The sequence below is a fragment of the Panicum virgatum genome, chromosome 7N (assembly GCF_016808335.1).
Source record: "Panicum virgatum strain AP13 chromosome 7N, P.virgatum_v5, whole genome shotgun sequence".
NCBI classification, from domain to species: domain Eukaryota; kingdom Viridiplantae; phylum Streptophyta; class Magnoliopsida; order Poales; family Poaceae; genus Panicum; species Panicum virgatum.
This window is the reverse complement of record NC_053151.1, coordinates 38,904,773-39,043,077: the sequence shown is the minus strand read 5'-3', so window position 1 is coordinate 39,043,077 and position 138,305 is coordinate 38,904,773. Positions and strand designations below refer to the sequence as shown.

General features: G+C 47.4%; 11 protein-coding genes, 4 long non-coding RNA genes and 2 pseudogenes across 27 annotated transcripts; 6 read left to right on the top strand and 11 right to left on the bottom strand.

Annotated features, from left to right (window-relative positions):
- Nucleotides 1–4,255: 4,255 nt before the first annotated feature.
- Nucleotides 4,256–5,146, bottom strand: LOC120681242. The gene is made up of 2 exons (XM_039962755.1): nt 5,018–5,146; nt 4,256–4,468 (listed from the first exon to the last, which is right to left on the bottom strand). The coding sequence occupies exons 1-2, from the start codon at nt 5,144–5,146 to the stop codon at nt 4,256–4,258; spliced, it is 342 nt and encodes a 113-aa protein (XP_039818689.1).
- Nucleotides 5,147–12,509: 7,363 nt separating this feature from the next.
- Nucleotides 12,510–13,602, bottom strand: LOC120683673 (peroxisomal membrane protein 11-4). Of its 2 annotated transcripts, XM_039965765.1 has the most exons (2): nt 13,437–13,601; nt 12,510–13,403 (listed from the first exon to the last, which is right to left on the bottom strand). In XM_039965765.1, exon 2 carries the CDS (start codon nt 13,391–13,393, stop codon nt 12,707–12,709), a length of 687 nt encoding a protein of 228 aa, XP_039821699.1. In that variant the 5' UTR covers nt 13,394–13,403; nt 13,437–13,601; the 3' UTR covers nt 12,510–12,706. The 2 variants fall into 2 exon arrangements, with proteins under 2 accessions (XP_039821699.1, XP_039821698.1); XM_039965764.1 differs by having other exon boundaries at nt 12,510–13,602.
- Nucleotides 13,603–22,319: 8,717 nt separating this feature from the next.
- Nucleotides 22,320–23,269, bottom strand: LOC120682840. Its single transcript, XR_005678616.1, has 2 exons — nt 23,051–23,269; nt 22,320–22,541 (listed from the first exon to the last, which is right to left on the bottom strand). It is a non-coding gene; the product is annotated as an uncharacterized LOC120682840 (long non-coding RNA).
- Nucleotides 23,270–24,185: 916 nt separating this feature from the next.
- LOC120682819 lies at nt 24,186–29,482 on the bottom strand. The gene is made up of 4 exons (XR_005678615.1): nt 29,314–29,482; nt 28,922–28,980; nt 28,561–28,648; nt 24,186–24,445 (listed from the first exon to the last, which is right to left on the bottom strand). It is a non-coding gene; the product is annotated as an uncharacterized LOC120682819 (long non-coding RNA).
- A 1,988-nt stretch (nt 29,483–31,470) lies between these two features.
- LOC120680768 lies at nt 31,471–32,730 on the top strand (annotated as a pseudogene).
- Nucleotides 32,731–49,923: 17,193 nt separating this feature from the next.
- Nucleotides 49,924–52,639, top strand: LOC120680441. The gene is made up of 2 exons (XM_039961931.1): nt 49,924–50,070; nt 51,225–52,639. The coding sequence occupies exon 2, from the start codon at nt 51,263–51,265 to the stop codon at nt 52,253–52,255; it is 993 nt and encodes a 330-aa protein (XP_039817865.1). The 5' UTR covers nt 49,924–50,070; nt 51,225–51,262; the 3' UTR covers nt 52,256–52,639.
- A 958-nt stretch (nt 52,640–53,597) lies between these two features.
- LOC120680442 (vesicle-associated protein 1-2-like) lies at nt 53,598–59,027 on the top strand. Of its 8 annotated transcripts, none has more exons than XM_039961934.1 (10): nt 53,598–53,957; nt 54,193–54,263; nt 54,406–54,487; nt 54,587–54,702; nt 54,786–54,983; nt 55,070–55,105; nt 55,188–55,230; nt 57,314–57,360; nt 58,277–58,354; nt 58,617–59,024. In XM_039961934.1, exons 1-10 carry the CDS (start codon nt 53,900–53,902, stop codon nt 58,722–58,724), a joined length of 837 nt encoding a protein of 278 aa, XP_039817868.1. In that variant the 5' UTR covers nt 53,598–53,899; the 3' UTR covers nt 58,725–59,024. The 8 variants fall into 8 exon arrangements, with proteins under 8 accessions (XP_039817868.1, XP_039817866.1, XP_039817871.1 ...); XM_039961932.1 differs by having other exon boundaries at nt 55,064–55,105; XM_039961937.1 differs by having other exon boundaries at nt 53,599–53,957; nt 54,786–54,941.
- Nucleotides 59,028–59,276: 249 nt separating this feature from the next.
- On the bottom strand, nt 59,277–62,260 carry LOC120680444. Its single transcript, XM_039961941.1, has 6 exons — nt 61,874–62,260; nt 61,442–61,546; nt 61,176–61,337; nt 61,035–61,095; nt 60,214–60,338; nt 59,277–59,608 (listed from the first exon to the last, which is right to left on the bottom strand). The coding sequence occupies exons 1-6, from the start codon at nt 62,183–62,185 to the stop codon at nt 59,537–59,539; spliced, it is 837 nt and encodes a 278-aa protein (XP_039817875.1). The 5' UTR covers nt 62,186–62,260; the 3' UTR covers nt 59,277–59,536.
- Nucleotides 62,261–62,584: 324 nt separating this feature from the next.
- LOC120682660 (probable LRR receptor-like serine/threonine-protein kinase At1g63430) lies at nt 62,585–67,892 on the bottom strand. Its single transcript, XM_039964633.1, has 13 exons — nt 67,526–67,892; nt 67,267–67,405; nt 66,473–66,544; nt 66,245–66,388; nt 66,033–66,161; nt 65,615–65,734; nt 65,476–65,537; nt 64,197–64,436; nt 63,902–64,107; nt 63,675–63,807; nt 63,424–63,581; nt 63,082–63,288; nt 62,585–62,991 (listed from the first exon to the last, which is right to left on the bottom strand). Exons 1-13 carry the CDS (start codon nt 67,602–67,604, stop codon nt 62,737–62,739), a joined length of 1,944 nt encoding a protein of 647 aa, XP_039820567.1. The 5' UTR covers nt 67,605–67,892; the 3' UTR covers nt 62,585–62,736.
- A 1,569-nt stretch (nt 67,893–69,461) lies between these two features.
- Nucleotides 69,462–70,544, bottom strand: LOC120680706. Its single transcript, XR_005677772.1, has 2 exons — nt 70,384–70,544; nt 69,462–69,813 (listed from the first exon to the last, which is right to left on the bottom strand). It is a non-coding gene; the product is annotated as an uncharacterized LOC120680706 (long non-coding RNA).
- Nucleotides 70,545–70,739: 195 nt separating this feature from the next.
- LOC120680704 (O-glucosyltransferase rumi homolog) lies at nt 70,740–81,138 on the bottom strand. Of its 3 annotated transcripts, none has more exons than XR_005677771.1 (6): nt 80,853–81,130; nt 73,338–74,026; nt 72,865–73,057; nt 72,610–72,674; nt 71,858–72,497; nt 70,740–71,425 (listed from the first exon to the last, which is right to left on the bottom strand). XR_005677771.1 is itself a non-coding variant. In XM_039962219.1 (6 exons), exons 1-6 carry the CDS (start codon nt 81,000–81,002, stop codon nt 71,078–71,080), a joined length of 1,656 nt encoding a protein of 551 aa, XP_039818153.1. In that variant the 5' UTR covers nt 81,003–81,138; the 3' UTR covers nt 70,740–71,077. The 3 variants fall into 3 exon arrangements, 2 of the variants coding, with proteins under 2 accessions (XP_039818153.1, XP_039818154.1); XM_039962219.1 differs by having other exon boundaries at nt 72,287–72,497; nt 80,853–81,138; XM_039962220.1 differs by having other exon boundaries at nt 71,280–72,214; nt 72,287–72,497; nt 80,853–81,132.
- A 218-nt stretch (nt 81,139–81,356) lies between these two features.
- On the bottom strand, nt 81,357–84,099 carry LOC120680703 (O-glucosyltransferase rumi homolog). 2 transcript variants are annotated; one of them, XM_039962217.1, is made up of 5 exons: nt 83,560–84,099; nt 82,673–83,226; nt 82,362–82,554; nt 81,951–82,232; nt 81,357–81,876 (listed from the first exon to the last, which is right to left on the bottom strand). In XM_039962217.1, the coding sequence occupies exons 1-5, from the start codon at nt 84,082–84,084 to the stop codon at nt 81,511–81,513; spliced, it is 1,920 nt and encodes a 639-aa protein (XP_039818151.1). In that variant the 5' UTR covers nt 84,085–84,099; the 3' UTR covers nt 81,357–81,510. The 2 variants fall into 2 exon arrangements, with proteins under 2 accessions (XP_039818151.1, XP_039818152.1); XM_039962218.1 differs by having other exon boundaries at nt 83,568–83,987.
- A 371-nt stretch (nt 84,100–84,470) lies between these two features.
- Nucleotides 84,471–86,503, top strand: LOC120680705 (heavy metal-associated isoprenylated plant protein 39-like). Of its 2 annotated transcripts, none has more exons than XM_039962221.1 (3): nt 84,471–84,748; nt 84,846–84,927; nt 85,146–86,503. In XM_039962221.1, exons 1-3 carry the CDS (start codon nt 84,737–84,739, stop codon nt 85,310–85,312), a joined length of 261 nt encoding a protein of 86 aa, XP_039818155.1. In that variant the 5' UTR covers nt 84,471–84,736; the 3' UTR covers nt 85,313–86,503. The 2 variants fall into 2 exon arrangements, with proteins under 2 accessions (XP_039818155.1, XP_039818156.1); XM_039962222.1 differs by having other exon boundaries at nt 84,492–84,748; nt 84,849–84,927.
- Nucleotides 86,504–88,550: 2,047 nt separating this feature from the next.
- On the bottom strand, nt 88,551–89,817 carry LOC120681241 (annotated as a pseudogene).
- Nucleotides 89,818–92,430: 2,613 nt separating this feature from the next.
- Nucleotides 92,431–95,102, top strand: LOC120682785 (probable ascorbate-specific transmembrane electron transporter 2). The gene is made up of 4 exons (XM_039964797.1): nt 92,431–92,964; nt 94,089–94,137; nt 94,241–94,443; nt 94,561–95,102. The coding sequence occupies exons 1-4, from the start codon at nt 92,812–92,814 to the stop codon at nt 94,867–94,869; spliced, it is 714 nt and encodes a 237-aa protein (XP_039820731.1). The 5' UTR covers nt 92,431–92,811; the 3' UTR covers nt 94,870–95,102.
- A 19,289-nt stretch (nt 95,103–114,391) lies between these two features.
- Nucleotides 114,392–118,301, top strand: LOC120681498 (remorin-like). Its single transcript, XM_039963001.1, has 5 exons — nt 114,392–114,677; nt 116,978–117,043; nt 117,114–117,201; nt 117,542–117,623; nt 117,812–118,301. Exons 1-5 carry the CDS (start codon nt 114,506–114,508, stop codon nt 118,010–118,012), a joined length of 609 nt encoding a protein of 202 aa, XP_039818935.1. The 5' UTR covers nt 114,392–114,505; the 3' UTR covers nt 118,013–118,301.
- LOC120681499 lies at nt 115,208–119,098 on the bottom strand. The gene is made up of 2 exons (XR_005677894.1): nt 118,581–119,098; nt 115,208–115,537 (listed from the first exon to the last, which is right to left on the bottom strand). It is a non-coding gene; the product is annotated as an uncharacterized LOC120681499 (long non-coding RNA).
- Nucleotides 119,099–138,305: the final 19,207 nt, after the last annotated feature.

Below are 138,305 nucleotides of genomic sequence, written 5' to 3'. Positions count from 1 at the left end.
CGCACTTACGGTGGCACAAACTGAGTACGCAGAGCTAGAGCAGACCATCGTGGCCATGTGCCAAGAGCTCGAGGGGGAGGGTGCCTTGTCTGGTAGCTCGGTGGCCAGCCTCCTGCGGTCGCTGGGCGGTCGGGTGGCCGAGCATATCAAAAGTACTTTCCGCCTCGGCGTTCAACGGGCCCTTGCCGTGGCCTCGACACACTACGACATGGACCTTAAGTTGGTGTCGTCGAGGTACATCGTCGGGCAAGGGGTTGTTGGGGATGCTGCAACGGCTGCCATGGATGATGCCGATGCCGCCATCGAGGACTTCACTGCCGTTCTGGCCAAGAAGCTTGAGGATGACATCCCCCCATAGCCGAAATCGACGCTGTTGAAGATCCGCAGGGGGGAGAGGATAACCCGTAGGAGGTCTGGGCCTCGGAGCCCATGTAAATGAATTAGTATTTTGTCGTAACTATTTCTGAGCGAGAAGACTAGTTATTGTATATTGACAGTGTGGCCGATTGAGGCCTTGTGCGTTCGAGCCCTCGTTTTCTTTACTTTTCTTCCGTGTTCTCATATACGTTTTAGATAGGCCTCGGCGAGAAAGGTTTGCGTTCACAAGTGACTTAGGCGCAGGGAGGTGAGTGGGGATGCTGTATCCCAGAGGCGTAGGCGGTCCTGCGGCTCGGCCGATCCCATTCCATAGTTGTTTGTGCCTTGCGTCGGTCCTTTCTAAATATGCGAGAAACTTGAATACAGAAGTTTTTTTCGAAAAAACATTGGCTATTTCGGGGACGTTCGGGGCTTCCCCCTGTAGTAGCCCCCGAGGGAGGCTTGGCTTTACCGAGGGTAAAGCCGAGCTTACCTCAGTGTTCGTGCGCATCCGAGCCCCCGAGGGTTCGGAAGGTTCCCAAAAAATAAATAAGTAAAGCATACTCTTTATTGCTTCGAGAAACTTTAGATATAAGTACAAACTATGTACAAATGGCTTAGAAATTCAAGGGTAGAAGCGACGTAGCTGCTGAATGTTCCAAGCATTGGTGAAGACTTCACTGTTCTCGTTCACCAGATTGTACGTGTCGGGCTTGAGCACCTCAGCGACGATGTATGGGCCTTCACATGGCGGTGAGAGCTTGTAGCGTCCCCTGTTGTCCTGTCGAAGCCTCAGCACCAGGTGCCTTTTGTTGAGGTCTCGACGCCGGATCCTCTGTGCTTGGTATCTTCGTAGGGACTGCTGATACGTGCTGAGTGTAGGAGCGCCACATCTCGAGCCTCGTCCACTTGGTCTAGCGAGTCTTCGCGGGCTTGCTGGTTCTACTGTTCTTGGTAGGTCTTGAGCCTCGGCGACCCGTACTCCAAGTCTGTGGGGAGCATGGCCTCGGCGCCATAGACGAGGAAGAATGGGGTAAAGCCCGTGGCTCTGCTTGGGGTCGTCCTCAGGCTCCAGATAACCGAGGGTAGCTCTGTGAGCCACCTCCGACCAAACTCGTTCAGCTTGTTGAAGATCCTTGGCTTCAGGCCTTGTAGGATCATGCCATTGGCACGCTCCACTTGGCCATTGGTCTGTGGGTGCGCCACAGCCGACCAATCCACGCGTATGTGATAGTTGTCGCAGAACGCCAAGAATTTCTTGCCCGTGAACTGGGTGCTGTTGTCGGTAATGATTGAATTCGGGACCCCGAACCTGAAGACAATATCGGTGAAGAACAGAACAGCCTGCTCGGACTTTATCTTGCCGATGGGTTGAGCCTCGATCCACTTGGAGAACTTGTCGGTTGCTACCAACAAGTGGGTGAAGCCCCCGGGCGCCTTCTGCAGTGGGCCGACGAGGTCCAGTCCCCACACGACGAACGACCACGTGATGGGGATGGTCTGCAGAGCGTGGGCCGGGAGGTGCGTCTTCCGGGCGTAGAACTGGCAACCCTCGCAGGTCCGCATGACGTCGGTGGCATCGGCGACCGCGGTGGGCCAGTAAAAGCCCTGCCGAAACGCGTTGCCCACGAGGGTGCGCGGTGCGGCGTGGTGACCGCAGATGCCGGCGTGGTTGTCTCGGATCAGCTCCTTGCCCTCGGGGATGGGGATGCATCGTTGCAGAACGCCCGAGGAACTGTGCTTGTACAGTTCGTCATCGATCAAGGCGAAGGACTTGGCTCGCCTAGCAATGCGCCGCGCCTGAGCGTGGTCCGAGGGTAAGACTCCTCAGATCATCCAGTCGAGGTACTGGGTACGCCAATCTCACGGAGGCGGGGCCTCATCGATCTCCATTGCTTCAGCCTCGTCCACTGAGGAGGTCACGATGTCAGCGTCCATGGCCACGGACTCCACCGTCGAGGGGTCTTTGGCTGATGGCTCCGTGGTCGCAGCCCCCGAGGGTTTGGGTGATGCTCCGATGGCTTCCGCAGGATTCTTGAAGTCGACGGATGGCTTGGTGAGGTCACAGGCGAAAATGTTCAGGGGAACGGTGGTCTGCCCAGATGCGATCTTGGCCAGTTCGTCCGCTTCTTCATTGTACTTGCGCGCGATGTGGTTAAGTTCGAGCCCGTCGAACTTGTCTTCGAGGCGACGCACTACATTGCAGTATGCCTCAATCTTCTCGTTGTGGCAGCTGGCTTCCTTCATCACCTAGTCGATGATGAGTTGGGAGTCCCCTCAGACGTCGAGGCGCTTGATGCCGAGCTCGATAGCGATGCGGAGGCCGCTGAGGAGGGCCTCGTACTCCGCCATGTTGTTCGACGCCGGGAAGTGCAAGCGCACCACATACCGAATGTGCTTTCTGAGGGGTGAGACGAATAGCAGGCCCGCGCCTGCACCTATCTTCATCACTGACCCGTCGAAGTACATGAGCCAGCATTCGACTTGAATCTGAGGCGGGGGCAGCTGAGTGTCGGTCCATTCGGCAATGAAGTCTGCCAAGATCTGGGATTTGACTACCTTGCGAGGGGCGTAGGTGAGAGTCTCTCCCATCAGCTCCACTGACCACTTAGCAATCCTACCCGTGACCTCCTGGTTGTGGACTATCTCCCCGAGGGGGAAAGACGAGACCACGGTGACGGGATGAGCCTCGAAGTAGTGGCGCAACTTGCGCCGTGCCAAGATTACTACGTAGAGCAGCTTTTGGATATGTGGATACCGTGTCTTGGTTTCAGACAGCACTTCACTGACAAAGTACACTGCTCTTTGGACTGGCAGAGCATGTCATTCCTCCGTAGAGATGGCTGCGCTGACGACCTGAGTCATGGCTGCCACATAGAGATAGAGGGGCTCGCCGTCCATCGGTGGCTTTAGGATTGGAGTGCTAGTGAGCGATGCCTTGAGCTTGTCGAGGGCTTCCTAGGCCTCAGGGTCCACGAAAAGCATTCGGATTTCCTTAGGAGCCGATACAGAGGCAAGTCTTTCTCACCGAGGCGTGAGATGAATCGGCTAAGGGCTGCTAGGCAACCCATGACCTTTTGCACCCCCTTTAGGTCTCGGGTTGGTCCCATCCGAGCGATGGCCGAAACTTTCTCAGGGTTGGGTTCAATACCCCGCTGGGAGACGATGAAGCCCAAGAGCATGCCTCGAGGGACTTCAAACACGCACTTCTCGGGGTTGAGTTTTACCCCCTTAGCCATGAGGCAATCAAACGCGATCCTGAGATCGGCTACCAGGTCATCCACCTTTCTGGATTTCACAATGATGTCGTCGACATATGCCTCTACGGTGCGCCCGATATGGTCTGTAAACACATGGAGCATACATCGTTGGTATGTTGCTCCGGCGTTTCTAAGGCCAAAGGGCATCGTGACGTAGCAGTACATGCCGAAAGGGGTAATAAAAGATGTCATGAGCTGGTTGGACTCTTTCATTTTGATTTGATGATAACCGGAATATACATCAAGAAAGGATAAAAGTTCGCATCCCGCAGTTGAATCGACTATTTGATCAATACGTGGCAAAAAAAGGGAACTTTAGGACATGCCTTATTTAAACTAGTATAGTCTACACACATCCTTCATTTCCCACTCTTTTTCTTAACTAGTACAGGATTAGCTAGCCACTCGGGATGGAATACCTCCTTGATGAATCCGGCCTCCAAAAGCTTGTGCACCTCCTCGCCGATCGCCCATCGCTTGAGCTCGTCGAAGCGCCGCAGGCGTTGCTTGACCGGCTTGGAGTTCGACAGGATATCAAGGGAGTGCTCGGCGACCTCCCTCGGTATGCCAGGCATGTCTGAGGGGCTCCACGCGAAGATGTCAGCATTGGCGCGGAGAAAGTCGACGAGCACCACTTCCTATTTGCTGTCGAGGGAAGCGCTGATCTTCAGCGCCTTGCTATCGGGGGTCTTCGGGTCGAGGGGGACGTCCTTGGTACCCACGGCAGGCTCGAAGTTGCCCGCGTGCCGCTGCTTGGAATCCATGGCCTCCTCGGCCATTCCTTGCAGCTGCGCGGCTAGGGCGTCGTCAAGCGCAAGAGCCTCGGCGTGCTCGATGCACTCGACGTCGCACTCGTAGGCATGCTCAAACGAGGAGCCGATGGTGATGACACCTTTCAGGCCCGGCATCTTCATCTTGAGGTAGGTGTAGTTGGGGATCGCCATGAACTTGGCGTAGCAGGGACGCCCAAGGATGGCGTGGTAGGATCCCCAGAACCCCACCACCTCGAAGGTGAGCACTTCCTTGCAGAAGTTGGCTGCCGTGCCGAAGCAGACGGGCAGGTCGATCTGGCCGAGGGGTTGGACTCGCTTCCCCGGCGCAATACCGTGGAACGGCGACTTGCTGGGGCGGAGCTTGTCCAGTCCGATCCCCATGAGCTCCAAAGTGTGGGCGTATATGATGTTGAAGCTGCTGCCTCCGTCCATGAGCACCTTGGAGAAGCGGGTGTTGCTGATGATGGGATCCACAACGAGTGGATACTGTCCCGGGTTCGGGACATAGTCGGGGTGGTCCTCACGGCCGAAGGAGATGGTGTCCTCCGACCAGTCGAAGTAGGATGGCGTGGCCTTGGTGACGGAGAAGACTTTTCGGCGCTTGCGCTGCCGAGAGGTCATGTTTGCCGTCGGCCCTCCGAAAATGAAGAAGGCGTTCTCCACCGAAGGGAACTCGTCGTCGCCACCCTTGTCACCTGCATCCTTCTTCTTGTCCTCGTCGTAATTCACGACGCGGTTGTTGTACTTGTGGAGCATTTCACACTGCTCGAGGGTGTGGTTGACCGAGCCCTTGTGGTAAGGGCACGACTTCTTGAGCATGTCGTCGAACAGGCCGCCACCGCCTCGAGGGGGGCCTCGAGGGCCCTTGCGGTCTGGGGAAGCGACGAAGGTCTCGTCGGAGTCCTCCGCTTGCCCCTGTCCATGCTGGTTCGGTGGGACCGGTTTCTTTCCTTTCTTCCCTCGCTTTTGTTTCTTGGTGGGGGCCTTGGTCTTGCTGTTGCTGCCCTCTGCAGGCGCATCCTCCTTGCGCTTGTTCGCCTTGTTGTCGAAGATGGCACAAACTGCCTCCTTGCTGGCAGCGTAGTTGGTGGCGGCATCGAACAACTCGTTGATGTTGGTGGGACGGCTTCGCGCAAGCTCGTGCACCAGATTCCTACATGTCGTGCCTTCGAGGAAGGCGTTGATGACTTCGACGTTGGTGACGCTAGGGAGCTCGGTGCACTGCTTGGATAAGCATCGCACATAGTGGCACAGGGATTTTTTGGGCTTCTGTCGGCACTCTCGGAGATCCCAGGAGTTCCTGGGGTGCACATAGGTGCCCTGGAAGTTGCCCACGAAGATCCTGACCAGGTCGGCCCAGTCATGGATCTGTTCTGCGGGCAGATGCTCGAGCCACGTTCATGTGGAATCGGCGAGGTGGAGAGGAAGGTTGCGGATGATCACGGCGTCGTCCGTTGCGCCGCCCAGGTGGCATGCCAGGCGGTAGTCGTTGAGCCAGACCGCGGGGCCGGTCTCTCCTGAGTACTTGACGAGGGTGGTGGGTTGGTGAAAGCGTGGGGGAAATGAAGCGGTGCGAATCTCCCGACTGAACACATGGGTGCCTGGAGGCTCCGGTGACACGCCCCTGTCGTGCTCGGGGTCGAAGCGGCCACCCCTTAGAGGGGTGTACTTCCTCCTATTAATGATGTTGCGGGCGTCGCCGTCGTCGGCGCGCCCACACGCATCGTAAAGGCACTCCCTCACATGAGGCTTCTTGATGCGATCGTGCACCGAGGGTGCCCTTGCGTCGTCCACCGCGGCCGCCTTGCCCTTTCCTCCCGGCGGAGTGTGCACTGAGGCCCCGTGGCCCTGGTGTGCTGCCCCACCGGCCTTCAAAACCTCCGAGCGCATGCGAGACGCAGAGCTCTCAGCCTGCTGCACTGCAGCTTGCTCGATGAGCACCTTCGCCTCATTGCGCAGGTTGCGTCCCTCGGTCGTAGTGGGCTCCGGCATGGCTTGGAGCAGATAAGCCGCCGCAACGAGCTTCTGGCTGGCCCTTTTCAGTTCCAGCGATTTGTCAACATTGTCGTCGGCCAGGATCCGCTCCCGAGCGATGCGCCCCGCCGCCTGAGCCCGCGCACTACGCGCGGTGCGCTCCTACTCAAGCGTGGTACGTAGCAGTTGTGTCTGCCGACGCTCCTCTTCGAGCCTTTTTTCGAGCTCCGTGAGTTGCGCCAGCTGCGCCCACCGCGCCGTCGAGCTTGACGAAGTGGCGGGGTTCGGAGGGGGCGCCACCACTTCGTTTGCTGGTGGGGGCTCCACGTTGTTCCTGTCGTCGCTCGGCGCTTCGTCAACCACCCTATCCGCCAGCTCGACATTGAAGCACTCCCGGGTGGGATCGTAATCCCCCTCGCTAGAGTCTTCGGAGCAGGTGAGGCAGTAGTCCGCCACGAGCTGAAACGATCGGAAAGCGTCGAGGTCACGGACCCTAGAGTACTCCCACTCCGAGGCCGTGAAGTTGTCCATGAAGAAGTTGATGTCGTCGGCAATCATGCCGGCAGTGTCGGGGTAGGAGTCGTCGGGTGACGACGCGATGAGGTTGCGGATCGAAAGGAGGTGGTGACCTGGCAAGTCCTCGTACACACTCATGCTGGTGCTAACTGACGAAGCGTAAGTAGCAGCCGCGTTACGCATCCCGAAGGGAAAGGGCGACGGCGCAGTCGCACCCTCCTTGGGAGGCTTCGGGGCCGCATTCGGTGGTGGTGCCGGCACAGATAGCGCTGGAGCACGTGGTGACGAAGTGGCGATGCCGTTAGCTGCGACGCTGGGCTGCGATACGTCAGCCTCAACCCACGTGGGGGAGCTGAGTCGTGCCGCCCTGCGCCGCTCCATGCGCGCTTGCCGCGCGCGTTGGCCCGAGCGCCTGTTGCGCCGGGTCGGCGGATTCGGAGTGTCGGGGTTGGCCTCGGGCAGGAGAAGCTCCATGTCGAAACCGTTGCCGGTCGCGACAAAGTCGAGGCTCCCGAACCGAAGCACAGTGCCCGCCGGGAGTGGGCGTGGCTCGTCCGCCATCCAGGAAACAAGAGAGAACGAGGACAAGATGTCACGCAGCACAGCCCCTACCTGACGCGCCAACTGTCGGTGTCCTGACCCGGCGGTCCGGCACCAACTAGTACGATGCTGCGTGATCTCTCACTCGGGATGGTTGATGTAAGAGGTAACACAGGGACGCACAGGTTTATCCTGGTTCTGGCCGCGAGGTCGTACGTCCAGCAAAGGGGTTTGCGAATGCACTGTACTATCTTGCACCGGTGGTGCCTGTAGTAGGGGGTACAAGCGAGGCGAGAGAGGGAGGGAAGCTCCCGAATCTCTGCTAAGTGATTGAGGCAAGTGCCAATATCGTGCTCCGGGGAGCGGGCGTGTGCATGCATGGAGGAAGAGAATGAGAGAGAGTACAAGATGATGAAGATAGAGTCCGCCCCTCCTTTTATAGACACAAGGAGGGGCGGAGTCCATGTACGGGAGGGGGAAAAGTCGTCGTTCCTCCCTGAATCGGGGGCGCATAGTGAACAACTACTGTAGAAAGTACGCTGTGGGACTCCAAAGATCATGGCGATGGGCGTGCGGTTGTCCTGGGTGGCGTCCTGGCCTTGTGGAGATCACACCGGCGTCCTGGAAGCTCCAGCGGGCGTCGTGGTGGCTGCTGTAGAGGGTACCGTCCTCTGCGCTCGACGTGGCGGCGTTCCGAGGGTCCTGCAGGCGGGAGTCTTGCTCCGGTCAAGGCCCGGGCCGCGTTCGAGGGTTGCGCCCATGCTGTTCGAGGGTTCCCCGGTGGGGAAAGTACGAGGGAAGTACGGGGAGTTGGCGGCACAGTGGTAATAACAGTGCCGAGCACATCGGGACTGGGCGTCGCAGGTTCCCATAGTATCGTCACAGTGTCAGGGATGGCGGAGCAGTGACGGGAGTTGGCGGATGGGATCCCGGTCACAGCCGCTGTGCGGAGTGGTGGTCTGATGCCGTCTGACCCGGGTGTTGCGGTAGAGTTATTGGCATTTAATGCCTCCGTGCAGCGGGCGGGTGAGCAGATGGGTCACCAGTTCCTTCTGCCGAGGGGTAGCCTCGAGCGAGGCGGAGTTGGTCCTCTCTCCCGAGGGTAGGTTCGCTACCCTCGAGCGAGGCGGAGGTGCGGGGTGTTGTCGAGGGCCTCGGCAGGGAGACCTCGAGCGAGGCGGAGATTGCTCCGCGGGTTCGAGGGGGGTGCGAATGGGATGTACTGTAGAGCCAGGCTGTGGGCCGAGGGCGAAGTGGGTCTCTTTGAGTCATTTCCTTTCCTTCCGGTCAGGAGGAGACAGTAGATCTTTGTGGGTCCGGTCGCTTGTCACGTGTTTTGCGTTTTAAGAGTGATCTAGTCCCTTGGTTAAGATGCCTCTAATCATGTACCCGACAATGATTAGATACTATAGGTGTACTTAGATGAGAGGCATAAAAAAATGAGCGCCTCATTGAATTTGGATCAGAGGCTCTGATTTGGGGGGTTAGCTTAGTTGCTCCATGTACAGTTCCGGAACCGGTGTAAGATAAGCTCGTGCTGCGAGGACTCTCTTCTCGCCTGCTTGGCGCCGGTCATCGCCGAGCAAGTACGTGCCAGTACTCGAGTGAAGAAAGCAGGCTGCCTGGCCGTGGCCGGGCAGGTCGGGAAGGACGAGACGTTGAGAAGAAAGAATCTGATCGACGATCCACAGCGTGGCGTCAGCAGTGACACGGGACCAGTGAACGTGCCAGCTGGAGCGACAGAATCCTGCTTCAAATTTGAAAAATAAAAGAGAGCCTTTGGTCGCCGCAAAGTCGGTAAACTCTGCAGAGCTCGCTGGGATTTGATGCTAGGGCAGCTCCTGTGTCGGTGTAAAAGCGAACTGTGGGCAAAAACAACGAACCATGCACACTGCAGTATTCGAGTGCTCGTGTCAGAAGCTAAAATCGAACTCTAAACATAGTTTGAACACAAAGAAGGCCCAGTTTAGATGCAAAAACTTTATTTCCAAAAGTAACATCGGATATTGCGGCATCTCCGCAAAGTCGGTAAACTCTGCAGAGCTCGCTGGGATTTGATGCTAGGGCAGCTCCTGTGTCGGTGTAAAAGCGAACTGTGGGCAAAAACAACGAACCATGCACACTGCAGTATTCGAGTGCTCGTGTCAGAAGCTAAAATCGAACTCTAAACATAGTTTGAACACAAAGAAGACCTAGTTTAGATGCAAAAACTTTATTTCCAAAAGTAACATCGGATATTGCGGCATCTCCGCAAAGTCGGTAAACTCTGCAGAGCTCGCTGGGATTTGATGCTAGGGCAGCTCCTGTGTCGGTGTAAAAGCGAACTGTGGGCAAAAACAACGAACCATGCACACTGCAGTATTCGAGTGCTCGTGTCAGAAGCTAAAATCGAACTCTAAACATAGTTTGAACACAAAGAAGGCCTAGTTTAGATGCAAAAACTTTATTTCCAAAAGTAACATCGGATATTGCGGCATCTGTATGGAGAATTAAATTTAGATAAAATAAAAAATTAATTGCACAGTTTGCTCGTAAATTATAAGATGAATCCAATGAACATAATTAGGTTGTAATTAGACACTAAACTGCTATAGTAATAAATTCTCTAATAATGGATTAATTAGATTTAATAAATTCATCTCGTAGTTTACATGCGGATTATGTAATTTATTTTGTAATTAGTTCACGTCTAATACTTTCAAATATGTGCCGAAATATTCGATGTGATGTTTTACATCAAAAATTTTAGGCATCTAAATAAGACGGAAGTAAAATAATTGTAAAGCTGCTCAAAAGTGCATGTTGGCAATAGAGGCACTAAGGCTGACCACAGCGGAGGGAGCAAGAGCAAATTTGCTCCCTCCTCGTTTCCCACGCTCTCTCTGTCTACAGTGCCAAACAGTGCTTGCTTCTTCATTTCCTCCTTCCACTGTGGACGGTCTAACATGCAGGACATCTAGCAGGACATCTAGCAGGTAAATAAACGTATTTTCTTAATAAATGTGGGACCCATGAAAGGGATGTTTACACTGCAATCTGCTAGCAAACCGTGCAGATCCAACCGAACACTGCTTTCAATTCGAATGCTAAATTGGAGCTGCTCTACTAGGTATTGTCATAAGTCGCGACTCGAGAGTTGAAGAAGTACTGCTTCTGCTTGGCCGTAGTGCATCGAGTGCTCGGAGGCATCGTTGGGTTTTGAAGGCGTGTGGTGTGGAGGAGCAAGAGGACTGTACCGCTGCAAACGTAGGATTGCAATTTTGCAAATCTAGCGCTGTTATTTGCTGAAGCCGCTGGAAGCCTGGAACCGATTCAGTGGCTTTGATGCCAACTTCAGAGTTCAGCAACCCCGCCTTCAATTGCATTGAACCAGCAAGTAGGGCATCGATAGTGCTCAACAGTGAATACTGACCGGTGCTGTCTCAAATACTGGCGGTGTTTAGTTGGTGAAAAAGTTAGGGTTTAGATATTGTAGCGTATTTCGTTGTTATTTGATAATTAATGTTCAATTATGAATTTATTGGGTTTAAAAGATTCGTCTCGTTCTAATCAGTAAAATTATGTAATTAGTTATTTTTTTAACTACATTTAATACTTCATGCATGTGTCCAAAAATTCGATGTGACGGATACTGTATGAACTTTTTAGTGAACTAAACGCCGCCACAGTAAAGTTCGCAAGTGGCTCATGGGCAACATTGCCATCGATTTGGCGTCAGTCAGTCGAAGTGTAGCAGGAGCAGGGCAAGAATTTCGTTGGATTTGGTCGTCTGTGCCCACAACCCATAGAGACTGTGGGCCTGTTTAGTTCATTTTGCAAAATAATTTTGTAAAGGAATCTTGATTATTTGAAGTACTAAATGAAGTCTATTTATAAAATTTTTTGCATAGATGAGTTGTAAATCGCGAGACGAATCTAATGATACTAATTAATTTATGATTAATTAATAATTAGCGGATGGTACTGTAGCATCACTGTTACAAATCATGAATTAAGTAGACTCATTAGAATCGTCTCGCGATTTACAGCCCATCCATGCAAAAAGTTTTGTAAATAGACTTCATTTAGTACTTCAAATTAGCAAGATTCCTTTTCACTTTAATGCGCTTATGACTTTTTTGTGTTTACATGTAAAGAACTAAACAGGGCCTGTGTTTAGTTGTAAAAAAAATGTGAAAAGTGTTTGCGAAAAGTACTGTAGCATTTTTTTTGTGTGGTAAATATTGTCCTATCATAGGCTAACTAGGCTCAAAAGATTCATCTCGCAACGTATATCAAAACTATGCAATTAATTTTTTTATTTATCTACATTTAGTACTCCATGCATAGATCATTTATTATATGTAATGTTTCGATGTGATTTTGATGTGATGGAAAGTTTGAAAAATTTGGAAGAGTCGGGGGAATTAAACACAGCCAGACAAACACGCGCCTTGGATATGCCTTGATTCAGACAGGGGATTGGTGCCATGCCCTTAGATTGCAGAAATAGGGTATGCTTTGGTCGACGAAGATGGACCTGACATTCTGATTCAGATTGCTTGAGCTGCTTGGATCTGCCTTTGATCGGCTGACCCACGCATAATGATTGGATTTGGGTCCAGGACCTGTGCGATCACTCCGATCTCGTCTGTCCCGTGCTGGTCGCCACTGGGATGTTACGAGCAAAGATGCAATCCAGCTCGGCTCTCATTTATGCGGCGGCGTTACTCCTCACCGGCGAGCCCTGGATGCCTGCTGGACCGCAACGAGGACGGATGCCTGGGAGCAGTTGAAGCTTGCGTGTGGCCGGCGAGCTGGCTTCACAGGTCAACTTAAATTAGTACTGCCGGCAAGAGCTCTTTTGATTGGTACTGACTGAAGCATAGATAGAACAGGGCTGTCTACTGTAGAACACACTCACGCACGCACTCGAGTGTTCTGTGCCCTCTAGCCGTGGATGCCACCAAGCTCCATCAATAATGTTGCTCATGGGTCATTGAAGGGATTTCGAACTTTCAACAAGTAGGATGGCGAGGCAATGGCGTTGGGTGAATCCATTTCAAAATCCGAACCTCCAACACTTAATAGTTCATGGGGCTGTACCGAATGCACTATTGACGCTATGTTCAGTATTTATTTTCGATTCTGGATAGATCGCAGTATTACATGGTGCCATGGTGGTATTCCTGAATCATGAGTTATGCCTGCTTAGCCAAATGGACAACGCAAATCCTGGCAAAATCATCATGCGGGTACAAAGGGAGGAGGAGGGACGAATACGACCGTGGTCCGAACCGGCCCATTCTACGACGGCCAGTTTCTGTACCAGCCGGCCCCCGCGGAGACGAGCCCGCTGATCCCCAGCGTGACGGCGTGGTTGCAGAACGGGTTGGGCTCGACCTCCGCGATGCCGATGATGAGGTCGGCGGCGTTGGCGGCCGTCGCCATGAGCCGCATCACCCTGTCCATCCGTATGTTGCCCAGCTCCTTCTCCCTGTCCGCGTCTTTGCCGCCGCCGCCGCCTTCCCTCAGCATCCTGCGCTCCTGCCTCAGCCCCCGCCTGATCATGATGAGGTCCATGGCGATGAAGAACACGTAGCCGACGGACTCGCCGAACGCCGAGATGAAGCTGGAACGCCGCGCCAGCCAGGGCTCGAGGACGCCCACGCGGGACAGCCACGTGAAGTGGTCGAAGAAGAAGTAGACCATCTCGCCGGCGTTGGCGAGCACGGCGAGCGCGCCGAACTCCCCCGGCGGGGCGCGGCGCAGATTGTTGAAGCCGGTCAGGAAGCGGCCCGACCGGAACGCCTTGCGGCTCAGCCCGGACGCCGTCTCCCAGCTCTTGGCGCGCCTGGCGAACTCCGGGCGGGACGACTCGGCGCCCCAGTGCGCCAGCTTGGACACGTACTGGAACGTCTTGACCAGCTTGTCGATGCCATCGCGCTTCGCGAGGAACACCACGAGCTTGTCGAGCGTGTCGCCGGCGCTCATGGCGTGCGGTTCGAGCGTGTCGCCGGCGCTCATGGCGTGCGGTGGTGGACGGGCAAGCTAGATGCTGTCCGTCTGGAGTTTGGCGTCGGAGCTCGGGGCAAACGCGCGCATAGGTGATGCTGTGAGCGCGCGCGTGGCTGGCTTTGGATAAAGGCCCTGGCGGTGGCGGGGTACTTGGCCAGGATGCGCTCTTGTCCTCTGCGCCAGAAGTAACTTTCTGGTGGTGTTGAGGATTGAGAAAATGAGAAGGGGATGTAGACGTGTAGTAGGAGACCCTCATCTTTGTTTGCTAGCTGCCTAGCTTGATCGGTGCCTCGGTTTGTTGCGGCCCTCTTGGAATTCTTTTCTGGCCTACTAGCTGCGAGCAGAAGCTGATTGGTACCTCTTGGATTCTTTTCTAGCCTAGCTACAAGCAGAAGCGGATTGGTGCTTTCTAGGATTCTTTTCTGGCCTAGCTACAAGCAGAACGGAGCATTGTCGAGTGTCAATATAACACCAGATAACAAGTGCTTTTTGGTTCTAAAATTTCTTTCCTATTTTTTTCTAACAAATTACACAGTACAATTCAGACACTCATGACACACATACTCACCCTAATGAATGCACATATGCAATGCTTACCTACATGAGCATCTTCGAGACTGAGCCAACAAATTCTCGACGTCAACGTAGTCACCATAGGCGCCTCACTTATTTGGCTTGGTAGTCAAGTCAAACAAAATAGAAAACATTATGCCTGGAAGGATAGAACTAGAACATGACTCGCCAAGGATGGATTGATGCAGACCCGAAATGTGAGAAGTGGGTGGACGGAGAAAAATCCGAGACCAACTTCTCCGTGCATAAATTTCTAAATTCTTACATGGGAGATCCCATGAATCATATTTTACAGCCCAATTTCTAAATTCTTTTCTTCGGTCGTACTCCAATGCGACAGCTCAGCTAAAAGCCCAATCATCCCTTATCTTCCCCTTTCCCTCTTTATATCTGTGAACTTGTTCACCTAAAGCTGGACCTAAAATTCTAGCTAAGAGGCAATCTGCTTGCTTGCCACAATAGAAACTTATATGCGCTAGACTTTATGATCCACGAAGAGTTTCCTGGCTGATCAAAGTTTGTGGCGCTTGAATTTGGACGGCTACTTTTCCAACAAAAATCAATAGTTCGATACCTCTATTTTTCCCCCTATAAAACACTACTTTTCCTAAGGCACTTGTACCCTTTCTTCTGTCTAAACACCCCAGCTGTACCTCCCTCCACCCTGCCTTCTTCTAAATCCACTAATTTATCTCTTATTGACATGCAGCTTAATTCAGCCTCTAGTATTCTCAATTTCCACTTGCAGCTATTTCAGAGTTCAAATCTTTTATGGCGATGTAATATAAATGAAGTAGTTATTGATAAGAAATGAGAAGACAGAAATTATAACCTAAAGCTCACTTATGTTGTTTAATTGCAACATCAAGCCTGCCGATTATAATTCAAATTACATCATGTAAGTTAGATGCTACAATCACAATGTCATCATACTTTTTTGAGCTAACTACTTGGGTGTTATCGTACTAAAGCATAGGGAAAAAGTCCAACTTATTATTTGGTTGCACTACATGTCTTTAGCCTTTTATTTACGTATTGCACTAACTAGCTTTTGAAATATGAAGTCCAATTTGTCTCATAGCCGTAAAGCTGGATCATTCCTTTATCTTACAATGTACTTTGTATTTGAAAAGATGTACTATTATGATAATAAAGATCTTCTTTTTTTTCAAAAAGTCTGCCAATTTATAGAATGCCAAATTTATATGGATGTTTGTATTTCATTGAAAATTATACACTACTAGAAAACACGCCAAAGGTCCACCCCAAAAATACCGGTATGAAGATAAACCGGTACCTATACTAGATGGAACTTATGGACGAGCCTTAGGTACCGGTTGGTAACACCAACCGGTACCTAAGGTACCTAAGGCTCTCCATAGGCACCGGGTGGTAATTTTTACATTAGTACCGGGTGGTACCACCAACCGGTGCCTATGGATGAGGCTTAGGTACCGGTTGGTGTTACCAACCGGTACCTTAGGAGCCTTAGGTACCGGTTGGTGTTACCAACCGGTACCTTAGGCTCATCCATGGATTACTTTAAAAGGAAAATATCTCTCTTCCCATCAGAAGTGATGTGTAGGTGAGATGGTAAGAAAGGTGCATGTGAAGTCAGAGATCCTGAGTTCGAATCCCGGCCAGACCTTTTTGACAAAAAATATTTTGGTAAGAGAGCCTTAGGCACCGGTTCTTTTACCCGGTGCTGATGACCCTAGCCATTGGTACCACTTTCCGGGTACCGGTTGGAAAAACCGGTACCAAAGGCCCTCTTCAACTGGTGCCCAATGTCTCTTTTCTAGTAGTGATAATATTGATGTAGCTTGCATTGAGTCAAATATACATTTCGGTTGTTCATGGTTATATCTTTCTCTTTCGCCAGCTTTCAAGCATGATTAAATATCCTGCCAATTATGGAGATCAACACAATGTCATGGTAGCAAATCAGCCATGATGGGCCAGAAACAACTTATTGACTCCAAAGTATGATTACAGCCCAATCTTCATGTAATCTCCATAACAAAATGTGGCTCTCATGGATCACTAAAAAAGTTTCCCCAAGAGGACTCTTGTGGAACATTGCTTTAAAACATGTCATTGGTCTTGCATTTGTGATTTAGCCATTTAGGAGTACAATCACTCAATTTTTTAAGGATATTTTGTCAAGTACCATTTTCATCTACAGAAAAAAGACATTATTTGGATGACAACATTATTACATTATATTTGTTTCATAGAGAACTCAATCTAAATTTTCAATATTTGTTTTATATAGAACTTAATCTAGATTTTCTAAACTTGTTTCATATAGAACTCAATCTAGACATGCATACTTGCTTTAGTTTCGACACCATTGTTATATTGGATGATTTTTTTGTCTAATAGAGGGAAAGAGGAAGTACTTAGTGGCAGTTCTTGACTTGCATACCATTTTCATCTTCTTGTTACTGTATTTTCATTTAGCAAATGAAGAAAACCATTTATTAGTAGCTAAAACTTATCAACACATTTGTTAGGAACACAATTGTTGAGTTGATTAGTTCAAAACCTGATATAGTGTCAGCTCTACATTTAGATTTTGTCTGACCTGATACAATGATTTAATGAAACTTACTAATCTACTGATTAATGATTCTTTTCAAAACCACGGTAAGCAGATTCTAGCAAAAGTTCTACTCTAAGGAAGCAAGAATTTTGCACATTCCCCACAACAAGAATTTACCCCCTCCCCCAGCTCCATGTGATCTCACTTCTGCTCCAAAGTTTGATTCAAAATCATTTTCCCAGGAAAAAAATGGTCACCCAAGACATTCACGATGTATCTTTTACATCAAATATTGTCTTCTCTATGATAAGGATCTCGTTAGAGAAAGTTTCATGGATGTCAGTGTGTCGAGGACAATGTTTGATGAATATGCAATAAGAGAAGCTTTGGAAGTGAGGGGGCTTCTTTGGCCACATGAATTTGGTGACAACCAATCCACTAGATGTTTGCATTTTGAGTTTGATCATATACTAAAATATGATGCTGTAAGGTTTACTACCTAAGTAAGAGGAGATTGATGAATATATTGGTTTGTACACCAAGAGACTTTTGGCTTCCACTGCTTTATTTTCTCAATTGAAAGAGAGCCATCATCTACCTTGATTGCAAAGTCAAGTTGACAACATGGATCTCATATATGGTTTATGATTTTGGTGTTAACTTTCCTCCATATTATATCATTTAGTATAATTCTAAAAGTGACACATCATGAGATTAAAAAAATGAAAATGAGCCAAAAGGAAAGCAAGAGGAAGAGAAGTAAAGAAGGCCAATGTCGGTGTTTTGACTTGGAAACAACGGTGGTGTGGTGTGAACTTTACCAGGATTTTACTTATAAAAGTTCTATGGCTGCTGAAGCGATTGGTATGTATCTACAGTTGAAGGGTAGCATTGGGCTAAATTATCTACAGCCACACACAGATAACGAGAAACGTTGTTGTGGGGGAAGTGCTCGCTGGGTTGACTGATTGCCACACACAGATACTAAATTTTTTGAGTTATTGAGGCCAACTTCGATAGAGTGCTCCAAGGCAACTACCCCGGAGGAACTTAGTTTTGTTGATGGTTTGCTAGGGAATCTCAAAGTGATGAAACACATTGTAAACTCTGGAGGAGAAAAAATCATCACACATGTTGTAGTGAAATAATGGAAGCCCCATCTCAGAGGGGACCCTATTTTCACTATCATGCCAGGAAGGTGAAGCATTATAGGTACTGTTAACTGTCTCCTATATCCTTTTATTCTTATTTTATATGCTACATAGAATCTGATGGTACACTAAATAGAATAGGATATAAGATTGCTATTGCTAGATGTTAGTTATGCATTGTTTGCATTACTTACAAGAACAAGACTTTATTGCAACATAACAATGCTACACAAGAGCATACAACACCCTCACTTTATTGCAACATAACAATGCTACACAAGATCATACAACACCCTCTTCTTTAGTGGCTAGCCTAGCACTTACCCTTCTCTTTTGCTCTTTCCTATCTAGTACTACCTCCTCTGATCTACCATGCTCATGGATGAAAACCATGGCAAGGGAGGGGGTCTCTATTTATAAGCCAAGGGGGATTATGGTATTACGACAAGTGTCAACTTTCTAGAGAATTCCTAAAATGTTCTAATATTTTCTAATTTTATTTATTACTAATTCTATAGTGCTCTATAGAAAATATCTTCTTGCATAGTGGAGAATACTCTCGAAGGTTGCCTTGCATTCTTTTCAACACTTACCCTTTTTCTTTTCCCACTTCTCTGTAGTCTGTAGTTCCAGAGACACATATTTCACATCCTACTAGAAGTTGTTACCTATATATTTGTGTGACACCTCCAATTTTGGGATTAGATATTGAGCTTTGATGAAAGAGTTATTGATAGTTGATGATGGTTGTGATCTAAATGAAATTTCTCCATCATGCATCACAATTTATAATGTAGCTAGGACTACGAAATACCTTTGGACATTTCGAATGTTATACATACAACTGTTGTTGCCCATTATACTGCTACAATGCATCAGCCCAAGTCTACTTAGTACTTACCAAAAGCTTCATGCTTTCGTGCAGGCCTAGTTGATCACACCTTGATCGTGCAAGGTATCTACTTATCCTTCTGGACACTTTTGTCTCCAACACTATGCACAGTGCAGTTCCTGATGCCTCCTTCTCCCAGCATTGTGTTGCATGCCAAGGCATTGGTGTTACTAGAAAAAAGAAGAAGGCGCCATATAACACTAATCTTTATGGTATTACGACATGGGTAGGTTGCGGCCTCGTGGGAGTGATGCAAGTTTTGGCACGATGTGCCTTCTTTTTTGCAGGAGCCATGCTTTTCTGATGAACTAGTGGGTGTAGTATTGGTGCATTTGCTGGATCTCAACTACAATCCTGGATGATGAATTGATGATGAGATTGTATCAGCTTTCTACACAGAAAGGGAATCAGGGTTCATGTGCTGCCATACATCCATCATTTACTTACCATAAAGCCCAGTTCCCAAAGAGCTTACATGCCATCATTCACTTCTATATTGATTTATCTTCCTTTGGTGGGGCTCATCCTCTCCTTTAATCAAATGAGCACCATCGAATGTTGTACGACATGAGTCATGAGTCCTCCCCCCCCCCACAAACACACCCACACACACTGCTTCAAGTCTTCAACCCAAGGAAAATTTCCTTCCGAAAGGAGGAACATATTTTTCATCATAGGCAGATAGGTATGTGAGGCATATAGAATGTTTGACCCACTAGTAACTAGTTAGTACCCCCCAGGTCACAATATCTTGCTGCCCTCCTTGAACCAGGAGTGTGGTTTTGCCAAGGGTGCCGGCCTGGGTAGGGAACGTTCCCACCGTTGATCTGCTTTGAAGGTCGTGTTGCGGGATTGGGAGGAGCTGAAGTTGGTCCCACCACTTCCGTTATGGAACTCACCTCTACCCCCCATATGCCTGGTTCGTGAGGCCAAAATCTGCAGCTTCTCAGGCAAATTGTCAGGCAACTTGTAGGACCCACATGCCCATTGGAGTCTCTCTAGTCTCCACACTGACAACCCTGTAGTCCTTAGTTCAGCCCACTACCACCTCTATGGTGGCCATGAATTCTTCCTAGATCCAAAGAACATGGGACCTCCTTCCTCGAACTTGAGTGTGTCATTTAGGTCAATGAAATGTGTTTGTGCGGGCATCAGTAACAGGGAAAAATTGATTCTGTTTCTTTGTGTCAAACCGGATGGGTAATGCAATAAGCTGGTGTTTATTTAAAGGTCCAAGCAGCCGGGGTGCATGTGAAGTCTTCCTTCCCAAACGATCCCTTGGTTTAAGGGACAAACATTAATTGCCTCCCAAACCTCTTCGTTTTACACATCTGAGACACACGCGTTGCTTCCGTCCCTGCGGGTTCTGTCAACATGGTTCGATCAAAAATGCCCACTAATAACCTAAGCAACAACGTACCTGATGATCTTCAGTAATTCCATTGGAATAAATGTGTTACTTATTCTCCACATAACCAAAAATTACTAGTAATTTTGTCTAAAAAATCACTAGTAATTATTTACCAAGCACCCCTGAACCATAAACAGGGTCTATATTGACCTTGCAAACAAAACTTGGGGGCTGGATTGAAAAGTTAGGGTCGAAATTGAGTTTGAGGCGAAAGTGGGAGGATGAAACTGAGAATTACGCCTACCCTTCGCCATCCCTTTCTCATCCCGGACCCTCTCAACCCCACTGGAAGCGTCGCATCGCCCCTTGGTCCCTCGCCCTCTCTCGTCCCTTCTCCCGGCGAGCGACAGCCGGGCGATACTACTGCGGGTGCCACGTCGGCCTTCGGGCACCAGGTACCTGTATCGCTCTCATCATCCCTTCCCACCGCCGAGAAAATTGCAAATATGGGACACCAAACAATGTGCTTCTCAAAAATAGGACACCAAACATTGACTTTGCTAAAATGATCTTTGAAACATTGTCTCTTTGTTATGCATGACATTTGACACCTTTAATTCATTTGTTAATCTAAAATATGTATTTTGACACCCCAGGACCCTTTTGCCCTTCCGTCTGTACAGCAGCATCGATTCATCTCATCGAACAGAGCCCTGTGAACCCCTAGCGCCACCCTACTCGTATCCGCTGCCTGCAGGCCACCGTTGCGCCCGCCCTGCTGGAGACCGCCGTCCGCTGCCCGCCGGCTGGAGGCCGCGCTCGCCTGGAGGCCGCCGTTGCCCTGCCTGGAGGTTGCTATTCCGTCTGCCTGCTGGAGGCCGTCGTCCACCCTGCGGCCAACGCGGCTGTCGTCCACCCTGCGCCTGACATACGCCGGAGGCCACCGTCCGCCCTGCAACTGCTTCACGTACGTGTAGGGGTCCTAGGCTTCTCCTTAGTTGTCAATTCTTGCCTTCTCTTTTTTTGAAATCGATCCTTGCCTTCTCCCTCTCGACGACTAAACTCGGCGGCCTCCAGCATCGCATGTCGGACTCGGTTCACAGAGCAGATGAATCGAATCATGAGGAGATGGATCGAATGTACAGAAGGAAGGGCAAAAAGGGTCATGGGTGTCAAAATACATGTATTTTAGATTAACAAATGGATTAAAGGTGTCAAATGTCATGCAAAACAAAGGGACAATATTTCAAAGGTCGTTTTAGCGAAGTCAATGTTTGGTGTTCTATATTTGAGAAGCACATTGTTTGGTGTCCCATATTTGCAATTTTCTCCCCACCGCCGTGTGTGACGTCAAGCACCTTAAAACCTAGATCTTGTGTGGATTTGGGGTGGGGATGCAGTCGTGTTTGTTATTGTTAAGTCTGGCGGTTACATGTCCCCAAACAAAGCTAGGGAAGGAAATTACAAAGCTGTAGAGCATTAATTGTTGGAGAAAACTGGCCTCATCTGTTTTAGCGGTTCGATTTGTTTCAGCATGATTGCTTGGTGTGGGTGGTGCCGCGTTTGTTTTCAAACCAGCTCAAATAATCTAGCATGATTTTCCAGAATTATTACTATCTTAAGCAAGTAGCACTACATGCAGCACCAGAAATAACGCCCTTGTTGTCTCTAATTAGGATCTGAAACTGCATACTTATTCTGCAACCCATTAATTTTTTTTCCGGCTACAAAATTTTTGTGCTTGCTTCCACTACATAGCACCGGATTTCCTCATTTCGGGCACACGGCGACATTTAGTACACGCGAAAACTTCGCCGTGGGTGGCCGACGGAGAAGTGCCGACTGCAGCCACTGGCACGGCGAAGAGAGTGTTCGCCGTGTGTCATATATCAGGCACACGGCGAAAACATTCGCAGTGTGTTATTCATGGCACACGGTGAAATAAAGATAACAAACGGCGTCGGCCGGAGTTGACGACGGCGGAGTCGACTTCGCCGTGTGCTAAACATGTGACACACAGCGAAGATTAGATACTTCGCCGTGTGCCGCGGGCCCTGGGCACACGGCGAAGGGGAGAGGTTTGCCGTGTGCCTACCGTGTGACACACGGCGAAGTCCTGGTTGGGGGCCCAGGTGGCAGCAAAAGAGGTCGACTTCGCCGTGTGCCAAGGCCCGTGGCACACGGCAAAGGCTGGTCAGTTCGCCGTGTGCCGCCGCCTGGCGCACGACAATTTGGCACACGGCAAAGTGACCAGAAACAACCTATTTTTTTTTATTTTTTCACGTTTAAAGTACCCACTCAAACCATATATCATAGATCATATATCATAACAAGCACATGCAATATATATATATATATATATATATATATATATATCATGACAAACCACAAATTCACAAGTCAATGCATAAATTAAGTTCACTAGTTTACAAACCCACAAATCCTTATTGAAAATCCTCCTAGCATCATCAAGTTTACATCCATAGAGGCACAAATTAACAAGTTCATGGCTGAGGTGGGTCGTCGAATGGCGGTGGGGCGTTGAGCTGAGGTGGCAACATGTTTTGTACGCCCGGCGACAATTCTGGCGTATTCGATGCCGCCGATAGATTCTGCAAAAAATATAAGACAGTAAATTGCAGGTGAGACAAAAACCAAGTTCTCAAGTTATAATTCATGAGAGGAGCTTAAAGATCCAACTGCTGTAGAGAGGTCGAAGCAGGTAAAGGATCAGATGTAAAAAGAGCAACTCAATCTTGCAAGGAAAAACTTTATCCAAGAATATAACTTGGTTAACGAAAAAAATCGCAAAGCAAGAAGCTGACAGGAGCTAGCTATATATATATAGCGTCTTGCCTTTTTCCTCCCTCATGCCAAGATCAAAGATCTAGCGATCTAGCTGCTAGGAGAAGAAATCTCAGAATCAAAAGCTAAGACCTTCGAGCTCAGGGAAAGAAGATCCAGATACACACATATAGAAAGCAAGAAAAACGAAAATCAAGTCTAAATATGTAGGTCCCCTAAATTGTTAAGTGAGTAATGTAAGTCACAATCTCTAAGTATAAAGTTCTCTAAGTATCTAATACTTCAAAAGAAACTAAAGGGTTTTCAAGATACTCACCGGAGGAGTAGTAGGAGCAGGAGCCACAGGGAATTGCATGGCTGGGATGAGATTACTCATTTGAACAGAAAGACCTCGAATGTAGTTGTACATCTGGGCCATCTCGGCCGCCTGCTTCTGCTCGTTCTCTTGTCGTATCCTCCTCTCTTCGGCCAACGCCGCCTCGTACGCCGCCTGTTGCGCTTGCATTTGGTGCTACAATAGTTCGTGACAATGTTACAATGCAAAGCAAATATATGTACAAAACAAAAGAACTATGAATAAATAAGAAATAACCTGAAATTCCTGCACTTGGAGCTGCGACGCGGACAGCCGTGGGTGTATGGCCGGGCTATTGGCCGTGTTCCTCGCTCGAATCTGGGAGAGGGTGGGAGTGCTGGCCGTGTCTATAAGGCCATCGCCAATGTAGTAGTTCCCATGTTTTTTGCCTCCTCCCACCCTCATAATGACTTCTCCATCAAGGGGCTGGGTCCTCGGATCCCAGTCTGGCCCATGAACCTGTCTTCCCATCTCTGTGTACGCCTGGATACGACTGTGGACGGACGGGTTGCTGTACGCCGAGGGCGAGTCGTCAGGGTTGTAGGTGACGTTGGATGTCGCCTTGCCCTTGCGGGCCAGAGCCCATCCCACGAACGGGGTGCACTCCTGGCCTTCATGTGAGGACGACTGCGAAAAAGGAAGAAGTTGATTACAAATTATGCTGAATTGAACGTTAGATTAGAGAAATGAGTCTGTGTAGTCTGTACACATCTAGCCCTGTATTCGTCGTTGTTGAGGCTGCCTTGATGGTGCGCTGGACCTGGCATCAGCAATCGCCGCTGCCGGCCAGCGTCGTGCAAAGCCTGCCACTCGGGGTCGAACCACTTGTCCACTATGCGCTCCCAGCACACGGTGATTAAGAGAAAATATTAGTTTGTACCGTGATTTTTGAGTTTGGAAATGAAAAAGTAGTAATAACATGTCAAATTACTTACATATCCCCGCTCGGTTGAATTAGCGGGCGCAAGGCAACAGGTATCGACCTATCTGGGAGTCGCGAAGGACCTCGCAACTAGACAGCCAGCGTAGAGGTATCCTCGGCCGTGTCCTCCTCAGACGACTCCCCCTCCTCCTCCTGCACGTCCGCCTGCCACTCCTCCCCCTCCCGCTCCTGCTCCTGGTCCTGGGCAGGCTCCTCCTCCTCCTGAGACGGCGGTACAGGCGAAGGCTCTAGACGCCTCCTGCCTCCACCCTTCCCTCGACCCCTCTTGGGTCCACCCTTCCCTTGACCCTTGCCTCGCCCCAACCCGGAACTCCTATCGGAGCTCTCACCAGCATCCGAGTGTGGCATCATTCTTCTGTACAGTGAGGCGACCGATCGTTGAAGTCCGCCGCCCGGCATCTTTCTTCAATCACCTGCAATTAAAAATAGTAAACCAATCAGCACATATATACAAAACGATCTTATAAAGAGAAAGAAAAATAAATGCGACATAATTAGAAAGTAACATTAATAAATCAATTAGTACGGATCATACATGTATTAGAAATAATCATCTTCATCGGGATTAGCTGGATCATATGTCTCATCATCACTATCACGCAAGTCGAGAAGTTCAAGCCCGTGCTCTAACTGTGGAATTTCATCCTCATTGTCATTGCCTAATTGTAATCGCTCAAGTAATTCTAGGTCCTTCGCATTACGAACCTCCTTACCAGCGTCCTCGTCATCAACCATTTCATCATCGTGTACTTCCATTTCGATCACTCCGGTTAAGTCTATCTCAAAATGTCCTTCAAGCCCATCTTCTTGAAAGAATTCCCCGTCATATGTGTTTGGGTCTATGTTGTAATCCTCATTATTTGGAATAGGTACTTTACCGTGTGGTGATACCTTGTACACAACGTCCCAACCCATAAGGTGATCGTCCGTTTTGCACGGATATGAGAGATAATAAACTTGCGTGGCTTGTTGAGCCACAATATACACATCGTCTCCTGGATACACTGATGACTGGCGAATTTCGACTAGGCCGAGATGAGGGGTCCGTTGCACTTCGTTAGGATCAAACCAATGTCATTTGAATATGACAGGCTTAAGAGGTTTGCAACCATGAAATGCGAGTTCATAGATTTCTTCAATTATGCCATAATACTCGACCCCATTAAGGGCTGTCGTACAAACTCTGGAATTTGTTGTTCTTCGATTGGGCCGACTCTGCTCGTGGCTTCTTGTGTGAAAGCGATATCCATTAACGTCATAACCGGAATATGACAAGACCCTATAGGCACAACCGTTGGCAACCTGTCTCAACTCGGGACACATAGACGCGTCATTTTGGGCCTGCAGATAGAAGCATGATGATTTGTCATACTATTCGCACGGACAAGAAACTTCAAATGTCTAACAAGCATGATGGTTTGTTATACTTTGTGCTTGAACCAAGAAATGAAATCGGGGGCTCTTTGTCCCGCACCGGATTTAAGAAGGATGTCAACTTCCTGCGGGGTTGGATCTCTTCGGCGATGCTAGAATTGTTGAGTAAATTCTCTATATAAACGAGAGGTAAAGGGGGTTGGATGCAGAATAGTTAATACTCGAGGAAATAGTTTGTTGAGAACTTACTGTATGTACGGCTCGACTTCCACTAGGTTCGTCAACACATACATCATGATAGTGCGCAACTCTTCATTGAGCAAGGCCTTAGGAGTCACACCACTTGCACTTCCAAGTTGCCCTTTGAATAGGCTGAGATTTGTTTTATTTTCGACTTCATTGTAATGAGTGAGTGGATTGTGCACGCTTGGAAGGGTTTCACTATAGTATTTTGTTGTGTAGTTGGAGACCTCATCCAGAATGTATGCTTCTGCAATGGAAGCTTCTATTTTGCATTTATTTTTGCATTTGGTTCGAAGGATTTTTTGTTGTCTCTCAATCGAGTAGCACCAACGTCCCCGAACAGGCCCCCCATCCTTGTCTCATATGGGAGGTGCAAAATCATATGCTGCATCGGATTGAAGAAGCCGGGTGGAAAGATTTTCTCCAACTTACAAAGCAACACAAGGGCCAATTTTTCCATTTGTTCAACTACAGCCAGAGACAACTCCTTAGCACATAGCTGGCGGAAGAAAATGCTTAACTCCGCCAGCACTTGCCAGACATGGTCAGGGAGATAGCCTCGAACCATCACCGGAAGAAGCCGCTCAATCCATATGTGGTAGTCATGACTCTTCAGCCCATTGATTCGCATAGTAGATAAGTTCACCCCTCTCCTTAGATTCGCTGCATACCCATCGGGGAACATTAAAGTCTGGAACCATTCTAGTACTTCTTTCCTTTGGTGCTTCTTCAGGACGAATTCAGCTGCAGGCTTTTTCCATTTCTTACCATCTTTGGGTGGCAGAATATTCAGTTTTGGTCTATCGCATAAACTAGCTTGATCCACTCGGGCCTTAACATTGTCCTTTGATTTATCAAGAATGTCCATGATTGTACCCCAGAGTGCCTCAGCAATATTTTTTTCTGAGTGCATCATATCAATGTTATGAGAAAGAAGAAGATCATCCATGTAGGGGAGCCTCCACAGGCCTGACTTCTGAGTCCAGGCATGTTCTTCGCCATAACCCACAAAACCACCACCTTCTTTAACCCTCAGCGACTATAACCACTCACGGACCGCGACACCTGACATCATCTGCGGTGGAGGTTCATCAACCACGACACCTTTCGTAAAGTTCTTGATGTCACGTCGGAATGGATGGTCAATAGGGAGGAATTGTCGGTCTTGTCGAACGAAGAATACTTGCCACCCTTCGCCAACCAGATGAACCTCATAGTTTCCTTGCATACTGGGCAAGGGAACTTCCCGTGCACACACCAGCCGCAGAATATCGCATATGCTGGCAAGTCATGCAGGGAGTACATGTACCACACTCGCATTTTGAAGTTTGTCTTTGTAGCTTGGTCATATGTCCATACACCTTCCTCCCAAGCATGGAGAAAATCATCAATAAGAGGCTCCATATACACACTCATATTATCCCTCGGATATCCAGGAATTATCAACGACAAGAATATGTTCTGCCGTTGAAAGATAACTCCAGGGGGAGGTTGAGGGGGATAACAAACACGGGCCAACAACTGTACGGGGCAGCCGTCATTCCATAAGGATTGAATACATCTATTGCCAATGCAACACGTACATTTCGAGCCTCCAGAGCTTTCATTGTGTGACGCTTGTCAAAATGTTTCCATTCTTCACCATCGGATGAATGTATCACCTTCTCAGGACGGTAGCATTTGCCGTTTTTGTGCCATCTCATCTGTTGTGCTGAATCCTCAGTCATGAACAGACGTTAGATTCTCGGTATGAATGGAAGGTACCGTACGATTTTCACGGGGATTTTGAGCCATTTCTTTTGACCATCACCAGAATCTACCTCCAGCCATCGAGATGATTTACATTTTGTACAGTAATTTGCGTCTGCATGTTCTTTCCTAAACAATATGCATCCCTTCGGACAAGCATGTATCTTCTCATATGGCATCTTAAGACTACGAAGAAGTTTTTGTGCCTCGTACATGCTCTTTGGAAGAATGTGTTCTTCCGGAAGCAGACTACCAAAAACCGTCAACATTTTGTCGAATCCATCTCGACTAATGCCACACTCAGACTTTAGGGCCAGTACGCGTGCAATAGCATCGAACTGAGAAACATTGGTATGCTGGTGAAGTGGTTTCTGTGCCGCAGACAACATGTCGTAATACTGTTTTGCCGTAGGCTCTGGCGGTTCCTCTCTAGGTCCTTCTTCGAAGTGTGCTTCATGAAAGTCTGCTAACATGTCTGCGCAACCGGCATCAGCATCATAATCATCGACCGGGTATAGTTTTCCACAAACCCATTTGTGATAATATGTTTACCCATAGTGAGTTGTGATTGATGTATCCTATTTTGACACTTGGTGCATGGACACGGCATTCTACTCTGTCCTCTATCAAATGCCTTTTCCAAAAAGTCATTGACCTTTAGAGCAAACTCAATATACTCTTGTTCGCTCTGCCAGCCCTTGTAAATCCACTCACGGTCATCCATCGTTTAACATATGAGCAAGAAATTTAAAAATCGATTTCATATACACGGTATCTAACAAACTCTAATAGGTGAAGATTGGTCCTAATCACACCCGATGATGCGTAGATATGGTTGGTTTCCATGATCCACTCCTAGCCGAGACAGAATTTCGGCAGCACCTCCCCGTTGCTCTCCAAATACACGTCCTGTCAAGGAGATTGTGTATCCGGAGAACAACGGGGAGATGTTGCCGAAACTCTGTCTCCGATAGGAGCGGACCATGGAAACTAAACTCATCTACGCATCCTCGGGCTGTCCAAATAACGTGGACAATTCGAAACAGATACGGCCATAGATATGCAAGGATTTGCATATTTCCAACTTCGAATGGGAGACGCCTAACCGGCTTACGTGAACTACGAACAGAATACAAAAACAGAGTCTTCTGCACGTGCTCACCTACGGGCGTGTGGTGACACGCGTGTCGGTGCAGCTCGACGACAGCGTGCGGCGAAGTGAACGAGTCGAGGACGGTGAAACAACCTCCCTTGTCAACAAAAGAAAAAATAGTGTCAACAAAAGAAATGCATACAGGAAGCTGAAAAATAAACCTCAATGAGTTGCTTCTTTCAAACATTTCCAAAAAAACAGATGTTTGTTGAACCTATACTAATTCTATAACAAACAATGTGAGAACATGTTTGGTAATGCTATAACAAACAATTTGATAGCTTCACCTCCTACCATTTCCATTTTCAACTAATCAAATAAGCTCAGATACATAAATGAACAATTTGAACTAAATGTGAACTAAATCGACCTGCACGGCGTCCAAGCGGAGCTTCAGCGGCTCATATATTTGTCTGTTGATCCCTCCAGCTGTCATCACAAAAGATCAGACAATAGAGAGTAGATGAGCCTCTCATATATGCTGTTCATGCATGTATGCCTTGCAGCATTGAAAAGATATCACGCACTGACAGAAAGAATAGAAAGGATTGGAAATCTTTCTCAGCTAGATTTTGGAACAGTGAAACAGAGATATGAAAATACAGAGATATGAAACTACTAGCTGATGATGACCAAATTAATTTACTAGTTCAAACTCTACCGTAGGTCATTAAGCAACAAGCCAATAAGCAACTAAATAAGCAAAAAAAAATGCTATTTACTTCTCATAATGCTGAGAACGCACGGTCTAGTAACCCTCACCAAGCTAGTCTGCAGATCGAAGATGAGGCCCGCGGCACGCAGCAGGTCCGGCAGCGCGGCGCCCGACGGGGTGGCGAAGCAGAAGACCATGAACAGCGCCGTGGCCCTGGCGAGGAGGCCCCGGCGATGCCCCGGCGAGAGGGCGCTGCAGTGGCGCGCACCAGGCCCGCCGCACGCAGCAGCTAGCCGCCCGGCCTGCAGTGCTCGATAGTTCGCCGTGTGTCGGATCTAGGACACACGGCGAAGAATAGGGCACACGGCGAAATGAGTGTTCGCCGTGTGTCCTGGATTTGGGCACACGGCAACCTTTTTTATTTTCAATTTCAAATTATTCTTTGAAAAAAAAACACGACACAACCACTACTTTGCCGTGTGCCAAGTATATGGCACACGCCAAACCTTATTTATTTTCATCCATTAATTCAACTAAGTTGATTTCCAAACATGTAAATTTAATGAAATGTACATTGCAAAGTATTATCAAATTAACTAAACATATCACTAGAAGTGCTTATTTCAAAATTTTGTTTTTTTTCTATGCATGTATATCTCAATTTGAATATTACGACTTTAATTGTAATAATACTAAAAAAATTCAAAAAAATGGCAAACAAATTCAGAAAAATATCATGATTGGACATGAACAACTTTTATGTGGTGTATTGCCCATATAAAAAGTTTAGAACTCAAATTAATACATGCAAATCATTACGCATACACACGTAACTTAAATCTTTAAAAGTATATGGATCTTTTCCGGAGAAACAACAGTTTGTAAGCAGCGTTTGTGAAAAAAGTGAATAATCCAACCATATTTTTACCAGAGACTCCATATATGATGACATGAGATCATGACAAATTTCATAATTTTTAGTTCACGTTTCGAATTTATATAATTTATAAATGTTTATCCATAATATTTGTATTCATGAGTTACTTCAGTGGGTACGAGCTGTTACTTTTATTTTGCCGTGTGCAAAAGGGAAAGCACACGGCAAAATCAAATATTTGCCGTGTGCCTAACCCTAGCACACGGCAAACCCTTACCTTTGCAGTGTGCCTAACTCCAACACATGGCAAAGGACACGACATCCGCGGGCTGTTAGGAACGCATTAACGTGGCCATCACGTCGTCGTGTGCTACCCAGAGGCACACGACAAAGAGTTGTTTTCGCCGTGTGCTAGCCTCTGGCGCACGGCGAAGGGTGACGGCGTTGAGCGGCCGTTAACGTCTGTGGTTGGCCGGCGCACGTGGAGCCCACTTCGTCGTGTGCCGTGGCTGTGGCACATGGCGAACTGTGGCTTCGCCGTGTGCCCGTACAGGAGCACACGGCGAACTGTGGGTTCGCCGTGTGCTTTTGATTCGCCGTGTGTTTTATTTTCTACGCACGGCAAATTGGCTCTTCGCCGTGTGCCCGATGGATAGCACACGGCAAACCTTGAGGCACATGGCGAACTCGCGGTTTCCAGTAGTACCTTGGTTCTTCTAGATAGGCAAGAGAAAACCTCGAGATGAGAATATTGCTGCTCATTCCTGTGGCCATACATGTGTCTGTTTGGCTTCCTTTATGTCAATTTTGTTTGCCAGGTCTAGACTATGAATACAACATATTTCATGTGCTAACAAAATTTAGACGTTGACACAACCTGCACGAAAATGATATAAGGCTTAACTTAACCGCTTGAGTGAACTCTTTTTCTTTTGAGTTCTGTTGGGTTTAGAGTCAACACCCTCTATTCCAGTACACAATGCAACACTAATATATGTTTCTGGGAAGCAAGCTGTTTGTTTCAATGTTGTTGGACTGAACCTAAGAAATAGGCTAGTTGGCACATACTTAGATCAGGTGTAACAGTTGGATGCTATTCCAGGTTAGTCCTCAATGCCACAGTTGAGCTAAGAAATGAGCTTATTCTGCCATCATCTTTGGAAACCCAATCAATACTACCAAAGTTAGTGATTCACTTGTTTTTTTTAAAAAAAATATCTTTACAAAGTTTGGTTTGGACCTTCCGGTTGAGCTTATATTATGTCAAGGACAAACAACCTTGACATAAGACCTGTATGAGTGTTCTTTGATTAGTTGGGTTGTGATAGTTTTGCAACGTTGCTTTGTTGTGTATGACCCCAAATTTTACCTCTCTTACTACAGTCTTGGAAAGGATGCACAGAAGTAAGAGGGGTGGTGATGATCTCACAAGAAGCTCGCATAAGAGTATAAGAGGTTGCAACGGTGGAGTAGAGATAACTGATTCATTGACCTCAGGTCTGCTGGTTCTTCCCCTTTTATGCCTACATTTTTCATGGCTCTATTTGAGCACTCACAGCTGTGTTGTTTGATCTTTCTTTGGTTAGGTGACTTACCGGGGCCCTCTGATCTAGATGTATGGACTGAGCTCTGTGATGAAGTTAAAACGAAACTATCTAAAAGTGTTGTCTCACTTGCTTTGTGCAATGGTGATTATGCTGCTATTTTATTTGTTTTCCACAAAAATATTTGAACATCACCGGCTACAAATGATTTAGTTTATGATTGTTATAGGTAAAACAATGTTATTTTCATGCTCAGGCATAGCTATAGAATGCAAGGGGCATGTTACAAAGTTTGTGACTTCCGCAAGATTGGTTAGAGCTATCAGTGATACAAAACTTACCAAAAAGAACGGCAATGATAACTCCAGGGTCGGTGCTGTCAATCAAGCTTACTAATTTTTTTAGTGAAAATCCTTTATTAACATGTTTAATTTATATAACTGTGATATTGTGTACTCTTTTCTTGCTTTGTAATGATAGATTCAAGTAAGCCATGAAGGCAATGAAGTACACCAAGGTTTTTTTTTTGGCAAAATATAATTTAGACCAAAACTTTGCTATTGTCAACGTCATGGCCGTCCTTGATGTTCATGTTGTACTTCTCAAACATGCGGAGGAGATTCTGCCCCATAGTAAGGTAGTGACTGTAAGGTGGGACATCTGTGGCAAACGAATGGCCAGAAGTGTGATACTGACTCAGGATTTAAGCGAATCTGAACATAATGAAGACTGTATGTTGTCTGCTTGTAAAATCTTGGAAGTACACTTGCTGATGCGCTCATTTTGATCTGTTTCTGTTAATATATGCGCTAAATTATATCTCAAGGCCAATAAAAATGATGTTCGGCCTATGTATCTATACATCATTTTATTTGAATTAATCCATGTCTGTCACCATTTGTTTACATTAGGCTTGGGAAGGTGGGCCACTTTTTAGTTTTGATGGGAAGTTTGTTGGCATGAACCTGTTTCTGGATATGAATAGAGCCTTTTTCCTACCATGGGGCACAATTCTGGAGCGTATGGAGCACTTTTGGACATCCTTGCTAGAGGAATGAGGTATTCCACAGTTGAAAAGTTTGAAGGGAGTCAGGTATGTCCTAACGATCTTTACTCTCCATCGGTTACTCTATCCTATCATATTTTTCTTTTCCATACATGATATGACGAGGTAAACAGTTTGGTATGCCACACAACATATGAAGCTTATTTGTTGTCTTCTATGCAATAATATGGATCTTTAGCTGTTGTTCCTTACTTTTCCTTTTTACATGTGCAGTTGCTTTGCATTTTTTCAATGTTAACTTGCTTCTTGATGCATCTACCAAGATACGTGTTGTGATCATATTTTTTGTTTCAATGTTGAGACTGTATTGCTTGTCCTTGTTAAAAGGAAATGTGCACACTAGAAGGCATTATCATGTTTCCCAAATCTTGTGATTCTTTGTGGCGTTTGCTGAAGTATATATCTTCTGTTTTCATGAATTATTTATATCCATACAACTCCAGTTCCTCTTTTAGATCTCGTTCCTTACCTACGATTCTACCCCTGTATGTTTGGCACAATGTTCACAGTACTGTACTAGTTTGATCCATTTTACTTTTGGGCACGACGTTCTTCCGCAGGGTTGGAGAAACATCCACGGGTGAGATATCTAAGTGCTATCCAGAAGGTGAGCACATAACCACTCATCAAGACCGCTAAACATTTTAGTGATGCTTATTTGTAAGATCCTCAAGAGTAGTGCAACTTTAGCTTTTATATTTATACTAGTGCAACATGCCCAAAACTATAGTGTAACAACTAGTTTGGCTATTCTCACTACTTGCATAGTGTTTTGGGCATGTCCAAGCAGAATAAATTTTGATGTGAGATGCTGTTAAGGCCATCATATTCTATTCTTCACATGCTTTCCATTATGTGCAGAATTGTATGGGAATTTACTTGTCATATTTAGTATTAGCATATGTCAGTGCTGATTACTTGACCTTGTTGCACCAGTACATATATGTTCTCAACAAAGAACTGTCAGGAGATCTGGACTCCATGCGTTATCCCAAGCCACCAATGAAAATGTCGGATGGTTAGTCAATGCTTCAAATGTTACTGATTTTTATCATATTTGGTATTAGTATATGTCGGTGCTAATTACTTGACCTTGTTGTACCAGTACGTAGATATTTTATCAACGAAAAACAGTCAGGAGATCTGGACTCCATGGGTTATCCCAAACCACCGATAAAAATGTCGGATGGTTAGTCAATGCTTCAAAATTGCTGTTTTTGTGTGTGTGCGTCATGCCCTTTTACAGCTTTGTTGCACTGCTAACAACTATTGTACCATGTTTCTTAAACCAGATGACATGGTTTTGGCTAATAATTTTGAAGAGACTTTTGGAGATGTATGTGGTTAAGGTGTCTGGAGTGAACTCAGTAAAACAGCTTCTTCTAACTTAAATCACAGTGTTGTTGCACTCGCTTCCTTCAAAGGTGGTTTTCTAGTAATGTGCTATACTATTTCATGCTTGTAGTGAGGAAGCACTAACTAATAATCAAAATTATGGTATGCAGGAGAAACAAGGTTTTTTGCTTGCACTGGTTTTTTTATTAAATGGAATAATCGTGCGGTTATTCTGACTTCAGCAAGCTTGGTTAGAAAGTCTGGTGGTAAAAGCAAGATTGAGGAGAAATTGAGGGTTGGTGCTCCTAATTTGTTGTCATCGTTGTGTTGGATTGATCTCCATCAGTTGGCCCAACGACCAACTGGCCCAACTACCCTAAGGAGTACAAGTCACAAGAGTGTGAGGGAGAGAGGCTTCAAGTGGTGTGTGTTGAGTGAGAGGCGGGAGGCCCCTTTTATAGTCTTTGAGGTCGGTTCCCACCATCTCCCCACATGCAAACATCCCAAACTGCCTGTAGGAGGATAAGATCAACCTTTCCGCCAAAATGCACCGACACTTGATGCAGTCCAGGTTCGGCCACCCTATGGGTCGGCCGACCCCCCTTTGCCGCCTCTGGCCATTATAGATGGCCAAATGGGTGGCCCAGCCCAACACGACACGGACCCGATTTAGGCACGGCCCAGTTAGGCACGGCCCACTTAGGCACGCTAAGTTAACTATGTCGTGTCTTGCTGGTTCATGGGCTAAGCCAGCAGCCCAGGCATGACACTAAGGTCGCTAGACCATGCCGGGCCAGCCTATCTAACCCATCGAGCACACTAGCCCGCCGGTCCATCGAGCACGACCTCCGCCGTGGCTATCCGGCCGCAGCCTCCACGCGCCGCCGCCGCATGCCGTGCGTCCCAGCCTGCGCTCGCCCCAACCTACGCGTGCCGTTGCCGCTTGCTGGCCTCCCTAGCTCGCACGCGCTCGCTAGTCGCCCCATCCTACGCGCGCCGGCGCCGCCGCTCACGAGCCCATCGAGCATGACCTCCACCGTGGCTTGCCGGCCGCAGCCTGTGTGCGCTGCCACCGCTCGCCAACCGCCCCGTCCTACGCATGCCGATGCTGCTCGCACGAGGGTGCCGCTGCCTTGCCGGCCAGGGAATGGAAAGGGTTGTGGGTGCGGGGGAGATGAGAGGATACGGGGGGAGAGAGAGAGAGTTATTGATCGAGGGATGGGCTTTAAATGGGTAGGAATTTAGGGTTGGGTGGGAAAATATGGGCCATTAATGTACCAAATTGTGCTAGAAAAAAAATTAGTCGTGTCTAATCGGGTCAAACTCATTAGTCGTGTCGGGTCAGGGTTGGCACTATGGGTTGGAGTCTAGGCCCAAGCATGACCCTATGCATCGGGTCGGGTCGGCACTGACCCTATTGGTCATGGGCTGGGCTGGGTTAGGGTATGATTTTTTTTCCTGTCGTGTCTAGTGCGGCCCATTTGGCCATCTATACTTGTCACCACCTTGCTGGGTGACTGTCAGGTGGGTCCTCGTATCAGGTATGTGTGGGTCGGGGTTTTGTATGTCGGTTTGCTCTGTCATGTGGGCCTCTTTTGGATGTGTGATGCAGGATGCAATCTTCTGCTGTTTCAGTTACGTCTTTTTCGTGTTTTCATCTTATTCCGGACTTGTGCTCATGAAATGATAAATTTCCCAAAATAACCGTGGAGCTAGATTATTTATACAAATATGCGAGTAAGAGGTATGGTTTTCCTTCTTTTGTGAGTATAGTTAACGGTCGGATTTCGCACTTAAGGACCATCAACACGCACCCACCAAGAACCCACAAAGAGGCGAAAGGACGACCCGCCGCATCAAAGAACGCCATCTCCACGAGACCCCCCAGTGCGCTTCTTCCTCAACCGCGAGGGGGGTCGGGGGCTACTGACCGGGGTAAAAGTAACTGGTACCCCATAATCGCCCATCAACGCTAAAATCCCTAGAGTTAGACGAGCGCTAGGCACGTTCCGGCGGCAAACCAGCCAAGGACTCGATGGTCCCAATCCGTTGCAGCCAGCGGCGTATGGCTCAGAGCCAAGGGGACGCACCCCCGGCCCACTGCCTGCTTACGGCAAGACGCCCCCTCGCCCGACCCACGCGGGGGATTCCGCCTCGCCCGACCCTCACGGGAGAAAGGACGTGCTGGCACGTGGCGCCCCACCTACTCTGCAGTACGGGAGCCCGTCGCTAGTAAAAGGGAGGACCCACATGCATAGACGTGACCGGCTACCCACTCCCTGGTACGAAACGGGATGGGTGGTGACACGACAAGGCCACACCAGGTGGAGCACAGCTCAACCACTCCCCCGGAAGTCAGCACCAAGGACAAGATGACCGCCCGAACAGTGGACGAGACCTGACGGCCATCCCCTGCAAATAGTGATGCCCTCAACAGGGCGTCATCCATAGTATGCCATGCCCATTCCCGTCTGCCACAACCTCCACAGGGCCGGGAATGGGAAGGACAACTGTCGCCATCAACGAGGACCGTGGGCCCCGCCACGATAGAGAAGATCAGGGGGAGGGGTCGGATCGCGTCTGACCCACGCGGTTCCCTCTTTTTTACCTTTGCCCTTTTTGTATCCGACCCCCTCTGTCTCTCTTAGGCTATAAAAGGGAAGAGGGGGACCCTGGAGCAGGGGCTCAAACTCTCAGTCACCCGAGGCACACACACACACATCCAGCGCTCACGCACAACACAGAAACTTGGGAGCCTATTCCCTCTCTCGCCCGTTTCTAACCCCTACTACAAACTGAGTGCAAGAGCATAAGATCGTGAACTGGACGTAGGGACATTCGGCCCGAACCAGTATAAATCTTGTATCGAATCCTAGCACTACCATCCAAACCAGTGGCGCGCTACATAAATTCACTCGTTGGTGATTTGGAACACCGACAAGAAGTGAACTAAATATCTCAAATTCTCATTACTTGGTTTGAGATCATGCATACAAACTTGTTTATTCTTAGAGTAGTAGATCTTTGTAGATCAATATTTGAGAAAGTGGCTTGTTTTGTGTGCTTTTCAAAATATTTGGATTTTCGATCTTTGGATCAACTTTTGTTACAAGGGATCATAGTTATGTATTATTGTTTGTTGCTGATCATTCTTGTGGAAAATTTTCTTATATGTCCCTATATAAATGCTATCAAAATCTAGATCAAATCCTCGCTCAAATTCCTTGAAAATCCCATTCTGGGTGTTTCCTTGTGGACCAAGTTTTGACACTGGTCGACCAATTGAAGCTCTTTGTTTGCACTGCAAAAATTCCAGGTGGACCAAGTTTCAACTTGGTCGACCAGGTGAGGCTCTCTGTTTGCACTGCAAAATTTCCTGGTCGATTGAGTTTCGACCATGGTCGGCCAGCTGAGGCTCTCTGTTTGCTCCGCATATTTTTGTGCTCTCTTAATGTAAGGTTGACCGATTTGACTTGTTTTTAATCACTTTGAACTGGTTTGACCAAAGATTGACCATTTGACCAAATTTTGGCAAGTTTGACACGAATTTGCCTGGTTTGACCGGAGTTTGAACGAGTTTTGACTGAAGTTTGACTATAGATCTATGAACAGCTCATTGATCGAGGGGCAAAACAAAAATCACCTTATTCTTTTTACCATTACGGCCCCGCTCTGTCTCTCATGTCCGATTGCCTTTGCCCGTCCTTCTGCTGCCGCCCCACCCTCATTTTTCTTCCTGCCATCAGGGTCGTCGCCCTGTGTCTGCGGATCTGCTCGAGTAAAACACACACCGACACCAACCTGCTTACGCTATCGTCCTCGCTCTGCGTAAAAGGATTACCTCGCAGTTGAAATGCACATGACACTTGGATTTATATGTTGGTGAAATTCACTCTCAACTAGCAAGGTTGGATGACTCCCCACACATACTAGACATTCACACGTAGGCCACTAGTGGGCTCAAATTCATCCTTGTTGGGTCGCAATATCACACAGTGGCCCTTGGCCCTTGGGTGCTTGTCGACCATGAAATCTATCTATCTTTCGGAAGATTTTTTGCAACTTATCTTCTAATGTTTAAGATTCGTACATGGATCATCAGTCCTTAGATTCACTTCTCAACCCTAGCAGCTAGTGCCTCCTCCTCCTCCCACCTGCGGCGCCGCCACCCATGGCCGCCCCGCCAGCTTCGCCGCGGGTCCCCGCCCCCCACGCGCTGCTGCCCCTGGCCACGCCGCCGATCCCTGGCCCCTGCGCACCACCGCTGGTCCTCTGCTTGCGCGGGCTCTGCCTGCCCGCCGCCACCAGCCCGACGCCATATGCGGTTGTCCGCGCACTACCGCGTGCTGCCGCCGACCGTTGCCCGCCTGCGCCGCACCGCCCTCCCTGCCTCGCGCCGCCCGCTCTGCCGCCCCAGGCCACCAGAGAAGAAGGCCCAGACTGTGCTGATTAATTCAACATTTTGAATATAGCTTTTCAACATTTGGTGTTTATTGTTTCAACATTTTGTCTTTATAATTTCAACATTTCAATATTTGTTGAACATATTTAAGGAAAATGTTGAACATGCTTAAAAAAATGTTGAACATTAAATTTATCTCCCTTAGCTTATTAGCTAATTGGGCTAAAATGGGCTTTAAAGATACAGAGTTTATCTATGTTCCACAAGATAGATAGATTTATATTCCACAAGATAGATATGAGCCCCAAGTTGGGATGGCAATTTCACCCGTGGATGCGGATATCCACGGATTTTAGACCCGACGGGTGCGGGTTCAATATTCGACCCGTGGGTGGACCCGCACTCGTAATATGCGCGGGTGCGGGTTTGAAATTCCACCCGTTGGTGGACCCGCACCCATCCAAAAACAAAAAAACCTCAGCCCAAGCTGTTTAGATAAGGTCCAGTCCAACTATTCTAACTATAAAATAAGCACAAAAATTTAAGAATTTGTTGTTAGTTTGTTCTTATTACTTTGAACTTATAAATTTATTGTTAGTTTGCTCTTATTATTTATAAAAATGTGCTATTTGACTATTTAAATTGATAGATTTATGTATTTTTATTGTATATATTATCACACCCGCGGGCACCAGAAACCCGCCCGAAACCCGCGGGTTTGCCTGCGGCGGGTTTTTCCCAACTTCGCGGGTTTGCCTGTGGGCGGATTTTCGCAAAACCCGCACCCCCATCCGCGGGTGCCATCCCTAGTTCCAAATCATCCATGGAGCCGCGTGGCGCTTGAGCTTCACGAGATGAATATATTATGCCTTACTTCATAACTAGCCAATATGGTAATACACAATATGTACTAATTATGGATTAGTTAGATTTAACAAATTAATCTCGTCAATAAATACTAGATTTATGCGGTTAGTTTTATAATTATTTTATGTTTAGTCTTTCTAATTAGAATCGAAACATTTGATACGACAAGGCTTAAAATAAGCCCCAGAAAACGAAACACGGAAAACAAAATTCCAAGGTGTGTTTTTGGCATCATGATAGTTCCAACTGCTACTACGCTCTTTTATGTTGAGGATGGCCGTTTTTAATTGCTGGAAAAAGGAAAAAAAAAAGGTTCGGTCATCTGCCTGCACTAAAGAGCCTTCGTAAGGCTTTGTTTAAATTCCAAAACGTAAAATGCAAAAATTTTATAAATCGCTTGCATGATATACTAAATATAGTCAAAAAATAAATCGCATTACACAAATGGACTGTAAATCGCGAGACGAATCTAATGAGCCTAATTAGGACGTGATTAGACATTAAATTGCTACATTAATGCTACAGTAAACAAGCTCTAATGATGAATTAATTAGACTCATTAGATTCGTCCCGTAGTTTATAAACAAGATCTGTAATTAGTTTTGTGATTAGTTTATATTTAATACTTCAAACATTAAAGATTCTCTTCTAAAAACATAAAAATACAAAATGAACTAAACACATCCTAACACATTGCGATGTGAAGCGTTACTGCGTTTTGACTTTTTCCCAAGAATTTTATTGCAACCGAACCATCCTGTCAGCTTTATGGCAATCGCATGCGTTCGTTCCAGACGAAACAGGACCCTGAATTTCCGAAATCTTTTGAATTTTAGCCCTTTTTGTTGCCGTCGTCGATTTTTTTTCAACTTGGTTGTTTGAGCGGAGGAGTTCGCTCATTAGGACTTGAACCGTCTTCTAGAGCTTTTAACTGACTCTTTTGACAATGGAAAGTTGCTCTCTGAATTCGATGAATGTAGGTCTGAACTTTTGAGCTGGTAGGCAACTCGTCAGATCTCAGGATACATCAGGGCGAGTGTCGTGATTGCCCTGTGATATGGTGTTACATCCGTATCAACAACGATTACACCGAGGCGACGTGACAGGATATTGCTTGGAACCGTGACACGCGATGAATGTATTTGCAGTATACAGAAGCCGAAGGCAGCTGATTCTGTTGGCATTTGGCAACAGCTGATTCTGTCCAGCGACCCAGCGTGGATTGCCTCCACGGTCCCAGCGCACCAACAAACCTTCCACCCGACCACCACCAGATTTTTTTTAGTGTTGGTGATATGCCAAGAGCCCATCATCACAATATGGTTTAAAGGCCCAAGAGGATATTGATCCAAGAGGGATTAGGGTTACTAATGGGACTATGAGATAGAAGCCCATTAGTACGCCCTATATATATGAGGGAGGGGCTAGGGGGACGACGACCAGAAAGCTGCGCCACCTCCTAGCCGCCGCCCCTCCCTCTCTCTCTCGGCCGACGCCCATGCCGTGCGTGCGGTGCTAGCACACCGACGCCCGGCGTTTCATCCCCGTACGTGTGGACTCCGTGGAGGCGCTGCTGCGACTGCTGCGCTGATCGGCTGCTGGGATCAAGTAAGAGGAGCTCGGTTCGTGGGACGTGATCGACTACTTCCTCTACATCGAGGCGCGACTTCTTCCGCTGCGCTGTGCGTCTAGTGGTAATGATCTATGATCTTCTACTCGCAAGTATCTTGGGTATATGCGGTAGTGATGCTAGCGTAGCCTACCCGTTTACCTTCAGTGGTACCAGAGCCATCTTGCGTAGTTTTTGGTCTGGATCATTTGCATATAGGTGATATGTTGTTGTAATAGATTGGATCTATTACTTTTGCACGGTTTGATTAGATCAATTGGTCATAAGGGGTTAAAACTGGAGCGAGTTGATTGCGCGGCATGTGACAAAAGATTAGTTTGTGTTCTTTCTCTGTTATGCATACGACATGTCCCTACCGGCTGGAATCACCATCGGGACTAACTGTGTGCATAGTCAGCAGATTGAACCAACAGATCGAGGTCATGTGTGGATGCAGTTTTCTCAAATGCAAAGTTTGCACGGTCAATGTGATTGACCTAGTGAAAATTGAGGCATTATGAATGGCTCGGATTTGAGGTGATGCGATCACTCTGATGAGATTTTCATAGGGATTCCATAGATGCGATCTGTGTAATTCCGTGAGGTTTTCAGGGCTAACTTGTTTTTGCAGGTGATTGACCGCCGTTGCTTTCTCGCTGTAGCGGCTTCCCAAGCGCTACTTTGGTAGAATACGTCGTACGCCTAACTTGTTTTTGCAGGGTGTGATGTGAATGGTATGGCCTCAATGTCATGTGATGATGTATGTGATGATTTGTGCGGCCTGCGTGTCGCAAGTTAACACAACCGGGTTGAGGTTACACCATTATTGTATAACGACCTGCGTGTCGACTTGTGATGTTTGAATCCTCATGTAATTATTTCACTAGCTATTAGGTGTAGTAGCTTAGTATCTTTTCATGGAGGCTTCAATCATGATGGCGATGATGATCACCACAAGACAGGACGGATGGCAATGGAGGTCACCTTGGAGCCATGGCGATGGAGCCCATTGTGATGCAAGAGGCCATACTATTCACAATATAATATGATTATATGCCTGTGATGTTTATTTTCCTGTCATACTATTCTTTCATGCTTTTACATATGGTGGATGCTTTAATCATGATAGAATAGCTTCCCTCAGAAAAGGTTGAGTTTTTTATGCCTTTTACCAATAGCTGCACCTATAAATTTTGATCGTTGTGTGGTAGGTTTACCAAAGTAGAGTACCCTCAACTATCACTTTTGTATAGGGTGGATGTCGGACATTCACAAGCATAGTATTGGTTTACTCAGCAAAGCTATCAAAACAGTTTTGGGCTTTAAGACATAGAGTTGGGGCCGGGGCATTGGATGCCACCCAACGAACAAGAGTCACATAGAGATGTCATTAGTAATTCGTTACTTACCTGTATCACTACTTTTCTAGTCGTGATGCTAAAGCTCACTAGAATTTTAGTGATTATGGATCTTGAACCACTATATGTCATTAGAGGTAAGATGACTTTGATATAGTAGGTTGTCTTTTGTTAAATCAGTTAATGAAAGTCTTTACATAAACTTAGTGTTGAAATCTTGCTTTACTTTAATGTTGTAAATCATGTCTACCAGTAACAATTCCGCTTTCAATTTGCGTTCTGTTCTTGAGAAAGAAAAGTTGAATGGAACAAACTTTATTGATTGGTACCGCAACCTGAGAATTGTTCTCAGGCAAGAGAAAAATGAGTATGTTCTTGAGCAGCCATATCCTGATGATCTCCCTGACAATGCAACTGCTGCTGATCGCAGAGCTTATGAGAAGCACTGCAATGACTCACTTGATGTCAACTGTCTGATGCTCGCCACCATGTCCCTTGATCTGCAGAAGCAGTATGAGCATGCGAATGCTCATACCATGATCGAGGGGCTGCGTGGGATGTTTCAGAACCAAGTCAGGACTGAGAGGTTCAATATCTCAAAGTCCTTGTTTGCGTGCAAGCTGCCAGAAGGTAGCCCAGTCAGTCCTCATGTGATCAAAATAATTGGTTACATTGAGACTTTGGACAGACTTGGTTCTGAACTTCACCAAGACTTGGCTACTGATGTTATTCTCCAGTCGCTCTCGGCGAGCTATGATCCTTTTATCATGAACTTTCAGATGAATGGCTTGGATAAAACATTGAGTGAGTTGCATGGGATGCTAAAGACAGCAGAGGAGAGCATTAAGAAGAATCCCAATCATGTGATGATGATTCAGAAGGGGAACAAAAAGAGGAAGCATTGGACGCCTCCTAATCCCAAAGGTAAAGGCAAGGAAAAGAGTTCCGGTGGTGAGTCCTCGGGCTCTAAGCTAAAGCCAACACCTAAGGCCAAATCTGGCCCTACTTCTGAGGATGAATGCTTCCACTGTCATGAAAAGGGACATTGGTCTAGAAACTGTAAGAAGTACTTGGAAGAAAAGAAGAAGAAGAAGGGAAGTGAGACTTCCACTTCAGGTATAAATGTTATAGAAATAAATATTGCATTATCTTCTAGTGAATCATGGGTATTTGATACTGGATCGATGATTCACACTTGCAAATCGTTGCAGGGTCTAAGTGAGACTAGAAGATTTGCAAGAGGCGAGTTGGACGTTCGTGTCGGCAATGGCGCAAAGGTTGCGGTGTTGGCAGTCGGCACCTACCACTTGTCTCTACCCTCCGGATTAGTTTTGGAATTAAATAATTGTTATTGCATTCCTGCTTTGAGCAAGAACATTATTTCTTCTTCATGTTTGGAAGAAGTTGGTGATTTTAAGATTGTAATAGAGAACAAACGTTGTTCTATCTTTTGCAATGGTATTTTTTATGCTCATTGTCCATTGGTGAATGGATTATATGTTCTTGATCTTGAGGATAAATCTGTCTGTAACATTAATACTAAGAGGCTTAGACCAAATGATTTGAATCCCACTTTTATTTGGCATTATCGCTTAGGTCATATAAATGAGAAACGCATTGAACAACTCCATAAAGATGGATTGTTAAGCTCATTTGATTTTAAATCATTTGACACATGTGAGTCTTGTTTGCTTGGAAAGATGACCAAAGCGCCTTTCACTGGTCATAGTGAGAGGGCGAGTGACTTGTTGGGACTTGTACATACTGATTTATGTGGACCAATGAGCTCAATAGCCAGAGGTGGTTTTTAGTACTTCATTACTTTCAATGATGACTTTAGTAGATATGGCTATATCTACTTAATGAGGCACAAGTCTGAATCGTTTGAAAAGTTCAAAAAATTTCAGAATGAAGTACAAAATCAATTAGGCAAGACAATTAAATTTCTGCGATCTGATCGTGGAGGAGAATATTTGAGCCTTGAATTTGGTGATCATTTGAAGCATTGTGGAATTATTCCGCAGCTAACTCCGCCCGGAACACCTCAATGGAATGGGGTATCCGAACGGAGGAACCGAACCTTGTTGGACATGGTTAGGTCCATGATGAGCCAAGCTGATCTTCCATTGTCATTTTGGGGTTACGCTCTTGAAACTGCTGCATTCACACTGAATAGGGTTCCAAGTAAGTCTGTTGAGAAGACACCATATGAGATATGGACTGGGAAGCGTCCCGGATTATCTTTTCTCAAAGTTTGGGGATGTGAGGCTTATGTCAAACGTTTGATGTCAGATAAGCTCACTCCAAAGTCAGACAAATGTTTCTTTGTAGGGTGTCCTAGGGAAACCAAAGGATATTATTTTTACAATAAGGCGGAAGGCAAAGTGTTTGTCGCTCGCAATGGTGTTTTCTTAGAAAAGGAGTTTCTCTCAAAAGGATTTAGTGGGAGCAAGGTGCAACTTGAAGAAATTAAGGAAACACCCGAAATTGTTTCAGCACCCACTGAAGATCCACGGGATGTGCAAGATGTTGCACAACCCGTAGTTGAGGCACCAGCCCCACGAAGGTCTATAAGGGAACGTCGCGCTACTGACAAGCTCAACCTCCTTATTACGGAGGAGCGCCACGTATTATTGATGGAAAATGATGAGCCCTTGACCTATAAAGAAGCAATGATGGGACCCGACTCCGACAAATAGCTTGAAGCCATGGAATCCGAGTTAAAATCCATGCATGATAATCAAGTTTGGAACTTGGTCGATCAAATTGACAGTGTGAGACCTGTCGACTGTAAGTGGATTTTTAAGAAAAAATTAGACATGGATGGAAATGTTCACATCTATAAGGCACGATTGGTGGCGAAAGGTTTCCGACAAATTCAAGGTGTTGACTATGAGGAAACCTTTTCGCCCGTCGCAATGCTAAAGTCTGTTCGGATTCTCCTAGCAATTGCCGCATATTATGACTATGAGATATGGCAAATGGATGTCAAAACCGCTTTCCTTAATGGACATCTAAGTGAGGATGTGTATATGACACAGCCTGAAGATTTTGTCGATCTTAAAAATGCTGGGAAAATATGTAAGCTTCAGAGGTCCATCTATGGATTGAAGCAAGCATCTCGGAGTTGGAATATTCGTTTTGATGAAGTAGTCAAAGGGTTTGGCTTCATCAAGAATGAAGATGAGCCTTGTGTTTACAAAAAGACTAGTGGGAGCACACTTGTGTTTCTGGTCCTATATGTGGATGACATATTACTGATCGGAAATGATATTCCAATGCTTGAAGCCGTTAAAACCTCATTGAAAAAGAGTTTTTCGATGAAGGATTTAGGAGAGGCGGCTTATATTCTGGGTATTAGGATCTATAGAGATAGATCAAAAAGGCTAATTGGATTGAGCCAAGACACGTACATTGACAAGATATTGAATCGGTTCAATATGCAAGATTCCAAGAAAGGTTTCTTGCCAATGTCACATGGCATTACTCTAAGCAAGAGTCAGTGTGCTACAACACCTGATGAGCAAAAGAGGATGAGTACGATTCCTTATGCTTCAGCCATAGGGTCGATCATATATGCTATGCTTTGCACGCGCCCAGATGTTTCCTTTGCTCTAAGTGTTACGAGCAGGTATCAGTCAGATTTCGGTGAACCTCACTGGACAATTGTAAAGAGTATCCTTAAGTACTTGAGAAGAACTAAGGATATATTCCTAATATTTGGAGGCGAAGATGAGCTCCTTGTAAAGGGTTACACCGATGCTAGTTTTCAAACAGACAAAGATGACTCCAAATCGCAATCCGGTTTTGTTTTCTGCCTCAATGGTGGGGCAGTGAGCTGGAAGAGTTCTAAGCAAGATACGGTGGCTGATTCGACGATAGAGGCCGAGTATATTGCAGCTTCCGAAGCTGCAAAAGAAGCTGTTTGGATCAGAAAGTTTGTTTCTGACTTGGGTGTTGTTCCTAGTGTGTCCAGTCCAGTGGACCTCTATTGTGATAATAGTGGTGCCGTTGCACTAGCAAAGGAGCCTAGAACAACTAAGAAGTCCAGACATATACTGCGGAAGTATCACCTCATCCGTAACTTTGTTGAGAGAGGTGATGTGAAGGTTTGCAAGGTGCACATGGATTCAAACGTTGCTGATCCGTTGACGAAGCCTCTCCCACAACCAAAGCATGAGGCGCACATGAGATCTATGGGTATTAGATACTTACATCAGTGATTCTAGTGTGCGTGGGAGATTTTTGTGTCATGAGTATGTTTATGTAATGATAAATAATTGTTATTTGTTCTATGGATGATTATTTTTACATTGATTATCAAGTATGTGACTTGTTCGTGAAACTCTTTGTTGACAATGATATGATTCTAAATTATCCCTAGTTTATGTCGTTGTGTGGGACAACAACGACGTTGAGACTAGCACATGCATTAATTGATGATCATGTTTCACGGATCATGGATATGGAGATATCGGATTAATGATGTGGACACATGTTGGTGAACATGGTGTTGGATTGACCCACTCCAAGACAATGTTGGGATTGTTATTTTGTATGTGCCATCAGTTGTTCTTGAGTGTTATACCTACTGGATCCTTAGACCAGAGATTGCCATTGTTTCTCACTGTATGTAGTGGTGCATCTTGGGGCTACTAAACGCTACTCCGTGACTGGGTAGTTACAAAAGTAGCTTACAGGTGTGTCATGAAACATGGAATGGGATGTGAGCGGATCAAGATGGAATTTGCCCCTCCTAGATAACGGGAGAGATATCTCTGGGCCCCTCGAGATAGTTGGATTTGAAAGTGCATGGCCATGCCAAAGTGATTAAAGAGTTAATCATGATGACTAAAGGTTAGTTATGAATAGAATCCACTATTAGATCGAGAGAATGGTCGAGCTATCACAAAGGTGGCACGCATCTCGCTTTGAGCTTGACTGGTATCGTGTGGCAAAGGGATCGGTGTATGAGTATATCTATGGTTCGGCCGATATGATCTTTATGTGTATTTGTGAGTCACTATGCCCTGCTAGGTGCCGCTATTGACTTGTGATTCGGAAATGATTTCCGATCACGACCACCTACACATGAACCTAACGGGTCACACACTTAAGGGGTTTGGAATGTTGGAAAGCTTGCCTGTATGATTGTCTCTAGTGCAAGTGGGAGATTGTTGGTGATATGCCCAAGAGCCCATCATCACAATACGGTTTAAAGGCCCAAGAGGATATTGATCCAAGAGGGATTAGGGTTACTAATGGGACTATGAGATAGAAGACCATTAGTACGCCCTATATATACGAGGGAGGGGCTAGGGGGATGACGACCAGAGAGCTGCGCCACCTCCTAGCCGCCGCCCCTCCCTCTCTCTCTCGGCCGCCGCCCATGCCGTGCGTGCGGTGCTAGCACACCGACGCCCGGCATTTCATCCCCGTATGTGTGGACTCCGTGGAGGCGCTGCTGCGACTGCTGCGCTGATCGGCTGCTGGGATCAAGTAAGAGGAGCTCGGTTCGTGGGACGTGATCGACTACTTCCTCTACATCGACGCGCGACTTCTTCCGCTGCGCTGCGCGTCTAGTGGTAACGATCTATGATCTTCTACTCGCAAGTATCTTGGGTATATGCGGTAGTGATGCTAGCGTAGCCTACCCGTTTACCTTCACTTAGTTGGCGCACGAGCGCCGCTACCCATAGCAGCGCGCGGGTAGCAGCGCGCCGCTACCCCGGCGTCGGTGAGCTGTGGTCTGGGGGGAGAAGGGAGGGGGCGGTCTGGGAGGGTGGGAGGTTGCGGAGCGGCCGCCGGCGGCCGGGGTGGTGGCGGGAGGCGGCGGTCTTAGATTCCGGGTTGTCGGGGTTGGGGGCGGCTCCATGTCCGCAGGCCTTAGAGGTGGGGTCGGGGGTGGCGGCAGCCCGGCGGTGGAGGTGGGTTGTTCGGCGGAGGGCGTGGCCGGCCGGCCGGGTCCGAACAAACGGTGGGCGGCGACGGGGCGACGAGACGGCGCGACGGCGGCGCGGTGGCGGGCTCAGTTAGGGAGGGTGGCGGCGGAGGCCGCCGGAGCCGGAAGAGGCGGTCGACGGCGGGGGCGACGGGAAGGAGGAAGAAGAAAGAATAGAGGAGGAGGAAGACAAACAGTAAGAGCAAGAATAGTAGTATTCACCGGCTGCCGGCTGGGAGCGCACGGGATGGTGGCGGACCCCACTGCCAATCAATGCGTTGCAGTGAAACAAAGGAGCTATTCCGCCAGCTCCGAGCGAACGGTTTGTGAGGTGCCCGCTTTCGCTTTCTCCCTCTCCACCGCGTTGGATCCAAGTCGGCTCTCAGCCCATTATTATACTTGCTCTCTAAGGAGTAAGGAGTAGTACCCATTCGCTACCTCCGTGTCCCAGTGAACGCGTGCTGACCACCCCATCACCAGTTGCCTTCGCCTTCGGGCTTCGGCGACTCTCAAATTCACATCTGCTCCCTGCCAAAAAAAAATGCATCTGCTCCTCCGCTCCAATAAACTCCCGGCTCCACTCCGCTCATCTCTTCTTCGAGGCGCGAGCGCAAACCTGCCTCGCTTTTCGTCAAACCCTAGCGCCCTGCTCGCCCGCGGCGCTGCCGCCCCGGATCAAGCCCGTACAGCGCCCGAGCGTGCGTCTCCCTCCCGGATTCAAGCGGCGGGCGGCGGGATGGAATCCGACTCCAAGGTGCTGCTCGGGATCGAGCCCCTCGAGCTCCGGTTCCCAAGCATGGTTCACCAAACCGGTGGGAACCGGTCCAGTTTGACCGGTTACCGGTCCGGCCCGGTTTCGGTTTGGGCTGGTATCAAACCGGCCCAAATTCAAAATTCAAATTTGAATTCAAAAAATTGAAAAATTCCCAAAAAAATTTTAAAAATACTTCAAGGTGCAACGAATCTAATGGTGTCAAATTTTTCTCAAAAATTCGTTCATTTAGTATAGTTTGCGGGGATTTGAAGTTAAATAAAAAAACATACATACAAAAATATACAAATACAATGTAAAAGTAGTACAAAAGAGGGTTGAAAGGTTCATTTAGGCTAAAATATGTTATACAAATATTTATTTAGTACACTTTGCGGGCATTTGAATTTAAACCAAAAAAGAAAAAAATTGAATTTGGCCGGTTACCGGTCAAACCGACCGGTAAACCTATCAAGCCGGCCGGTAAACCGGTCAAAACGACCGGCTTACCAGTCGGAACCGGTTCAACATGCGATTTTGAATTTGATTTTAAATTTAACCGATTTACACCGGTTTCCGGTTAAACCGGTCCAGTAAACCGCTACCGGACCGTGCCGGTTTGACCGGACCGGTCGGTTTATTTAACCCTGTTCCCAAGTACGGCTCCTCCGCCGAACATTCCCTCGTGTGCATAAATTTCCGAATTCTTTTTTTGTAGTACAGTACAACGCAGACGCTCACAACACGCACGTACACTCACCCCTATGAATACACGTACGCAAACTCTACCCCTATGAGCACTTCCGAATAAGACCGGCGGATCCCAGGAATCAGATCTTACGGCCCAATTTCTGAATTTTTTCTTGGGCCGTACTAAAATTAAAATGCGGCAGTATGGCTAAAAGCCCAGTACTGAGCACCACAGGCCCAAACATCCCTTTATTGGGCCGTACTGCTTCGCCCCTGCCTCTCTGTACTTCCGAAGCCCGGCGACCCTGCGTCCGGCGGAGGCGAAGACCGAAGACTTCCGGCTGCGGAGGCTTTCCGTCCCTTGTTCGGTTGTTCCCCCTTCCGCCACCGGGCTCCGGCGAGAAGCCAAGCGAATTCCAGTCAGGTTAGCCTTCCGCTCTGTCCCGTTCATGCCTCGCTTTGACTCGTCTAGGGCTAGCCACGAACAGCAGGTGGCCCTGCCAAATTTGTGGATCTGATCAAATTCGAGGCTCTGGGTTTGTGGAGCTCGCTGGATTTGTTTTAATATGATGAGGATACTACACTATCTTGTAAGCTGCGTTTACTGGCCGCATCCGCTAAGCGCAGGCGTTGCAAACCCAAGCCTCGTGTATATTCAGTTCGAGTTCGTTTTGGATTTTATTATGCACTTACCGTCGGGCTGTTTGGTTGGGTATATGCTGTTTAAGATCACTGGAAAGGGCTATTTAGGATCTTGGATGATTTTTCAAGGATTCTATTTTACCGTCCACTGTCCAATGAATGAATACGCAGCTCTCATGGTTATTTGTCCCCCAAAACAAAAACCCATTATGCTGTCCAGTATATATGAGAGTACGGGTAGTAGGTTTCAGGCGGAGTGGCTTACTTCTGTCAATAATGGTTATGAAATTCTAGATGTGCAGATTGTGCATTCTACATTCTGCTGGTTTGGAGATATCATTGCGAGTGCCCTCATTTTATTTTTCTACCACAAAGCTTACTCTGAATTCGCTAGTAATTAGTTTCTGATGTTTAGTATTGTCATCAGACATGTCTGTTATACTCTTAGGCAATCGATTTCTACAATGATCAATTCCTTGAATGTTTGACATATAACATTAGGAGCTAAAAATTGCAATTCTAAAGCAGATAATGAGATAACCATTTGACAGTATGTCTTTCTCTTGAATTTAGTATTATTAGACTTTCATAATTCGATGTTACAACTTTTGTGCTCTTAACGTGGTTATCACAACACTTTGATGGCTTTGCACTTATAAATGTTAGGGACTATCTTCTTGTCATATGCACTTATATTTTTTATGTACAGTTTCATGAAAAGGCAATCAAATACTAAGGCAAATGTTATATCCAAATTCTGTTTTTTGCTTTACTTTTCGCAATCTGATGTCACATTGAACTACTTTTTATGATTTTCTGGTTTATTCTTTTTAAGCCACACTTTGAGTTTTTCTTGACTGTTAATTTATTAAAGACCTCTTGATCATTGAGGCACCACAGATACTTACCCTTTTTCATTTTACCACTTCTCTGCAGTCTGTAGTTCCAGAGACACATATTTCATATCCTATGCCATGGCCTCTTTGCTTTGTTCACAAATAAAATTAAGCAAAGCATTTGTTAGGATAAATGTTGGTGAGAATGGACAAGCAAGTTTGGCAAGGTCTTTTTGCTGGAACCCTTTGCAATCAGGACATTTTGAAAATCTTGTGTTGCGATGCGCTAAGAATTTGTCTTGGGAGTCTTCCCTTCCATATGCTTCCATGGAGGATGATGCCAGCATAATCAAGGGTCCAAATGTTATCGAACCTATTGATACAGAAGAAGCTCCAGATATTCCGATCTTCCAGAGTAATCAAGATGTGTTGGAGGTGAAGAATGAACCTTCCATACAGCTAACAGTGTTCAAACTGCCAATGTGGCTGATAGGGCCTTCCATTCTGTTGGTGACGGGTATAGTTCCAACTCTTTGGCTGCCGTTGCCTTCAGTTTTTCTCGGTCCTAACATTGCTGGCCTTCTATCTCTAGTTGGACTTGATTTCATTTTCAACATGGGAGCAATGCTGTTTTTCCTTATGGCCGACGCATGCGGTCGCCCAGAGAACAATATTTTCGACCTGAAAAAGCAGGTCCCAGTTTCCTATAGGTTCTGGAATCTGACTGCTAGCTTAGCAGGCTTTATTGCTCCATTTGCCCTGTTTTTTGCATCTTGTAGGGGCACTCTGCAGCCACAGCTACCATTCATTCCATTTGCAGTGCTGCTTGGACCATATCTTTTACTCCTGTCGGTACAGATGTTGACTGAGATGCTTACATGGCGCTGGAAATCACCCGTATGGTTGGTGGCTCCTGTGGTTTATGAGGGCTATCGAGTACTACAGTTGATGAGGGGACTTCAGTTGGCTGATGAGATCAGTGCGCCTGGCTGGATGGTGCAAAGTCTTCGTGGCTTGGTGTCTTGGTGGGTACTTGTCCTTGGAATCCAATTGATGCGCGTTGCTTGGTTTGCTGGACTCAGCTTCGCCAGGAATTCAAGGTTTGGAGTAAGTGATGATGTGAACCGGTGAATAAGAAAACAAAATTCCGAGGTGTGTTTTTGGCACCCATGATAGTTCCAATCGCTACGATGCTTTTCATGTTGAGGATGGCGCGTTTTTTATTGCTGCTGGACGGCGTGCTGGGTACAGAAAGGCCTGAACATCGTCGAAAACCTGCAAGGCTTCCGTTTTGCAATTCTCCTTGCCTTGGTTAAATGTAAATAGTGCGGCTACTCTTATGCAGGAGCAGGAACCAGGCTGCTAGATACTTTGAATTGTATAACTATCGTAGTGCAGCAACTAGACCATTTTAATGAGCATCATACTGAACAGTGAACACAGAAACATCACCGTGTAACAAATATTTACTTACATACTTGCAAAGGGAATCAGCTGCCCTCGGCTTTTGTATGCTGCGACTACTTGCATCTTTCAGTCTCATCACGGTTCCAAGCAATATCTAGTCACCTCGGCGTAATCGTTGTTGATGCGGATGTAAACACCATATCACAGGGCATGAGGGCAATCTTTTTTGTTCGCCTGATGTATCCTGAGACCTGACGCGTTGCCTAACACCTCAAAAGTTCAAACCTACACCCATCGAATTCAGGTCTTGTTTGGCTCCAGGACTTTTTTCAGAAGTCCCTATCACATCAAAAGGAATCTTACTATTTTATAGTATTAAATAAAATCTGTTTATAAATGTTTTTTGACAGCTGAGTGCTTTTTCGCGAGACGAATCTAATGAGCCTAATTAATTCATAATTTGCTACATTGATGCTATAGTAACCATTCACTAATCATAGATTAAGATACATCATTAGATTCGTCTCGCAGTTTAGCCCCAGGGTTCTGCAGTTAGTTTTATAATTAATATTTATTTAATACTTCTAAATACTAAAAAGTCCTTTTGAAGTCCCTGTTTCTAAACACCCCCTCAGAAAGCAACTTTCCATTGTCAAAAAAGACAGTTGAAAGCTCTAGAAGACGGTTAAAGTACTAATGAGTGAACTTCTCCGCTCGAACAGCCAAGTTGAAAAAAGATCGATGACGACAACGAAAACGGCTAAAGTTCAAACGATTTTCGAAATTCAGGTTCATATTTCGTCTGGAACGCATGCAACTACCGTAAGCTGACAGGATGGTTTGGTTGCAATAAAATTCTTGGGAAAAAATCAAAACGCAGTAACGCCTCAAATCGCAATGTGTTAAGGCTCTTTAGTGCAGGCAGATGGCAGGATATGCATTCACCCACCGGAACTTTTTTTTGCCGTTTTCCGGAGAAAGGTAAGGGCGATGAAGGCGTGGCGTCTTTTTCATTTTTTTTGAACGTAACGTCCTTTTCTTTTAAAGAAAAACAACTCGTGCTCGTCTCCAGCGCGACCCAGCGTCGACTGACAGGGATCCTCTCCTGTTGACGCTGCCTCCTCCCCACTTCCCCAGTCCGACGGCACGAACAAACCTTCCACCCGTTGCCTTCGGCGACTCCCAAGTTCGCATCTGCTCCTCCACTCCACTCCGCTCCGCTCATCTCTTCTCCGAGGCGAGCGCAAACCCGCCTCGCTTCTCTTCAAACCCTAGCTCCCCGTTCGCCCGCGTCGCTGCCGCCCCGGATCAAGCCCGCACAGCGCACGAGCGTGAGTCTCCCTCCCGGATTCGAGCGGCGGCGGCGGGATGGGGTCCGACTCCAAGGAGCTGCTGGGGATCGAGCCCCTCGAGCTCCGATTCCCATGTACGGTTCCTCCGCCGAACATTCCCTCGTGTCGTAATTAATTAAATGTTCCCTGCACATGTGGCTGCGTTGTTTTTTTTTTTTGAACCGGGGCTTGGGTGTGATGCTTGGATAGTTGGGTGGCTGCTCGTAGATTCTCCCGCGCGTTTTTTCTATTCGAGAATAAGAATCTCGAGGGAATTTCGGCTTTGTTGCCGTGCTAATTTTATTCTCCGTGTCTTTTTTAATCATGCAGTCGAGACAAAGAAGCAGATCTCATGCTCTATGCAGCTAGCGAACAGAACGGATGACTATATCGGCTTCAAGGTAAATAAATAAACTCGGCATTCTGAAGCCACCTTTTCTATTCAGCTAGTTCGCTCTGCCAAGGTTACAGAAGTAGGGAATTGCACGAAACGTTGAACACACTAACAGTTTGCATGATTCAAATGGATTTTGTGTGCGTCAGGTTAAGACAACGAGCCCGAAGAAGTACTGTGTCCGACCAAACAGCGGCATTGTGCCACCACGGTCCACCAGCGATGTCATTGGTAATGCCAACCTCATCTCAATCCCTGCAAGTTCGGTTTATATGGGTCTTCCAGATTATTATCATTCTGTAACACTTGACGCCGTCTCCAATTTCTTAGTGACAATGCAAGAGCAAAAGGAGGCACCGCCGGATATGCAATGCAAGGACAAGTTTCTCGTGCAAAGTGTTATGGTGGCTGAAGACACGTCAGCAAAGGACATAACTGGAGATATGGTACTTCACATTCTGAATTTTGTTTGTGTAATATTCCTTTTGGATGTTTGTTTCTTCAGCGCTTATAGTTGTACCTTGTGTAGTTTACCAAAAAATCAGGTAATGTGGTGGATGAGGTGAAGTTGAGGGTTGTCTACGTCCCACCACCCAAACCGCCATCCCCGGTGCGTGAGGGATCTGAAGAAGGCTCGTCACCTAGACATTCATTGTCTGATGGAAGCAACTTGAATTATCAAGAGGTGAGATCTGCAAATATTACTGCTTGGTTCAATTCCCAAGAGGTGAGATCTGCAAGTATTATTGCTTGGTTCATTTCCTTGTTCACACTTAAATGATTTTCTTGTAATTAGTTTCCCTTTAGATGCAGACAACAAGGGAACCAGATGATCCACTATCTTTGGCTGTTAGTATCTTAACTTTCATGTATATTTACTGATTACTGTTCTTTATCATACTGAGTTGGACTGAACTGTTCCTGGTTACAGGCTGTAAAATCTCAAAAAGACCAAGAAGGCTTTACCTCTGAGGTGAGCTCTCTGCAAACACCCATGGGACCAAACATTTGCCTTTTTTAGTATCAGTTTACCACCGCAATGACAACATGAGCATTTCTAAACTGATGATACCTAAAAACCACATATCAGGAACAAATGTAGCTGTTATCTCAAGGCATTTGCAGCGCATTTGCTTTACAACTATGAATGATAAATGGTTTAGCAAGCCACACTTGTATTGATGGAGTTACATGTTAATGTGATGTTAGGTCTGACTTACACCAAAATCTCATTCGCGTAGTGTGTTAGCATTCTGTCAAGCACCTATGTTGAAACCTGAAATCACTTTACAAGTTGATTGCATTAATTTCAAAAGTGAGCACAGAAACATTAAGCACATAGTTGCATCAGATGATGTTCTGCTCTCTTACACAATTGGACTTGGAAGATTGGGATTTTGATTTTATAGATCCTTGTGCAAGGAGATAGACATAAGCTACTAGTGAGTAGTGAATGTATTCAGGCTCTAGCTGTAGAATAATAGGATTGGTGTAATTGATGGATGCATTGCATTGAGGCCTGGGCCGGTATATATGAGAGTACATGACTTGGGGGTAAGACATCCCCCGGGATACATATGGCCGGATATGATATGAATATCTAAACTACCAAATCTCTACTACTAAAAAGATTGTAGTGTCCTCATGCCCCATGTTCTGCCGGCGGAACCATGCGGAGACCCTCCTCTCATCAATCGGCGCCGACAAGTGGGACCTCCAGCTTCTCTTCGTGGAATCACCCTCCCTCCTTGCCTCCTCTGGTCCTCACCCCATCCCTTCCGCCTCCGCCTGCGCCTCCGCCTCCGCGCACCGCCTCTCCCCGCTCTCGCGCAAAGCCACGACAGAGCCACGGGCGGGCGAGCCCTCATTCGCCCCCTCCCTGCCTCCCACCCAACCTTGGGCCCGCGTGCGCAGCGCAAGCTGCAGCTAGCCGCGCGGATCGAGCTGGCGGAGACCCCATTCTCCGCGCAGATCCGCGGCCGCGAGCTCGATTAGGTTGCGAATTGAGAAGAGGGAAGTGAGTAGGAGCGGCGGCAGCAATGACGGCGAATTAGCCATTGCGTCTGATACGGCTTCGCTTCCGGTCGTCGTGCGCTGCTGCTGCCTGCCAAATGCTGCGCTCGCGCCGCCGCCGCCGAGCCAGAGCGCTTCCACCTAAAATTAAAGGTTCATGTTCAACCTTTGGTGGTATGCATTTTATTTTGCTTCAGTTGAGAACGATTTGGGTAGGGTTTGTTTGATTCATCTCGGCAGAGATTGATTTCATTGGTAGTGGCTTTGATTAGCCAAAAAAAGAATCAATCACATCAGCGTTCACTGATGGGGGAATCAGAGCAGAGCAAGAAGGACATGCAGCTCCTCCGCACCGCGCTCCTCCTGTTGCCTCTCGCCGCCCTTCTCGAAGCAGCACGGGGCCGCAAGGGCAAGAACTACCTCCCGCCGAGCCCACCCGGCCTGCCGTTCCTCGGCAACCTGCTGCTGTGGATGGCGTAGACTTTGTAGGCCACAGTGGCTGGGGAGCCGGTGAGCCCGACGAGTAGGGATGAATGGATATCACAGATATCATATTTATTTTTATATTTTTGTTCGAATACGGATTCAATACGGATAGTGTTAGTTTTTACCGGATAAATTGTAATTGGTGCCGACATCATAAAAATGTAGCTTTTAGTATCCGGATATGGATCTTGGTTACAGATATTGAATATCCGGAATCGGATATGAAAGGATAAAAACACTTCCAAAATGGATCAAATTCAAATACGGCCGGAAAATATCCGTATCATTTACATCCCTACCGACGAGGACACTGATGAGGTGGGGCAGACTGTGGAGCATTGGACATTATCCTGTGTTTCCATTTCTTTTGTGCTATGTTCCATAACTTAATAGCTCATATCTGCTTGTGTAATCATGTTTAGTCTGATATCTATATGATATATTGTCCAGCTGATTAATCTGAATGCTTGTATTAGTCATGTAATGATTCACCTTCGTTTTATGCTGCTATTGTATGCGTTCTTTTTCTGTTTGTTTCTAAATCGCCTTTTATTCTTCCAGCTGATCAGCATCTCAATATGATACTTGGAGATGTTAAAGAGATGGTGACTACGTAGAAATTGATGATGAGACATGATTTCCAAGTTTTCATATTAATAATTTTCATAGCTATCAAGAGGAAATTGAAGTATATTTGTTTGATTGCATGGAAATTTATTTAGAGCTGGGTTTTCTATAACAAATTCAGAGCGTTTTTGTCAAAAATATGTAGGAAATGTACATAAAGCATTAATTTGGTACTATGGAGTGTCCCTCAAGATTTATACATTGTCATTTACCTGGAGTAAATAATACTAAAAATGTGAATCCTACTTCGGTAGTTCCACACACGATTATGGAAGTTTTGACTTGCATGCATGGTTTTTTTTTATGACAAACTATTTGTTGTGACTTGCATGCATGGTCTTGGATTCGATAGGGAGGTGTAATTAGTGACAAACTATTTCTTTTGTTCATACTTTGTTCGAATTATTATGTGGTATTGATGCTTGAAAAAATTTTATCCCGTAGCAACGCACGGGCATAAATCTAGTATACTCTAATACTAGCCCACCCAAGTCATTGTAAATTTGTCATTCTTGCATGAGATTTTAGCACTGTGCATCAACACCCGTACAAGGGTGTTGGTTAAGTTTCAACTGAGTACTGCTGTGTTGATTGATGCTTCTAGCTTCTTTATACTTATTGTCGTGCTACTGTGTACATTTTAGCATGGTCCTTATATGCATCTGTCTCATGATCTAGTTTTGCTAATGATTTAAATTCTCCATTGCTCATTGGTCCTTTCTAGTCAGTGTGGATTCGTCTGTTTAGCTGATCTCACATACTATTAAGCACTGTTATATATTTTTTGTACTGCATTTACCCGTTCTACTTCTCACAAAGTAGTCAATGTGGTCCAGTTCGACATTGGATTTGCATTCTTTGAATAAGGCACCTTATTCCTATTTTTCTGTGTAGACATCTGCTTTGATTTCAAAGTTGACAGAGGAGAGGAACTCTGCCATTCAGCAGAACAATAAGCTTCGACAGGAGCTGGTTAGTGCTTTCTATCTTTATTCAAACATTTGGGCGTATGCAACGTTTAAATGCTGCAGTATTCTTTTTCAGCAGTGAGTTTGATTGTTTTTCCATCGCTATTCTATCTTTGCTTGTTCATTTACATCTCATTTGGCTCACATAACCAGCTGCATTCCAAAGATGCAATATCCATGGCATTTCAAAGTAAACATGTTAAATGTAGAGATATGGCATTCATTAAAGCTGGTGTAGCTAAAATTTCTATACTGAATCTCGACAGGACCTTGTAAGGAGGGAGCTCAGCAAGCAGAACGGTGGTTTCTCATTTGCGGTCGTGGCGGCCATTGCTCTCCTAGGGATTCTGCTAGGATTTATCATGAAGAGATAGATGAGCCAGTGTTAATCTGCATCTTCTTAGACCGTTTCCCTCGCGAGATTGTATTCGGTCCAATGCATCTATTCACATGTACTACAGCGCTACTCCATAGCATATTCGGGATCTGGTGTCTTCAGTAATTGCGTGCGTAGTGGCTACCTCACCCAGGCAACAAGCCTGTCTCCTTGATATTGTGTTAGCTCTTATGTCAGCTTGTGCAACTAAGAAACTGGGTAACTATTGATATTTTGTGGGCAGCTGTTGAGAAATCCTTCTGGTGTGTTAATCAAGTAAAAGTGTGGCGATTTTTTTTTTGTAAGGATGCAATAATTTCTGCACTCGAGACATGGCTGTATCGCTGCACATGCTCAGTGGAATGGCTATGCCTGGTTACGATCGCGGCGGGGACGCTGCACTGCCCGGGCCCGTACGCTACTAGCTGCAACGCATGAGCAGAACCATGTGGCGATTTGGCGATCTGGGAAATCTGTGGACGTACGCTAGTTACGGCCACACCTCAAAAGAAAACGGAAATGTAATGCGATGGTACGAGTCGGCGAGTCGTGCGTACATGGCCACAACTGAGTTACGTGGAAGAGATCAGCACTCATGCCCAACAACAAAATTCCTAGTCAGACTTGGCAAGCTCCTGGCATTACTTAAGCTGGGTTCAGTGAACAGAGGCTACTTAAAAAGGCTACACTTTTGTTCATCTGTTCATATACTTGTTCACCTCTGCATATTTCTTCATGCACCGTCTCCGGTCAGACTATGGAAACGGTGCGAATACTTGAGTGCAGCCATCTTCAGACCACCACCATGCTTCATCCTCTTTTCTCAGGCTCCTGCAGCATGTTGCATCGAGATACAATGCTCCGGAAATCCTCAAGGTTTATCTGTGGAGAAGCAAAACCAAGATGTAAAAAACTGGGGGAGAAGTATTGTGGAATTGAGTTGGAAGAGAAATTGTCATCCTGGTACTGTGCAACTTTGATAACCTTGGATAGAAATTCATGCACAATTACTTCCCCAATTGGAATTGCTAGTGCACATCCATAATGCTAGCTAGTGTCTGCTTAAATTGGCTAGTTATAAGAGAGACCCATACCTTTTGTTTCAATAATACTACAAAAATCAATTGTAACTAGCAGCTGATCATTTTGTAAATCGTGAACCAAACAAGTAGATGCCTTAGTTTGGAACCAATAATACAGACACTCTAATGTAACTAGTGATATTCATACAATAATATGAACACTTCTGTGCGCCCTATCCTCATTATGAAACCATGCTTAGGGACATGGTATTTAAACGGCATCTTTTCCCCCGAAAAAAGTTCATAAAGCAAGGATGAAGCAAAACCTGCCAGTCCTGCCTACTTCTAAGTTCGGAATGCTTCAGCAAATAGCAGCTGCCAGGAACCAGACTGGTTCTACTTTTCCGAAGTGGATTCTGAAGAAAAACTCTGATATTTGAACTTGATTAATAAACAAAGACAAACCTTTCCATCTCCGTCACTATCAAAGCAACGGATCATGTTAGATATCTCAGAATCTGTCCAGATGAAATCGTTTATTGTAGCCATTCTTTCAAGATCCCATGGTGTGATATATCCTTTACCAACTTCTGTAAATCAAAACGTGAACCAATTGACATTTGCATACTGTTTGCACAAGCAATGTACCACGATTAACAAAAAAGTGAAGCTTTGAAGAGCACACCACAAATATAAGCAATAATTATGTCAATTATGTGCTTGCTCCTTAGATAATCACATCCATTTCCGTCAAAAAACCCATAGTTTCAGGTTGCCCTTGTACTGACATCCTGTACTCACCTCATGGCAAATATTGTGCAGCGAATAGATTATAGACTAAAGTAGCTTCACAAATATTCTTCCCTGGATCGGCTCCATACTAGGCTAGGTGCAACAACATATCAGGATAATGACATGACTATTCTATAGAATAGATGTTTATTCCTTCTAAATTTGGTTTGCGGTTCTACTTTGTATCTAAACCTACAGCTACTCAAATGTAGATGGGGACTTGGTGTGTGTGTGTGTGGGGGGGGGGGGGGATTCTATGGGCTTAAAACAAGTTTGAGGTGCCAAACTGAACTAAGAAAACATCTGCACCAAAGTTCACATATTTCCTACAATAGAAGTAGCTAAAAGAAAGTTTCTTCGAGTTAACAACATTTCCTGGAAAGACTATTCATTATCCTTGGATGAGGAAATGATTAATCCTATAGCTGCATGACTGCCAGATATGTAGGAAACGAAATTTGGTATTTTGGTGTCAGCCTGTCAGATAAGAGTACCATCAAATGAGAAGAAGAATGCAACCACATCATCTTCTGTCAGTTGAATCCTGCTCTTACCCTGAAAACAACACAAGTCATGAGTATAAACATACATGAGGCAAGTGAAGCTTAATAAATGTCAAGCTGGAAGGGATGTACCAGCATTCTAATCTTTCTGTTCTTAGCTGAGTCCTGAATAGATGTTTTGCCATTATTCTTGTATGGAGTGCCTTCACTTGCTTCCTTTACTGTGCTTGAAGTTTCTGCACCAATTGCAGTCACAGACGTTTCTGAAGATTCGGCCAGTGAGAGAGCAATTGCCTGCACATTAGCATAGCTAAAGTACCGATCAAATAATACAATGAAAATTCAGCACAAAAATTGGCATTCGAGGATTAAAGTTGATTTGATGGTTATCACAATACCTGCTGTAAGGTATCATCATCATCCACGAAATCAGTAGGAGAGCAACCTTTTGTAGGTGCCATCTTTTTAGATTTACTTGACTTTGACAATTTCTTTCTCTTTCCCTGAACCAAAAGAAGTATTATGCAACATAATGCAAATAGGCAATATGCCCATATATCTGATATACTACAGCAGCTGATACCGAACCATATTCTTACATCAGCAAATCTCAAACCCATGGCGCTATAAAGTTGCCATTTGTGTTACTAATAATGAGGGTCTCCTTTTTAAAAAAAAATACTTCAAGAGGATTTAACTTGCCATTGGCAAACGCAGTTTGGTACATAAGAAGCCATATTACCATCACAAAACTAAACTAGCCCCATCAATCGATCATGACACAGAAAAGTAAGTCTATCTAAAAGAGAAAAGGGGGGAACAAGAGGCACCTTGGCACGAGACCTAGACGCCGATTTCCCCTCCCCATCCATGTCGTCGTCTTGCCCGCTCTCCGACAAGCTCTCGTCCTCGTCCTCCTCACCGCGGCCATCGTCGGATGGGACGTACTCCTCGTCCTCGTCGGCGGACCGCTTTTTCTGCTTCCCCTTAGCCACCGCCGCCGGAGACGGGTTGCGGAGGAGAGGGGACGCTGCGAGGCCGCGGAGGCCCAGGGCCTCGAGGCGGGCCTCATTCTCGCGTATCCTCGCCAGCCGCTGCCTCTCGTACTCCGTCAAGTGTTCGTCGGTTCCATCTCCCGCCATGGCGACGCGGCGGCAAAAAGACCTTGCCTTCTTTCTCCCCGCTTCTCCCCTAGGGCCGGCCCCTTGTTCATTTTCTCAAAATGAAAAAAAAAGGAGAGAGAGAAAAGCTCACTCCGGGGAACAAGTGGTGCAGGGCCGAGTTGGGCCGTATTTTGGCGATTTGAGATTTTGAGCCCTAAGGCCTGATCTCTTCAATGCGTCCCCTGCACGAGCCCGCGATCCTGCAAAGTAGTAATTGGGCCTTATAGTTTGTGGCCTGCCATTTCCTTGGGCCTCAACGCCCAGCACCGAGCAGCAAAATTTCCTAAAAGAAAAGAGCACCGAGGGGCAAAAGGGAAATGCTCCCTCTGTTTGTGTTTGATATTTCTTTTTTAAAAAAAAAACTCTTCCTGCCAGTGCTTGTTTAATCGAAAAGTCGATTCATTTTCAGTTCAGATCTTTGTGCCTTTCCTTCTCAAGACAAAAACCATTACAATGCCAAATGGAGTAACAATGGGTCAAACCATTACTGCCAAGCAAACTACATGGAGGGGCAGGCGAGCAAAGGGCATCTAGGAGATGGCCAGCTCGGCCTCGGCCCAGGCCAGAGACGAGTCCCTCATCAAGGTGGCCGCCGACGCCTCGATGCCTTCCTCCAGGATGGCCGCGATCATGCTCATGGAGGGCCGCCGCGACGGCTCCGGGTCGATGCACAGGTTCACCACGTTGCAGACGATGCCCAGGCTCTCCTGGTTCACGCTCTGCCTCTGCAGCCTCTCGTCCACCAACTTGCTGAACTCCTCGGGGTGTTCCAGGTGCTTCATTGCCTGAAATTGTTGGCATGCCAGGTGCCCAGGTGTCAGTGCCAGTGAAGCTTGACCAAATGAGCAAAGTTGAGCCAAAGCAAAGCCACTTACCCAGTCCACCAGGTCCCCTGTATCTTTGGAAACCGAGGCTCTGCCGCTGATCAGCTCCAGCAGGATCACCCCGAACGCGAAGGCGTTTGCCTGGACGTCCATGAAGCGCTTGTGCCGAGAATCCGTTATGCTGTTGACAGACCCGCCATTTACTGACCCAAGTCCTGGTTTGCTCACAAGATATCTCCACCTCTCGAAATCGATTATCTACAAAAAGAAAAGCAATTATCGCAGTTGTCACACGAGCTAGGACTAGACCGTGATGTTCATGCTGCCATTCGAGAAGAAAGTGCTGCTCTTGATTTAGCGGTGTCGCTAGGAGGAGTGCAGGCCGACACAGACCTTTGGTGAGTAATCTTCAGTTAGGTAAATTGAACTGGATGTCAGTGCAGCAGCAGCAAACGGAGGTTGCAACTCGGTGTGCAAGTATCTGAGAGCACGCGCGATGGCGAGAGCTAGTTTCATCCTTCTGGGCCAAGATAGCTGCCACCCTTCCCCATCTGCAAGCAAATAACGCATCAAGTTTATGCTTTGAATGTTTTTTTTACGTGCTGTGGAATCATATATAACAAAGCAACAGCTTATATGCTTACCGTGAAGATGTTCATAAAGTGTCCCATTTGGTGGGTACTGAAAGACAAGCATTCTCGAGAACGGCTCAGACTCCTTGCAGTATCCCACCAGCTTTGCAACATTTTCATGACTCAGCCTAGCCATTTCTATCACCTGAAGTATTTGAACGCATACTATGATATCTGTTATACAGCAGGAAAAATCTTAATATGAGTTCCATAGAAGTATGGAACTGGTGAGCACTTGCCTCCTTCTGAAAGTACAGCTCCACATACTCATTCCAGTAATGCACTGAAATGGACAGGGACACAACAGCAATCTCCCGGCCATCCTTCAGAGTTCCCTTGTACACGACTGTCTCATGAGAAGATCCAATTATGTTGCTGAAGTCTTCGCAAGCTTCTGCAAGCTCTTGCCGGCTTATCTTCGGCACATTTACCAGGAGATCATCATCTACACAAGCAACGAGTGGTAATCAATTGAGTGTACAGTTTAGCTTTGTCACTACTACTCACTAACTCGCATAAAAAGTACGCACTCACCGATTGATATTACGGTCTTCTCCTTCCAGCTCACGGCTCTTGTCCATGGAGCACTGTTCCCGGACCCTGAGGATCTAGCTCTGCACCTTCGGAGGCCAGTGATGGTACAAAGTGTCAACAAACAAAGGAACGATACTGCTGCGATGACTTCCAGAATGAGAAGCCAAAGTGGCTCTGGCAGGCCTTTCTGCTCATTCTCATCAGTATGGTTGTCTTTGCCTGTGTCCTGATTAATTTCACCTGCAATTATGACGTAGTGCACTTGCTCAGTGTCAGGAAAAGCACATTGCAGTAACACAGAAGTAACTGGGAACATTTTATTTTGAGTTTATGACAGTATGTAGAGAAATTTTACAATGATTGAAAAAAAATAGGAGCCGTCCATCTGATAAAATCCAACGGTGGTGAAGGTAGGAAGTACCTAGAATAAAGTACCTGGTACTTCCAAAATGTGGGACCAAGTACCAAAAATGGGACCCCATACTAATTTAATTTAATTTTTATAAATACTTTCCATAGATCAACGGCTAGAAAAAAGTTCAAGGTAAAAGTACCTGAAAGTACCCATTGGTACACTCAAACGTAGACATGCATATGAAAACACAAAAAAAAACAATTTGGGCATCTTTAAAAAACAAGATGGGGCTATTAACAACAAACAGAAATGAGAAGAGCCTTGGACTAAAGATCAAATCACATAAGGACAAAAGGAAGAATGTGGGAGATGGGATATTGGAATCCAACAAGGAAGCAAACAAAGTGTCAAGTTCAGGTCTTTATTTTAACAAGCATAGCCAAGTTTACTATCCCCCAGGTCCCAAATGGTCCGTAACTTAGTACAGAAACTGACAACACAATCTGCGGTGTGACTAGGCTTACTTTTCTCCTGTCAAGTCAGATAATTTAGCCTATAGTTAGGCTTCTATCATTGCACTATGTCCTCGAGCCCAGAAATGAACCCAATTTCATCTTCTAGGATGACGAGAGGGTGGCCTAATGGGTATTTGACAGAATATGTAGTTTAGCAGATAGATTGCTGCAGTAACAGCCTATTGATAAAGTAAATTTATGAGATATTTTAATTTTTTCCCTGCGCATGGATCTTCACCAGGAACTGTTAGTTGTATCTTGCAACCAGTTGTGTGCAATTTTTTGGAGCAATAGTGATGTGGATATATTGCTCTTGTCAAATTACAGAACAAAAGTATCCAACAGCCAAAAAGAGGATAAATTGTAATTTACTATAATTTGTCAACTATTAAAATATAATATACCATACATTGCTGGAGTGGACGGTTTGATGTGTCATTGTCCTGGAAGCAATTGCCTACCAAGCTTGATCTGTTAAAATACTGTAAAACAGGTAAGTTCTGGAAGACTAAACTGAAACACTTAAACCACAAAAGGCGAAGGCGTACCTTTGGATCTGCTTTAAGCATGTGGGAATATCTCCAACCAAAAAGTTATATGAGAGGTCAATATCAGTTAGCTGAGATAACTGACACAATCCAATTTGGTCATTACTGTTGGTAGATTCCCTGAAAGAAGGATTACAAGTACAACTGGTTGTTCAAATGCCGTATCAGTTGATGTCTAAATATAAGAGTACTGTTAAAGTTTTGGAGCTGACAGTTTGATCACTGTTTCTTATCACATTCAGCTTCTCTCCAGACAGTCAACTAAATTCAAACTGCAAGAGTTGCAGTCAGTGCTGATAGATGCTCTTCTTAACTAAATTCCTTTATTCCTTTTGTATACAAATAACATTCTTTCAAGTTCGTGCATACTGAAAACAACTCTTGGAGTTTCTTTGAAAACATGGAAACAGTTACTTACATGTTCGAATCATTACTTGCAGGAATAGTCCCAGTAAGACGGTTATTGCTCAAGCGTAGCTCAAGGAGGCTTCCCAACTTGCCAAGCTCAGGAGGAATAGCGCCATCCAACCGATTTGCGTGAAGGTCTCTAGGGCATAAGAGAACAGATGAGTTATGAAACTGAAGAAATGCTGAGAACAGCATAAGTTGATCTTTGGCTCCTGTTTGTACATTTTTGCAATCTTTGGCATGTCACCAATTTCACTGGGAATCGGCCCCGCAAGTTGGTTGCTGCTAAGGTTCAGCTCGATCAGGTTCTTTAACTTGCCGAAGTCTTTTGGTATTGAGTCCATGAAAGTATTGCGATCCAACATGCTGTAAGAAGTTTGCCAATATTATCATTTGGTATTCATTCGAGATGAAATTAAAAATTAGGGTTACATGGAGTGTTCTACTCACAGTTTTTGCAAAGATCCCAGGGATCCGATTTCTGGTGCCAAGAATCCTTGGAGAGATGAATTCGACAACTCTCTAGACAGTGACAAGTAACAGACATTAATATGAGACGAACATCATGTTCATCAAGAGAGAGAGAGAGATATGGTAATTTTTCTTGTTCAAACTATCTGAATTCAGAGGAATACCACTAGTCTTTGATTTTTCTTTCAACACAAAAACGGAAAACTGAGAATTCTTGAGGGACCACAAACCCCACAATTCCACATACTCAAAACTACTACATTTTTTTCCTAGGGCGAAACCTTTTTTTTTTTTGAGAGAGAGAGAGCTCTAGGGAGAAACTTTGTGAATGGTTCATAGGGTCAACTGAAGACACGAGTAAAAGGTAATAGATAAAGTTCAATCATAGCTTCCACAGCTGGGTGCCTTATCGTGTGTCAGAAACTTTACCCACTTTTACTGTGAAAGAACATGCATCATTCTGTCCTGCCGTTGATGCAGAGAGGATTCTACTTTTACCTCCAGCAAGTGTTGAGTTTCAACAACAGTTTTCCATTTCAAGCTCTAAAACAGCTGGCATATTGCTTTTGGCATATGGTTAGCGACTTCGTTTTCCATCTCAACTATGCTATTTGGGCAAGCAGACAGTAAAGGCCACACGTATACGCCTAAATAAAACCAAGTTATGATCAAACGGGAACCTTAAAATTTTGGTTAGAACCATAAGAGGTTGCAAAAAAAAAAGGAAAAAGCATCAAGGGAACAAACGAGAGCGATGACTTCGTAGTTCTTACAGAGTAACGACACGGCTGTTGAACGCCGAGCACCCGACGCCGGACCATGTGCAGGGATCCTTGTCCCTGGAGTTCCAGTCCGACAGCTTGGACAGAGGGTCCTTGTAGATGGCTCTCTTGAACGCAAGAAGCGCAGATACTGCACACGCAACGCGAGCACACACAGCACAAACCAAATTCTTCAGAACTCGTCAAGAAACAAAACTGAAGAATTGACCAGGAAGAGAAACAATTACAGGACACATGCGAGGAGCAGTACCGTCATCTGAAACGGATTCGGAGTTCTTGAAGAGAAGCAAGCAGAAGATGGAGATCCCGAGCAGCCTCGCCGGCGGCATGCCGCTTCTCCTCCGCCGAGCAGGCAAGCACGCAAAAACCCGGGGAAACGGAGAATCACCGCAAAGAAAAAGAAGGTAACAAGACGGCGGCAGCCCAGTGGAAGCAATCGAGAGGAAAGCAGAGTCGTCCGCTTCACATGGTCAGCGAGCTTCTCGCGCGTGTTTATGGCCGCGAGGTGGAAGAAGACGAACCAGCCGCACAGTGCTTGCACTTAACGGCCACGCCAAGCAGTGATGATGGGCTAGGCTGCTGCTTCTACTAGTCTAATCGTACGAGGACAAAGGGGGCAACCAAACCCACCCCCAGATATTAATCCATCGCCTTCCCTTTTAATTTTTGCCACCTTTTCTGGGTCCCACCTCCCCTACACTCCTACAGCGGCTGTACGTACTGGAGCTGAGTTTGTACACGGTACACCTGGGGGCACGTGCCGCGTACCTACCGTTCCGCACACCAGTCTCGTGGCCCGCACGTGACATACACGCACGCCCTTGCTGGAGACGGTAATGCTCTTCCCCCACCAGTACTCAGTCACAGGTTTAAGGACACTCCACCTGAAGACGGCACCAAATCTGAGAAAAAAGCACTGTACAGATGAGTAGAGATCGCAAGGCAGGGCTCAACACGTGCGTGACACGCCCAGATCCAGAGTCCCAAGATCACGTGGCAAATCATCTTTACCTGAAGCTGACACTTGAGCTTATCACGTTATTCAGAGTTCTTGTGTCCCTCCCTCCATCGAGGTTTGAAATCTTCCGGGCCAATTCAGGTCTCAACTTGGCAGTCCGGACACGCTCCTTCACGCAGACGTCCTGAAAACGACCCGGGCCGTGTTTGGTTGCCTCCCGTAATTTTTTTGAAAAAACATCTTTTTACATTTGAAGTACTAAACATAGACTAATCACAAAAATAATTACAGAACTCGTCTGTAAATCGCGAGACGAATCTAATGAGCCTAATTAATCCGTCATTAGAGGTTATTTACTGTAGCATTACTGTAGTAATTTAGCGTCTGGCTACAGCCTAATTAGATTCGTCTCGCCATTTACAGACAGCAGTCGCAATACGTTTTTTATTTCGTCTAGATTTAAGTCCCCATGCAGGTGCCGGAAAAAAATTGAAATTTTAGTTTTTCAACCAAACACGGCCCCGGTTGGGTGACGATTCAAAAATCTCTTTGGGGATCAGGGTATAGAATACAGTTTCATTCCATGTCACGGCCGGACCGAACATTTCTTTGTGCCATGGTCACTTCCTGGCACTTGCTTTCGTCTTTCGACCAGGTCTTTGGGCATTTTTATTGCAAAGAATGACGCGATAACCTGTGAAGAGTTGTTGCGACCACTATTGCAGAAAGTTACGACAATTCTAGAGTAATCCGAGATGGGTACACATCACCATTGTCGTACTTATATTTGACAGGGCGACATCATGCAGTAACCAAGCGAAATGTCAGCCTGCGATGAAAAAGCAATGAACAGTACAGCGGATTTTTTTAATAAACGATACAGTTCGCTAGTTGATCAGAAGGGATAAACGGTACAGTACGCTAGTTGCTCAGACGAAATGAATAGCTCACAAGTCACAAGCATTTTCTGGAAAAAGAAACGATGCCTTCTTTTCACTTTATAATGTTCAGATTGATTTCGCGTCTCTAAAATTCTTGGAGCCCAGGGGATATAATATTTTTTATTACGAGAATACGCACATGCAGGGTTGTGGAGATTGTTTAGCTTAAAGATGTCCTGGAAAGTGAGATAGTGCTGCTTCGAAGCAAATCAACGCAAGACTAATCATGATTCCCGTGGCTGGCAAATGGAATGGGGTGGGATGTAGCCTTCAGACACAAGTTTCTCTGATCTTTTGAGAATGACATCCTTTACTTTATCTGTTCTTTCTGCATTTGCCTTTCAAAAAGAAGTGTCTGTTTCCAACCTTTGAGATTGAGCATCGAGTACTTGTAACCGCTTGCAATTCCCTGAAAGAGCATGGGTACAGAGAGATGTGTTACCTCTAGAAACATATCGATGCTGAAGATAGCATGTTGGCGGGTCCCATCTCCAGCCTCAGTCTTCATTCAAAACTGATTTTCAATTTCTTCAGATCTCAACCCTCCTTGTTTCTCAGTGCCTTGTTCCACCAATGAAAATTAGCTGATATCTTGTTCTTAACCCTATCAGTGTATATGATAATCTATGACCACATAACCTGAAATGCAGTCAGGAGTCAATGTAATGGACCAAGCAACAAAAACAACAGTAAAAGGTGAAAAGTACTTGACAACAAAAGAAGAATATGATTATGAAGAATGCTCAAAGAAATTATGCTTCTGACTTGCTCCCAAAGTCTCTTTTACTCCATTGACTACTAGCTAGTTGGTTGTTGATGCCAAACTATAAAAGTTGGCAGTAACATGTAAAGCAATCGAAGGAGCTATATCATGTACTCTCATGCCCCATAGCCTTTTCCCTCAATGGCCTGTAGGTGTGGCAGAATGTCAAACAAAGGGAGGTTTTCAATTTTCACTACAACAACCAAACCCATGATCAGCGCAAGTTCATGTACTCGGCTGGTGGCAGAAGTCAGAGAAGTCTAGTTTAGTAACTAACAAACTTTACCTGGAATCAAAACAAATAAGCATTACACTGCCATAGTGGAGAACTGAAACCTGTATTCTTCCCGTGTACAATCATAAGTGGCACTGACACTTAAGAAGCTGACGAAAGTTTCATAACTCCTAATGATGCAATCATAAATGGATCAGAAGTATCAACCAACCTCCCAACAATAAGTAATGGCACCACTTTCCTTTGCATTGGTGCATCAGAGTACCATTGATTCAAGAGTTTTCTGCAGAAAATAGTGGTGAAGCAGTTGTTTCTGCCATGTCAGTGAAAGAGAACATCTCGAGTAAAATTAATTAGCTTAGAAGATTGTGTGTTTACCTGCCACTGCAGATGGCCTTGACATGCTGCATCAAACTATCCTCAGTCCACATTGTACAAGAACACCCAGGAATTCAGACTGAATACAAGAGCATACCTGGTTTCATTTTTGTTCTTTTTGTACTTGTTTCGCACTATTACAGAAATGTGATACAAACAATCGAATGTGAAAACAAAGAGAAACATGAGGATGCACCCAGAATCATATTTTCTGAATACTTATTGGATTTATCAGTGACAGTTACAATGGTTTTACAAAACAGTAATTCAAACAAAAAACAAATACAGAAAAATAATGTTTGTAACTAAAATCACTTTAAGAAGAAAAAAAACTACTGAAGAAAATGCTGATATTTGCTCAATTTCTACAGATGCTTAACATAGATTTCAGTGAATGATTCGTATTTGTTAGAACTACAATGAAGCTGAATTAGACCGTAAGTCCCAAACAGTTAGCATTATCTATGCCTATGCTTGGAAGAGGGGGAAAAAAAAGAGCTAGGGTTCCAGCGCACGAAGCCTGCTATCTATGCCCTCAAAGTTCTTTGCTCCCACATTTCAATCTGCTTTACTGAATTTTCCCTCCTCTGTTTTAGCATCTTCAGCTCACGAGAGCTGAAGGGAGGAGGCAGATCGCATGGACCTGCATCATGGGCAGACTTCACCATGGAATCGACAAGAAACTTCTTCTCGAGGCCTTCAGCTTGGCATGCCAAAGACTCAGAGCAGACCTCAACAGCTTCAGGTGGCTTAGTTGGTTTGAACTTTAAAAGCTTGGCATATTCAGTTAGAAGGTGAAGCATGTAGTCATAAACTTGGTCCATACTGAGCTCTTCTTGAATGAAATTGCTTGCTTGCTTTCCTATACGCTGTGCCTACAAAAGCTTTAAAGAATGAGAACAGTATTTCATCTAAGACAAATTGAAAGGAAAAGAACAAGATTCTGGCATAAAGGCACTTAAAATTCTAAATAGGCTACTCAGTGCAAAAATACTGCCACTTGTCCGATTTACTAATTATTTACAACATTGATGGTCTCTAATGCTTAGCTTTGACTATTCCTTTTTCTAAGGAATCCATTATAAAACCATGAAACTACAAGAGTGAAAAATTTGAGCGATGGTTATATAGGTGCTTCGATTTATAGTATTGTCCAAAGTACTTATTCAGTCAAAATTAAAATGTACAGTTATTTACATGTATCCAAGGTTTGGACCAGAGATACCATTTAAGAAATATATTAACTCTACAGAAAACTCCAAAGGTTTATTAGTCAAGAGAAGGCAAGAGGTAGGCACTTATCCAACCTAAGATGATGAGTATAGTGCTACAAATTTTGGACGACAACTTCCATGCTGAAGCTCTTGATTCAATGCTCAAATGTTAACAAGTCACTGCTTGCTCTACCGAACATTCTACCATCATTCACTTCTTACATTATGGTTAGTTCTGATGCTATTTGCATTTCAACAAAGAAACAAAAACTCGAAGTTATGCCATGATAGTAAATTGATTCCTCAGAGCACTGTTATGGGCAGAAATTATTTGTGTGGAACTCTTTCGGAAGACAAAGACAGCCCAGAAAGATCAGACATCTTGAGTAATAGCTGTACATTGCAGCTCAACTGGATTTCTATTGAATCAAATTGACTTTGCCTCCATATCTGAAGTTTAAAAACTGCAAAACTTAGTTGCCTGCAAATGTAGATAACTGCATGTAGATAGATGTAAAGTACCAATTGCTTGTGAGAGTTCCCCCAGTCAACAGCATATTTTATGGAGGCACATTTATTGTCATCCCGAACAGGCCAATAATGCTGAATCGGCATTAGTGACCTTGAAAAGAAATCATAGTATTTTGGTGTAACTAGCAGTGTCATTGAATCACATGCTAATATATATTTCTGACTGATTGACCATGCCGATCCTTCAATATAGATCTTGTACCTGTTAAAGGTTAAGTAAATGTTAAAAACTTATAGTCTACCGATAAAACTATGTTACATAACTCCAGGTGCTTGCTCTAACTCCACAAGAACCAAACGAAAAGAAGAAGAACCTGTGTGAGCATTGACTACCCAAATCTGAGTCCTTATACCCTGCCTTGCTCTCTTTGAACCAGTCCTGCACCCCCAAACAACAAGAACAAAGATACTAAATATCTAAAGTATTTATCACCAAAAGAAAAATTTACAGTGGCGAGAATGCAAAAGTATTTGATTTGAAATTGAACCGTTTTTGTCTATGAGGAAAGGGAGTGACTATACTTTCCCTAAGGATCCCTAATTGCAGATATGAAAAAACTAAAAGTTACCTGAGCGTAAATCCTTGCGTTCCAATCTTGTGTACTGGATACATTACACTTAACCAATTCCTGCCGTGTCGCCGAAACTGATGGATTCCCTTTCCAGTAAGCATAAGGTTCTCTATCCATCCACCTCGCTCTGTTATTACCATCCTTCAAGTCTTCCTGCAAGGCATGCCATGGCTTTATGTTGATCTCCGGCCTGCCAACCAAGAGTCAGTGCCAAGTAAACTGTTGTACTTCATATGAATACCTGAGCATGAATGTCCAAAGTTCAGCTATGGAAACTATGAATTAAATTTGGTCGTTCTATTAATGATACGGAAGATATTAGGAATTAGCCTAGTGTTCATGGCTGCTGATTCGAACATATCATATAGAAGCAATTCTGGAGCCGTCAAAGTTCGATGCTAAGTTCCTCATTCATCCCTTTTAGAAGGAAATTCACAATTCATCAAACACAAAGAGGTAAGTAAAATTACCACCCCCAGAAGGACCAATCCGGGAAGACGATGTCCAGCGTCCTGTCATCCCCGCAGTAACGGAACAGCGGCGGCATGACCCCGGCGTACTTCCCGCGGTAGAGGTGGGTGCGGACGACGGGCCAGTCGACGGTGTCGAACATGAGGTCGAGGTCGGGGACGCGGCCGGGGTAGCGGCGGAGCAGCTGGAGGACGCCCCAGATGGTGAAGAGGTCCCGCGTCTGGAACGCCGGGCGGAGCCGCTGGATGTAGGCTCGGCCCCCGAGCACGACGAGGCGGAACGTGGCGGTGAGGCGGGCGCGGGCGAGCATGGCGCGCGTGACCCCGCCCGCCGCGCGCCATGGGCGGAGGTCCTCGTGGATGAAGCGGAAGTAGGACGGGCACGAGCGGTTGGAGGACGGCGAGGCGGGCGGCGGCGGGCCGGGGGAGGAGGAGGGGCAGGTGGAGGGCGAGGAGAGAGCGCGCGCGAGGGTTTGGGAGGTTTTGGGCGGTTCGGTGGGGTGGGAGTGTGAGAGGTTGGGGGCGGGGGCAGGGCAGGAGATGGAGTAGAGGGCGGGAGGTGGTGGCCGGGAATGGGGAGGCGGCGGCGGCGCTGCTGCTGACGGCCGCAGGGGCTGCGGGTGCTCTGCTTCCGGGTGGAGCGCGGCGGCGGGAATGGCCGCGGTGGTGGGGAGGCGCGTCAGGCGTCCCTGCAAATGCCAACGAGGAAGGAAACGAAATCGTTAGAATGGTAGTGGGCCCGAGGCCAAACTTACATGTGCATATGCTATCATCTCCTCCTAGCCGAATTATGGGCTGACTCCAACTTGGCCCCTCCCTAGCCCTCGTCTAACGAGATCCCCGCTGATCCGTGCAACGGGGGTACGTTTGGGGTCACGGCACATGTCCCTGAGACCCTGACTCGCCACTCACCAGACTCCCACCGCAGACGTGGCGAGCTCCCAGTTCCCAGCTCCCAGGCTCCACATGCCTGTGGCAATGGCTCCATCCCAGCTCGTCAGTCGTGAGAACATCTCTGTGTTACCGCTCCTTTAGCGCCGTGTTTGGTTTGGGCTGAAAAAAAATTCGCAAATTTTTTTTGCATCTTTGACTATTAATTTAGAGTATTAAATAAAGTCTAATTACAAAATCACCTGCATGACTTCTGGTAAATTCGCGAGACCAATTTAATGAGGTTTTTGACCGCACAATTAGAAAATGGTTATTGTAACATCACTGTAGCAAATCAAAAATTAATTACTGTCATTAGATTCGTCTCGATAAGTTACAACCATCTATGAAAATGTTTCGCAAATAAACTTTGTTTACTACTCTATTGATGCATTTGTCTTTTTTGAAAAAAATTCCGTGGTCTCAACCAAACATGACATATGACATAGATGTTACTAATTGCCAAATTTAATTACATTTGAATTTATGCATCAAAAATTTATTCAAAAATATGAATGGATAGAGCATGTAAACGTCTACCTTCATGCAAAATTTGTGATTAAACAAAAATTTATGCATGAAGAAACAAAAAAGAGAAACTTGCACTTAAAAGGGCTGTAACACCGGATACACGTTAGTCATGGTAGCCCTCCGTCTTTTATTTCGCTCTGTCTCTTTCCGTCCATTCTTTAAATCCTATACCTAACCTACGCGAACTCTCGAGCAACAAACATTTTCTCGGACCGTGCGCGCCCACCAGGGTTTAAAAAACCGGTGGTACTGTTCAGAACCGGAACAGTAGCACAAAAAATTTACTTTTGTATTTTTGGATTTAGAAGCCTAAAATATAAAAAACCGGACCCGGTTTACTGTCTCGGACCGGACCGGTAACGGGAAAAAATCCCGAAAACCGGCGGTTCCCGGACGGTTTCTGAAACCCTGGCGCCCACACCCCCACAACAGTGCTCGTCAGTGCGCGTGCATGAATGCAAACGTAAATGTAAGAGCATCTCTAATAGTTTTCTATTCCACTTTCTCATCTTTATTTTTTTTAAGAAAAAAACTCTTTAATAGTTTCTCATTATAATTCCTCATCTCCTAACAATTGACATATTGTCCATTTTTATACGTAAAAATACACACAACTCCGTGACTCCCGATCTATTTTCTGGCGGGCGATTTTTCTCCCTGCCTCTTCTTCCCGCCCTCGACAACGCCGCCCTCGTCCTCCTTCGCACCGCCCTCATCGAGGAAGCAAGGCCGCCGCCGTCCTAGGTACGATTCAGGTAACATGGATCTCATCCATCTTCTAGATTTTCAATCCGCCATGGGTTGAATCCATTAATGTTGTTGTGGAGTTTAATCCTGCCGCCGCGTTGGCTGTTGTGCCCTGCGCCGGCCGCCATGCATTTTGCCTTGCGCTGGTAGTGCTCTGCGTTGGCTGCCTTGCCCTGTTCTCTGCGATGGCCGCTCTGCCTTGTCCTCAGCAGGGTTCACCTTACCGACGGTAAAGCGATTTTCGCCAACTAGCGGTATCGGTAAACCGGCGGTAAATCGCCGAAAACCGCTAGAAACCGCTCGAAATGACAATTCAAATTCAAAAAACCGGTAACCGTTGTTTACCGACCGATAATCGATGTTTACCGACCGGTAATCGATGTTTACCGACCGGTAACCGTCGTTTTTAACCGGTAAACACCGTATGACTTTGGAAAATTAAAAATTTTGGTAGTATTTCACCGTAATTTTGTAAATATCATTACTGATGATATATATCAAACAATTATATAACATTTACACATACATAGAATAGAAGTTCATATCCATAAAAATAGAAATTCACATCCATAGTCCATATAGATCATCACAACAATAGTCCATGCAAATCATCACAAACCATAGTCCTCACAAACCATCATCGTCAATATGTATAATACATAGTAGTGGTTTCCGGTCCAAATGAACAAATGAACAAATGAAAATATATGTACATATTTGAAATATGAACACGCATATATACATATAGCTAAAATGAACAAATTAACATCCAACTACCATGAACAAATGGATCCATATAGCTAATATGAACACATGTTTTTGAATATAGCTACACAACAAACATCTAAAAATCAATGTAAAATCAAGAAATACTCACAATGCAGTGGTTTCCTGTCCAAACGCGCCGATTTCCGCTCGGAAAACGCCGAATACCGCTCCGGATTAGAGGATACCGCTCGGGATTACCGGTCCGAAAGTTTTTTTATTTTTTTGAGTGCCCAAACAATCAAATATTTGAACATGTTCTATATCAGAATGATGTATGTCATCTCTACTTTCTTACCATATTTTTTCCTTTTTTATTTCAAATATTTTTGAAAATTTTAAATTCGGACGAAATTTTTCGAAATTTACCACCGGTATGGGTTGCCGCCTAGTAGCGGTATCGGTAAAAATCGGCGGTAACCGGCGGTTACCGATCGGTAAGGAAAACACGGGTCCTCAGTGCCCCGCGATGGCCGTCCTCTGGAAAGTGAAGACCATGGAGAAATGCGTGTACACATGCTAAAACGTAGCCTGCCCTATGCCCTGCGCAAGCCTGACGCTAGGAGTAGGCCGGACTGCTGTGTTCTTGGCCAGCAGCATCTTTAGGGCCTGTTTGGCAGAGCTCCGGCTCCTCCAAAAACAGCTCTGGCTCCGGCTCTTCCGGTGGAGCGGCTTCTCTGGTAGAGCTGGAGCCGTTTTAGAAAATATTTGGCAAAACAGCTTCACTTGTTGGATTGATGTTGAAAAAAGTCTAAATTGCCCTTTTTCTTTTTTCTTCTTTTTTTTCTTTTTTTTTCTTCCCCCTTCTTTTTTCCTCCTCCCCTCTTTTCCAGTCGTCGGCCCCTTCTCGCAGCCCCGCCGCCTCCTCCTCCGCTTGGCCGCGGCAGCCCCCAACCACCCCCCTGCCGCGCCTCCTCCACTGGCCGGCGGTGGACCGCGCCTCCTCCTCCTCCTCCAATTGCGGCGGCCCGCGCCGCTGCCTCCTCCCAAAGCACCGGCGGCTGGCGCCTCCTCCTCCCCTCGACCGGCGCTGACCACCTCCCAAAGCCCGTGGCGAAAACCGGCGCCGCTCAGGCCGCCACCGCGTTCCCGTCGTGCTTCCACGTGCCCACGAGCCCCAGCCCCGCCTCGGCGTCGCGGAGCAGCCCGGCTGATTCGCCATCGTCCGCTGCCGAGGCAGCTCGTGACATCGTCCCGCGCCGCGACCACACCGGGGCCACGGCGGCGGAGATCGCCCCGCGTCGCCGCTCGGTGGGCAACGACGACACCGGGTCCGAGGTGGCGACCGCGACCTCCCGCCGCTCGGCCACCTCGCCTCACTCTCCCGCCCCGCCTCCCCGAAGGCGGTGCCCACGCTGGTGCCGGTGCGGACGCTGCTGCCGGTGCTGCCGCCGCTGCCGTCGGACACGGACGAGGAGAAACGGCCACGGAGCCGCCGGCGCCGGCACCGCCGCGTAGTGAGCGGGCGGAGGTCGTTCTCCTCCTCCGTGAGGGCCCCCGGGGCGCGCCTGGCGCCGGCGCTGCGTGTGCGCTCCCCTCGGCCGAGAAGCGCCGCGGCGGCGGTGTCTGAGCTGGAGCGGTTCGCGGTGGTGCGGCGGACGCGGGACCCGCAGCGCTCTCGGACGAGGACAGGAAAGGAAACAACGAGAGGAGCCGCGTGGAGCCATGTTTCTGTGGCTCCGCCTCCTCTGTGTAAGCCGAAACCGGCTTCATGTGTGGCTTCTGAGATGGAGCTGCTCCATTTGCACCTGTTTGGCACGGCACCGGGTGGAGCTGGTGTTGGTGCCGCTCCTGAAGCCGTGCCAAACGGTGCCTTATTGTAGTATCCAACGATTTGTTATTCATTGTATTTGAATATATCATGCTTTTTTACAATACATGATCTTCTGCCCAAGTGCTGTCCTCCATGTATGCCTTCTGCCCAAGTGACGTTCACGTTTGTTGCTGCCCGAATCAGGGAGGAGAGGGGCGGCCTGCAGGTGTCAGGTGCTGGCACCAATTAGGGAGGACAGGGGTGCCCAGCATGTGCCAGTTTGTGGTGCCGAACTGTCGATCAGGGAGGGGCGGCGGCTGGAGGAGGCTGCGGACGGTAGAAGGGCGAGGCGGCAGGTGGCAGGCGGCGGCGGAACAGATAGGTTGCCGGATGAAAATTATTTTTGTGGGGCCAATTTTTCAATTTTTAAGAGTAAATATGGGGAATTATTGGAGATGTACTCTTTTTTGCATCGCTATACTTATTTGGGGAATTGGCAAACAATAAATTTTGAGAAGAAAAAATTGGGAACTATTGGAGATGCAAACGAGCACCATGGCGTGCGGGGCAAAATAGAATACAGAGAAGCCATAACCCATCAACCCTACAGTCTTACCTACCGGTCTTCCCTGCGCCGGCTGCAAGGCACGGCGGACTGGCCAACTGGAGGAAGTCTGCAAGTGCATGGCCGCGTAGAGCCTCTGGCATCTGGGGATTGGAGAGCACGGCGCTTCAGCTCTTGGGGGTCCCTTAGCGTCCATGGCTTCACTTTCACTGCCTCAGCGGTCAGGCTGTCTGCAGCGGGACACTGAAAAGCTCCCTTCAGTAAATTTTAGAAAAAAAAGGAGCTGCAGCGGGACACTGAAAAGCTCCCGCTACCGTCCCGGACCCGCCAAATCTAGCGCGATGCCAGACGCGTGCTACCGGCCACCGTGGCACGGGGCCCGCCTCCCACCGTCGCGTCCATCACCGTCAGCCTCCGCTCACGTGCGCGCCCTCGTCTCCACTCCCCGCCGCCGCCACGTGGACCTCCGGTCCGCACCCGCCACCGGAGATCTGCCGTCGAGGCCGCGCCGCCCGCCAGAGCCCCGCCACGGGCGGGAGAGCCAGCGAGGACGCACTGGAGAGGGAGGGAGAGGAGCCGCCGGTGGGAGCTTGGGAGGGAGGGGGAGGAGGGAGGGAGGAAGGAGGGGGCGGCACCCCGGAGGAGCCGCAGGCATGGGGATAGCGCGGCTCGCCGCCTCGAGGTTGCGCGCGGCTGCGCGGCTCGGCTCGTTCCCATCGGGGTCCCCCGCCCGGCCACGCGCAACGCGCCACGCAGCCAACGCGCGGCGAGGGAGGAGGACGAGGAGGGGTGGTGCTGCGCGAGGAGGCAGTGCTCTCGGCGAGAGAGGAGGGAGGAAGGAAGAGGGCCGCGCGGTCATGGAAGGGAGGGAGGAGAGAGGAGGCGGCGCTTGGCCGGAATCCAAGCTGGCGCTGCCGGATCCCGACTGTCGCGGCCCGTCTGCCTACGTGCCGCCTCGCGTGCCGCGCCTTGCCTCCGCGGCGCCGCCGCGGCCCGCCTGGCCGCGCGTCACCGTCGAGCAGGCCTCGCCCCGCACGGCCTAGGAGGAGGGCCAAGCTCGAGCATGCCTTGGGGAGGGGCGCCGCCGTGAGGAGGAGGGATCTGGCCGCCGCTGTGCTCGCGGGCGAGGGAGGGGAGGGAGGATGGGCGCCGGCGATGGAGGTAGGGAGGCGCGGCGCCGGCTGATGAGCTCGAGGTGGGGGGAGGGGAGAGAGAGGGGGAGGGGACCGGTCGGTATAAAAATGAAAAAATAATAATATGACGTGCGGACCCCAAAGGCTAGTAGTTGAGATAGAAGGAGATACAGAGGATGAATGGGTGCAGAGAAACTAGTAATAGAGAAGAGAATCTCGATGACCAGACAAAAATATTCGTTATAAAGGAGGATTTTAGAGGATGACAGCTGTGGACAGCCTCAGAACTCAGGTCCAATACAAAAGCGGCGGCGCTTCCTCAGGTCAGCAAAAGGAACAAACTTTGGACGGCTAGGCCATAACAAATCCTTTCAGAGGTTATCATGCAGCAATCATGGAGGTGGGGAAATGTACTTCTTTTGTTCCCCCAAAGTAAAGTGCCATAAAAACAATTCTAGCTCATGCCGTGCCCCTGGTTAACGTGGCGGTCCGGTTAGGCGGCTAACGCGAATTGGTTGCAGACAGCACAGTGCTTTCGTGCTGCCGCGCGCGGCAACCATTTGCAGGGCAAACTGTGCTCAACAGCGCCAAGGCCGGAGGTACTGAAAAGGAGAAACTGCCATCCATACGTCCGAAATCAGAACATGGCCAGCCAAACCATTGGCGGCCTTGCTTTGCTCTCAAGAAAGCAAGTTAATTCGCGCAGTGATGGAAACAGTAAGAAAAAATGGATATCCGAGATACATAAATCTGTGTTTATATGCGTATCCGATCCGTTTCTATATTGGGGGATGTAAACTGGAAGGAACGGATTGATATCAAGATATCCAAATTTCGTTTCCATGCGTATCGATTCGTTTCCACATTAGTTCGCATACTCTTCGCTCCCAGCAACTGAAGGAAGACAAGTTACTCCATCGATCGTCATGTTTCTAAAAAAACTCTACTCCTACACCGTTTCCTAAGAATCTCAAAACGAAAAAAAGGGAGAGATTCTCGCGATCATGCGGAGCGAAAAACACCGCGGGACAGTAGAGGGTAGAGACGCCGATCGAGAACGACAAGGAATCGGAGAGCTTTTTTCGACTCACAGCGGTGGTGGCGGTGATCCAGCGAGCCGACACGACCGCCGCGACGGCGGCGACGGAGAGGAAGAGGAAGGCGGCGCTCGTCCTCGACAGCGCCCCGGCCAGCGTCGCGCGGCGCCGGCAGTCCGCCGTGCCCGCTGCGGCCGTCGCCATGGCCGAAGGGCGCCGGGTCCACGCAGTGAACGCTCTCGGGTCTCGGCCCGGGTGAGGCAAAGCAGAGCAGAGGTCGGAGGTATAGTAGTAAGCAGGGGACGCACTCGTGACCTTGCTCGGTTATGATGGAGTCCCCAGCGGCGCGGAGGGCGACGGCTGGTTTTATGAGGGCCTGCCCGGGGCAAGTGCGGCAGGGCGTGAGAGCGAGACGGTTCAAGGCGGGCACGGCCGCACGGGGGGCATGCTGCAAGGGGAACTGCTGTGCCACCACGCTACTCCGTTGTCCGTTTGCAAGTTCTGACCAGTTCGTCACGTTCAAGTACGGCTTTTTCTGTGACTACGTTCAAGTACGGCTGGGGCACAAAGTCACTCTATGAGTCTATGTATTTCTTTGACCAAATTTTGCAATACAAATCTTGTTTTCACTCTACTGCATCTGGTTTTTTCACTCTGGTCTTTTAAGAACGACCATAAGTCTTGGCATCCTTTTTCCTCGTATTCTAGTCTGCTACGCTCTACGTGTGTCGGCTGAATGATCCTCCCACGCCTCCACTTGCCTCACCACCTCCGCCCTCTCCCTTCGCAGCGCCTCCAGCTCTTGGGCACTGAAAGGCGGCGGCAGCCTGCACGGCCCTTCGCCGACCGCGCCGCCGTCCGCCGCCACCACCGTGTCCATCATGAACTGCCTCTCCAGCCCCCGCCGCCCCCGCGCCATGGACTCGACGGTCACCTCCGCGGCGCCGGGCGGCACGGCGGGCCTGTACCGCAGCAGCCTCGCGTACTCCGCCAGCAGGTGGAACATGTAGTCGTAGACGCGACCCATCGCCAGCTCCTCCCGGACGAACCTGCTCGCGTTCCGCCCGATCTCCCGAGCCTGCACACAACAACGTTCGGTCACCGTTCCGAACTCGATCGTGTCCGTGGTCTGGCGCCGGGCAGGAAATATACCTTGTCCGGGTGGGCGTTGCCCCAGTCGACGGCGAACTTGATGGAGCGGCACATGGCGGCGCCGCGGTCGCGGACGGGCCAGTAGTGGCGCAGCGGCGCGAGCCCCCGCGAGAAGAAGTCGTGGAACCTGGGGCGCACCATGAGCGCCACCGAGTCGCACGCCAGGATGTACTTCTCGCTCACGGACCAGCCCCGGCCCTCGATGTAAACCTTGTACCTGTGCGTGCACTGCTTGGACAGGTCTGACTCCCTGAATCCTCGCCGCAGCTCCTTCCCCCAGTCCTGAAAAAGATGCAGCCATCTCCTGTGTCACAGATCGACCACGTGCCATGGCGAGGCTACTGAATCTAGCATGGGCTGCAAGCGTGTCAGTGTACGCCTGCGCGATTCAGGGAGTATGGAGGTGTGCACCTGCGCGTATATCCGGGCGTTCCAGTCACGCTCGCCGGACGCGTTGCACCGGAGGAGGAAGCGGCGCCCGGCGCCCACGTTCGGGTTCCCCTTCCAGTACGCGTACGGCGCCCTGTCCGTCCAGCTCGCCATGGCGTTCCCTTCCTCTATCTCCCTTCGCAGCGCCTCCCATGGCTTTATGTTGAGCTCCGGCCTTCCAAGTTCAAAGCAGGACGGAGCACTTTGTCACTCAAATCACGGAGCATTTTCGTACGATACGACGTACAGGCGTGGTCATGATGAAGAATCGCCAAGGCAATGTGCGTATTTACCAACCCCAGAATGACCAGTCGGGCAAGGGGATGTCCAGCGTCGCCTCGCTGCCGCAGTACCGGAACAGCGGCGGCGGCTGGTCGGCGGCGCCGACGACGGGCAGATCCTCGCAGTCGAACATGAGGTCGAGGTCGGGCACGCGGCCGGGGTAGCGGCGGAGCAGCTGGAGGATGCCCCACTGCGTGAACACGTCCCGCGTCTGGAAGCACCGGCCGTAGCGCGCCACGTACAGGCGCCCCGCGACCACGGTGATCCGGAACTTGGGCGCGTACCGGCGCGCGCGCTCCACCGCGTCGAGCGTCACCCCCGTGTCGCGCCACGGCCGCAGGTCCTCGTGGATCCACCGGAAATAGGCCGGGCACTCCCGAGGCGCTGGCGCTGCTGCTCCGGCGGGCGACGGGGCTGGTGGCAGCAGCTCGTGGGGTGTCTGGTTCGTGCTTGTGGCAACGCCGGCGAACCGTGGCGGGCCCGGCGCTGGATCAGGCCCCTTTGCAGCATTTCGCGCTTTGGTTGGGATCGCAGTCGCAGCAGGGGTGATCGGAGTGACCTGTAACTAAGATTCAGTAAAAACAATCGTATAAGATTCGTCATACTCATACGTGTTGTGAGTGGTGACATGAGATGCAATTTCGCAAATTCAAACTTTCAAAAAAAAGAAACAATTTCGCAAATTGACAAAGTTTGACGATCTGGCGTGCAGGTTTCAGCTGGACGAGGACTCAGGACAGAATCTTGTCGGCCGCTGTGCCACAGTTTCTAACCTTGTTGTTCAACTACCAGGGTCACGGTTGAACAGCCTTGTGTGTCGAGGGTCAAGACTCCGAGAGATAGAAGAGAAACTGCACGCGCCGTAGAAACACAAGGTAGTAGGTGTTTGCAGGGGAACCTTCTTACTCTGGCGCTGGCAGACATCCAGCAGGCGGAGACGATAGCCCCGGCGACGAGCGCCGCGAAGAAGACGAGCACGCCGCAGCCGCCGTTCACCGCTGGGCACGGCGCCGCCGCAGCCAGGCGCGCCCGAGGCAGCTGCCGGGGCGCCTTCGCCGCCGCGGCCTCCATCCCTCAACCGGGCGGCATACGCCTCTGCTCTTCCGCGAGCAAGAACGGGCCGGGCCAGGCCAGCGACGGACGGACACGTGAGGCGACGGAAACGCCACGCCGCGCTCCTCCTTTTCTCCCCCCTTCTTATGATCTTATCGCCGTAGCACGGGCTCGCGCCCCGTGTTCCGTACGTTTCCTGCTCGCGCCTCCTTCGGCTGCGCCTGGTTTTGGTCTGGGCGCGTAGGATTGGGGAAAGCATGGAGCCAAAGGTCCAAGGATCAAAGACCGCGACGGGGTGCAAGTGGAGCGCGGCGTTTGCCCCCCTGACGCTGACGGCGCGCCTACCCGGAGCCCATCCGCTGCCTTCCATCCGGGTGCGCCCGCTCGGGGCAGCACCGGTGAGATGCTATTCCGGCTAGAGACGAGCTGCAGGCAGCCGCCCGGCGGTCGCTATCGCCTTTCGCAGCGTGCCGAGTGTGCCTTCTTGACTTGATGGTCGCGTCGCGTGAGGCTTCCACTAACTTATTTTCTCGCCGGCGATCTGCGCCGCCGAGAACGTCACCGTGACTCTTGATCCATGCACGTTAGCAGCCGTAAGGAGAGCAGCGTGTCAACAGGATAGCCAAAGTGGTTGCACGTCGCTTCTTGGTTAGCTGCGTCTGCTGCTCCTGTTCGTCTGCCTTACCTCCTCCAGTTCGTTGCGGTAGGAAGCGTGCAGGTGCAGCCACCAGACTCACCCAACCAGCCAGCTTTACCTGACCTCACCTGGGGACGAACCTTCAACAGCCGCCGCCATTGACACGGCCACATTAGGCTATTGTTCTGGTTCCGCGCATCGCTCGTTAGTGGCGACTGGCGAACATAGATGCTTTGGGCTTGGGCCCACCGCGCAATCGCGAGGGGAAAAACAGAGAGAGATCGACGTGTACGCGGTGGAGTGTCTATATATATCTCCCGGGACGGACAGGCTCATTGCCGAGTTCGACAAAAATCCAAGCAGTCTCCGTCCTTACTCCACCAGGATGCCGGCGCAGGTGTGGCTCCAGTTCGTTTTGCAGCTCGTCGCACGTTTCATTCTCTGCATGTTCCGCGATAGGGTTCTAATCGATTCCTTGGCTGTTTACATGGCAGCAGAAGGTGGTCTTGAAGGTCTCCTCCATGAGCGATGAGAAGGTGAAGCAAAAGGCAATGGAAACTGTTGCGGATATCTACGGTAAGGGGAGGTTTCTAAATTAAGCAAGCTGCAGCTGCTGCAGTGTAATCTGTCACTCCCATGATCCCATCCCATTGTCGTTTCTTCGGTTGTTATCTTTTTCAGCGAGTCATGATTTTCTCTGTTCTGAAACTGGGCATCTGGTATATGAATGAGCATGTATGCTGGGTTCTTTCTTCGTCTTTTTTTTGGTTGATTTATATTATCTTGATAAACAGGAATTGATTCCATAGGCGCTGATCACAAAGAGCAAAAAATGACTGTAATCGGTGACATGGACCCTGTTGAGATCACTAAGAAGTTGAAGAAATTCGGGAAGATAGATATTGTCTCAGTTGGCCCGGCCAAGGATGACAAGGACGACAAGAAAGGGGGAAAGAAGTGACAAGAAAGGGGGAAAGAAGTGACCAAGCGGCTTCGTCTGCGTCGCCTCCATCTCCATCTCCATGGATGCCCCTGATTCTCCCTTGATGAACATACATAGCAAGAACTTGAGGTTTTGCTTACTACTCCCTCAGTTTCAAATTATAATTTATTGACTTTTTCAACCTCAAGTTTAACCACTTGTCTTATTTAAAAATTTTGTGCAAATATAGTCAAAACTTAGTCATTATTAAAGAACTTTTATTAATAAATCAAGCCACAACAAAAGAAATGATATTTTACACAAATTTTTAAATAAGATAGTGGTCAAATTTGAGGTTAAAAAATCAAACGAATTATAATTTGAAACGGATGAAGCAATGAACAGTGATGTAAGGTATTGGTGTACACAGTCTCTTATCTGGGTATATGCAATGTACAATTATAAATTAAGTGTGTTTATCCTAATAATAGTCTGTAGCTTTGATTATTATTATTTTCTCTATTTCATTACAGGTTAGCCAGAGGTGGATGTAGCAAAACCTCAAGACGGGTCCTCCCCCTACCCCACAAGACAAAGAGTCTGAGCCCCTTGTGCGTGGGCTGTTGGCCCCTTCGTATCTTGTACTTGGCCGGTTTCCCCCTTTGCACCTAGTTCTTCTGTTCTAAACCATGCCGGTCCTCAAACAATGTTGTCGATTGATGATGGCTCTTCGGCGGTGTGTGTGGTGTTGTCTTTGTTTGGCAGCAACTCCCAAACAAGAGCCCCTCGCGTAAGAGTACTCGATCTTGTCGGGCCAATTTGTGAGATACTTGGTGGAGCTGGCCATCTCGATGCACCCTTCGTCGATCCCCACTGATGAGATTGAGCATGACAGGTGGGGCCATCTGATTTGACGATTTGGCTTTCCTCTTATTTGAAACGGCCCATCAGCAAACTGAACTTTTTTTGAAGGATGCGCCGTTTCTTTGGACTTTATAAAAGCGCTTTTGGGAGCACCCGTCGAGTTCCCCCTCTTTCTTCGTCACCGTTCGTTCGCCGCTGCTCTTCCTCATCAGAACAATTCCCTCTTGAAGTTTCTTCCTTTTTGTTACCACTCTTCTGCTAGAACTTCTGAGTTGAGTGATGCTCTAGGCCAATTCGCCATGGATCAGTAGCTTTAGCTACAGCTTGTGCATTAATGACATGCCACAGATAATCTATTTCAGGCAATGCAAAGGTGCATCTGCTTCTCTTTGTTGCCTCAGAAGCCGCAACACCAATTGAAGATGAGAGTGGTGTTCAAGCTTCACTTTTGCTAAAGATCAAAACATCATAAAAAAAAACTAGTACACATTTGCATAGGATAAGAGGGAAAAATTGTTCATGACAGATCGAAAGGTCAATCCAGCTCGCTCATCTATAGTACATTTTACTTCACTTTGATTCAACATAGGCTCAGAGCTTAATGGTAAGTGTTGTCGTGTGAACTATAGGTCACATGTTTGATTCCCTCATGAGTGTAATAGGATAAGCCGAAGCAGATGCACACGAACCACGCTGCCGTGATCCATAGAGACGCCACAGGTCCAACGATCGCTTCTCGATGAGGATTATACCAGCACCTAACCATAGGGTACATGCTTCGTTTCAGTTCTGGTAAGAGCGCAAGGCGCCTTGGATCATTTCCAGGGGCGGATCCAGGGGGTGCAAATGCCCCCCTACCCCATGAAAAAGACCATGGAACCCCCCCCCCCCACACACACACAACAAATTTCAACCATGAATGCAGAAGAGGAAGAAGGAAAAAAAGAGAGAGGAGGAATGAAGAAGAAGAGAAAAATGAGCCCCTCTAAATTTTCATCCTAAATTCGCCACTGTTCATTTCAATGTCTAGTAAGAGCGCATGTGGCAGAGGCGATAGTGCATGCAGGTGAATCAACGTGATGCAACGCTCTAATCATTTCTTCTCGCTACTCCATTGAGGCTTAGTTAGGTAGCACCGTACAAGATGAGATGAAGAAAAGTCCCCCTAGTATGTTACTACTGCCTTTATTACTACTTAAGTATTTGCTGATCATGCATCATATTGAACACTAGCACATGATTCATGTTTTGCTCCAGCGCTAGCATGGTGGAGTGCAGTACGCTGAGTGAGGCGTGGGAGCTATATGCTCATGGCATGTCGAGGAACATGCCCTGCGTGACTAGCTTGATGTTGCTCACCTGGGCCTTGACTGTGTTCGTCGTACCGGTCACCTGCTTTGCTCCCCGGTAATGACACTATCCATTGATCCATTTGTTGGTCTTTTCTTCCTCGTAGCCAACACTCTTCCTTCCCATAATTTGCATGGTTGCCAGCACAATGGAGGAGGATCACCTCTTCCCACCGGAAGTGAAGAATGCCTCTAGGGACCAGCGGTAGAGCCAGCGTGGGGGCTAGGGGGCTCAAGCCCCCCTGCCCCCAAGAACTCCATGAAAATTAGAGGGAGGAAAGAGGGAGAGGAAGAGAAAAAAAAAGAGAGATGAAGAGAAAAACGAGGGGGGGCTGGAGGAAGAAGAAGGGAGATGAGCCCCCTACCTCTAATTCCTGAATCTGCCCAGGAACGGTGCGATGAGCTCCCACATGCTCTCGTCCTGGTGTACGTGGACCTCCAAAATAGTCTTGTCATCAAAGTTGTGTGTGGCTTGCGTATGTTGTGGCGTCCAATGTGTCATTTCGAGTAACTGTGACTGGCACACAATTCATCTAGTCAAACCACTACCTCTGGTTGGATATTCTGATCTTAGTCACACTCTTCACGAAGCTCGCCTTCAAGTAAGGCATGTTGTTTGTGGCCATGTGGTCCCTAGGTCTAGACCGCAACCCGCGATTCATTGTTGGGTATGTGGCCCAGGTCCAGCCGGCCACTCACGCCTGTTGTTGCTGCTGAGCATCCTTCCCCTACTTGCTGCGAGGGGGGGAATGATGTTGTTGACACCGTTTTTTTGGCACATGTCAATCTTTTGGGTAGGTGGCCGATGAGAATGAGCCGGTGCTGGAAGGAAAGAAGAAGTTGAGGCAAATTAGGCCTTTAAAAGGTGTCCCAGCTGATGGAACTAAGGAAAGGAGCCAATGCGATTTTGTTGGCAAGTTATCTTTTAGATTTTTGTGTCATTTTGTTAGGCAAGTTTGTTTCATGTTTCACAAGTGTAATCTCACCGTATCGGCAAGCGAGGTTAAGTGTCGACTATAAATAGCAGGTCTCCTTTATTTGTAAATTTTGATTAACCACATCCAAAACAAACCCTTTACATTCATTACCTTTACCTTTACATTCATTCCAAACCATGAAACTGCGGAGCCGATTCAATCCACCTTGAAAGGGTCCATGACGTGGCCTAGGAACAAGACCTCGGCTTTCTCGTACTCGACGATCGCGAACATGAAAGGGTGGTCTGCCACGAAGCTCATCGGCGGGGGGGGGGGGGGGGGGGGGGGGGGGGTTCTTCGGAAGACTGTAAGTTGGGCTTGAAGCGGAGTACATCGCTGCAACTGTCGTCGTGCCTTCCTCGTCGATCTCCACGGCGCACGTCTGCCGCACGGCCGACACGTATGCCGAAGCCCAACTTACAGATCGACACCATCCCGGACAGGTCGGAGACGTCCTTGTCGAACGGCGCCGACAGCCCGAGCTGGCGGAGCGCGTTCCGCACATCGAACTTGAAGGAGAACTTGAACTTGGGGACCATGCACGGGCAGACCAGCTGCTCGCGGCGGGGCACGCACCGCATGACGAAGTTCCGCTGGGTGACGGCCAGGCGTAGGTCGGCGAGCCCGTCGCGCCTGTGCGGGAGGAAGACGAGCATTAAGAAGCACAGCGCCCCGAAGTCCAGCCTGCCGTCGCGCCCCACCATCTTGTAGAAGCACTGGAGGACCTTGAACCCCAGGCCCGGGGCGTCGAAGCTCTCGGCGTACTGCCTGCCGGCGGCCGACAGGAACGGCACCCACACGGGTGGCCTGCCGTCGTGGCGGAGGAAGTCCCGGTGGACGGTATTGGACGGGTCGAATCTCCGCGCCCACGTCGCCTTGAAGTGCAGGCCGTTGGCGAGGACGACCTTGGTGGTGCGGCCGTCGACGGCGTCCTCGGGGAGGACGTTGCGCAGACGCCCCACCGTGGCCTGCTCGATGAAAGCGTTCACCTCAGCGAGCGCCGCCGCAGGCCGGTTCTCGAAGTCGACGGATCGTGCTGCGGCCTGATGCGCGGAAGCGGCGGAGGACACGAACTACGGCGTGAGGTTGAGCGAGCGGTCCACGAAGATGGCGGCGGCGAACGAGAGGGCGGCCACGCGCTCACGTTGGCAAGGAGCCTCGCGTTGGCCTCGTCGAGGTGGTGCGTGTCCTCGGAGCCCAGGAACGTGAGCAGCTGGCGCAGAGTCGGACCGTGCGTGCCCGCGGCGAGCAGCGCGAGCCCGGCCCGGATGGACATAGGGGAGAAGAGGAAGTTGGACTGCTTGGCGATCTCCTCCATACCAGGGAACCAGGCTACTCGCATGCAGTGGTCCATGGAGGGCGGCTAGATTACTGTGATGTGATAGATTACTGTGATGTGATGGATTTGTAGGTGTTTTGGCCCTCGGGTTGTATTTATAGACGGGAACGCGTGTGGGAACCGCCTTATGAATCCAACTTCGAAGTAGTGGACACGGATTACAGAATGCCGCCTTCAACGTACCAAACCATCACATACAGATACACAGGCTTTCATGTCGCAGTAACGTTTTTAAGGATGGCAACAAGTGAGGTATGGGACGAGTGGAGTGTTTGGGCACCCAAAATTGAAATCTAACTTAAAACCGAACCTGCTCCGAACACTGATTTGGGTGAAAATCCATGTCAAAATTGAAACCCGCGGATCCCCGAAACTCGATTGGATATTTGAAACCCGTTTTATATGGTAATATAGTAAGAGTAATAAGTACTTCCTATAAACATATACATGATACATATTACATTCACATGTATATACAAGAGACAATTAATTTTTTAAGTTAACTTAGCATAAATTTAATAGTCTAAGTAAACAAACTATAAACCATGAGTTTTACTCCAAACAGTCATCCATGGGTATCCAAGGGTAAAAAACCAAATCCAAAACCGATAGGTTTCGGGGCCCCAAACTAAAAAACAACAGATGAGAAATCATTTCCAAACCTAAACCCGCTAGACTCAAAACCTGCAGATATCCAACTCGAAACCGGGCCATTGCCATCCTTAAACATTTTGAACAAAAACAAATAAAAAGCATTACATACACAGCAGAAATTTGACGTTAAAGAGAACATTATCCTCAGCAGGACACCCGGATAACACTAGGTTTCATGTTCCCCAACAATTTTTAACCCATATATAAGACCACAAAAATGAAATTGATTATGTTCCTTGTGGTAAAATTTATTCATTCATCAAGTCTGAATTCTAAACTTAGCATGAATGTAGGGATGAATAGTACATGCACACATAGGAACATGCAATGATAAAAGCGTTTATTTGCCGATTTGGGGTACATGGTATGTAACCTCTGCGGCCTTTACAATGCTTTGGTTTGCATTATCTGAAGTTCTGAACTAATTCAAATAATTTGGAGTGGCATGGAATGAATTTTTGCTAGTTCTAGATTTTCATAATGACTGATAGTTTCATAGTGTGGCATTTTTTTTATGGCCGGCATTGGTTGAGAGGAGGAAGAAGGAGGAAATGAGAGGCTGCCCGCGCGGATCCAAAATTGTTTATATGTATTTTTTTACCAAGTAGGTTAAACATTTGGGGGAACAAAATGGCGTGGCTATCAACATAGTGAAAACCACCTACCAAACCCAGCTCAATGGTAACAACAACGAGGGGTATTGATAGGTTGTGGGTGTTTTGTCTTTGTTGGGTTTTAGATTTTAAGGGTCCAAATGAAACTATGATCTTCCAGCAAAAAGGAAATAAAATTTTTATAATAGTTGGAGAGCAAATTTAGACCTACTTAACGAGAACATATCTAGTGCAAACCACAACTTTGTGAAAATCTGTGTAAATCACGGCAAAAAAATCATCTAAATTCACCAAAAAATCACACAAGTAGATGATATGATGATACACAACCTCGTAAAATATCTTATCCAAACTCGACTTTGTTTATGAGATATAAAAATAACAAATTTCTAACAAATCATTTGGACAGCTTGAAATTTGTTCTTTTTATATCTCACAGATGAAGTCGAGTTTGGACAAGATATTTTACAAGATTGTGTATCATCATATCATCTAGATGTGTGATTTTTTTGTGAATTTAGACGACTTTTTTATCGTGATTTGCACGAGTTTTCACAAAGTTATGGTTTACACTAATATGTTCTCCTAGTTAACAGCTCAACTGAAAGGGCGTTTGTTAACTCATAGTACTCCTAACTAGGGCCCCGTTTAGTTCCCAAAATTTTTCCTACAGTACCCGTCACATCGAATCTTTCGACATATGCATGAAGTATTAAATGTAGTTGAAAAAAATAACTAATTACACAGTCTAACTGATTAGTACAAGATGTATCTTTTAAGCATAATTAGTTCATGATTGGACATTATTTGTCAAGTAACAACGAAACATGCTACAGTGACTTTTCACCCAACTTTTCGCGAACTAAAAGCGGGCTAGGTAGGCCGGGCCAACGGTATAACTGGGCCTGCACATAAGGTCCATTCGACGTACTGCTCATGTACGGCCACTCTCAAGTTTTTGTGCACGGATTTTCACCTACCTACTGCAGTTCCAATCCTCTGACGGCCGGTCGACAGCCGTGGATCTCGTGCTCGAACGAGTGAACAACAGCGCCCGATCTCGTTCGTGTTCGCCTACATCGACCTCGTACGGCTGGGCCCTAGCTACGTTCGCTGCTGCCACAGAGCAACTTGGATCGCTAATTAGATATATTAAATTAAATAAAATTAGTTTATAAAACCACCACATGTCACGCCGCTGCCCGCTAGCTCGATTTTTTTTATTTTCCCAATAGCCCAATACAAAGACCGGCGGGGAGCCAACTTGCCATGGATCAGAGTTTAGAATAAGATCACCTTTCCCACCATATGTATTCATGTGTGGGCGGCAGAATAAACAAATGGCACTCACGACCCAAGTTGTGGACATCGATTCCTTTCGTAAACGGAGGGGGCGTTCGATGAGAACGGATCGGGGTGACCTTCCGGTCAAATCCCCAGCTCCAGCGCTCCAGATCCGCCCATGAACACAGACGCCTTCCCGGCCTAGCCTCCCACCAACCACAGCGAAACAGAACCCTGTTCACTCTGTGTCGGTGTCTGTGTCGCCCCCCTTCTCTGAAAGCACGAGGCCTCCGTACGTGCTCCACACGCTTCTCAGGTCTCTCTCTCTCTCTCCCTCTCTCAACTCCCGTCGCTCGAGCTGTCCGTGGCGGGCGGAGAGCGCGAGCCGCCACCGTACGGTCGGGAGAGGGGGCGGAGGGAGAGGTGGAGGAGGAGGAGGGAGGAGAGCGCGGGCGAGATGGCCGCGGCCGGGCTGGGCGTGAAGGCGGCGCCGTTCACGTACGCGGCGCACGCGCTGGCGGCGGCGGCGGCGGCGCTGGTGCTGGTGTGGTGCGTCCACTTCCGCGGCGGCCTCGCGCTCGAGGCCCAGAACAAGAACCTCATCTTCAACGTAAGCGGCCCCCATGCTCTTTTTCTGTTCCCTGTCCCTTTCCCCATTCCAGCTCTGGTCTCTCTGTTCAATTCGTCCATTGCCTGTTTGTTAGCAAGAGCCACGTGAGCGGCGGCTTTAGCAACAAAGAGGAATATATATCTGACTCTATTATTTATTTGTTCGATTCTTAGTTAGCTGTGGATCCATTCTGTTTCTACTTTCTAGGCTTCTAGCTGACCGAGTTTGCAATCGATGTTACTAGCGTATCTTACTATTCCCAAAATCTGGTATTTTGATTTGTCCAGCGCTGCATCATACATTTGATCTTGCACTTGGTGATATATAGTCTACTACCATGTGTCATGCTCGTGCACGAAGCATGGGAAAGGTCATTCCAGAACCCTGCAAATAGTGCAACTGGATAATAGAGGCACTCTTTTTTCTTTACTTGATAAGATAGAGGCACTCTTTTTTCTTTACTTGATAAGATAGAGGCACTCTTTTTCTTTACTTGATAAGATAGAGGCACTCTTTTGAGCCAATTCATGACAGATACAACAATTTCGAAATGTCATAACACTGGTCTTTATCTTTGCCAGCTGCTCATGTTCACATACAGTTTTACAGTAGATAGGAAATGAGACGGAAACGATGCAGAGATTTAGATAGAATATAAGAAAGTCAACAGCACATGGGGCTGATCGTATTGTATTACTGCCACCTGTTAACAATACTAATGACTCACATGTACTTTTACATTTCAAAATGCAAGGAGGTTTAGTTTTCTCTTACATAAAATTTCTCTAATTTTGATTAAGTTTATTGATAAATACACCAATGTCTACGGCATCAAATAAGTTGCTTTGAATACGTCATGAAATATATCTTTAAAATACATTTATTTTGTACTGTATATGTTAATACATTTTTCTGTAAACTAAATCAAAACTACAAAAGTTTGAATTAGGATAAATTATCGTCTTTTACATTTTGGAATAGAGGAGTAATTTTGAGATTCTTATTGTGAAAATAATGTAGAAAGCTGTGCTTATAAAATGTAGAAAGTTTGAAATACTTCAGTATGACAGTATTCCCCGCTCACTAGATGTAACTTATCTTGTGGTGTGGTCTGTCCATTGCAGGTTCACCCTGTGCTGATGCTGATTGGATACATTATCCTCGGCAGTGAAGGTAGCGGCAAAAATTCAAATTTGAAAACAATCATATTGCTTGAGTTCTTCCATCTACCGCGTATAAGCATGAAACGTTGATTCCTCCTCATCCATTCTCGCAGCCATTATGATCTACAAGGTGTTCCCAAAACTGAACCACGACACCGCCAAGCTGACGCACCTGATCCTCCACGCCATCGCGACTGTGCTCGGCGCCTTCGGGATCTACTGCGCCTTCAAGTTCCACAACGACAGTGGGATCGCCAACCTCTACAGCCTGCACTCCTGGCTCGGCATCGGGACGATCTCCCTGTACGGCATCCAGGTAACGCTCCCCAAAACACCGGCCGCTCGCCTAATAATTCCCCAAGAACTCTGCAGCCCCGTCCCTGTTCTTGCCGGCGAATCAGCTGATCGTCTGACCATGTTGTTGAGCTCGCAGTGGGTATTCGGATTCGTGACCTTCTTCTTCCCCAGCGCGGCGCTGAGCGTGAGGCGCAGCGCACTGCCGTGGCACGCGCTGTTCGGGCTCTTCGTCTACGTGCTGGCGCTGGCGACCGCGGAGCTCGGGTTCCTGGAGAAGCTCACCTTCCTGGAGACCGGGGGGCTCGACAAGTACGGCGCCGAGGCGTTCCTGGTGAACTTCACGGCGCTCGTCGTCGTGCTGTTCGGCGCCTCCGTAGTCATCGCCGCCGTCACGCCGGCGCACGTTGAGGCACCGCAGGGCTACGAGTCGATTCCGGTCAACTAAAGAGGAGTTACTGAAGGGAAATATTCAGAAGAGTGCCGCTGTGTTCAGTTTGAACCATGGCATTAGCCGACTGGCTAAAGTCTGAAAAACATCCGGATTTATGTGTAAATCTGGAGTACTTGATAATTGGACGCGCATTTTTTTTCTTTTTCTTTCAGTGAGATGATAATTTGAACATTCTTCTGGTCCTCGGGGGTACTCCCTCCGTTCCAAATTATAAGTCATTCTAAGAATCTTGAAGAGTCAAACTATCTCAAAGTTTGACCAAAATTACAGAGAGAAACACAAAGATTTATGACATCAAATAGTTATACTATGAAAATATAGCTAACAAAGAATCTGATGATACTTAATTGGTATTATAAATGTTATTATCTAGTTAGATATTTTTGATCAAACTTGAAAAACTTTGACTCTCTGAGATTCTTGGAATGACTTATAATTTGGAACGGAGGGAGTACTAGCAAATGCAATAATACCTCTCATTTCCATGCACTTTCGCCAATAGAAAAAAAACGTAGGACAAAAGGACATGGCCACATGGGCCTAGTTTAGCTTCAGGTTTTAACACAGAACTGGGCTAGTTCCAGGCCTCACACTTTTTGTAGCCAGGCTGGCTGGGCTGGGCTAGGCTCCACTTCGAATGGCACGCTCAAGAACCAGAGAAGCTTTCCTCAAAAAAAAAAAACAGAAAAGCTTTTGCCCCTCTCTCAAAAGAAGAAGAAGAAGAACTACTCCTTTTGGTTGCTCCAAGTTTTTTTTTTAAAATGGCAGAGTTAGACACCGATTATGACTAATGAGAATTTTTTCAGAAAAAAAATACTAATGAGCATGAAGGTTTCATTGCACTAGAAATTTCAGTCAGAACTCAGAAGGGCCACAAAGGAAAGTGTTAAGAAAATAAATGGAGGCGAATATTGGGGGAGAGAGAGGCGCACGATGGTGTCCGCCCCCCCCCCCTATGATTATCTCTAATCTGATATTTAAAAATAAAAAAGACATTTTTCAGTAGCTGTAACGCATATAACAAAGTGAACATGACAGAGATTTTATATACGAAACAATCACGCCTTTATAACTGTTTAAGCGTTCAACTGATTGAATTGTGCTACTTTGTTAGGTTAGGACAGATCAAGTTGATACTACAAGCAGATTTTTTGTGAGCTCATCGAATCTCGCGTGCATAAAAAATACCCCTGGGATCATTACACACAAAAAAAAAAATGATTATTCATGCCCACTCTTTGATTGTTTACAAACGCTTAGAGTAAGCATAGTAGCATACTCTTGGCCAAGTCATTTGAAAAGGACACGGCACATTTCATGTAGGGTCGCCGTGTGTACATAGTTAACTGTAAAGCACAGACAGCACTTCTCTGATTTTGCGATAAACCCGAATCTACCATCATGCAATTGTGAGTGTATGTCATTATATTATTTGAAGGAAAAGGATACATTGGGGCCTGAAAATGAGATATGAAACATCGATCACCAAGTGAAAAAAGGACAAATAATTCAGTCCATATATTCAGCACTACTGTAACTGCAAGTGCATCTTCTAGTACTTCAGTTTGATTGCTTCCACTGCAGTGGATTAGAACAGTTAGTTTTAAACCCTAAAAACAAGAATTTATCCTTTTGTTTTCACATTTCTAAGTTAATCGAGCGATTGTTGACAGTATCACCTTCCGAGAACCATGGCTCTGTCTGTCTCGTGTCATAGGTCAATCGGTTCTTTCCAGTGTGGCCAATTGTGCTGAGCCAACAAACAAAAGCATCACATAATGCATCTGCTTTTAGTTTTGCGGTGATGAAAGAGCTCTGATGGGCCATCAAGCCCTTCTTTATTTCTCATCTGTTTTGGACTAACGGGACAACAATATGCTTCTCTATTTGTGGGTTCTGAACCTATGCTTGTGTTGTCATTCGTGAGCTTTCCAGCAAACATTAACCGAGTACTCGCTGGTCCTCATGTACATGCCTAAGGAAAAACCGTACAAATTAAACTGCTATGTAAATGCTTGATCACTGATTGAAAACAAGAACGGCACACTTTACACACATCTTTTGCCACACTTTTCACACATCTTTTGCCACATCAATCGCCGACTCCCAAGAAAAATTGTAGAAATTTTGCTTGCACTGAACACTTCCTCAACTACTAGGGGAGTAGGGGTGGATGTAAAACGTGAACTTGATCTTGACCCCTTTGACTGAAGAGATCTTATCCAAATCCCGTGAGGAAAAAGGAGGCAAAATATATGAAAAGGAGCTGAGAAGAGGCTCTTCGCCTATACAGTAGTGACGGATCTGAGTGACGTGAGCGGGAAGTCGTTCGTCGTTTCACAATTGCGAATTAGGTGCCAACCACATGACAAGATAACACTGTCTGGTTAGGCGATAACTGACGCCTCAAAACTTTCAGAGGTGTCAATGTAAAAGCACTGCACCCATATACATGAATCGCACGCCTGATGAACCGGCAAATTTATTCATGTGCGTGCGATTTTCCGTCGCCGTGTTGCAGAAGCGTGCGGCGCTCGCCCCTCCCCTGTTCATCTTCTACCTCGAGACAGGGGAGGGGGCGCTGCCCCAACGAGCAAGGGGGAGGGGGATGGGTGGTAGGTCGGCGGAGCAGCCGCAGGCGGCCGGAGTAGTGGAGGGTGGCGGCGGCCTTATGATCCCAGGTTGCTGGGGGTGGGGCGGCTCCATGGCCGCCGGCCATAGAGGAGGAGGTCGGGGGGTGGGGGTGGGGGCCGGGGGCGGCCAGGCGGCGGTGACGGTTTGGCCGGTGGAGGGCGCGGCCGGACAGCCGGTGGGCGGTGCCGGCGGCGGGGGCGACGAGAAGGCGGCGGCGTGCGACGGCGAGCTAGGTTAGGGAGGGTAGCGGCGGAGGCGCCGGGGACGGTGCCGGAGCCCGGGAGGGGGGGGAGCAAGGGTGGGATGGAGCATGGCCGCCTTCTGCGATAGCTTCGCTGGAAATCGCGTGCGCTAAGATTAGACCCCCTCTAATGAACGGCCGTTCATGCACTATCCATTTAGTGCGCCTGATGAATCGTGCTCCTACTTTGTCAAGGCCAAGCCTCTGTTGTCAAGACTTCGCTCAAACCTGAACAAATGGATACTGACCTGTCTTTTTTCAGACAACACACAAGGATGCAAGCCTATTTTAGTACGCATTTCAGGACTCGTACGTAGTAGAGAAATTGTTGAATACAACTAAAGTTTCCGTTTGGAATGCTTTCTTGTTGGCAAAATCTCCAGCAATACATAATCCTAATGTAACATCCTGAAACAGGCATCCAGCAACGCTCTTCTCTTTGCTACTCATGCCATATGGATGTAGTAGCGGGCAAGCATTGATGAGCAGGCAGAACCAGCAGACTGCCACCCATGAATGATCACGTCACACAGGCAAGTGCAGGGGCAAGGGTGCAGAGCAGGGAGCACCGCATCCAAGCACCTGCAGGTTGGCAAGTGCTGAGGGAACCGCCTTGTCACGTACACTGTGTCGGGTCATCGCTGAGATATTTTCTTCTTCTCCCCCTAGCGAACCGCCTTTCACTCGCCTATAAAAGACCTCGTGCCCTCCCGGGAAGGCCACCCAGAAAAGCCTTCCCCTATACCCTCCGTTTCCGTAACCCAAGATCCTGCTGTTTCCAACCCAAAAACCACAGGTAAGCGTCTTTATAAGTGCTAGTCTTCCGGTTAAGCTTAGTACTTAGTGTATAAGTTATGATCCATCGAAGGTTGGCTCTGCCACCCGGGATCACAAAAGGGTCTGGGCTTCATCGAAGGTTGGCTCTGCCACCCGAAAGCCAGCTTCATCTGTTGGTAGGCTCTGCCTCCCGGAAGCAAAAGTCGGCTCTGCCGTCAAAAGGACCCGGTACACTAAGTAACTAGAAGCTGACCGACTCTGAATTGAGTTGGTGTAGGTCCTCAACTTAGTAGGGCTGCCTCAATCACTAAAATAAAACTTATGTAGCAATTAAACTAGTAACGTAAAATAATACTAACGTTATACGAGGTATTACATAACTACTAGGTAAATTATTTTATACTCTTGCCTTGCGTTAGTACATTCGTTCCCTCCAGTAACCAGCATACGCATGCTTGCACCCACGACAAAAATCATCTCGTCTCTTTCCATAAAAGCCTCTCAAGTCACCGTACCATGCCATAATTCCCAGACAATCATGACAGCGCCTACCTCCTTTGCCATAACTTCATCATTCCCTGGAAGCCATAGAGTACCCACACCATTGACCTTGAAAAGACCCGTCATGGCAGCACCCACCTCGCTAAAAAAATCGGGGTCGCCACGAACAGTGCCGGCCGAGATCTTTTTTCCGCCGAACCGCCTCACCCGCTCGCCCTCGCTCGCGCACGCGCGACACGCCGGCCCCACGACGGGACCGCGTACTGCCGCCGGCATCATGCCGTGCCGCCCACCCCCACGTCCCCACCTCGCCCACGCCGCTGCAGCGCCCTGGCCGGCTTTGCCGCCTCGGCGCTCACGCCTTCAGTGCTGCCACTGTTCGCGTTGACGACAAGCTGCCGCAGCCCACGCCGTCGCCCATCCTTGCGCAACGCCGCCGCTGCTCTCCTCGCCTATAAAAGGAGCAAGGCCGTGACGAGCCCCGTCACCAGCCCAAGCACACCGAGCCGCTTCGCTCCACCAGCTGAACCACTCCTTCCGAGCCCAGCTCACTCACGAAACGAGGCTCCAACAATTGATCCTCTTCCTCGAGCTGTTCCGCGCCAAGGTGAGATGGCAGGCAGCTCCCCCGACCATTAACTCCACTAATAAAGGCCCAAAACTCCCACCAGGCCGTGAGCACTTAATCCAAATCATTCTACCAATCAATACTGTAAACTCAATATCTCCTTCAATCAACTCCTTTTCACGAAACTCTTTTTCCTAAACTCTCCTCAAATCATATATTATCTATTCCTCCTATTTTCATCTCCATTTGAGCTTATTTTATTGCTTGCTTGTGTTGTTTGCCGGTTGTGCCGTTCTCGCCCGTAGATCACGGAGTGACCGAGGAGGAGCCTGCCAAGGAGCCAGAAGACCCGTACCTCGAGCAGGAAGCCGCCGCCGCCGACGCGTACGCAAGCGAAGGCAAGTTTCATCGACCCCTACGTGAGCGGTTGCATCCATGTGAGGACGTTTTGCTGTAGCCTGGGTCTAGGATCGGTTACATATACTAGTACTTGAGTGATTGAGTGTGCTCATGCATGCATCTGAGTAGTCATGCATATCCAGAGCTGAGAATAGGATAAGAAGGGATCTGGCTGAGACCAAGGCAGCTGGGTATGCTGGAGCCGGCGCTACCGTGGTGGTAGACTGGCAGGTGAGTGCTACCGTGGTGGTAGGCTCGAGTTGACATGTTGAGGGATGGTTGCTGCCCTGGTGAACCATAAGGACCGAGTTGTTTTGACATCTCACCTAGCTTACTTTCAGTACGACCACATGAGTTTGTATGGGCAAACCTTAGCCTAATCCCACTGGTTAACCTGGTAGTCGTCCGAGGTGGATATGTTTTGGGGTGAGACCTGGATTGGTCCAGACCCGAGGGTTTGGGGGCGACTAGTCGGGGTTGAGCCACGGCTGGGTGTCGGCTATGTCGGTTGTCCGTTCGGGCAGCCGAGCGTGTGGGTACAGTGTACGACCTCTGCAGAGTGTATAATCCATTCGAATGGTCCGTGTCCACGGTATGGACAGGCTACGGTGTGGTCCTGACAACTAGTGAGCTACCTATTGTGAGTTGTGTCGGGAAGAGTTGCATACCATTAGTTGCATTGTTAGTAGAATGTGCTTATTATGTGTCGTGCATGTCAGTCCCCTCCCGTAGGGTGAGGTGGAGCTTGCTGAGTACTTTTGTACTCACCCCTGTTGATTTTTCTCCAGAGGATCCTGACTTTGTGCCAGAAGACTACGAGTAGATCGTGTCCGCACCCAAGCTGATCGAGTGGAGCCGTGATGGATGAAGAGCTAGTCCTACATGTCGCTATGCTAGTTGTTATCCTATGGTTGTTCTGTGTAGCTTTGTGTTGCCACTTTACTCCTCATGTACGTGTTAAATAAAGCTATGTATGACTCTGGACTCCACTTGATGTAACATGTATTATGCCGGAGACTTTATTCGGTAGTTAATACATGGTTTAGCCTTGATCTTCGGGTCGGGGCGCTTCAGGTGGTATCAGAGCCATGCTTGGCTGTAGGACGCGAACCGGTAGTAAACGATGACCGTAGGAGCCCTAGGATGGTCAATCCATGAAAATATATTACTCCTTAAACTTTATCCTTGTTATGCTAACCCTACCCTTGAAAATCAGATGGCGGATGACTGGACCACCACCTACTGCATCAACGAAGATGGATTCCCCAGGGTGCTTTATGCTGCCACGGTGCGACTTGGTATTCCAGAACAACCGGAGTACGTGGGTCGCGAGTTCGTGGAGCATGGCACTGAAAGTTGTGAGGTCACTATCCATATTGGTGCCAGTGATAAGTACTTGGAGATGCAACCCTGGAGCGTCACCGCCACTGGAGCCCGTATGCCTGACACCATTCAACTTGCAGCTCGCAAGCAGGGGCGGAGCCAGGAAGCTAATTTTTTCATTGTTAGGGGGGGCCAACCATATAAATTTATATAAAAATTTAATCGAAATTTAAATTTCTAGTGTAATTTTGGGGCTCATAGGGGGGGCCAGGCCCCTGCCCGCACCCCCCTGTCTCCGCCCCTGCTCGCAAGGCGCTGCGGTACCTGTGCCAGATGTTTGAATGGCACTTGGGTTCCACCCCCATGAAGTACTTTCCACCGCTGGACCGTAGCCGTCCTGCTTGGGCGGCGAGGATCCGCAACCTGGAGAGCCCCGTAGGGACAGAGAAGAACCCCACAGTTGTCGCTATGTCTGGCTATTTGCTTAGCCTCGACGATTTGTGTGACCAACTGCATCAGCGTGTGAGAGATTTAATCCAGCGTGCTGAGGAAGCGGAGTCCCGTTGGCGTAAGGCTAAACTGGCTGTAGCCCAGGCAGAAGCCCGAGCAGCCGAAGCTGAAAGCCGCCTTGCCATGGCCGAAGAGAACCTTAGGGAGCAGGCAGATCGCCACAGTCAGCTCCTTAGGGGTGTCTACCTAGTGGACCGTGCCAAGCGCAAGGAATGCCATCCCAGGACTGCCGCGGAGCTGCCAAACCTAGAGGGAATTCCGCTATGTTCCTCGTCCCAACCACGCAGGAGGATTTGTGAATCAGTGCCGCCCACGCCTCCCGCATCTCCCCGAGATCCCGGAAACAGTGACCCCGAAGACCGTGTTGTAGGGTTCAGTAGTCGAGTCGTCCCGGCCGACCCTTAAAAGTCGAGCGCGTTATTGTAATCCATCGTGTCATGTATCCCTGCTTGTTTGAATAAATGCTTGTGTGGTGCTTGAATGATTTGTTTGTGTGCATTACGCGGTACAAAATATTTTATATATACAAATATACCCCAGCATTATACTAGGGGAGTCACCTAATCTTGCCCTCCTTGACCGTAGATGTCTCGTCGCTCGAGCCGAGTCCAGGGACTCCATGCTCAGGAAGACGGTGACGAGGTCAACCCGAGAAACCAAGCCCCTCTGAATGTAGCCCCAGAAGCACCAGAAAATGGACAACTACCGCCGCTACCTCCCCGTGCCCCAGCACCCATTGACTTGGCAGCCATACTGCAGCAGCAGAACCAACTCCTTCAAGTTCTTGTGACCACTCTCACAGCCCAAGCTCAAGGTAATCCTGTCAACAATAGACCTGCAATGCATCATAATGGCAATGGCAGCAGAATTGCAGATTTCAACCGCTTGCAGCCACCTAAGTTTGGAGGATCTGATAACCCTATTGAGGCAGATGATTGGCTGCGAGAAATTGAAATGAAGCTTGAAGTGGTCCATGCAGATGATAGAGACAAGGTTTTGCTCGCAGTACAGCAGTTAAAGGGACCAGCACTTGCTTGGTGGCAGAGTTACCGGGAAATAAATGAAAACACTAATGAGATGGTATGGACTGACTTTGTCAAGATCTTCAGAGAACATCACATTCCCAGCAGTATTATTAAGCTCAAGAGGGATGAGTTCAGAAAGCTTCGTCAAGGTGGTATGACTGTGACAGAGTATCTTCATAAGTTCACAGAGTTGTCTCGTTATGCACCAGAGGATATCAATGATGACGGGAAGAAGCAAGAAGCTTTTCTTGGTGGGCTTAACCCTGAAATCAGGACCTTGGTTGAAGTCACCACCCACAGTGACTTTAATGCTATGGTCAACAGGGCCATCACCATTGAGAGAAACAGGAAGGCAGAGCTCAGTGAGCGCAAACGTCGGTTTGAAAGTAAGAAACCCCAGCAGTTGGAGAAGTTCCAAAGGACCCAGTATCCGGCTCACTCGGGCCCAAGGAGCCAGGGTACCTTTTCACTCAAAGCGCAGCCCGGTTCTTTCCAGAAGCCCACTCAGTCAGCTCCTGTTATGAAGACCCAGAGTACCTTCCGCAGCCAACAGACTGGCGGAAGTCAAGTAACTAATGTGAAGACCTGTTTCCACTGCCGCGAAGCCGGACACTACAAGGCCAACTGTCCGTATCTCAATCAGCCCGCCCCTTCTATTTTCTCCAACTCTGTTCAAGGACCAAAGCAGCCGACTGGAGCCAACCATGCAACACCAGCTAAGAGCCAGCAACAGTCCTTCGGCAAGGCAAAAGTGAATCATGTGAATGCTGAAGAAGCAGAGGATGCACCAGGAGTGATTCTCGGTGAGTTTCTGGTCCAATCAGCTCTAGCCTCAGTGCTTTTTGATTCTGGAGCATCGCATTCCTTTATCTCCTCTCACTTTGTGGAAAAGCATGATATACCTACTATAGCCCTTAAGAGGCCACTAATAACCCGTTCCCCTGGAGGTCATATACCTTGCCACTTAGGTGTCTTAGATATCCCTATAAACCTAAGTGGGGTAGTATTCCTTGCCGACCTAGTAGTCCTTACTTCCAAAGGGATAGATGTCATACTCGGTATGGACTGGCTCACCAAGCACCGCGGAAACATAGCCTGTGCTGAGAGAGCAGTGACAGTCACCAACCGCCAAGGGTTAACAGTCACATGCCAAATCCAGCCTAGCCTGTCAGACTCCATGGTGAACCACATCCAAGCAGAATCCCCAGAAGAGGTGCCAGTAGTTCGGGAGTTCGCAGATGTGTTCCCAGATGAATTACCCGGTATGCCTCCAGAAAGAGATGTAGAGTTCACTATTGACTTAGTCCCTGGAACCAAGCCTATAGCAAAGAATGCCTATCGGTTAGCATCCCCAGAGCTTGCCGAGTTGAAGAAGCAGCTTGAAGAGCTTCAACAAAAGGGATTTATTAGACCCGCTGCTTCTCCTTGGGGAGCCCCAGTGCTCTTTGTGAAGAAGAAAGATGGAAGCATGAGACTTTGTGTGGACTACCGTGATCTGAATGCAGTCACCATCAAGAACAAGTACCCTCTGCCTCGAATTGATGACCTGTTTGATCAGCTGAAGGGAGCTAAGTTCTTCTCCAAGATAGATCTAAGGTCAGGTTATCATCAGCTCAGAGTGCGACAAGAGGACATCTCCAAGACAGCCTTCAGGACCCGTTATGGCCAGTATGAGTTCACAGTGATGCCTTTTGGTCTGACTAATGCCCCTGCCTTTTTCATGACCCTTATGAATAAGGTGTTTATGGAAGAGTTAGATCGGTTTGTTGTGGTATTCATAGATGACATACTGGTCTACTCTAAGAGTGCTGAGGAGCATGGACAACATCTCAGAATTGTGCTGGGAAAGCTCAGAAAACACCAGTTGTATGCCAAGTTTAGCAAGTGTGAATTCTGGCTGCAGAGAGTCAGTTTTCTGGGTCATGTCTTAACAGCTGAAGGTGTTGAGGTGGACCCAGAAAAGGTCAAGGCAGTATCAGAATGGAAGCAACCAACCTCAGCCTCGAAGATCAGGAGCTTCTTGGGATTAGCTGGCTATTACCGGAGATTCATCGAAGGTTTCTCTAAGATAGCCCGGCCTATGACTGAGTTACTCCGGAAGGACATGAAGTTTGTTTGGTCTGAAGCTTGCGAGAGAAGCTTTCAAGAGTTGAAGAGGCGACTAACCTCTGCCCCAGTGCTAGTCTTGCCAGATAATCAGAAGAGCTTTGTCGTTTATTGCGACGCATCCCGACAAGGATTGGGTTGTGTGCTTATGCAAGAAGGAAGAGTTGTAGCGTATGCCTCAAGACAGTTGAGAGCACATGAGCAGAACTACCCCACCCATGACTTGGAGTTAGCTGCAGTGGTGCATGCCCTCAAGATTTGGAGACATTATCTGATTGGGAATAAGTGTGAAATCTACACGGATCACAAGAGCCTGAAGTACATTTTCACCCAGTCAGACCTCAACCTTAGACAAAGAAGATGGTTGGAGTTGATCAAAGACTATGATTTGGAAATTCATTACCACCCTGGAAAGGCTAATGTGGTGGCTGATGCGCTCAGTCGTAAAGCATATTGCCATCACTTAGTCACACAAGCCCCAGAGCTGAGTGAAGAAATGAGGAAGTTGAACCTAAGGGTTGTACGCCGCTCTTGCAACTATAACCTTAGTGTCCATCCCGTCCTGGATGACCAGATAAAGGAAGCTCAGATGGAGGATAAAAGATTGGTATGGATTAAAGGTCGCAACAGTGAAGGCAAAGCCCCAGATTTCAGAGTAGATAAAGATGGAGTCTTGTGGTTCAAGAAGAGATTATGTGTGCCTAAGCAAGGTCATTTCCGCAGGACCATCTTGGATGAAGCCCATAACTCAGCCTATTCCATTCACCCCGGCACTACGAAAATGTACCTGGACCTTAAGGAGAAGTACTGGTGGAATGGTATGAAGGGGGATATCGCTCGATTCGTCGCTCATTGTGATGTGTGCAAAAGAGTCAAGGCAGAGCATCAGAAGCCTAGTGGATTACTCCAGCCATTGCCGATCCCATTATGGAAGTGGGATGAAGTTAGTATGGATTTTATCACCGGTCTACCAAGAACCCAGAGCGGTCATGACTCAGTTTGGGTGATTGTTGACCGACTCACTAAAGTGGCACACTTCATCCCAGTGCGTACCACTTATGGAGGTGATAGATTAGCCAAATTATATATTGAGCGTATTGTGAAGCTGCATGGAGTACCTAAGAGGATTGTGTCAGATAGAGGCACCCAGTTCACTTCGAGATTCTGGAGCAGGCTACATGAAGCACTTGGTACAAAGTTGGACTTCAGTTCAGCCTATCATCCTCAGACTGATGGCCAGACCGAAAGAGTTAATCAGATCCTTGAAGACATGCTAAGAGCCTGTGTTCTTACTTATGGCAAAAATTGGGAAGACAGTTTGCCATATGCAGAGTTCTCTTACAACAACAGCTACCAGTCAAGCTTAAAGATGTCGCCGTTTGAAGCCCTCTACGGGAGGAAGTGTCGCACACCTCTCATGTGGACCGAAGTCGGTGACCGCATTATTGAGGGCCCAGATTTTATTAAAGAAGCAGAAGACAAGATAGCAGAAATCAGAGAGAATCTAAAGGCAGCTCAATCCCGCCAGAAAAGTTATGCCGATAAAAGAAGACGTACTCTCACCTTCGAAGTTGGAGACTATGTGTACCTTAAAGTTTCCCCAATTCGCGGCACACGCAGATTCCAGGTACGAGGAAAGTTGGCTCCACGTTACATTGGACCTTTCCCAATTATCAAGAAAGTGGGAGCAGTAGCCTATAAACTTCAGTTGCCAGCAGAGATGTCAGATGTACACGATGTATTCCATGTGTCCCAACTCAGAAAGTGCCTGCGAGTACCAGAAGAACAAGTGGCCCCAGAGACAATCGACCTGCAGGATAATCTCAGATATCAAGAGGTACCAGTAAAAATTCTGGACACCGTGACGCGAAGAACCCGCAACTCGGAAGTCAGGATTTGCCGAGTTCAGTGGAGCAGGCATTCGGAAGCAGAAGCAACTTGGGAGAGAGAAGACGCACTCCGAGCAGAGTTTCCCAGTCTCTTTAGTGGTGAAGCTGAATCTCGGGGACGAGATTCAACCTAAGTGGGGTAGGTTTGTAACATCCTGAAACAGGCATCCAGCAACGCTCTTCTCTTTGCTACTCATGCCATATGGATGTAGTAGCAGGCAAGCATTGATGAGCAGGCAGAACCAGCAGACTGCCACCCATGAATGATCACGTCACACAGGCAAGTGCAGGGGCAAGGGTGCAGAGCAGGGAGCACCGCATCCAAGCACCTGCAGGTTGGCAAGTGCTGAGGGAACCGCCTTGTCACGTACACTGTGTCGGGTCATCGCTGAGATATTTTCTTCTTCTCCCCCCCTAGCGAACCGCCTTTCACTCGCCTATAAAAGACCTCGTGCCCTCCCGGGAAGGCCACCCAGAAAAGCCTTCCCCTATACCCTCCGTTTCCGTAACCCAAGATCCTGCTGTTTCCAACCCAAAAACCACAGGTAAGCGTCTTTATAAGTGCTAGTCTTCCGGTTAAGCTTAGTACTTAGTGTATAAGTTATGATCCATCGAAGGTTGGCTCTGCCACCCGGGATCACAAAAGGGTCTGGGCTTCATCGAAGGTTGGCTCTGCCACCCGAAAGCCAGCTTCATCTGTTGGTAGGCTCTGCCTCCCGGAAGCAAAAGGCGGCTCTGCCGTCAAAAGGACCCGGTACACTAAGTAACTAGAAGCTGACCGAATCTGAATTGAGTTGGTGTAGGTCCTCAACTTAGTAGGGCTGCCTCAATCACTAAAATAAAACTTATGTAGCAATTAAACTAGTAACGTAAAATAATACTAACGTTATACGAGGTATTACATAACTACTAGGTAAACTATTTTATACTCTTGCCTTGCGTTAGTACATTCGTTCCCTCCAGTAACCAGCATACGCATGCTTGCACCCATGACAAAAATCATCTCGTCTCTTTCCATAAAAGCCTCTCAAGTCACCGTACCATGCCATAATTCCCAGACAATCATGACAGCGCCTACCTCCTTTGCCATAACTTCATCATTCCCTGGAAGCCATAGAGTACCCACACCATTGACCTTGAAAAGACCCGTCATGGCAGCACCCACCTCGCTAAAAAAATCGGGGTCGCCACGAACAGTGCCGGCCGAGATCTTTTTTCCGCCGAACCGCCTCACCCGCTCGCCCTCGCTCGCGCACGCGCGACACGCCGGCCCCACGACGGGACCGCGTACTGCCGCCGGCATCATGCCGTGCCGCCCACCCCCACGTCCCCACCTCGCCCACGCCGCTGCAGCGCCCTCGCCGGCTTTGCCGCCTCGGCGCTCACGCCTTCAGTGCTGCCACTGTTCGCGTTGACGACAAGCTGCCGCAGCCCACGCCGTCGCCCATCCTTGCGCAACGCCGCCGCTGCTCTCCTCGCCTATAAAAGGAGCAAGGCCGTGACGAGCCCCGTCACCAGCCCAAGCACACCGAGCCGCTTCGCTCCACCAGCTGAACCACTCCTTCCGAGCCCAGCTCACTCACGAAACGAGGCTCCAACAATTGATCCTCTTCCTCGAGCTGTTCCGCGCCAAGGTGAGATGGCAGGCAGCTCCCCCGACCATTAACTCCACTAATAAAGGCCCAAAACTCCCACCAGGCCGTGAGCACTTAATCCAAATCATTCTACCAATCAATACTGTAAACTCAATATCTCCTTCAATCAACTCCTTTTCACGAAACTCTTTTTCCTAAACTCTCCTCAAATCATATATTATCTATTCCTCCTATTTTCATCTCCATTTGAGCTTATTTTATTGCTTGCTTGTGTTGTTTGCCGGTTGTGCCGTTCTCGCCCGTAGATCACGGAGTGACCGAGGAGGAGCCTGCCAAGGAGCCAGAAGACCCGTACCTCGAGCAGGAAGCCGCCGCCGCCGACGCGTATGCAAGCGAAGGCAAGTTTCATCGACCCCTACGTGAGCGGTTGCATCCATGTGAGGACGTTTTGCTGTAGCCTGGGTCTAGGATCGGTTACATATACTAGTACTTGAGTGATTGAGTGTGCTCATGCATGCATCTGAGTAGTCATGCATATCCAGAGCTGAGAATAGGATAAGAAGGGATCTGGCTGAGACCAAGGCAGCTGGGTATGCTGGAGCCGGCGCTACCGTGGTGGTAGACTGGCAGGTGAGTGCTACCGTGGTGGTAGGCTCGAGTTGACATGTTGAGGGATGGTTGCTGCCCTGGTGAACCATAAGGACCGAGTTGTTTTGACATCTCACCTAACTTACTTTCAGTACGACCACATGAGTTTGTATGGGCAAACCTTAGTCTAATCCCACTGGTTAACCTGGTAGTCGTCCGAGGTGGATATGTTTTGGGGTGAGACCTGGATTGGTCCAGACCCGAGGGTTTGGGGGCGACTAGTCGGGGTTGAGCCACGGCTGGGTGTCGGCTATGTCGGTTGTCCGTTCGGGCAGCCGAGCGTGTGGGTACAGTGTACGACCTCTGCAGAGTGTATAATCCATTCGAATGGTCCGTGTCCACGGTATGGACAGGCTACGGTGTGGTCCTGACAACTAGTGAGCTACCTATTGTGAGTTGTGTCGGGAAGAGTTGCATACCATTAGTTGCATTGTTAGTAGAATGTGCTTATTATGTGTCGTGCATGTCAGTCCCCTCCCGTAGGGTGAGGTGGAGCTTGCTGAGTACTTTTGTACTCACCCCTGTTGATTTTTCTCCAGAGGATCCTGACTTTGTGCCAGAAGACTACGAGTAGATCGTGTCCGCACCCAAGCTGATCGAGTGGAGCCGTGATGGATGAAGAGCTAGTCCTACATGTCGCTATGCTAGTTGTTATCCTATGGTTGTTCTGTGTAGCTTTGTGTTGCCACTTTACTCCTCATGTACGTGTTAAATAAAGCTCTGTATGACTCTGGACTCCACTTGATGTAACATGTATTATGCCGGAGACTTTATTCGGTAGTTAATACATGGTTTAGCCTTGATCTTCGGGTCGGGGCGCTTCACCTAAAGACCCGGCGGGCACCGGGAATAATGCAAGTCCTGGTGACTTGGCTCATAAACAGCTCACTGCTCCATCATGTAAACCCTAGCCTGAAGATAAAGAAATCAATACATCTTTATCAAGAAAAAGCCGGATACAGCCCATGCCGCACACGGAATCGCTCTTTCATTTTTATTTAAAAAAAGAACGTGCAGTCATCAGAGCGTCAGAACAGCTGAGAAATCGGAGGAAAATCTCTAGAAGGCACCGGGGCAAGCTGGGGCCAGGTGTCGATGGCGCGCAAGCAGCTGACTCCACGAGACGGGATTTATAAGAAGGCCGGGGAAGCCAACAAATGTAGGTGAGAGCCTGTCTGACAGGGATTTGAGCTGATGGATTATTCCAAGTGGCTGCAACGCTCGCAGCGTGTATCGGCGTGGATCTTCGGGTGAAGGGAGAAACCGGTTAAACTACGCACGGGGCGCTCGCGAAGGAATCGCAGAGGGGGAAGAACGGATTGGTAGCTTGCCGACACGGTCGCTGTCGAGCCGCGATGCGTCCAACGCGCCGGCGGGACCCGGGAGGATGCGGATGCAAGATTTTTTAGGAGCTTTGCCTTGCCTTGTGTGCTCCGGTATTTAGCGGCGAGGAAAATCAGGCCTGCCAAGCCGTGGCCTTCACCTTCGCGCGTGTCTAGCCCCTTCCATACATCGCACTGTACCTTAGCCCCTTTTCGCTTTGTTTCCATTTGCTGACATGCGAACTTGTTGTTGGTAAGGTTTTTGGATATCGCTGCAGTCCTGCTTGGGTCAGTCAGTTCAGTTAACAAAGGGAGAAGGAGACAGCGAGGTTTCAGTCCGTCAGAAGCAGATGAACAGCAACGGGGAGACAGCGAGCTGAAGTGTTTTCGACGAGACGGCGCTGCGTGCGTAGCCCTGACCAGGGCCCTACCAGCAAATTCGGGCCCATGTCCGAAACAATGGACTGGGGTCCTAGTGGTCTAGTGCAGGATCATGAATACCAAACAATAGCAGCCGTCAAGCATGATGTGTTGTGTGAAAGCACAAATGTTATAAGTCACACATGTGACTGCCAGTTAAATCATCACAGAAGTCTCAATAACTGTTTTGTTACGAAACAATTTTTTTTTGTTGCTAGAACAATTTTTATTGTTTGAGCAACAAAAAAATTTCCGAAAAAAAAGTTTATTCTAGCAATAAAGCATTGAGGGGTCTGGTTTATTAGGCTGATTTTAAGTCTAAAAGACGGAATCTTGGAGAGGTTGGGATGCTGTGACAGGTCCACTCGAGATCACACATGTGACCCCGAGCAGCACCCATGTAAAAAGAAGTGACAAGTGATATGTCTACGATGATTTATCTTTTAGGAGCAATTTGAGTCATGTTTTGCCACAAATTGGGTCAAACAATCAACTAAATTAAAGTCTTTACATGACTATATCTGATGTATATCTAATATTTTGGGGCCCTTCGAATTCGGGGGCCTGTGCGGTCGCACGGCCCGCACGTGCCCAGATACGGGCCTGGCCCTGACTCCATGTACGTAGGCGCCGACCGAAGACGTAAAGGAAGGTGAAATAGAATAAGATTCCAGGCTTCCAGCTGTTTAGGCTGCGTTTAGTTAAAAAAATTTACGCAATACTCGTCGTATCGAATTTTTAGACATATGCATGAAGTATTAAATGCAGTTGAAAAAAATAACTAATTACATAGTCTAACTGATTCTTACGAGATGAATCTAATGATATTAATTAATCCATAATTGAACATTAATTATCAAATAACAACAAAATGTGTTATAGTAGCCAAATTCAAACTTTTTTCACCAGCTATAACACCCCCTTATTCAATGAGGAAGATTCACTCTGTTTAAAGGGTCTGCAGCAATAATTGGACGCATCGCGCAGCTGTGGCCGCACTCACCGGTCGCCATCCATCATCCTCCGCCTCCTGTCCATTTGCCCGCTGCTACTACATGATTGTTCCAGCACATCGTTGGACAGTTGCCTGCCCGGGGCCCTCCTTGTTTTAGAACGACAAGGTTTAGTTGGCCAGCTATCCTATGACTTGCCAACTGCTACCGGGATCACAACTCCCAACAGAATCCAGTGGCAGCATGCAGCTCCTGAAAAACAACAAGGAGTTTCTCGTGGACACGACGATCACGATTCACGCGAAACGGTGAGGCAGCTGGAGCCGTTGTTTAAGCCGAGGTTCCTGCGCCCGGACGGGCCAAGAGCCCAAGAATTCCTCGCAGTGCCGCCGCGTGCTACCCAAACGAACAAGCATCATGCGCGAACTGACAAGCTGCATTGTGTTTTCTGATAAAGAGTTTTTCACCTGCAGCCAGCAGAGCACGACACGAGGACTCCCAGAAGAAGTGACAGTGCAGAAGGCCTGTTGAAGTGAGCCTTGGTAGTGTAGCGTGGCGCCGTGGCGGAGGCATTCAGGTGGTCCACGCCGCGCGGCAGGCAGGCATGTGGGATGGCACCGCGCCGGGCTCGCGTGGTCGCGTGGAAACCGCCCAAAACCGCGCAATTTCCCGTGCCCCGAAAGTGTCCCGCGCAGAACACTTGTCGGCCGCGGCATCCGGGCGGGCAGATGCGCGCGGGGCCTCGCCGCCCGCCCCCGCCCCTGGCCGGGAACGGCGGCCGGATTGGTGCCTGCCGAGTGCTGTCCCAGCCCCGGCGGTCGCAGCAGACCTGTTGCCGATCAACAGGAAAAATGATTCGGCGAGGCTACGATGGCGAGCGGCCGGTGCGCGGGCGGCTTTAAGGGCGTGTTGTGTTTGGTTCGCTAACTAAGGCGCCACATCCTAACATTAGGCGCGTCATAGCATTAGAGGCATGTGTTTGGTGAACAGCTAAAATTAGTCGGCCACACTTTTTTAGACACACAGTTCCATCGACATGCCACACAATTTTCATGCCGCACCTGCAGCAGTCGATTTGAGCACCACACCTGCGGCAGCGTGCTAACCTTAGGCGTGCCGCCTCAGGTAGCAAACCAAACATGCCCTAAGTCAACGCGCGATGCGGGCGGGGGGTATGATCCCCGGGGGCGGTGGTCCTCGCCGACGCCGCCGCCCATATTGATGCCGCGCGTGTCCGTGCGCGCCCCGTGGTCTCGCCACGTTCGCCCGGCTAACCTATACGGAGCCAGCCAGCCGGCCGGGCAGGCCGCGTGCCCTGTCGCACGTCTGTCAGCAGCGGCAGTGGCCAACGGGGTGGTGCGGTCGGATGGATTGGAACGAGACGTTGCTGGCGACGCGCGTCGTGCAACGGCCACCAGAGTCGCCGCGCTCACGGGATCCGGGCGCCCAGCGGCGCGGGCCGCGGGGGCGCCGCGGGGCGGGGCGGGGCCACCACGCCGCGGCACAGCGCGATTGCGCTGGGACTGGGAGTGGGAGCCAACGCGCGGCCCCGGGAGCCGGGGAGTGCATGATGCGCCGCGCCGGGCCGGGTCGCCGTCACGTACGCGCCCCTGGGTTCCTTGCCGGCTCCTCTTTTAACCAACAGTGGCTTACGGCTGAGCTAGGCCACCCGGGCCGGATAAGGACGTTTCCGTATTTGTTTACTCATGGACCCTCCGAAACTCTGGTATTTGGGTAACGGATTATAGGGACGGAGAGCTAGCTGATTGCGATTTGGTGCGTAGCTAGATATGGTAATTCCTTCTCCAAAAGGGAAGACTTTCAGCTCCATTTCAGAAATTTAGTAGGATCTTTTTATTTGATTCTTTGTTTTTATTAACTAACCTGTGTGATTAAGTGTTGGAAATGGAAAAGCCCATTGATACAAGATGGAGGAAATTCAAAGCTTTTTCCATGTCTTTTACAAGAAAAAGCATAAATATGTTTTTTTATTTGAAAGGATGCAACGGTTCCTTTTTCCAAGGACAACAAAAGTCATTTTACAGAGGACCAGCATAGCAAGGTACTACAACAACTCTGCAGGAACGTACCACCACCCACCCTCCTGCAAGGTGCACATGCTGGCTGGCATTCGGGCTATAAAACCGTCCCTGAACCGAGGAAGGTCGAGAGCCCCACGCCCCAATTGGATAGAATACGAGGCCCTCTTCTGTCAGAATTCAGGGACACACCCACCACATCTTGTTTGGTTCCAGGATTTTTTTCGTAAGTCCCTATCACATTAAAAATAATTTTACTATTTTATAGTATTAAATAAAATATGTTTATAAATATTTTTTGACAACTAGTGCTAATTCGCGAGACGAATCTAATAAGCCTAATTAATTCATAATTTACTACATTGATAGTACAGTAACCATTCGCTAATCATAGATTAATATATCTCATTAGATTCGTCTCGCAATTTAACTCTAGAGTTCTGCCGTTAGTTTTATAATTAAACTTTATTTAATACTTCTAACTACTAAAAAAATTCCAAAGACTTAAAAAAAATCCCTAAAACCAAACCAGGCTTGTCCAAACAGAAGGCTTGGTCCAGACAGTTAAACCGGTTGCTATTAGTACGCGCCACCACGCCCGCACGCACGCACAGGCACAGCGAGCTCCCCACCCCACGCACTCAACAGCAACAGCTAGGCTACACCCACAAGACAGCAACATGGCTGAGGAGGCCAAGAAGGTGGAGGTGGAGGTCGCCAAGGAGCCCGAGGCGGCGCCGGCGCCGGCGCCGGCCGCGGAACCGGCCAAGGAGGACGTCGCCGAGGAGAAGGCCGTCATCCCCGCCACCGAGCCGCCGGCCGCCGACTCCAAGGCCCTGGCTATCGTCGAGAGTAAGTACTACTTGCTCTGCTTCTCTCTCTCTCTCTCTCTCTCTCTCTCTCTCTCTCTCTCTCTCTCTCTCTCTCTCTCTCTCTGTGTGTGTGTGTGTGTGTGTGTGTGTGTGTGTGTGTGTGTGTGTGTGTGTGTGTGTGTGTGTGCTGGAACCGGAAGGCTTGCGATGGAAAGGTGGTGGTGTACTGCTCTGTGCCTCGTGTGCTAGGAATTGTGAGAAACTTTCTTCCTCTGTATGCTTGGTTCGTCGTCTCTGTATTTTCTGGTAGCTGTACCGTGGCGGTACTCAGTACTTGTGATCCTTGACACATGGTTTGCTTCTCTTTTCTTGGGTTCCCGGTTTGTTGTTGACATGATTCTTTATCCGGTTGTTGTTGTGGCTACTTTTCATCAGATATCAAATTTCTTCTTAGGAATTCAGGGTTTTTGTTTGGTTGCAAATTTTATTGGAACCAAATGCCCAGGCAAGTTCGCGTGTCGATTTCCTCCTTGCTAAATGGTTCTCCTTTTCCGAAACTGGTAGCCTTTGCTGCCAAGGACTCTGGATTACGATATCAAGTTCTGCAGGGGTAAAAGGCCTGGTAGCCTTTACCTCGCATCTTAACACAATCCGTTTTAGAACGACTGTCCATCCGTAGGTTGCTACTCTGGGATCTAAAAGTGAGCTAGTTGTTTGATGCTAGACATGTAGTATTTCCTTTGCTTGGAATTTATTTTTAGTGAGACATCATATCGTAATACAGAAAAGATGGTAGTTGGAACTTTCCTGAATTCTCCACTTTCTCCCCACCTTGTACCCTTTCTTCCTCTGCTCATATCTTTCTCCTATCTTTATCCATCCAAGTTACCTTAAAAAACTCTGCAGAAAGATTCAAAGTTTTATGCTGAGAAGAAAAAAAATCAGAAAGAAACAAAGACACATAAAGAAAAACTTTCCACCGTAGCCTTGGCTTATTTCTTCTGAATTATCCGACAGTTCTTGCCAATTTCTTCAAATCTTGAGAATTATCTGGGTATTAGAACATATAAAATTCCCCTCGGGGCGTTCGCTCGCTCACTTTGTTATTCAATTTGGATCAGTGAGTACAAAATTCAAATGACAGAGAAATCGTGACAACTGACAAGGCTATGATACTTTTTACTGGTTTCTTTTGAAAGATATATACTCAATGAATATGGCCCTTCACAGCTTACAGCGGCTAGATAGTTGCTTTCTGTTGCTGCTACATCTTCAAAGATGTACATGTACAGAGCCACAGAGGTTCCTTGCATAGCTGGGCAAATGATGAAATCATGCACTCTGCAGCAGCATTCATTTTCCCTACTGCTTGTGCACAGATAAAAGATAAGCTCGTGGAAATTCAATGTACTTCTATTGTTTTAAATGGCCAGTAACGAACAAGTAATCAACAGAACACAATGGGTGGCCAAATTTGAGCTGGCAAACCAGGCAATTTTTGTTGTCCTCTGGTTTCTCTTTTATCATGTCGATCCATCTTTTGTTATATGCCTATATCTAATCCTACAAAACCAAACTACTCGTGCAAAACCAGAGCTGCCTTGCTGGAACTAGCTAATTTTTCGAGGGAAGGAATAGCAAGATGCCAAGAAACTTGTATACAAGCAGAGCACTGCGTCTAACACATAGAGCTAATTAACCAACCAACCATATTCTAAAATTTGTTAAGAAAAGCACAAATGCGTAGAAGATTCACGTCATAAACAACACTAGTTCAATAGTTCTTTGATATTATTTTCATTAACCATGCTGTAAAATTGGAGACCCAGTCAAGGATCTTCAGAAGTCTGATGATTGGGTGCTTAAGAGTTGGTACACTATGTCATCACTTGGTCATTCCCTTCCTGAAAAGGCTGAAGTAGGTCTCTACGGTTATCAACATTTTGTAGTTCGTGTCGTTTAGAATAATATCAATCTGATGCAAGCAGGGATATACCAGTTAAACAAGAGAAAGGGGGAAATGTACAATCTTTCTTACTGCACAAGCTATCTGAGGAGCAGGTGCACAGGACCTGGATAGAAATAAGTTGTGTTGGCAATCTCAAGCACATGCTGTCATGCTCCTCTGCAAAGATAGTAGTATAGTTAAAAATTATAATTTTTGTCTAGGATGCTAATGGGTTGCGTCGGATCATTTGATCAATATACAGACAGTTGCTTGCTTCTTTCTTCTATATAAAATTGTTCAGAAAATTTTGTTCGTGCATCTGAGTTTATTTTTTGCCCAAAAGCAAACATGCTTCAGTATAGCTCATAAAGTTTACTTTTCTGTATTTCCAGAGGTTGCAGATGAACCTGCTACAGAGAAGCCTGCCGCTGAGAAGCAAGGGAGCTCCAATGACAGAGGTAAGTATTAAATAATTGTCTTGTTATCAAGTACAACTATGCCTATTAAGAACATAAATTTGGTCTGCAGATCTCGCTCTTGCAAGGGTGGAAACTGAGAAGAGGAACTCTTTGATCAAAGCATGGGAAGAGAATGAGAAGACAAAAGCTGAGAACAAGTATGTTGCTTACCTCTTTCAATTCCCTTGGACTCAGTATATGCATCTTTGCAAAAAACATTCTTCAGTTATCTATAATTCTTTCATCTAGGGAATTGGAAGCTTTCTACAAGGTTATGTGAATGATATTTCTAGCATTACGACCATGGTAGTGTGGATATAAACTTTACTCAATCCAAACCAGAATAGCAAAAAGGATAACACAGTTCCTAAACTGGGACATTATTTAGAAAACACTTCACATCTATGTATATTCTTGATATCCAGTAGACGTTGATATAATCTGTAGGCAAGTGATTTGAAAGTTTCTAACTTGAATCAATGGAAACAATTGTGACAGAGCTGTTAAAAAAATATCTGCTATTCTTTCATGGGAGAACTCAAAGAAAGCGAACATAGAAGCTGAACTGAAGAAGATTGAGGTAATTTCATTTCCCCCCTCCTTTACCTCTCAAGTTTTAACTTTTAAGCATACCTCACCTCATATTTGAACAGAGACTTGAGCCCCGCCGATAACGGTTGCACAGAAAAGGATAGTTTGGTAGAACAATATGGCATTTTCCCCTCAAATATGATAACCTCTCAGCTAGGTTAATTTACACTTCTCCAGGAGCAACTGGAAAAGAAGAAGGCTGAATACGCCGAGAAGATGAAGAACAAGATCGCAATCATCCACAAGGAAGCCGAAGAGAAGCGGGCAATGGTCGAAGCAAAACGCGGCGAGGAGGTCCTGAAGGCTGATGAGATGGCTGCCAAGTACCGCGCCACCGGCCACGCTCCCAAGAAGCTCATTGGATGCTTTGGAGCCTAAGAAACGTCCCGAGTAACACCAAGCAGAAAGTGAATAACGTCAATCCGTGATTGCTTGGTTCTCTCGCTCTATCAAGTGTGTAGTTTGTCTTCAAAAGTGTGTAAAGCCTACCGTTGCTGTATATACGCATATTCCTTCAAAGACAGGCGTTTGGTGGTGGTGTACATGTTGAATGCTTGACGAGCAACATTCTTATGTGTAGTTAAGAAGTCACATTGTTGTTGTTGTTGACATTTAAGCAGACATTTTTTTCTTTTCCTAGTGTTATTGCTATTTTTTTGTCTGTCTCTTTGTTCCTTCTCATGTAAGCCTTGATTTTAGTTTGTATCTCTCTACGCACTTCTGTCATGTTCTTCTCATGTACAGTTTTTTGAAGCACCTGGATAGCCTTCATATTTAATAAATCCAAAACCTGAAAAGGATTCAGTTTGGGAAATCTTGTGGTTTGGTAAGAGATGAATTGTGAAAATTCAAAAGTTTTTGAATCTGAGATGTAACTTTTTTTTATTTGAAACATTAGTCTTAAAATCTGTAAGGAACGGGCATTCTTCAGTAAGATTGAGCGTACCTAAATGTTCTTCGCCTTGCTATCCAGGCTCCCGGCACTCTTCCGCTTCCGTTTCTCTATGCCCCCGCGGCTCTGCGCTCCCGCTCTGCGTCTCATGCGTCCTCTTCCGCTCCCGCGGCTCTGCGTTCCATGTCCTCCGCCGCCCCCAGCTCCAAATCGGAGGTCGTCTTGCTTTCTGCCACCTCGCCGCCTCAGGTTCGTCGAGTGCCCGCGCGGACCCCGGGGTGGCAACACCGTCGCGTGCTCCCGGTCCCAGGCCGGCCCCTGCCTCGTGGAGCTGCAGCTGCCCGGGAGCGCGGCGAAGGACCAGGCGGAGGACCGCGCAGCGCTGCGGGGGCGCACTGGACCGCGGCGGCAAGGCTCGAGGCTCCCCAGCAACAGGAGCGTCAGCTCCCGCTTCTGTCATTTAGAGAAGCCATTGAAGATCGAAGCGGAACGGGGTTTCCCCGTCCTGAACAGGGTTGGCGGCGGTGGCCGCCGCCGGACTGGGGTCTGGAGGGGGCGTCGGGCGTGGGGGTCGCCGCAATTTTTTTCTCAGATGGGGCCTTAAAAGCGCCAGCACTATGGCCCTGTTATTCCCACCCGTAAACGAAAAAAACTGTAAATGCAAAAAAAAATGCAAAAGAATCTTACTAATTTGAAGTACTAAATAAAGTCTATTTACAAATTTTTTTTCATGGATGGGTTGTAAATCGCGAGACGATTCTAATGAGCCTACTTAATCTATGATTTGCAACAGTGATACTACAGTAACATTCGTTAATTATTAATTAATTATGGATTAATTAGCATCATTAGATTCGCCTCGCGATTTACAACCCATCTGTACAAAAAGTTTTACAAATAAACTTCATTTAGTACTTCAAATTACCTAGATTACTTTGCAATTTTTTTTTTTGCGTTTACACCCCCATCAGATCTAGGCCCTGTTTGGTTCGGCTTCCGCAATGATTTTGAGCGGAAGAAGCAGAAAAATCCCGCCGAACAGGTTGCGGCCGACGGGCGTTTAGCAGTCGCGCTCGGCAGAAAAAACGGAAAAATGAATTGCGCGCCGCGAGAAGCGAGAAGCGAGGGAAGAGTCGCGTTTCGTTTAAACGCATCGCGGACTACAAATTCGTGATCCATCGCCGGAAGAATTCAATCAGCGCCAGCGGCCAGGTGGGCTGACACGCGCCAGAGGCCCACGCAGCGGCGCGCAGCAAGCTGGGCGAGGGGACCCATGCGCACGTGTGCGGCACTGCACCACCAGCAAGGGGACCCATGCGCACGTGTGCGGCACTGCACCACCAGCATAGCTGGGGCCCATGCGGACGCATGCAGGACAGCGAGGGCACAGCAGGTGCAGCGCACGGCTCTCTCCTAAACATTGCTGTAAGTTATTTTTTTATTTTTTTATTTTTCTTTCATATTTTTGTTAACTAACTCATTAACTGCTCTTTCCGTCCCAAAAAGAATGAAATTCTCCAGTTTTAAGGTGAAATTAGCAGAGATGTGAAATTACACATATACCCCTGCCTTTTTGTAGAAAAAAAACAGAGACGTGAAATTACCGGCCACTGGATGCTTCGATCTATATCTGGATGGGAGGAATAGGAGCAGTGGTGCGAGTGCCTCTCGCCTCTCGCGATTCTTCTGTCATTTTTTTTTTCTCGGCTGTGTTTGTTTTGCGGTGTAAAAAATTTCGCGAAATTTTTTTTGGCTCTTTGACAACTAATTTAGAGTATTAAATAAAGTCTAATTACAAAACCACCTCCACAACTCTGTGTAAATCACGAGACGAATCTAATGATACTTTTGACCGCGCGATTAGAAGATGATTACTGTAGCATTACTGTAGCAAATCATCAATTAATTACTGCAATTAGATTCATCTCAAAAAGTTACATCTGTCCCTGAAAAATTTTTACAAATAAACTACATTTAGTACTCCATTCGAAAGTTTGTTTTTTTTTAAATCTTGATGCGACGTTTTACCAATTGCAGCGCTCGTGGGTGAGGCTGGACGTACGGATGGATAGAGCCTGCCAATTGTTTTTTATTTGAGGCCCCACCTAAAAGCTGATTTGTACTCAGGTTTACATTCATTTTGGGACAAGATTTAAACGGTAGGATCACATTCTTTTTGAAACGGATGGAGTATGAATCTATGTAAGTTGTAGAACGTGTACGTCCTATAGAGTTTTTTTATAATTTACTTTTTATATATTAACTTGTTTAATATGTGTATATATGCTTATAAAAATATTTTTTAAATGTAGATAGATTGTTCTTCGTGTCTGTGTATAACTGATTTGTTCGTAACGCTAAATAATTTGTTCTTTTTTAGATTAAATTGTTCGCCGATGTTAATTCATTGATTCGCGATATTTATTTTCCAGTAGTTATCCTATACAATCAAATGTTCGGACTGTTACTATTTTTTGTTCGTTGTACATTATTATTTGTTCGCGACGTTTAATTTTTTGTTCGTAAAAATAATTATTTGTTCGTGGTGTCAAAATATGTGTTCGCACTATTTTAAAATTAATTATTTAGTGTTAATAAAATATTTTTTAAAAATGTCGAGCAAACATAGCCAAGTGTGGTCTTATTTTACAGATCTTATCATAAGAAAGATAATGGTGTAATCTAAATTTAATTTGGCTGCTCGGTTTTATAGTTATAACTTTTTTAGTTTTGAATTTGCATACACATGAATGATGTTAGCATTTTGTATATATCTACATGCATGGAAGATTCTTTTTCTATTTAGCTGACAACTTACGCACCGAAAGAGTCAATAGAAAAATTAACTCGCGGGAAAAAAAAAGATACTAACAATTTAAGGGTGTGTTTAGATCCAAAATTTTGCAAAAAACTGTAAAGGCCAAAAGATGGATGTAAAACTTTACAATTTTTTGTGTTTACATGCGTTTAGTACAATGGCTCATTTTGCATTCTGCACAGTTCAATAAATGCTTCATTGTGCAAGCTGCATGGCTGCATGCAGCCGCTGCCCATGCATGCGACGCCGGCCATAATTCCGTTTGCATGCTGCTGCGCTTTTCTGGGAAAGGCAAATTACAACTTATGTAGCGAAACAGTGTACAGTATAAATGCAAAACAAATTACAAGTCGTCAACAGTACAATTTCTCACAAATTACAACAGAAAGTACTAGTCCCGATACATAAACACAGGTCATCCTCGATTCAACATATCGAGCGCAACTGAATCACGAAAGGCATTCATGTTTGGACATTCCAAATAACTTGGGGCAGGCTCGCATTCAGGCTGATCTTCTTATGCTTCATCAGGCACATAGTTCTCATCACGATCACAACGCCTAAAGTCTTTATCCCTTAACCCACTCCGCCTGATGAAATTATGCAGAGCCATGCACGCAACAATTATATGTGTTTGCGATTGTGTCGGATAACAGGGTATTTTGTTGAGTATGCGCCACTTTTGCTTTAAGACTCTAAAGGATATTTCTATGACATTTCTAAGGGATGAATGTGCATAGTTAAATATCTCCTCTTTACCTTGTGGTTCGTTGGCGTTTTGAAACTCTTGGAGATGGTACTTGCTCCCCTTGTACGGAGCCAGGTAACCCGGTCGGTTTGGGTACCCCGAGTCCACCAGATAGTACTTGCCTGCAGCAGCAAAGACCTGTAAGCGTCAACAGATTGCAGTTAGAAGTCGAAATGGAGCTACATGTTGCAAATGTACCTGGAGGGGGATGGGGAAATGCATTGCTGTACTTATTCATTGCATCATCAAAAACCCTCATATCATGTACTGAATCAGGCCATCCAGCAAGAACAAAGGTAAACATCATGTCAAAGTCACATACTGCCATCACATTTTGGGTTGTGATGTTCTTACGACACATGTACTAGACCAAAAGGTTTTGGGACACCACAACAAGTATGTGAGTGCCATCTATTGCTCCAATACAATCCTTGAAGAAGGGATCAAACCTATGCTGCATCAATCTTGGGTGCCTACTTCTGAACTCTGGGTCTCTGGGTTTAATGATGTCAGCAGCAAGTTTGAGTACAGACTTCAAAACTTTGTAAAACATGTTGTGAACTGTCCCCATGGATCTTTCAAATCTGTCCTCGGCTTGCCTTACTGACTGTGGAGCTCCAACCATCCAAAGAAACATGCCTAAAGCCTCTATTGAGGTCGACTTTGCACTACTGGTCAAACCATAGTTTTCTACCAGAAGGTCATGCAGCCGATGGAAAAGTGTTGGGGTCAGTCTAAACATGTTGTAGCATTTCTGCCTATTCAAAAGTTTCCTCTCTACCCATTCCAGACCACTCATGCCTACTGGTACTTCCCTATAGTCAGATCTAGAGCAGTACGTGTCAACATGCATAGCTAGCTGAAACGTACCGTAAATGAAACCCATGTCTGCGCCATCATCCATGAATTGGGTCATCATAAAGTTATCAAACTCCTCATCAGAATCAGCAGCTTCATTTCCCATGTCTGAAGCATGAACCCCGGCCTGCAACAATGAAACATTGACAACCAATTAGTATACAAGCTACAGATATGTGCCCCTAAATGTGCAGCAATGTCAGGATGAAGAACACATCGTCCACATAAATAACATCGACCCACTCGGCATCCACATAAAAACCGACCACATAAACATCATCCACATAAATTTCACCGAACAGACAACAATCATGGAAATTACTTGTTCAAGCCAACTCACATACGACACGTAGTTTAAAACACAGACATAACACACATTGGTTAACACACTAACAGGACTAACTGAACTAAGATTAGCTGCAATGCAAGGATATAAGGGTCTAGTCAACGACCCTAGAGTAGTCCTCAATAAGAGCCTTCCTTCCAGGCGGCATAGAGCGCAGGAAAAAGTAAGATGCAGCCTTGTCCTTTGCAATTTTCAGCACACCAACCCACAGCTGCGCATTGTCATCTGTGACACCACAAGCCCTGGCTGCATCCATGATGGTGTCAAGATGTTTCTCCAGCTTTGATTCCTCGGCCTGCTTCTCCTCTTGCCTTTTGCAGATGAAGCCCTCCATGGCTACATTCCTTTGTGTTTGTATGTCGTTGTGCAGCTGCAATTGGGACACCATGGCTCTGACTGCTGGGCTCTTCATCTTCTTGTTGGGGCTGCTTGCAGTACTGCGTAGGCTTTGGGAGCTGTTGCTGGTCCTCTTGCTTCCAATGCTGTGGGGGGTGTGCAGGTCATGATCTTCTTCTGAATCTTCTTCTTCATCACTTGGGATGTCGTCCAGGGGGTTCTCATCTCCAGGAATATAGGAAGTGGACCCATCAACTGCAACACCCATGAACATGCGGTCCAATTCATCCAGATAAATAGGCCAACCGGTCTGCAGTTTTTTCCACTCAGGATGCCCCTGAAATATACAAATACCATCAGAACAGTATCCAATCTATAGTATGCATACATGCAGGACCTCACACTTGAATGAATAAAGTGCATACAAGATGTACCATTGTGTTAGAGTTCCACCAAGCCTCTGTAGCAAGAACAGAACCATCTGGTCGACGACCAAGCCCTGAATCAGTGCGCAGTTGCTGTATGAACTGCCACAAACCCTTGAGCTGCCTATATCTGTTCCCAAACTGCTCTCTCTCATGCATAAACCCAGTGGCGGCATAGAATCTGGATTTGATCTCTTTCCACCCAGACTTGTTCATCAAACCCTTCACGCAGTTTCCTTTATCGGTTTGGCTGCAGTAAATACGACAAAAGGCCAGGGTATGTTCTGGTGTCCATGCTGCCCTGTTGATGTCGGCCTAAACGAAGCATAACATGAGCACGAAATGTAGCAGTGACGCACAAGCTAATCCAGTCAACAGTACATCTAATGATTCGCCAGGAATTCGTAACAACAGATCCGACATTGGGAAGACAAAGGGGAACTTACCAGTGCTGCACGACGACGACGACTGCCACCGCCTGTGGTGGTTTGGTCGGCTGCCGCCGATTCAGGTCCAGCCGGAGGACACCTTGCAGGCAGGTCTGCGCGCCCAAAGGGTGCAGACCGGCCGCCGTGAGCCGACGCAGCTGCAATGCCTCTAGATCTGCGGCCACCGGCGGCCGCGGTTCGGCCTCCTCCTCGACCGCTGTGTGGGCCCCGCAAGCCGAGGGTTCGGTGCTGGCCCCATGGAGGAACGCGAATGGGAGGAGGCAGGTCGCTTCCTTGGACTTCATCGCCTCGGAGGAGGGCTTGCATCTCCGACCACCCGTGCTCCGAGTTGAGGTCCAGCCCATCGAAGTCGAGGCGGCTCGGGCGTAGGCTGCTGGATCCGCTGTTGGAGTATGCGCCGGCCATGAAGCCGGTGGACCCACCTTGTGCTGACGACCCCGGCGCCATGGACAGGAAGTCCCTGGTTCCACCGCCGGCGCCGAAAAGGTCCTCGTTGCAGAACCCTCCGGTGTTGTAGTCGTCCCCCTGGTCGTACCCGCCGGCGTTGTAGGCGTCGGCGTTGTAGTCGTCCATGGCCGTCGAGGTGCGCAGGTGGTCGTTGCACCTGCGCAGGGGCTATATCTGCAGGCGGCGGTGCTGGATCTTTGCTGCGGCGGCGGCGGAGGGGGCGTGGACGGCAGGGCGGCGTCGGGGGGGAGGGGGGCGAGTGGGGAGCGGGGGAGGTAGGGTTCTGAGTCGCCCTGTGCTGCCGCCGAATGGATAAGGCGGGGCACAGGGGGGCGTGGTAGGTGGGCAGAGTGCGGCCGAGCGGGCCTCCGATGCGGTAAAAAAACGCGTCGGCCCGTTTAGATGTGTAAAGGCAAAAATGCCGTTTTTGCAAACAAAGTTTGCATTTACGCCCGCATCTAAACACGGCCTAAGATAGAGCCCAACAAGCCGTTTGGATCTAAAGAAAATTAATGACATGCTTTTCAGGTGATGGTCGCCGCAACCATCACCCGAAGCGATGCACAGCCGTGGGGGCGTTTAGTTTCCAAACTTTTTCGTACAATACTCGTTACATCTAATTTTTGAATACATATATGGAGCATTAAATATAGTTGAAAAAACAATTAATTATATAGTTTAACTAATTCTTATGAGATGAATTTTTTAAACTTAATTAGTTCATAATTGGATATTAATTGTTAAATAATAATGAAATATGCTACAGTACCAAAAAAACAAACTTTTTCGCGAACTAAACACCCCCTACTATCCAATCCAGGATGTTTTATGTAAGATATTGGATGACAGCTTTACACTAAACCCCCTAATTCGGATCGTGATTAATAGTTGCGATCTGATATAGGGTGCCTAATGTAAAATACTGGATGATAGTTTTACACTAAGCTCCCTAAGATCGTAATTAATAGTCACAATCCAATATATAATTTGATGTTTTATGTAAAATACTGGATGTCAATTTTTATCAAACACCCTCATTAACCCCTCACCAGCGCTTGCTATGCTCTCTTCCACGGCGGCCATGCCCTTCCCTTTTAATCCGCCGCCGTTAAGTAAACGAATCACGAAGTTAGCAAGCTACTAGTGCTCGCTCAGGCAAACGCTGCCCGCGATCCATACAATCTAGGCGTGTCAATTAGTAATCTTTAGGTGTACCTTCGATTCTTTTCATTTCAAAATTTCAGTCTGCTTTTCCAAAATCAGATCTCATTTTAAAAAATTAGTACAAAACTTTAAAAGAGAGTTGAAAGTACATCTAAGCATCACTAATTTGCACCTCAAATACAATTCTAAAAGCGAAACCAGGCGCATCGAATCGGCTCCCTATGGTGGCATTGACGGAGAGCGAAACTAGGTCCATGATGACCTTCTGCAAGGTGCTGTTCCACAGCACATCGGCCTCGTGTCCTCCCTTGCTGAGGGCACAGCCTCCGCCTCCACCACCACCGGCAGCGAAGCGGCGGCGAGATGATGCGGCGCTTTTGATGCAATTCATGAAGCAACTGCCAAAGATCAGGGGCCGGCCAACCATGTATTCATGGGTATTTAATTGAATACCCAAATTTTTTGGTACAAAAATTTATATACATAGTATATAATAGGTATATGTATCCAAAAATAAAAAATAAATGTATTTATAAAAGAATTCTTAAATCTAGTCTAACATTCTATATCCTTATGTAGAGGGTCATCCTAAATATTACGTCTCATATACTGTATTCTCATATCCCTATGACAGTTCCCTTATATCGGATATCTTATTGTTTGAACTTCAATATATTAGGAAACATGATCCATGAATATGAAGGATGAAGGTCTAGAGATCCGCGTCTAAAATGGCATGACAAGTATTTGGGATTAGGTGTGGATTTTTGTTCTCATATCTGAAAAGGAGAGAGATAGTTTAGGATGTTTCTACCTTGAGGGATTAGTTTTAGAGAATTGTTGGAGGGAGGTTTTCCATTAAAAATTCTAAATTCAAAATTAAAATAGCTATTTATGGTGTCTCTTGGAGATGAGCTAACATTACAAAACAAGCTTCCCACATATTGCCTCTTGTTCTTAGATTGCCAACTTCCCTCCTCCGGGCACAGCTGCAACGGCCTAGTCGCAAACCTCAATTGGCACTGACCCCAGATCCCCAGCTCCATCCATCCCAATTTTACTCCCTCCTCCCGTGTGGTCGCATCCTTGCATCCTTTCCGATTCCGGCCGGTGGCGGCGAACCCTAGCGGTGCGGTGGGTGACGACCGCTTGTGATGAGATACAAGTGGCCTACGGTATTGGAAACTACACAACGCACAGTGGCGACCAAAACTTTTTTTGACCTTTAAAAATATTGAATACCCAAATCTAGGCCTGCTCCTGCCAATGATGCAGCGACTGGAGCATATGTAGAGGGGTGCGGCAGTCGATGGCCCAACCATCTTGGACACCGTCGCTCTGGAGTGAGAAGAAGATTTAATTGCATAAAAAAGATTTAATTTGTTGGCAGACACCGTTCAAAAGTCTGATTTTACCATAAGCCACTAAAAAATAATATCTTTGCTAGAAGACACCGTACAAGAGTGGTAATTTGCTATAGAACACTGAACCTATTATCTTACTATTACTAATTGGAGGCTTTTTTGGAGCCCTTACGTGAAGTCACCTAGGATTCTAGGTGGACACTCTGAAAAAATAGAGAAAACCTATAAATTCTCACAAAAATCAGAAACATCCGGCCATCAATCCAACAACTCTAATTATAATAACCATCGAATCTGTTATCTTTTCTAATAAATTATCCACATCTGCCATTATGAAAATAGACTAAAATAACCCCCTAAACATGTATCTAAATTACCCACCTCTGCCACTATAAAAAAATCTAAAGTAACTCCCTAATTTTTGTGTAAATTACCCACCTATGCCATTATAAAAATAATACAAATACCCCCTAAATTTGCATAATTTATCCAATTATGTCATTATTATTATAAGTTAAATTAATCATAAATCTGAATCTAAATTATATAATTATAATAATATATTAAAGTGCACCAATATAAAATTCTAAAATTACTATTTCTATCATTATTAATATATTATTAATATTATTATTTATATAAAAATACTACCCACGATATATGTCACCATATATTCATGTATGATGCAAGAGATAATAATACCAATTCACAAACAAATAGTTCAACTAAGCATATATTGACTATATATGGAGGTGCACAAAATGAAATTTATTGTCACTAAATAATGAAAATATATATTTTAGAGTATGTGTTATTGACCTTATTCTTTGAAGCGTCCCCTCATAAGAAGTGAATTAAATGTGATACAAATATCAGTCCCAGGAGGCTGATACACATTTATTATATCAGATGGTACATCACCGTACAATCTTCCGAGGAGGTGGACACTCGAGACAGACAATAACAAGAAGTAAAAAGGCTACGGTGATACACCAGAGCACGACCCATATGGGATCCAGCTCGGGCTCAGAGTATCGCGCCAGCGAAAGCATCCTGAACAGGGCCAACACCACAGGCAGAGTTGGGTGCAGAACAGAACCCCTACTCAACGTCCTCGGGAACAAAGTCTTGATCTTCCTCTTTAAAAATTAAGCAAGGGTGAGTACAAACATACTCAGCAAGTCCAACCACACCCACGGAGGGGGTATAAACAGAATATAATGCACAGGGTAAATCAAGGATAAGGCTAGGGTTTAATTTGCGGAAAGCTACTTTTTATGCATGGGTTTATTTGAAAGAAAGGGGTTTTTAAAAGTAATTATCTTGCACTGAGAAACACGTAAGGTTGATCCACACAGGATCCAAGTTTTAAGTTGCTACCGGACTCCTCATCCGCCGTAGCACATGGCACCGCTGCCGGACACCTTTCCAAAACAACTCACGCCAACCCATCCATTCCCCAGAAGAAACACTAGTTGTGTGACCAAACCGTAACTCGCCCAGTACCGTGCGCACAGCTATTCGAATAGATTTTAACTTTGCAGAGGTGTGCAACTTTACCCACAAGCGGGGTACCACAGCACGATCATCGTAGTGTCGGTGCAGATCCCAACAAAGCCATTACCCACCTTAGCTAGACCTGACTAGCCACCACGGGATCCACCAAGGGGCCATTGACCTATCTCCGAGATTTAACCGGGGCATAAGTCACACAGAGCTTATCCCTTCTCCTTAGTCACCCGTTGCTCTCAGCTCTCCTGATGACTATCAGACTAACTAGTGGGGTTTATGCTAAGTCGTTGCCACATACAACGGTCTAGTGGTTTGCACGATAGTAGAGTTAGGCAAGATGACACATCAACTCAGTCCTTAATTGTGACAAGGTGGATATCTCTCAACCTTGCTCAACCACACAGGTACGAGCACACCATTCGGCAATTCACACAAAAGTGTCATCCATCCCATCTAACTCATCTTTCGAAAATTTCACATTTTCCCTTTCCGCACACTCACACATTTTCCTTTTATAAAACAAGTTGTATCGTGTTCGAGGTCCTAAGCATTCTGGCAGCGATTAACATCCAAATAGAATGAATCATATTCAGACATTAATCTAGGTGGTCAAGGAATGATTATAACAAATCTAGGGGTGGCTATCCAACCATGTTTTCAGCAGTCAAAATACATACAATTTTGTAAAACAGGCCAGTAGGTTGTGTTTATAAAAATGGGACAAAACGTGCATCAAAGGATGAGATTGAACTTGCCGTTCTCGAAGCCTTTCGGGAAGTCCTGATCGAGGTACTGTCCTTCGGGTTCGAGGTCATGGAACTGGTCCTCGCACACTTGCTCGCGGTACTACTTGTCGACGGGTTCTCCCTCGTTCACACCATGATCTACGACGCACACAAACAAGCACACAATAAAGAAAAAGAAATAAAAATTTTATCATTGAGCTCGAATCGGAAACAATTAAAATATGGAGATAGGAGTAAAATTTTTGGGCGGTTTTCTAGTGGCACGGCTGAAATTTTGTTAGAAATGGCATGGTAAAGTTTCGAGGCAAACGGAGGATGTTTGGCGCATGAAATGATAGGTCACAGAGAGGTTTAGGGGCTAAACTTGAATCAGGGGCCTATTTGTAAATATTTTTTAGGGGCAAGGGCTTGGTTGGAATTTTAGAAAATATCTGGGCTATTCTGAAAAAGGGTAGGGGTTTATTTAGAATTAAGTTTATACGGTGGATGAGTTTATTCTTTAAAAGGGAAAAGAAGGGGGTCTCTTTTGGAAAAAGATCTAAAGGGGGTAGGGTTCATAAAAGAAAAGAAAGAAGGGCAGGGGCCTAAAGGAAAAATTGCCTTTCTTAATCCTCTCGACACAGAGAATAGAGGAGGGGGGTTGGGGCACCGGCGGCCCTATGGCCGGCGTCCTGGGCCACGGTGGCGGTCGGGGGTACGGGGAAAAGGGAGAGTGGAGTGAGGAGATCCCATCTCCCACCTTGGCTCGGGTGGAGGAGGCCCGTGGAGGGCTGCCTACGGAGGACGGCGGGCGGCGCTGGAGATTCTTGCGGCGGCGGCACTGCAAGGCCGAGGAGGGAGCTAGGTGCGGCGGTGGAGGTTGTGGTGGTGGTGGAGATCCTATTGCGCCCCTTACCTTGGGTGGAGATGGCGCGAGGAGGCGGCTCCGCGGTGGCCGGCGGAGGCGGGCGGCAATGGTGATGGCGGCGGCGCTGGGGAGCTGGAGGGAAGGGCTGGAGGTGGCAGGCGGGTTGTGGAGCTCGAGGGTGCGGCGACGGGCCTCTTCATAGGCGACGAAAGGCGGTGGGGGAAAGCGGGGCGTGGTGGAGGCCGGCGAGCTCGGCGGGCAGCCTTAATGGCGCTTGGTATTGCGGCGGCGGCGCAATTCGCGGCGGCGATGCGATGGCTCGGGCAGTGACGGACGCGCGAGTGGGCATGTGGAGGGGCCGGCGGCTCGGCGTGGGGCTCGGCGTCAAGCAGGGCGGCTCGAGCGGCGAGGCGGGGTGCTGTGCGGCCGGCGGCGTCGCTGTGCTCTGCTTGCGCGGCGAGACGGCGGCGCTGCGCTGGTCGACGGGCGGCGCGGCGAGCGGCGCGGTCGCGTGGTGCGCGTGGGCACGCGCGTGCAGCGCGTGGGGGCGGCCGGGAGCAGGCGCGCGCGCGTGCGTGCCGGGAGCAGGGCGTGCGCAGGCAGAGCAGGAAGAAGAAGGGAGAAAGGAGGAGGGAGAAAAAAAGGAAGAAAAAGAAAATGGGGAAAGAAAAAGAAAAGGAGAGAGAGAAAGGGAGATCGCGCCGACGGAATTCGCGGCGACGACCGCGGCCGGACGAGCACGCGCGCCTGTCGGCGACGCGCAGCGCATTGCGCGGAATGAGGGGAAGAAAAGGATGGGACGGCGATTAAATTCGGTGTCGGGACGGCGAAAATTTCCGGGAAAGAATTCGAATGATTAAGGGTTTAGGAATGATTTGAGCCCAACGATGAAAAAAAATTTTAAAAATTATTTTTAGCGCGTGATTTATCTTAGTAAATTTTTCGGGACATTACATTCTTGTATTAATTCTAATTAGCCCGTGCGGGAGCACGGATTGATGGACTAGTGATATTCAATTTTAACACAAAACTATAAGAATTGACCTTCTTATCCTTGCCAGTCTTTTACTGGCACAATAGTAGCACCCTCCAAGCGGCCGAGTTCGCCGGTGCAGGGCGTGCAGCACTGCCGCCCTCTGTCTTCTCCGACCACGGCAGGCCGAGCTATCCTTCTCCCCGCCTCTCGCGTCCGTGTGCGCCTCGCGGCCAATGATTGTTCACCGGAAGTGCTTTTAAGACCTGGATTCTACTTTATTGTGCTGCTCTTTAGTTGAGTTCTTGTCATGTCATGTAACCAGCTGGGGTTTGGGATTGCTGTACTCCATTGAGCCATACTCTCAGATTTGGCTGCTATATTCAATCGGTGCTGAATTGTATTTGCGAGTTTCAGTTTTTTTTTCCTTTGAAATGAATGTGCGAGTTCCACTTTGATGTCAAATTTGGTGTCACTGTTGAACTATCTACTACTGCCATTTTTTGTTGCACTTTCTGAATGATTCGCAATACCATATTACTATATATCCTATTCATTTTGGGATATGACGTACCAGCATTTTGCCCAGTTAGTTGAGTTCTCGCGCAGTGTTCCGTTACTTTCCAAGTTAATCTAAAGTTCTTAACAGTGCCCTCATAGACAGGAGACAGCTAAAAAAACAATGTGGAAACAATACACTAAGCTAAAAAGTCTTATCAAATGTGGAAAGAATGCCCTTATATCAACCATACACTAAGCTAAAAAGTGATAACGCGTTTCTTCAACAAAAAAAAAGTGATAACGGGGGACTCGTCGTGTTGGTCCTTTTGGTTCCGGCTTCTGTTTGCGCTGCATTCGCGCATGTAAAACATGTAGTGGCCTAGTTGGGCTGAAAGTATGGGCGTCCACAATGAGGCGGCCCTGAATCGTCGAGGAAGAAGAGCAATTTCGTGCGGCTTGTGCTGAATGCAGTGCTGTACTAGTTTGGGCTGAAAGTAGACGGGCCTCCCCAGACATTGTCTGGGCTTCGGGCATTTTGTTGCCAGTGAGGCAGTGACGCGCGCACAAAGGTTTTTCAATGAGATGCAACTTTGAAGCAATATAATATAATCTATCTATTGCATTATTAATACAACTTATAAAATTTGACTAATTGTTGGTCAAAAGCTACAGAAAATTTCATCGCAAGAAACACTACAGAAAATTGACATTTCCAAGTTAAAATGCACCTCACGGGATTACTTCTGTGACGACAAGTATTTCAGGACCAGCACTGCCCTACCTATATCATCCGTATAGCGCCTGTTCACCTCTTACCACGGCTATTCAAGCTGTCCGAGATGAGTACGAGAAAACCATCAGGCGGTACGCGACCCCTGCTGCATCCTGCCGATGAAACCGCAGTCCGCAGGCAGCGACTGGCCGGACGCACACCTTTTCCACCCCACTTGTGTCAGGGCCAAGGGCCAGTCAGACGACGGCAATGAATGCGCTCGTCCTAGCTCGCCGTCGCCGCGCCGGTGGTCCCGGTCGGTGCAGCTCCGCACGCAACGGCGTGCATGGAATCGGATCCAAACGGAGGCTGTTCGTCGTGGACCTCGTTGGTATGGTCGCCTGGTCGGGCGGGGTGGAGGGGGGAGGACGCCGCCGGGGCCCGGAGACCCGGGCGTTTGGTTTCGCGGTCGAAAAGTGAAAGTGGGAAACGCGCCAAGGCCGGCCGTGGTTGATCGATCAATCAGCAGTGAGGTGAGTCAAATCCACAACCCTAGATAGATGGCGCGCACAGATCCTGAATCGTCGGGCCGGCGGCGGGCTCGGTCGTCCACGCCCGTACACTGTACACATACGCATACGGACGGCACGCAGCCACGCAACAGATGTGTGCCCGGTCCCGGTACGCACGTACGCCAACCCAAAGCTAGCTGCCTGATTTGGGGTAAAAATTAAATTCATCGTGTCAAATCTTGTTTATATTTTTTTACGTACATCCACAATTTTTTTTACTTGATCGAGCCTGTACGAGTGTGCCATGGATCATGGATGCCCTTGCCCTTGCCCACTACGGAGACTTGTGTGTTTACCCAAAAAAAACACGGTACTACGCAGGCTCATCCATCATGCGAGAGTCTTGTTCACGAGAATCGATTTCGGGCTACCGTACATGCTGGTTCTACAGCAGTGAAGACTAGTGGCGCGTTTTGGCGATCCCACGTACGCACCTTCTTACGCGGCATGGATTTGCCGTTGTGCCCAAACCTAACAATTGAGTAACAACTAACAAGCACGACAGAAGGCTCAAACCTTTGCTGCCACATAGGCACTCGTACCATGCATGCATGCATGCCTTACAGTACAATGATCGATCGAGACCGAGCTCCGGAAGAGAACAATCAGGTATGGACGCTGCGTGGCGGCACCATGCATGCATGCATGCATGTAGGTTCGGCGCCATTAAAAGCAACGCCGTGCATGCACCATCGTATGGAGTATTGGCGGGGGGATAATGCACGGTGTGATGAGGGAGATAGAGCTCCGAGATTCCATCATTCCCAGCGGAATGATCGAATCTGTACGTGTGGATGGTCCAGAAAGCTAAGGCGCTCCAAGCCCTAGTCGAGCATATCATGGCGTGTTTCGCCGTAGGCCGTAGCGTTACACGGGTCGTGGTTGCTGGGCCCAATGCAAGCCCCGGCCGTGCGCCGACACACATGCGCATGCACGCCAACACGTTGGTCCAGAGCCTCAAGGTTGCCGCTCCCTACGTGGTGTAATGTATTGCCCTATGTCCGTAGGGCGGATTGTAGAAGATGAACAGCATGGTCAAAATAAGAGTATTTTTTTATGAACGGTATGGAGCAAATACATTGTAAAATGTATCCACACGGCAAGTGGCAACCTAGCTAGTAGCTATACGATGAGCAGTTACTTATCACTTTTGATGATCAACCGTTGCCTTGATAGAGTAACTCTACTATCAAGGCATGCAACGGTTGATCCAAAGCCAGGCAGGACGCCTCGTCATATAAGCCGGGACGGATCAAAACCCGTCTCCAAAGTTTGATTTTTTTTTTGTTGTTTCAAAAATCTTGATTTAAAAAAGAACACATCTCACGAGAAAAAACAAGGGCATCATCTTTAAAAATTAACTTTCGGTATTTTTTTTATTGTTTCACACTTACATAACATAGCAAAAGTATGTTTTACAAAACATTTTAACGGACCGGGTGTCTTTTTCGGGTAAATCTGACTGTTATTTTTATTTTTCTAACAGTACATGCTCATATATGGCCTAGCAACAAGATTAAATCTTTTAAGTACTTTCTGGGAAAAATTTATTGGTACCTGTTAGTGCAAAAAAAAAACGATCGACAATGTTTCTTCACGCGCAACACAGTGACCAAGGAGCTTAGCTCCAGAGCCAGTTCTTAGATTCTTAAGATTCAGAGCGTGCCAGTCAGTTCAATCATGCAACTAACAAGATTAAAAATATATTGATTGACCAAGGAATCGACCGGCCAATAAGTCAATGTAGCAATACTAGCCGTTGTCGATATAGAATTTTAAACAATCGACTATACATTAGAATATTAAATCGCTAGGCTCGATGTTTTAAAAGTATAAATCGGTTGAGAATCCAATGTAAAGATAACTTATCGGCTAGTTCCCGATAAAAGCCATCGGCTAGCAGTCCGATGGAGCAATTACTAGACACCTATCTTATCGCAAAAAGAACCAGCAAGTCGATAACAATTAATCTATCGTCACCACCAATCGCATCAGACCTAACCAAGACAACATTAGCAGTAGGATGATAATCGCATCAGATCTAACCGAGACAACCTTAGCATTAGGATGATAAATTAAAGGATACAATACGATGAATTTAGTAGTAACAGGGTACAAATTCAATAAAGAAAAGAGAAAAGTCCATTTTACCCCCCTGAAGTGGTCTACGAGTTTGAAAACCCCCCCTGAATTCCAAAACCAGGAATGTTTCGTACCTGAACTTTTCAAACCGGGCAAAACACCCCCCTCATGCTAGTTTACAGTGGTTTTGACTCAAGTCGTCGGCCACGTCACCTGTTTGGTCCACGTCAGCCCTGCCACGTCAACGAGTAATGGGCCGGCCCAAATTAAACACCCCCTCCCCCCGTTCTCCTGCCCAACGCCGCCACATCCGTCCTCTCCTGTCCCAGGCGCTCCCTTCCCCGGACAGCGCTGCCGCCTCCCTCGTCACCCGACACCGGCGGCATTGACCGCCGCCGGCCATCCTCCACCGACACCACCTCCCTTCTCTCCCGACAGCGCCGCCTCCCACGTCTCCCGCCGCCGCCGTCGGTCATGCAGATCTGAGGAGCTCAAATCTCGGCAACGCATCCGTTGAGGTAAGGGGACGCATCCTTCCTGTGATTTAGTTCCGCAAATCCGCTTGGAGTAGAACCGGTAGAATGAGTTTTTGCTGAGTAGGAGCTTTGATTTTGTTGTAGGCACTCGCGGAATGGATGCACTAGACAACCTTCCTGTTCGATTCCATTTTCTTGGCGAATTCATCAATGATGGGAAGCAAGTGCAGTATGTTGGTGGGTCAGAAGCATTATCATACATCGAACGTGATAAGATTTCATTGCCGGAGCTAATAGGACACGTGAGAGACCACTGTCAGCTTGAGTTTGGGTCATTGCTGCATTGGTTGTTTCCTGGTAAAGAGCTGAGCAATGGACTACGGGTTTTGGTTGATGATAAGGCCTGTCAGTACATGTTTGATAGTATCACAGATGGTGGTGTAGCTGAAGTATATGTGGAGCATATTCGGGCGGTTGAAATGGAGGTTGACACTCAAGAGGTTGAAGGCAGCGATGATGAAGTGGAGGTAGTTGGGAGCAGGAAGTATGGGAGTTCAAGTGGTGCTGGTTCTTCTTGGGGCAATACAACATGTAACAAGATCTTTTCTTTGATGGAGCAAGGAAACCAAGTTTGTTCTGCCAGCACTATGAGTCAGGCAATTCAAGTTGAAGGCAACAGTTCAGATGATAGTGATTACATATCTGGTGATGACAGTGCTTCTGAAGTTGATGAGGAAGCAGCAGAAATTATGAAGAAGTTCAAGGAGTTCAAGAGGAAGTGCAAGGCTGGAGAAATAGCAAGATTAGATGATGTTATTTGCTCAGGAAATTTTCATTCACATAGTGTTGAACAAGATGAGGATGGCTATGGCACTGCATATGAAGACAGTAGTGATGAGGAGGATGATTCATTCACAGAGGATTCAGACGGTGAAGTTGTGAGGCACAATGATGATCTACCTGTTTACAAGGACAAAGGGTCAAGATCAGTTTTGAGTTTGGGCATGAAGTTTGCAGATAAGAGAGACTTTAAGGAGGCTATCAGAAAACATGCTTTGGATCAAAGGAAAGTCATAAACTTTGTGAAAGATGAAGGTTACAGAGGAAGGGCTAAGTGTGATTGGAGCAACTGTCCTTGGGTGTGCTTGTTATCAACAAACTCTAGAACAGACAGCTGGCAGATAAGCACTTTTGTAGATGAGCATAACTGTCCATCTAGAAGGGATAACAAGTTAGTAACTGCTAGAAGGATAGCGGCCAAGTATGAGAACATGTTAAGAGCCAACCCTCAATGGAGTTTGCAGCACCTTAAGGCAACTGTGCAAGAAGAGATGTTTGCCGATGTAAGCATGTCTAAAGTGAAGAGAGCCAAGGCAATAGTCCTAGAAAAGATATTCAGAAGCACAAAGGGTGAATATGCCAGACTTTATGACTACCAATTGGAATTGTTGAGGAGCAACCCAGGTAGCACTGTGATTGTGAAGGTTGAAAATCCTGGTGCAGTTTTCCAGAGGTTCTATGTTTGTCTTGATGCACTGAAGAGAGGATTTTTGGCAGGGTGTAGGAAGGTGATTGGTCTGGATGGATGTTTTTTCAAGGGCTGCACAAATGGGGAGCTTCTGTGCGCTTTGGGAAGAGATGGCAACAACCAAAGCCTAATCCACCTGGCTATGTCAAGATGCCTGGTAAGCCCAAAAAATCACGAAAAAGAGAGTACGGGGAGAAGCCAAAGAGAACTAAAATGTCCAAGGCTGGTGGAAAAATTAGGTGCAGTAAGTGCAAAAGCACAGGTCATAATACCACAACATGTGACAGAAGGCATGGTAGGAATTCAGAGCCAGCTCCAAATGCAGCAAGGCATGATGCAAGTTCACCTCCAGCACATAATGCCTTGGTTATAGTTCATGATTCGGAGCAAAGTGGAATAAAATCTAAAAAAAGGAAGTCTACCTCCATTTCAATTTCAACCAAGAAAAGTAGTCAGAGCTCACGGTTAAGAACTTCTCAAGACAGCAGCATCATGACCCATGTAAGCTACTAGTCCACTACCATGTTCATGTCATGCATACTATTTGTTGACTAACATGTGAAAAATTGTGACAGGATATGGGTGTTGGCTCAACTGCTAAAGCTAATGTTCACACCAAGAAAGGAGGATCTGGTACAATCAACCTGGAGGCCCATGTGTCAACATCTTAGGCTTCTTCTAAGGTTCATGTTACTGTCACATCTGGATCGGCTAGTGCTCAAGTCAGTGCTTATGAACCACCAAGGAAAAAGCTAACTCCAAGAAGGCCAAAAAAAATCCCACAGCTACCCTCTTCATCTGCAATTTGAAGACCAAACAACTGCCATGTATCTGTGTTCACCTGATGACATTTTGTGTGTTTGTTTAAGCCAAAC

Bases quoted from the DNA above. Each gene is read 5' to 3' on its own strand.
- LOC120683673 (XM_039965764.1), bottom strand. From the start codon at position 13,426: ATGAGCGCCGGCGACACGCTCGAACCGCACGCCATGAGCGCCGGCGAC.
- LOC120680704 (XM_039962219.1), bottom strand. From the start codon at position 81,002: ATGGCGACGGCCGCAGCGGGCACGGCGGACTGCCGGCGCCGCGCGACG. The intron at 72,675-72,864 runs GTAACTTTTAGT...TTGGGGGTGCAG, and splicing joins ACGCAAGGATTTACGCTCAG to GACTGGTTCAAAGAGAGCAA. The intron at 72,498-72,609 runs GTTCTTCTTCTT...AACCTTTAACAG, and splicing joins GGTAGTCAATGCTCACACAG to GTACAAGATCTATATTGAAG.
- LOC120680441 (XM_039961931.1), top strand. From the start codon at position 51,263: ATGGCCTCTTTGCTTTGTTCACAAATAAAATTAAGCAAAGCATTTGTT.
- LOC120680703 (XM_039962217.1), bottom strand. From the start codon at position 84,084: ATGGAAGGCAGCGGATGGGCTCCGGGTAGGCGCGCCGTCAGCGTCAGG. The intron at 83,227-83,559 runs GTTCCCCTGCAA...ACTGAATCTTAG, and splicing joins GCCAGCGCCAGAGTAAGAAG to TTACAGGTCACTCCGATCAC. The intron at 82,555-82,672 runs GTAAATACGCAC...TGAACTTGGAAG, and splicing joins GACTGGTCATTCTGGGGTTG to GCCGGAGCTCAACATAAAGC.
- LOC120681498 (XM_039963001.1), top strand. From the start codon at position 114,506: ATGGCTGAGGAGGCCAAGAAGGTGGAGGTGGAGGTCGCCAAGGAGCCC. The intron at 114,678-116,977 runs GTAAGTACTACT...CTGTATTTCCAG, and splicing joins GGCCCTGGCTATCGTCGAGA to AGGTTGCAGATGAACCTGCT. The intron at 117,202-117,541 runs GTATGTTGCTTA...CAATTGTGACAG, and splicing joins AAGACAAAAGCTGAGAACAA to AGCTGTTAAAAAAATATCTG.
- LOC120680442 (XM_039961932.1), top strand. From the start codon at position 53,900: ATGGGGTCCGACTCCAAGGAGCTGCTGGGGATCGAGCCCCTCGAGCTC. The intron at 53,958-54,192 runs GTACGGTTCCTC...TTAATCATGCAG, and splicing joins CCTCGAGCTCCGATTCCCAT to TCGAGACAAAGAAGCAGATC. The intron at 55,231-57,313 runs TGAGCTCTCTGC...CTTTTATTCTTC, and splicing joins AGAAGGCTTTACCTCTGAGG to CAGCTGATCAGCATCTCAAT.
- LOC120680444 (XM_039961941.1), bottom strand. From the start codon at position 62,185: ATGGCGGGAGATGGAACCGACGAACACTTGACGGAGTACGAGAGGCAG. The intron at 61,096-61,175 runs GTACATCCCTTC...TGTTGTTTTCAG, and splicing joins ACAGAAAGATTAGAATGCTG to GGTAAGAGCAGGATTCAACT. The intron at 59,609-60,213 runs GTTTGTCTTTGT...GCTTCTCCACAG, and splicing joins ATAGTGACGGAGATGGAAAG to ATAAACCTTGAGGATTTCCG.
- LOC120682785 (XM_039964797.1), top strand. From the start codon at position 92,812: ATGGCCGCGGCCGGGCTGGGCGTGAAGGCGGCGCCGTTCACGTACGCG. The intron at 94,138-94,240 runs GTAGCGGCAAAA...CCATTCTCGCAG, and splicing joins CATTATCCTCGGCAGTGAAG to CCATTATGATCTACAAGGTG. The intron at 94,444-94,560 runs GTAACGCTCCCC...TTGAGCTCGCAG, and splicing joins TCTCCCTGTACGGCATCCAG to TGGGTATTCGGATTCGTGAC.
- LOC120680705 (XM_039962221.1), top strand. The intron at 84,928-85,145 runs GTAAGGGGAGGT...CTTGATAAACAG, and splicing joins AACTGTTGCGGATATCTACG to GAATTGATTCCATAGGCGCT.
- LOC120682660 (XM_039964633.1), bottom strand. From the start codon at position 67,604: ATGCCGCCGGCGAGGCTGCTCGGGATCTCCATCTTCTGCTTGCTTCTC. The intron at 64,108-64,196 runs GTGAGTGCGTAC...TTGCTTGTGTAG, and splicing joins GAAGACCGTAATATCAATCG to ATGATGATCTCCTGGTAAAT. The intron at 63,582-63,674 runs GTAAGCATATAA...ATTTGCTTGCAG, and splicing joins ACTTTATGAACATCTTCACG to ATGGGGAAGGGTGGCAGCTA.
- LOC120681242 (XM_039962755.1), bottom strand. From the start codon at position 5,146: ATGCTCCACAAGTACAACAACCGCGTCGTGAATTACGACGAGGACAAG. The intron at 4,469-5,017 runs GCAAACATGACC...CATGCCTACGAG, and splicing joins TCATTTTCGGAGGGCCGACG to TGCGACGTCGAGTGCATCGA.